Consider the following 144,179-nt stretch of genomic DNA (forward strand, 5'->3'; position numbering starts at 1 on the left):
TTGTAAACAGTTTTTGTATTCTGGGCTGGAATTTTCTGATTTTGCATATCTGAAATTGATGAATGTATAATAGTTAACTTTACAGACATAGAAAAAACCCTGAGAACTAAAGTTCTCAGGTAGATGTCATAGTCTCTGACTGCATACATCTATAATTGAAGAATAATAATAATAATAAAGAAAAGAATGAGAAGAAATGAAGAAATCAGATGAATATTATACTTTAATAAGTAATAAGACTGTAGCTGATCATATAATAACACACTGCAGATAGCAGATGTAATATAGTAAAGAGTGATCTCAAAGCAGCAGACTTGTATATAAGTCAGATCACAGAAGAAAAAGAAATTCAGAGTTGAATTTAACTGTTTATATCAGTTTAATTGTGAAGATAATAGAGAATAAATTATCTGAAATATCTATAAATGTATGAGATTAAGCTATCTTGATCTCTGAGAATGCTTAAAGATCAGATGAGATTAGTTTTAATAAGCTGTTCACTGTAGTAATCTGAGTGAGTAAAGAGAGACAGTATAATATATAAGACAGAATCATAAAAGATGAAAGCTGTCAAATCTAGTTATTGAATACTGTATTATATAGAGATCATGTAAGAGTAGTGACTAGCAGACAAAGAAAAAGTGTAAGAAAAGAGAAGAGATAATGAATTGATTATCAACTGTAAGAGTCAGCTGTAAAAGATAAATGTTATTATATATATCTTATTCATTTTCATATATCATATATTTAATCTATTTTCAACACCACATCATCTGAAAAAATGTCAAAAATAAAGAAAATCTTAAAACTCAAGATCTGTAAGAGATTTAAGAGCTGTAAGCTGCTCTTATAATAACACTGTACATGTCTCTGATTTCTCTACTACTCTGTGTACAACATTAATGTCATTTATCACAAGATTGACTGAAATGTTAATATAGAAATGCATATATGTATGCATAGAAAAATTGAAGAAGAGTGTGAAATCTGCAGAATCAGAAGCCAGAGCAGAGAGAGCAGAGATAAAAGAAATGAAAGAAGAAGAAGACACAGAACTGAATGAATAATGACAGAAGTCACTCAGAGCTGAATACTTATAATCTGATATATATACAATCTTCTCTGCAGAGAAGAGAGAGAAAGTGATGAGAGAAGCTTAAGAGTGAAAGAGAGTAGTCTTAGTGATGTTATTATCTTTGATTAAAATGACCTCTGGCATCAGAGTAACTAAGAACTATTATTAGTGTATAAAAACTGTAAAAGCAGAGATAACAGTTACTGAATGAACATCTACTGATCTTAGAGTTGTATATATAATTACAACATGCACAAGGCTTCTCAGAAAGAGAGAGAGAGACACAGAGAAATGCAGAAAGCAGAACATAGTATATGAATAGCTCATTTTTATAATGATATCTTAGACAAGATGTATAAGTCTTACATCTGCAGGTGTAAAAGAGTATAATATTCACATTCTCATTTCTGAAAACACAGATATCTTTTATCTGTACTACAAAGTTAAATAACAGATATTAGAGAATAGACTGATATAAATTTATCATTCTGAAGAAATTTATTAGAACAGATGTCTCTGTAATATTGAACTTTACAGTTATAAAAAGTTTCTTGATATCTGTGAATATCATGACTTTATATATAATAAAACTTATAACAATTTCTTCTAAGAACAGAAAAATCAGTGTCAGAAAGAAAAGATGAAAAAGAAAAAGACTTATAATCTTAATACTGTTGAGAAGAGAGATAATTCTCTGATATAAATGAATAATTATCTTATCATGAATATTTAAAATGAATATAATAATTGATATCTACAACTGAGCTTCAGATAGTTGTGTTATACACTGTCTTTATATAATAAATTGTTTTAGAGATTGATAAGAAGAGTGAGAGTGTACACACTGAGAAATATAATTCACTGAGTCTATGTAACATCTTCTTAAAATGAGAAGAGCTAGTAATAAAAGCAGAGATAGCAGAATCAGAGAGAGTAGAAGTAGTAGAAGTAGAGATTATAGAAACAGAAATAGCAGGAGCAGAAGAACCAGACACAGAGACAGATATAAGAGATTGAGAAAGAGCAGCAGAGAAAGAAACAGAGAGAGTAGAGAGAGATATAGAAGACTTAGTTATATATAACACAGATAATTTCTTTATTATCACATTCTTCAAGTTTTTAACTAATAATTTAATATTGAGGTGTTCACTATCATCAGTGAACACAGATCTGTCAATATATGAAGATTCTATATGAATAAAAACAAATATCAGTATCTGTGTCTATGCAAAATTATGTTAGAAAACATAATCAGAAGCTCACTGAGAAGAAAAACAGTTGAGAGTATATAAGAAGATGAAGAAGATGTGTTATTTATAATAATATATTCTGATAATTGTTAGAAGAAAACAAGTTCTGATCACATTTCACAACATATTACACTTACTGCTAATAAACTGCCTGATATGAGTTATTATTATTATTATTATTATTCTTCAATTATAGATGTATGCAGTTAGAGACTATGACATCTACCTGAGAACTTTTAGTTCTCAGGGTTTTTCCTATATCTGTAAAGTTAACTATTATACATTCATCAATTTCAGATATGCAAAATCAGAAAATTCCAGCTCAGAATACAAAAACTGTTTACAAATTACAGTGTTTTAACATCTTCTGATACTTTGAAACCATTTGACAATATCATGACAAAGGAAAAGAGAACACAGTCTTAAAGATAGACACATTAAATAGATAGATAGAAAGGAATTGAAAGAAAAAGATAAAGTAAAGAGAGACTGTAACAAAACAAATTATTAAAAGATAGTATATAGCTGTTTTAACAGACTATATCTGATTGATTTCCTCCTCTTCATATTCAGATATTTCTGAATTTAGTCATTTTCTTATAGCAGCTTGAGTTTCTGATAGAAAGTCTATTAAGTATTTAATTCCTGTCTCAGTTGAGAATAAGAATCTCATATTTAATTGATTTAGATCATACTTCTCTTTCAATCTGACTCTGAGACTATTGTATAATGCACAGTGCATTACAATATACTCAGGATTCTCATTTACATTGCAGAATGAGCATTCTATTGAGTCAAATCTATCATCAAATCTTTGTATATAAGATTTGAAATAGTCATATTCTAGTTTCAGCTGTATTATAGATGAGAATATTTTCTTTTTACATTTAATTGCACAAGATTTTCACTTGGGTTTTATTTCAAATCTTGAATAATGTATACTCTTCTTTTGTTTCTGCCAGCTTTCATTTCACTTGTCTAAACAAGATTCTTTTATTTTTCTCTTTATAAAAGACCAGGACATAATTTTTTAAATAGATCTGCTTAATTCTGCACCCTTTTTTACAGCTAAATCAGCCAATTCATTGTCATGAATATTCATATGAGCAGGAACCCAGTGCAGATGAATTATCAGCTTTGATGTTCTTCTCTTTTGAATTTTCAAAACAGAGTTTAAGATCAGTTCAAGATTCATTTGATCATTATGAATCTGACTATTTCTAAGTCTTTTTAAAGCAGCTTGACTATCAGAGAATATTCATATCTCTTTCAAACTATTTCCTCTTTTATAAGATTTTATTTCAATGAGTTTGAAAGCTTTCACTATTGTAAATAGTTCAGTATTAAAGACTTCAGATTCACAGCCTAAATTTCAGAAATCTGAGATAAAATTGATATTATCTTCAGTATAAGCAATGTCTGTGTCTAATCTATTCAAATTCTCATTTTTTGAGTCATCTGAATAAATCAGAATAGAGTCTTTTATATTGATTGTAGAAATTCTCTTCAAATGCTGTTCATATTCTTTCTCTTTAGATAGTTCACTTATTTGCAAGTCTATAAGAGATTCAAGCTTTTCTCTTCAGAGAGATAACTTCTCATGATCAACTTTTTCAATATTTAAAGAAGAAAATTGATTTTTAATCAGAGAGCATAGTCTATACAGTTGAGAAGACATTTTCTTTGAAGAATTATTTTCATTTCAATCAAGAAATCTATTTCAATTCAGTTCATTTCCAGAGTTAATTGATAGAAATGAAGAAGAGACTCTTTCTCTGATTATATGATTTAAGCTCATCTTTATAACTCTCAGAGCATAGTTTATACAGGCCTTTTTAAATCTAATAGCAGAAGAAGGAATTGAAGCTTCAATTTTCATTGCTTTAATAGAAGATGATTTGAATACTCTCAGAATTCTTCTCAAGACTCTGTTTTACAGACTTTGAAAGAGTTCAGTGAAATTCTCTTGATTATTTCATCAAACTTGAACTTCATAATCAGCTACTGATGTAATACAGGCTATATATAACTGTCTCATAGCCTGGAAGAATAGACCTCTCTCTATATTTGATAGTCTGATTATGTTGTTCAATAGTCTTTCTGTCTTGACAGTTCTTTGTTGAATGTGATATTTAAAATTCAACTTGAAGTTTAACTATACTTCTAATTATTTGACATTTACACTGGATTTAATCTCTCTATTTAAAAGAGTTAGAGATAGTTCTTTCTCATTGAATCTAGAAAAGAAATGAATTAACTCAGTTTTATTTATATTAAATTGAATTTAATTAATATCTGCTCTAACAAAGATTTTCTTTGCAGTTTCTTCAATCACTTTCAAATTCTCTTTGACAGTTTTTGAGCTGTAGATTAAATCAATATCATTCACATAACTTAAATATTGCACTATTCTCATATTTCTATTTTTGAATAGATATGCAGTGTATATTGCAAATAAAATGAGTGAGATTGAAGATTCTTACAGTACTTCTATTTTTATCTCAGTCTTATCTTATTTCATTTCATCAAAGAAAAGTTGTATAATTCTTTTAGATATAAAACAGTTAACTCATTTTATTAGAGAAAGTGACAGTTTTAATATCTTCAAAGTCTGAATTAACTTTGACTTTGAAACATGATTAAATGCTTCTTTTATATCAATAAAAACTGCAGTTGAGACCAGATCTTCATACTTTGCTATTTAAATATCATGAACAACTGAGAGAACAGTGTCAATTGCAGAACACTGTTTTCTATCTCTCATTTATTCACTGAATAAAAGAGAATTACTGATAGAGCTTATAAAAGATAGTTAAGTAGCTATTATCTTTTCTAAAACCTTTTCTAGACAGTTCAATAGAGATATTACTCTATATGACTTAAGAATTGAAGTTTTTCTATTAGATTTTGTAAGAATCACTTCAGTGACTTCTCTTCAACATTCAGAATGATATTCATTTTTCAAGAGATTGAAAAAGAGCTCAAAATATTCATTCTTTAAATAGAAGTATATATTTTGAATAATCAAGTGATTAATTGAATCAGGCCCTGCAGCACTTTTAACTGAACTTGAGAAGATAGCTGACTCTAATTCATCTTGAGTAAGATCAGGCCATTCCCAGTCATTTTCATCAATATAGTTGAGAAGTGATATATTCTCTTTCTCTGAATCTGAATCTGATGAGTTTTGAAAGAGAGTTCTTATAAAAGCTTGACATTTTTTCTCAAAAGAGTTTGCTGTATATGATTCATTCTGAAACTCATATTCTAAGGTTGAAAGTTTTGCTACACTTCTTGTTTTAGTATAATTAAAAGCTTTAAAAACTTTCTTTTCTTATACTTCTTCAAGAAATTTATTCCAGCAGTCTGTTTTAACTCTTTTAATATCTGAAAAATATTCATTTCTGACAGCTTTGAACTCTTTATCAGAAATTATATCATTCTTTCAATCTCTTCTAGCAGTAGTCAATTGTTTTCTTTTAGATGTGATATTCTCATTTTATCAAGATTTTGAATACTCGGAAGACTTTCTCTTTGAAATATTGTCTTTAACACTTGCTAGAATAATAGATGTAATAAGCTTCACTCTATTCTCAAGTATTTCATTTAAGATATCTTGATCAGGATTTCAATATAGCTCACTCTGTCTTTCAGATTTTAACAGTTTTATACTTTCTTCAACTGCCTTTCAGTCAGCTTTTTCAAAGTTAAACTGATTAGAGAGAAGAGGGTTTTCACTCATTTATTTCTCACTCAGTTCAATATTAAATTGAATAATCTCATAATCTGATACTGATGTCTCATTTGAATCAATAAACCAGTTTACAAGTCTTTTTTTCATTAGATTTTATGACATGAAGTTTAGATCTATAATAGATTTCTGTTTCATGCCTTTTCTAAAGAATGTTTGTTAATCAGACTTGTTAACTAAATCTATTGAATGCTCAAAGGTTCATTTAATCAGATTATCAGCTCTTACTGCTCTTTTGCATTCTGAATTTCACTAGAGATGATATGTATTGAAATCTTCTACAATTATAGAGTTTCTTAATAGAGTTATGTTCAGAAATCCTCTATTAATTGTTCAGATGTTATTATTTTTCTTCAATAACTTTTCATTATAGATATTTATAAGCTGTATAGTATTAAACTCATTCTCTTTATCTATAATATCACTCATCAGAATATCAGGGTCAGACATGATATTAAATCTTAGATTAAATTAATATCTTGATCTCTTTCTTTCATAGATCACTACTCTTGACTTTATCTCAGACTTTTGAGGTATAAAGCAGTAGTAGCTTGAATGAGAAATGACATATTTTTACTCAGCATCAAAATTCAGCTCCTGAAGCAGTATAAAATCAACTTTTTATTCAAATACAATTTGAAGACAAGACTAAATCCAATTTGAGTTTCTATTCACATTATTTTGAATAAATGTGATTTTTGAAGAGTTTTTAAACTTTTTTGATTGTTTTTATTATATATTCATATCAAAAGAGAGTAGAGTAGAATCTAATCACTATCATCAGATAGTAGATTATAACTATTCTGAAAAGTAGAAATCTCAACTGCTTACATTATATCTAGTTTATCATCAGAGTCATTTCTCAATTCTCTAATCTTAACAGAAGTTTGAGAATTCAAATTCTGTTTATATTTAGCTGAAGAATTGAAGTTTGAAGATTTAGATAGTTAAGAGTTTCTTCTTTTTGAACTTACAGTTGTGAGTTTACTAACTTGACTATTCTCTTCAGTTCTAGATTTACTTTGAGCTTCATCTTTTCTTCAGTTCTTTTGAGTTCTTGAAGCAAACATACATTCTTTTGAGCTAGATGCATGTTTTTCTTTGTAATTAGAGCATTTAAGCAGAGTATGTTGACATATTTCATCTCTTTTTAAGCATGTTTCACATTTATACTCACTAGTTTTATGATCTCTGGCACAGAATGTATATTTTGAGTCTCTAAAACAGGAGATTGCAAAGTATTCATATCTTTGACAGTTTGAACACTGTGTTTGAGCTTTCAGATTCATTCTTGAGTCTTTGTATTCATGAACTCTTATTTTTAAATCTGCTACTCTTACTTCAGAGATCTTTGACTGTTTAAGTATTTTTATATATACTAGAACAGAGGCATTTCTTCTGCTTTATCTGAACTCAATTGAATTTAGTCATACAGACTCTTTTCTCAGTTGAATAGAGTTGTATTCTTCTAATTCATTTTTAAGAAGTAGCATTTCTTCTTCACAGTCAAAAATTTCAACTGAAATATTATGAAGAATGAATTTGTCTCACTTTTCATCTCTCTCAGATAGAATTATTGTGTTTAACAAAGATTCTACTGCTGATTTTCAGAGATTCTCATTCTGAATAAGAAACTCTGCACTGAATTCAGGCATTGTAGTCAGAATGATAGAGTTTTCAAAGAAGAATGACTCAATTGAAGCTATAACTGATTTTTGAACTTCAATATCAGTCATTAACTGAGAAAAGAACTGCTGATTAATTTCATTTCTGATTCTGAAAATGAGATTTGAGTTTAGCTTGTTTCTTTGTAAGATATTCTGATTTGAGACTTTAAGAATAAGTCTTCTATTTCTGAAGATTTGAAAGTTTTTCTTCTTTTGCATTCTTTTCTTCACTTTTCTATGAATAGAAGCATGAGTATTATTCTTCTCAGTTTTCTCAGAATTTTAAGCATGTTTTGAGATAGCAGATTTAGAGACAGCAGATTCAGCTGCTTGAGCATATGTTTTCTTCTGATTCAAAGAAGAAGAAGAAGTAGAAAAAGAGAAAGAAGAGTAAGATGAGAAGTCAGTGATTATACTAGGAATTTTCAATGTTTTTTGAACTGTGTTTGAAATTCTAAGTTTGAACTTGATCATCTTCTGTAGTTATCTAGCCTGAGTATGAAGAATTATCAGAACTTCTTCATTCATGTCACTCAGACACTGCTTTTCAAGAATCTTGCTTACTTTTTCAAGTTTCTGTATTTTAAGAACTTGTTGTTTCTCTATTTCTTCTTTCTTTCTTCTCTTCAGAATTTCAATCTCAGAAATAGTATTTGAGAAAGCATCTTTTTTCACATTAACTGAGTATATTTTTAAACTCATTGTTCTCACTCAATGAAAAGTTGATCAGACTGTTTTAATTGAGATATATATTAAACTCTTTTGAAAAGTTGATCAGACTGTTTTAATTAAGAGATTTCTAAGTCTGTTTTCAATTGAAAAGTTGCTTAGACTGTTTCAAAAGAAGAATAAAAGACTTTTATATATAAAATATCTGATTTTTTTCACACTAGTTCAGTAACTAGATTAAATTTTTAAAGAGAATCTAATAAACTAAAATTGATTTTTAAGATAAATTAATAAAATCTTTATAATCTCTTTCTTGAGATACAGTGAGAAAAAGTATGATATCAATTGATAATAAATCACATAATATAACAGTTTTTGAGAGAAAAACTGATAAAAAATAAATCAATTTTTTACAGAGAAATTGATTAAAACTATTCAATTTTATTCTAAATTATTCAATTCTTCTCACACAACAAGTATACAACTCAAATCAGTTAATAAAGAGTGTAAAAAAGAATTAAGTATTAATAAAAGCTCTTCAGTCACTGAAAAAGTAATTCTTACTTAAAAGAATATGAAATTATAACAGAAAACAGCTCTGTTTTTAATTCTTTGTAAGAATATTATATAAAATTCAGAGAAAAACACCTTACTTTTTCAAGAGAAGTAAAAAACTATTTCTAAGATCTTTTTTTTGCATTAACTGCTGCAGAAGAATGAGATAGAAACTGCTAAGATATGCACTACTATATATTCTCTATCAAGACTTTCTCTCTTCAGAGTCTTAATATTATAGAGAATATAAGTCTGTTTCTATATAATAATATAAATATTGTCAGCAGGATGTAGAGAAACTGATTATTTATATCTTAAAATAGAAGACTTTGTCAATGATTATATTAATATAGAGATAATTCTCAAATTCAATAGAAATCTAGTGTTGCTGTTCTCAATTTCTTGCAGAATCTATTGAATATTGAGATATTAAAACTAGATTTAATATATCTCACTGTGCAGGGATCAAAGGCTCAGTCAGATCTTGAAGTATACTGATTTTATAGTTGTTGTGTCTGCTGATTATATATCAAATACAGTTGCTGAGGTATCTTTTGTACTTTTCTGCTGGGGATGGGCCAGATCAGAAGATGTGGTACAAGGGTGAAACTTGGTGTAAAGATAGAGAGGATTTTTCACAGAGAATGTGCTTCAGATGTGTCTGTTAATTATGTGCTTGATACTATTGCTGAGATATCTTTTTGTATTTTTCTGCTGAACGTGGGCCAGATTGAGAAGGGCAGTATGTGGGTGAGACTTGGCATTGATGTTTTGAAACATCAAAGATAGACAGGGTTTTTGTGAAAGTTGCTTCTCAGATATCTTCACAATTACAGATCAGAGATCTTCCAAAATCAAGAAGATTGATGCATATGGCTAGGTCTCTTTGTCTTACAATTTGTATGACAATTTGGCCTGGGGTTGTGGTGTGGTAGGGGTGAACAGGGGATAATCCCACTCAGAAGTTTCAAACAACATCCAGTTCACATTTAGCTGGATAACTCCACCATCACACGGGGTATGTGGTCAGTGATGGGGTCAAAATGCTCGTATGATCAAGGGCTTTTCAATGGATCTATCGGCGGGTTCCTATTCGAAAGATTGAGCGAGTTCGTGGTGAAGCGCCTTTTTGTCTGTATGGCCTGATATGAGTACTACAATGATACTTGTTATGAAAATGAGAGATCATCACCAGAAATACATACAATGTGATAGATAAACAGACAGAAGATATTGAATAGAAGAAGAAGCAGGAATCTTGAATGAGATGATGATATTCAATGATGACAATGATGAAGAAGATGATTAAAGAATGAGAAAAGTTAGTGAATAAGTAATATAATATAGTGAAAGTTTCTTTGTGAGAGTGTACATGAGACACTAGCTGAATCAGAGATAGATTACACAATTGTGAACACTAGTGATGTACTAATCTGCATGAAGCTAGAATGAATGTTATAATCACATGAGTGTGACTGAATCTGATAAGAAAGAATGTAATTCAGAAGAATGTATGACTATCAGATAATAACACAGCTGCTTTCAAACTTGCTTACAAATGTAAAGAGGTCATAGCAGCCACCAATTAATTTAGTGTACAGTATATAAGAAGCCGGCGTACACCTGTAATTATACGCTGGCTCAAGCAACCTTTGAATCACATCAGAAAGCCAGGTTGACAAGCTCAGTGCAATTGATTAATAAACTCTGATACTGTGATATCATTGTCTGCACCTTGTGAGTCAGCTTCACAAGATAAAGCTATATCTTTAATTGATTCAAATCATCAGTCAATTTCTCTCAATATTCTTCAAATCTTGCATTGAAATTGAAAGAATTCTTATTATCTCATTGATATAATAAGTTGAACTGCTGTACTGTCATGAAGCTGCAGTTACAGTAATCTTTGATTTAATTCAGTAGAAAGTTCTTGAATTCTTCTCAAGTCATTGCAGCATCAGTACACTCAAGCTCTCTCTTCTTGATAATTCAAGTAATTGCAGAGATGTCTTCAAGGAGATTGACAGCATATATTACTCATATCTCATGTGTATTATACTGACTCAGATTAAGGTGAAATTTCTGTTCAAGAGTATGAATAAAGCTGTGAAATTCAGACAATGTGTTTTCCTTGTATCTTGGAGAATCTCTGACCTTAATCTCTCTATCTCCATGATAGATGTAGGTGTGTAGGGGCCGCGGCGGTGGCAGGGCGGTTGAAGGGCCCATGCCAAAATGTGCAGTGAGTTCAGAAATCTCGGATTCCTGCTGAGGTAGAGGTGTACGCACTCTAGGGGATGGTGTGGAGTTTCCCCCAGAGGGTGGGGTCAGGTCGGTCCCAGCACGGGTGTGTGAGGCCATATTGATCCGTTAATAGAGCTCAACTGATTCAAACTTGTAATCAGATCGAGCGATTCGAATTGTAATGTGGCGGAACCGAAGCAGTGGCTAGTCGGCGGCGTCACGTAGAGGTAGTTGTTGGGAAGCCGGTTCGAACGGGATGGAATCATCCGCATGGAAGCGATGGGCCGTGTGGAACCGCAATGGGGCCTTGGCGCGGCCGGGAGCGTGACATAAACTGAGTATCTAACTAACTCTTCAATTCTGATAAGATATCTGATATAATCTTTGACTTTATATTATATATTAAACAGAGTTCTCTAGTAGTTCTAAAACAGTAAAGATTTCACTGAATTCAATATACAGTGATTAGATAATAATCAAATACTCTGTATAATTTCAGCAGATATATAATCATTCTTAAGAAGATATATAATCTCATTGATAATAAAATCACTGAGTTGAGATAATATATTAATGATAAAGATAAGAAAGATATGTATTTAAATAATAATTAATTAAAAAAGACATATATTAAATAATAATTAAATGACTCTAGAGAAACATGAATATTTTGATTTTTTTATAATGTTTTACTACTAATTTTCAGAGAGTGCTGAGAAAATTCTGTTTTTACAAGTAATATGTCAGGTCACGTGATCTGGCTTACTAATCCTTTCATCATATAACTTTTCACAAGCTAGTAATCTTTCAATCACACAAGCTTTACACCTTTCACAGGTTATGAGACTCATTTTGTATAAAATTACTATCAATTCGGGATTTCTTGTCAATATAATTATTATTTGAACTACTGCTTCATTTGATACACTCATCAGAAGTTAAAATCATCTTATTCTATCAGTATTGATGCATTTGAGATCTTGATAATCAATAATACTACTGCTCACTTAAAAAAGAGGCTTGCAGAAAATGCATCACATTTACAAAAAAGTAAGAAAAAGAGAACAAGATTGACAAGAATTCAATAAACAAATATCAAGAATTTAATAAACAAATATCAAGATGGCAGATTCATTACAATCTCACTTATATACATGTTCACAATCTCATGTTCTTTTCACTGAGTCAGTTGCAGTTGATAATGATGATTCTTCACACTTATACTCTGTCAGTGAACATTCTTCTGAAGTCTTTGAAAGCTTCATTGATAAACATCTCAAAATACTCTCTCAATTTGAAGCTGATTTGAATACAGCTTCTGACACAGTCAGGCCAGCCTCTCAATCTACTTAACAGCTTAATGAAGCTGATTCTCTTGATGAGAATAATGAACACTCAGATGTCTATTATTCAGATAAGGCAATATCAGATTAATAGATGAAACATCTTAAGATAACATTTAAGATGAAGAAGAAGAGACATAGAGTTCTAGAACTTGAACTATAACTGGAAAAACTCTGTTAACAGAGATTCTCATCTTCTACAAATCAATCACAGAATATTAATAATTATTCTGTCACTATCTCTGTGATTCAAAAGTTGCTTGAGCCAGCGTATGATTACAGGCGTACGCCGGCATCTTATATACTGTACACTAAATTAATTGGTGGCCGCTATAGCCCCTTTACATTTGTAAGCAAGTTTGAAAGTGACTGCATTATTATTCAGCAGTCATACATTCTTCTGAATCACATCCTCTCTCATCAGATTCAGTCACACTCACATAATCATGTCATACACTCTAGCTTCATGCAGATTAGTGTGTCACTAGTTTTCATGATTATATAACCTATCTCTGATTCAGCTAGTGTTCTGTGTATACTCTCACTAAGAAACTTTCACTATATTACATCACTCATTCACTAACTTTTCTCATTTTTCAATCATCTTCTTCATTATTGTCATTACAAATATCATCATCTTATTCAAGATTTCTATCTCTTCTTCTGTCTAACTCTTTCTATCTGTTCATCTATCACATTGTACATGTTCCTGACAATGACTCTCTGTTCTCATAACAAGTATCATTATAGTGCTCATATCAGACAGTTTATTAGCAGTAAGTGTAACATGTTATGAAACATGACCAGGACTTGTTTATCTTCTAATGATTATCAGAATATATTATTATGAATGACACATCTTCTTCATCTTCTTATACATTCTCAACTATTTTTTTTCTTCTTAGCAGGCTTCTGATCATGTTTTCTGACATGATTTTACATAAACACAGATGCTGATATGTTTGTTTTTATTCATATAGAATCTTCACACATTGACAGATCTGTGTCTGCTAATAATAGTGAACTCAATGTTGAATCATTGATCAAGAACTTGAAGAATATGATAATGAAGAAATTGTCTGTATTATATGTGACTGAGTCTTCTGCATCTCTCTCTGCTCTCTCTATTTCTTTCTCTGCTGCTCTCTCTCAATCTTCTACATCTGTTCCTGTGTCTGGTTCTCCCGCTCCTGCTACCCCTGCCTCTGTGTCTGATTCTCTCACTTCTGCTATCTCTGCTTCTTCTGATTCTGTCATCTCTGCTTTCATTATCAGCTCTCCTCATTTCAAGAAGATGTTGTATAGACTTAATAAACTATATTTCTCAGTGTATATACTTTCACTCTTCTTACTGATCTCTAGAACAATTTATTGTATGAAGACTGTATATAACACAACTATCTGAAGCTCAGTCATAGACACTGATTATTACATTCATTTTAAATATTCATGATGAAACAATTATTTATTCATATCAGAGAATCATCTCTCTCTTCAACAGTATTAAGATTATAAGTCTTTTTCTTTTTCATCTTTTCTTTCTGATGCTGATTTTTCTGTTCTTAGAAGAAATTATTATAAGTTTTATTATATACAAAGTTATGATGTTCACAGATATCAAGAAACTTTTTACAACTGTAAAGTTCAACATTACAGAGATATCTGCTCTGATGAATTTCTTTGAGATGATAGATCTGTATCAGCCTATTCTCTAGCATCTGTCATCTGACTTCATGATGCAGGCAAAAGATATCTGTGTTTTCAGAAACAGGAATATGAATGTCATACTCTTTTACATCTGTGAGTATGAGGCTCATACACCTTGTCTGAGATATTGTTATGAAAATGAGTCATTTGCATGCTGCATTCTGCATTCTGTATTCTCTCATATCTCTCTCTCTCTTTCTGAGAAGCCTCATGCATGTTGTAATTGCATGTATAATTCTAAGATCAGTGAGTATTCATTCAGTAATTGTTACCCCTGTCTTTGCAGTTTTATACACTAATAATAGTTCTTAGTTACTCCAGCGCCAGAGGCCATTTTAATCAAAGATGACAATGCTGCTGAGACCACTCTCTTTCATCTTCAAGCTTCTTTCATCACTTTCTCTCTCTTCTCTGTGAGAAAGATTGTATGCACACTGAGTTGTAAGTATTTGACTCTGAGTAACTCTTACTGTCATTCATCTGATTCTGCATCTTCTTCTTCTTTCATTTCTTTCATCTTCATTCTCTCTGCCCTGGCTTCTGATTCTGCAGGTTCTGTGCTCTTCTTTAATTTTTCTACATATACACATATGCATTTCTATATTAGCATTTCAATCAATCTTGTGATAAATGACATTAATATTGTACACAGAGTGATAGAGGAATCAGAGATATGCACAGTGTTGTTATAAGAGTGACTTACAGCTCTCAAATTCCTTGCAGATCTTGAGTTTTGAGATTTTCTTTATTTTTGATGTTTTTCAGATGATGTGATGTTGAAAATAGATTAAACATATGATATATGAAAATGAATGAGATGTATATGATAACATTTGTCTTTTGCAGCTGACTCTTATAGTTGATGATCAATTCATTATTTCTTTTCTTTTCTTACACTTTTTCTTTATCTGTTAGTCACTACTCTTACACAATCTCTATATGATACAGTATTCAGTGACTAGATTCAGCAGCTTTCACTTTTTATGATTCTGTCTTATATATTATACTGTCTCTCTTTATCTGCTTAGATCACTACAGTGAATAGCTTATCAAAACTAATCTCATCTGATCTCTAAGTGTCTCTAGAGATTAAGATGACTTGATCTCATGCATCTGTGAATGTTTCAGATAATTCATTCTCTGTTATCTCTGTGATTGAACTGATGTAAATAGTCAAATTCAACTCTGAATTTCTTTTTCTTCTGCAATCTGACTCATATACAAGTCTGTTACTTTGAGACTGCTCTTTATTATATTATACTCACTATCTGTGATGCATTATCATACAATCAGCTACAGTCTCATCACTTATTAAAGTGTAATATTTATCCACTTTCTTCATTTCTTTTCATTCTTTTCTTATAATTGTGAAAAGATCAGAATAAGTGAGATCATCTGATTCATAAGCATCTATGATTTCTCTTACTTTGTGAGACTTTTCAATTATAAGTCTCTTCTTTTTCAACACTGATAATAGTGCTGTGAATAATCATAATTCACTCAGATCTTATATCTTTACTTTCATAAGATATGAATCATTTATTAAGTTATATAAAATCTATCTCTCTGATTCTTTCAATGTGTATGTTCTCAGAGAATGTGATTTGAGTATTTTATATGACTCAAATCATCTAAATTGAAACTTCTCAGAACTCTCATTATGTATGAGAACTAGACTGACCGGCGGGACCATGAATTTCACATTTGGTCCCATTTGATCTGATCTCATACATTTCTTAGCGTGAGTTCCACCAGGACCAAGCCTCAAAAAAATCTGAAAATGGACCATTTCTGAGAGAAATGGTATGAAAAATGACCAGATTTAATTCAAGAACAGTGAAATGAGAGTAATTTCTCAGAATAAACTGTGAAAGATGATCATTCTTTCAAAATCAGAATGAAACTGAGACTGAAGATCAAAATCAGTTCTATTCAGTTTATTCAGTGATTGCTTATATAATCAGAATTTAGTAATAATTATTAGTAACACTCATGAAATAACTAAATACATTCTTGTGCAAGTTTATTCTTTACTTTCTCATGAAAACTACACTTCTCTGATATACTGTGATCAGAGGTATTAAACTGTCTGATAATTCCATGTTTTATAATCATGAGTTTCTTGATTATTTCTTCTTATAATTGTTCTCAGTGATAGTGATAAATATCTCAACTTGAGTTGAACTTTCACTTCATTCTCATCTCTGTCAATGAAATTATCAGAATATCACACATCATCAGTGAAACAGTTGAATATATACTCTCAATAATTTTTCATAACTCTAGAATTGATTTGATGTGTAAATTCATCAGATTATCTTGAAGATAGCAGTCAAATTCAGTTTTACAAGCATGTAGTTTTGTCTGATTTTCAATTGTAATCAATGTATACAAGTTCTGTTTCAAAGTTAGTATTATAGTTCTATGAGATATGAAGTGTTATCAAAGATTGTTACTTACTAAGAAATTATATTTCACTGTCTTCATATCTTGAACATCTGCTCATTCAAATCTCTGATAGTTGGCATTGTAGTAGTCTCAGGCTAATTTGATATATAAGTCTTATTCCTTCTCTGTTCAATCTTGAGAAGTGTAGATATTAACTTGATAAGAGGGATCTAGTAGAGCTGCTACAGTATAGTACTCTGTAAAAGATTATTCAGTTTTACTGTAATAATATGCCAGTTTATTCCTTACAGTAATAATAGCCTGTGCTATAGCATCATTCCAGACTGAATTTCTTTTTGAGTGATTCAACTGCTTCTCAAGATAAGTAAATAAACTGTTATACACTCACCAGACTGACTGCAGTATTGATGTATAAGTGATTGAGACTGTCTTTGTTATCTTATAAAACTGAAACAGTAAATCAATCACATATTTCAACTGAGTTCACTTTATATTAGAAAGTTTCAATGTCTGAATCTTTTCTTAATCAGAGTATTGTATTTAATGATCAATCATCTGACACAATTGAAGAGCCTGAACAGTCATTTCATATGTTGAACTTCACTGTATTCTAACATTCTGTATCATATTCAGTGATGTGACTGATTTGTTTGTTTGTTAAATATCATGAAATTGTTATTATTGTTTAGAGAAGATACAAATCACATTAACAATGTTTCAAATCTGTGATATTTAAATTATTAGTCAATCTATTCAAAATTAACAGTAGTGTTATCAAAAAGCATTATTAAAAAGCAATATTAAAAAGTGTTGTTAAAAAACATTATCTTTTACAAAGTGAATGTAAAAGTTACTTGAGTAATCACTTTCATCTCATTCTCATTGCAAGAATCAGTCATCTTATTATTCTTCATCTCAATGTTAAGATTCTTTATCAGTGTTTATATTATAAGTTAAATCACATGAGCAATGCAGGGAATATGACCTTGTTTATCATTTCAGAAATGCAAAGTCAATTTTTGCTTCAAGCTATTCATTATAGTGGAGTTATTTACAGCATTATCAGTTGTAATTGTAAGAAGACTGAGACTAATATTCTAATAGTTATTTTTAATCACAGTCATTAATATCTCTGTTATATAATCCTCAGTATGACTACTGATTAATAATTCAAATTCAATTAATATCTCTTGATAAGTTCAGTTCTTATCAATATAATAACATATAACTCTTATAAATGCAAGATTATTTGTACTAGTTCATGTATTCACTGTGAGAGACACTCTTTGATGATTCTTCAACTCTGATTCTAGATATTATATATTAACTTTGTAGTGTATCTTGAGATTGAACTGAAGACAGAATCAATATAAAATATGAAGATTTGAATTAAGCATTTGAAGAAGTGTTCAGAATTCAGGGTTTTCAATTAATTAAAGAGAAAGATTCAGAGATATACATATATAAAGTAATTATTCATAGAAGTTATTAGATGAGAGTTGTAAAATCAGAGTACTGATACATGATTATTTTCACATGATTTTCTTCAAATTAGAAAGTTAGTATTATTAAAAATCATTATCTGATAGAGTAACTTATCAGCTCAGTAGTAATTTTCTGATTATTTTTCTTTTATTATCTGCATTCTGATAACTTCAGATATCAGAAAATTTCTTCAGAGCTATAATCAGTTCATGATGAATATTTCTGAATGAAGTTGCAGTGATTGTAGCAGAGAGATAACTCTTCAGTAATCTGCAATACAATCTGTTAATAATTATTTCATAGTTCATCTCAGTGTTTGTGTTGAGTTTTTCATAAATTTCATGACCTGAAATCAGATGTGAAGAATGAAGTGATTATTCATTATGATTGAAAGAGAGTATTCTGTATTGAATTGTAAATAATATAGACTTTGTAATTCACAGTGATTTCTTGAAGAGTTTGTGAATCTTCAATAGAAGTAAAAGAAGTGAAAGAAGTGAATTCAGAAGATATGATAATAATTTAAGAAAGATGATAATTTATTTTCAATAACTGATCACTGATGTATGTAAGAAGAATTAATATAAGAGAAAATAATCTTCTTTCTTAGCTTAGTTATAATTTTAGTACTAACTCAGATTGAATATTATCAATGTATAAAAGTAAATAAACAATCTTGATTAATCTCTATCATATTTCTTGAAATATATTAATATTATGAAAGAGAGTGTTATCAAATTGTGTTATCAGATAATATCATTAAAAATATATTAATATTGTGAATATCAATGTTGAAAAAATGTTGATACTTATACATTATAGTAACATGATAGTTGAATATATATATATATATTATTCCTGATATTGATAATTGATTACAACTTATACAATAATTTTTGAAAACTTAAAATTAATTTCAATTATTAACTAATAGTTACAAACTTATAACTAACTAATATAAAAAGAAAAAACTTTTTCTACTTATTATCTTTCTTCTCTTTCTCATTCTTCTTATCATTCTTTATAATTCACTTCTTATTCTTATTCTTCTTCTTCTTCTTCTTATCTGAGATGATAATCATCTCAAAATCTCTCTCTGCTGCCTTCTCAGAGAAGGGTTTCTGCTGCTTCCTCTCAGCCAGGTCAATCTATGTCTCAAAATCCTGCATTTCCTGATCTGCTGTCTCAGGTTTCACTTCAGTGATAAGCAGATTAGCATGCTCAGAGAGCAGAGCTGTCTTCTCAATGTTCTGAATCATAGAGTGCATTTGAGACCTGAACAAGATCTCAATTCCCTTCTCTGTCAGCTTCTACTAATCAATTAGAGAACAGAAGTGTTATCAAAAATCATTATCTCTTAATAAAAAACTTATCAGTTTTGACTTCTTTGTCTTTTACTTTAATATCTTCTCAATCTTCTTCTGCTGTTACTTATTTATAGTAACACTCTTCTTCTCTCTCTCTCTCTTCATCTTAGTCTTAAATCATTCTCAGAACTTCTTCTAGTCTCACTGCTACTGCATGAGACTCTTCACTATCTTCTTTTCTAATCTCTCACAGGCAGTGTTATTCACATTATTTCTATACTTAGTTCAGTCTAAATCTATCAGAAGTATTACTTAAAATTGTTATCATTCTACTCTCTTACAGAGCCTCTTCAAGGCATTATAACATGTCTTATAATCTGTCTCTCTGTGCTTAAATACCTTCTTCTTCTCTCTCTTCAATCTGTGATAGTGCTCATGTGCCTTGATGGTCCGCAGAACCGCAGAATATTTGAAGAGAGATGACATGATTGATTTTAATAAGTGTTGAAGAGAGGATGAAGACAGGCAATAATATAATAGTGATAATAATGATGATAATAATAATAGTAATAGTGATGATAATGATGATGATGATGATAATAATGATAATAATGATGATGATAGTGATAATAATAATGATAATGATGATGATGATGAAATAAGAAGTGCATTGAAATATATTATTGACTTATCAAATATAAAGAGATAAAGAAACTATTAACAGCTTTCAGAGATGTACAGAAACAGCTACAGTGTTGTATAGCAACATTATCTTCATTTAATACATACACTATTGATATTCTTTGTATGCATTTATCATATAATCTATATCAGAAATACATGCAGAAAACAGATCTTTATTACTAGAAAGAATAATTACAGTGATTCTCTGTTTTTATATTATAAAGATAAGTTATTCTTATTTCTTTCTTCTCTCTTTTCTCTTCTTCTTCAACTCATCACTAAGTTCAAGCTGATATGAAAACTATTAAAACACTCATAGAAACCCTCAAATTGAAGAGTATAGACTAATCAAATTTTAAATACAGATGAATTAAATTATATTCAATAATACTAATTATTCATTTTCTCTTTAATAAAATAACAGTTGTGTCTTTCTTCTCCTCCCTCTCAAATGAAACATGACTCATGAAAAGTGAGTATCATATCAGGCCATAATAGTCAACACAGTCTCAGCATGCAGAGCTGTATACATGCAGTACATACTGAACTGAGAGACTGTATAAGTTGCAAACTGATGATAGCATCTCAGAAAGAGCTGTGCAGTGTGAAAAAGCTGCAACTCTCAGTTATATGCATAGAGAGTGAATTATCACAGTAAGTGTATATACATTGTATAAAAGTAATGCTTTTTGATAACACTCAGTCTCTGATATTATGAAAATAGAGTCTCTCTGTGAGATTCATTTTTATCAGAAGTTGAGAGATCTTATATTCTTTAAGATCATCTTCACATGTCTTATCTGTGAAATTGATGAGAGAAATCATTGATTTCAGTATTCTACTCTTGATATCATTCAAGTGACAGCAGAGTTCACTCTGATCACACTTTTTAAGTGTATGTTTTCTAATTATTCACATTTATACAGATATATACTGATTATTTATTAGATAATATTAAGATAATGACTTATCACAGTTATGTTATTCTCACTGTGAGAGATACACAGTTGATAATAAACATTGTAAAGACTCTGAAAAGTGAGTATTTTAGAGATACTGCAGCTCTGTGATCTTGATTTTTTTTTATTTTTATTTTTTGTTTTTTTCTTTTTCTTTTGTTTTTTTTTTTTTATTGTGATTTTTTCTTGTGTTTGTTTTGTTTTTTGTTTTTTGTTTTTTTTTATATTTTATGTTTTTTTTATAATTAAAATTATATAAATTATGATCTGTGTTCAGAAAAGTAATAATATTTGATAACACTCTCTATTGAATTTTCAACAAATGAGTACTATGTTATGATATTATGTAAGTGAGAAATGATTTTATAGTCTTATTTAATACCATTCTCAATAATGAGATCAGAATAAAAATGTGACTAAGAATTCAAATATATTCTTTATCTGAGACTAGATTTTTATTTGAAAAGTGAATCTGAGATCTTTAATATTTGAAATAATGTGATTTGAGATCAATGTGATGAACACAAATTATGATCAGAAGTAATGCTTTTAGACAACATGACAACTGTAAAGTTTGATTCTGGTCTCAGACACGGTCACACGGTCAGTCTAATGAGAACTCACATTCTTATCTTGAGACTTGATTTCTTAACTAGTAAGTCTTGTATTCTTTTTGATTGAATTGCTCAGTTCAGAAGTAACTCATTAGCTTTTATACATACATGACAGATCTCCTTCAATCTTGGTTTCATGTCTGCAACTGCTGTGTTCACAACTGCTGTTTCTGCTGCATTCATAACTGTTGTGCCTGTGACTGTTGTATCTGCAACTGCTGTTTCCTCTCTCACCTTTTTCAAAGCATTCTCCGGGATGCGCGGATGCAATTCATACAACAGGTAGAATGATGAACACTTAGAGACTGCATGCTGTCAAATTCACATGGCTAATAGTGCCTGTCTGAGATATTCATCTCATGATCTTATAGGCTTGCTCACTAGATATTTCATCAGCATATTGCTCAAGATTTCATTCAAGTGTTCTATCTTCTTATTCATTCACAGATGATATAGCATTGTTCTATGATATCTTGTCTGTGACTGGCTTATAAAATGCCTCATCACTTCTTCTATGAGATTCACACTGTTATCAGTTAGAATCTCACACAGCATTTCATAGTTAATATAGATCTCATTATATAGAAACTTCATCATTATCTTCTCTATTATCTCTGAAACTGCTTTTACAACTGATCAGTCAGTAGTGTAATTAATAGCAGTGATTATTCATCAATTTTCATTTAATATTTACAGTAATATATCTATGAGATTCATCTCTCATTATTTGAACAGTTGTATTATATACTTCATCTGATATTATACTTTCTCACATTCTAACTCTTTCTTAGATTCTTTCATAATCTGATAATTCAAGCACTCATGAGTGTATGTCTGAATGTCCCTCAGCCATGCTTGATCAGTATACTCTTGATTTGAGTATACTTATGAGTTCAGAGCTTTCTAAGTAATTGAATTCCTTGTGCATGTAAGTCATTAAGTCATATCTAAATAAATGTTCTAGATAGAGAGCTTCTATATATTCTAGATTATGATAAAGCATAACATCATTTTTCAATTTCCTCAGCTTGAAGTTTGAAAGCATCTCTTCTACTACTTTTGTGAGATACTTATCATCTGATATCTTATCATTCTTCAAGTGAGAAATCATTGTATTCACTCATTCTGATTTCTTATATCTTCTCAGTACATTTAACATGAACTTTTCTTATATCTGGTTTGCAGAACTCTCACTCATGAAATCAGGTCTGTAACTGATTGCATCAGATATCACAGTATCTGATTTCTTTCAGTATTTAATATGAAGATTGTACACTTGAAACTCTGAGATTCAATATACTAAGTATTTGAAAGATTTTATTATTAATTATAGATAGATGAGGCTTTTATGATCTGTGATCACTGTTATTATATATCTGTTGTTAATATATCTATTTCATAATATCAGCACATGCTTGATTGCTAGCAATTTCTTTTTATACACTGAATAATTGAGCTCAGTATCTGATAGTTTTCTATCATCATACATCACTGAGTGCAGCTTGCTGTTCTTACTCATCTGTAGAAGAGCATCTTCAATAGCTCATTCAGATACATTCATCTCAATGTAGAAAGATTTATTACAATCTGATTGAATAAGCACTGAGAATGTTATTACACATTTTCTCAGTGTGAGAAAAGTCTCTTTGTACACAGTATTTCAGATGATTGAATAAAACTTCTTCTTTCACAGATTTGCATTCATTTCTCTTAAGAGATCTGAGAGTGATGCAGATATTCATGCAAAATCCTTGATAAATCTGTGATAATATGAGATCAACTCAAGAAACTGTTATACATGATATATATTTCTCAGTCACAGTCAATTCACTATGACATTCAATTTCTCTGAGATGAGATATATACAGTCATCACTCACTACATATTCTACAAACTTCAACTCTTTCATTTCAAATACACACTTTGTTAATTTGATGTAGAGTTTATACTCTGTCAGAGTTGTAAGCACTTTATTAAGATACTTCAGATGTTTATCATATAAGTTTGAAAAGACTAGAATGTCATTGAGATATACAAGATATAAGGTTTTATTCTGTTTATGAAGAATCATATTCATCATCATTTGAAAGATGACAGATGCATTTATCAGACTGAATAATATTATCAGAAATTTGAACTTTTCTCATTGTATATTAAATACAGTTTGCAGGACTGACAGTTCATTCACATAAATCTGTCAGTATTCTGAGAGAAGATCAATCTTTGATAGATATTAAGTGTTTTCAATCATATTTAACTGTTGTTGAATTCATAATAGTGAATATTCATTCTTGATCATAAGCTTGTTAAGTGCTTGATAATTGATACACATTCATCACTTTTCATCTGTCTTTTTCATGAATAGAACTGGAAAGCCTCATGCACTTGATAAGAATTGTATGAGACTATATTCTAGAAGGTCTGTGATCTGACACTTCTGTTCTTCAAGATGCATTTGTGACAGAGAGTACATATTCTGATTAACTGGTTTTGCATCCTTCATGTCAATCTCATGTATGAATCCTCATTCTGATGATAATTCCAGTGAAAGATCTGTTCAGAAGATCTTTTCATACTTCTTCAGAAGCTTCTTCATACACTTGATCTTCTGTATATTCTTTATCTTGATTTTCTTCACTTTCAGATTCTGTATGACATACAGAATGCTTTCAGATGAGATCTTGTGAATCATTCTCTTTACTTATTAGTGTGTAAGCAGATTTAACTCTTCTATATCAGAGATATGAAATATTCTTCTCATATCAGTTGATAGAATTGTATGAATCATTTTCTTCTTATCAGTCAATCACATATGACATGTACATCATTGAATCTGCAGATTGAACCTTTGAAATCAATCAAGTTCAAGAATAAGATTATATTTCATATTCTGCAGCTCTCACACTCAAATATAGTAAGATCATTCTCTGAAGTGTAAGAGAACTCTTACTCTTGCAGATGATATTAAATATCAGTTATCAGATAATCTTATACATCAGGAATTCTTCACTCAGTGAATCTCTTTCAGTCTTTAAATTATATAATTATCAATATATTGTATAGAAGCTTCTGTGTTCACTAACACTTTTGCAGTCATCTCTCAATTCTTACTTAAGTGTCTCTTATACATTAACATTTCAGGTCTCAAGACATTGAGATAAGTGTCTACTTCATCATTCTCACTCACATCTCATTCAGAAGCCTGCTTTCTCTTGATATTTACAGAATTCAGAGAGTCATCTAACACAGACATCTCTTTCATTTTGAAGACTTTTTATAGAATATCAGTAAGTGTCTCTGAGCTCACTGATTCTGCTAGTTTTTTAACTCTCTTGTTTTTCTTGACTGTGCATGCTGTGTGCAATCTTTTGTATCATGATTTTGACATCTGCAGTTGAAGCAAGCTTGATGCTCATAATATCAAGATTTTCACTCAGAGAATCTCTTTTTTGAGAGATTCAGTGCTTTAGTGATGATATTCAGATCTAGATTCATCACATTCAGATGTATGACTTGTGTTATAGAAGTCTGATTACTTATTCTCTGCTGAGACATACTTGATTGCAGTATTTTCTATCATAATTGACTCACTTGTTCCTGTATAATGAGAATATTGTACACTTCTTTCACTGTGTCTAATTACAAGATTAAGCATTTTCATTTCACTCTTAACTCAGGTGTAAGATCATGAATGAAGATCTGTAAACAGAAAGATGTTAAAAGCTCTTCATTCAACACAAGATAGTATAAGCTGAAGTGTGTGAAGTATAATATAAGATCACTTACTTATCTACACTCAGTGAAGTATTTATAACACTTATCTCATATATTCACTTTCTCAAAGTTATGCAAGATTCATTTGAAAAACTTATTTCATATTCATGAAAATGAATATCACTTCAGATCTGTGAGATTCATCTTTTCATCAGTTATTCATAATAACTTTACTTTTTCACATAGAAACATGACAGATCTTAAGACTTGTTGAAATTTTATTAACTGTCTGTCTGTGAGTTCATATTCAATCTGATAATATAATCACATCTGACTTAGTCAGCTGATTGCAGTATTATTTTTTCAGTCATCATTGAAGCTTGATAACTTCAACAGATCTTCTGACTTGATATATCTTATACTTAAATTCTCATTCTGCACAGTAGTCTCTGATGATGTGTACACTTCTGAAGAGATTGTGAATAATCATGATGAAATCTTCAGGTTCAGTATAGTTATCTGTCTGTGTAAATGTTCAATCTTCTGCTGCAGGCCTAAGATCTGATTTTCTCTATTCTTATTGATAATGATAATTGCATCAGTGAAGCTCTTCATAGTGAATGCTTGATTCACTGCAAATGTTAATTGTTATTTGACTTTTGTCTCAGCCTGTCACTGTGTACACAAGGCCTTGATCTCATTTAGAATTCTCATACACATATGAAGCTTTGATTTCAGTTCAGCAGTTTCAGCTACTTTTCTTACTGCTTTGAGTAAACCCTCTGAGAGATTCTGCATATCTTCCAGTTCAGATAGCAGAGAAGAGTGTTATTTATATTAACTAGAAAAGATATTCATTTCAGTGATTTCTCATTGATTATATAATGTCTATCATTATATCACTATATTATTATATCACTATATCATTATATCACTATATCATTATATAATTTCTGTTATTATTATACAACTCTGATGATGATCATCTCTTCTTTTTATTCTTCTTTTGAGTAGGAAGTGAACTTCTTTGAATCTGGTTCATCACTCTCATTCTCTTTCTCACATCTCATTCATTTGCATACATGGCATTCACCTGAGTGTGGAGTTTTTCCTCAATAAGCAAAGCAGCATCAATCAGATGCTCTTTTACTCACTGCTCTTCATACACTATCTTTTGAGACATTCTAGAATCACACTGATATGATAACTACAAATTGCTTCATAGACAGAATTATCATACTCTGAAGAAGTCTGTGCTTCTCACTGATTTTTAGACATGCTATCAGATGTGATTCAAAAGTTGCTTGAGTCAGTGTATGATTACAGGCGTACACCGGCATCTTATATACTGTATACTAAATTAATTGATGGCCGCTATGACCCCTTTACATTCGTAAGCAAGTTCGGAAGCGCGCGTATATTATCCGGCGGTCGTACGTTCTTCCGAACCACATCTCAACAGTCTGTACAGCTACATGGAATTCTAATCTTGATAAAAGATTGAAATTCAACCTTTATGAACTGAATAGCTGTGTTGACAAGATAATCTCTCAATTCAAGAAAGATGTCAAGAATACTGTAAGATCAAACAGTCTAACTAACACATTTAATTACATCACATAAAGTATCTTCATGAAATTGAAACTGGTTGATACACAGTGTTGATATATGATAGAGAAATGACAGACTTAGAACTCTCTATAAAGAGATGATGAATAAGTATCATTCTGAGATGTCAGAAACCAGTAACTCTACACATTCATCTCAAACTTCTTGAGTGTAGATGTCAGACCACATTTCTTCAAATATAATGAAAATTGAATCACTTATACTCTATAAAATGCGATTGAACAGAAATACTCTGTTCTTAAAACACAGTTACACTGTGAGACAGTTCTGAAATTCATATCTCTTAATGACACATAGGTCATCAATCTACACATATTCTTTGATAAATTTCAATCTGTTATCATGAAATTGAAGATGATGGATGCTTCTCTCTTAGATGTATGAATATTTGATATCTTCTACTCAGTTCTACTCAACAATTGAAGAAATTATGTTCAGAAGAAGATAGAGAAGATACAAGATTTCAAATTCATAGCTGTGGTATTAAATGTTGATCTTCTTATAACGGAAATCTGTTCACAGCTTAATTCTTCAAAAGATAAGAAGAATCTACAGAATACAGATTCTACAGTCAACACTGCTACAACAGCTATAACAGCTACAATAATCACTACACCTATCAATTCTAATAATAATACATTGAATTCAGCCTGTAAAGGCTGTACTGAATGTAGTTATAACAGTTTACAAGAGAGCTCTCAAAATTATCAGAGATTGAGCAATTCATCTACATATTCTAAATGTGAGAGATCTCACTTTGACATCTGTTAATTGATTAATTCAGACAGTGCTCTGAATAATTGAAGAATAAACAATACTGTGAGAATAAAGAAATTCAAGAAAAAGAAGAAAAAGAATAATAGTGAGAGTAGAACTCAACTATTTATTACAGATGAATCTGTGATTCAAAGGTTGCTTAAGTCAGTGTACGATTACAGACGTATACCGGCTTCTTATATACTGTATGCTAAATTAATTGATGGCTGCTATGATCTCTTTACATTCATAAGCAAGTTTGAAAGCAGCTGTATTATTATTCAACAGTTATACATTCTTTCAAATCATATTCTCTCTCATCAGATTCAGTCATATTCATGTGACTATAATATACACTCTAGCTTCATATGAATTAGTGTGCTACTAGTGTTCATGATAGTGTACTCTATCTCTGATTCGGCTAGCATTCTATGTATACTCTCATAAAGAAACTTTTACTATATTATATTACTTATTCACTAACTTTTCTTATTCTTCAATCATCTTCTTCATCATCATCATCATTAAATGCTATTATCTCATTCAAGATTTCTATCTCTTCTTCTATTTAACATCTTCTATCTGTTATTCATCTATCACATTGTACACATTTCTGATGATGATCTCTCATTCTCATAACAAGTGTTCTTATAGTGCCTCTATCAGGCAGTTCATTAGCAGTAAGTATAACACATTGTGAAATGTGATCAGGACTTGTTTATCTTCTAATAATCATCAGAATATACTATTATAAATGATATATTTTCTTCATCTTCTTGTACATTCTTGATTATTTTTCTTCTCAGTGAGCTTCTGATCATGTCTTCTGACATGATTTTATATGAACACAGATACTGATATGTTTATTTTTATTTATATAGAATCTTCACATGTTGACAGATCTGCATCTATCAATGATAGTGAACTCAATGTTGAATCATTGATTGAGAACTTAGAGAATGTGATAATGAAGAAATTATCTGTGTTATATATAGCTGAGTCTCTCACATTTCTCTCTGCTTCTTCTGCTACTTCTTTCTCTACTGCTCTCTTCTCTGTTTCTTTCTCTGTCACTTCTTCTCAATCTTCTACACTTGTCTCTGTGTCTGGTTCTCCCGCTTCTACTATCTCTGTTCTTACAACCTCTACTTCTGCTACTTCTGCTCTCATCACTGTCTTTATTACTAGCTCTTCCTGTTTCAAGAAGATGTTATATAGACTCAGTGAATCATGTTTCTCAGTGTATACACTTCTGCTCTTCTTACTGATCTCTAGAATGATTTATTATATGAAGATAATGTATAACATAACTATTTAAAGCTTGATCACAGATGCTGATTATTATATTTGTTTTAAATATTTATGATAAGATAATTGTTCATTTATATCAGAGAATCATCTCTCTCTTTAACAGTGTTGAGATTGTAAGTCTTTTTCTTTTTCATCTTTTCTTTCTAACACTGATTTTTCTGTTCTTAGAAGAAATCATTATGAGTTTTATTATATATAAAGTTATAATATTCACAGATATTAAGAAACTTTTTACAACTGTAAAGTTCAATATTATAGATATATTTACTCTAATAAATTTCTTTGAGATGATAGATCTGTATCAGTCTATTCTCTGATGTTTATTATCTGACTTTGTGATGCAGATAAAGAATATCTATGTTTTCAGAAATAAGAATATGAATATTATACTCTTTTACATCTGTGAGTGTGAGACTTGTATATCTTGTCTGAGATGTTATTATGAGAATGAGCTGTTCACACACTGTGTTCTACTTTCTGTATTCTTCTGTGTCTCTCTCTCTCTTTCTGAGAAGTCTTGTATGTGTTGTAATTACATGTACAACTCTAAGGTTAGCAGATATTCATTCAGTAACTGTTCTCATCTCTGATTTTACAGTTTTTGTATACTAATAATAGTTCTTAGTTACTCTGGTATCAGAGGTCATTCTAATTGAAGATAATCACACTGCTAAGACTACTCTCTTCTGTTTCTAAGCTTCTTCTATCACTTTCTCTTTCTTCTCTGCAGAGAAGATTGTGTGCATATCAGATTATAAGCATTTAATCTCAGATAACTTCTACTGTTATTTGTCTGATTCTATACTCTCTTCTTCTTCTATTTCTTTCATCTTCACTCTCTCTATTCTGACTTCTGATTCTGCAGATTCTGTGCTCTTCTCTAATTTTTCTACACACATATAAACACATTTCTATATTGACATTTCAGTTAATCTTGCAATAAATGATATTAATGTTGTATACAAAGTAGTAGAGAAATTAGAGATATACACAGTGTTATTATAAAAGTGACTTACAGCTCTTGAATTTCTTATAAATCTTGAGTTTTAAGATTTTCTTTATTTTTGACATTTTTCAAGTGATATGATGTTGGAAATAGATTAAACATGTGATATATGAAAATGAATGAGATATATATAATAATATTTGTCTTTTACAGCTGACTCTTACAGTTGATAATTAATTCATTATTTCTTTTCTTTTCTTATACTTTTTCTTTATCTGCTAGTCATTACTCTTATATAATCTCTATATAATATAGTCTTCAGTGACTAGATTCAGCAGCTTTCATCTTTTATAATTCTGTCTTATATATTATACTGTCTCTCTTTACCTGCTCAGATCACTACAGTGAACAGCTTATTAAAACTAACCTTATCTGATCTCTGAGCATTCTCAAAAATTAAGATAACTTAATCTCATGCATCTGCAGATGTTTCAGATGATTTATTCTCTGTTATCTCTGTAATTGAACTAGTATAAATAGTTAAATTTAACTCTGAATTTCTTTTTCTTCTGTAATCTGATTCATATATAAGTCTGCTGCTTTGAGACTGCTCTTTACTATAGTATATCTACTATCTGTGATGTGTTATTATATAATCAGCTACAGTCTCATCACTTATTAAAGTATAATGTTTATCTGATTTCTTCATTTCTTTTCATTCTTTTCTTATAATTATGAAAAGATCAGAATAAGTGAGATCATCTGATTTATAAGTATCTATGATTTCTCTTACTTCATGAGACTTTTTAATTATAAATCTCTTCTTTTTCAACACTGATAATAGTGCTGCAGATGATTATAATCTGCTCAGATCTTATATCTTTACTTTTATAAGTTATAAATCATTTATTAAGTTGTATAAGACTCATCTCTCTGATTCTTTCAATGTGTATGTTCTCAGAGAATGTGATTTGAGTATTTTATATGACTTAAATCATCTAGATTGAAACTTCTCAGAACTCTTATTATATACAAGAACTTACATTCTCATCTTGAGACTTGATTTCTTAACTAGTGAGTCTTGTATTCTTTTTGATTGAATTGCTCAGTTCAGGAGTAACTTGTTAGCTTTTGCATGTGTGTGACTGATCTCTTTCAATCTTGGTTCTGCATCTGTGACTGTTGTGTCTGCAACTGCTGTTTCTGCTGCATTCATAACTAATGCATCTGCAATCACTGTTTCTGCTGCGTCCGCAACTGCTGTTCCCTCTCCCATCTTTTCTGAAGCATTCTCCGGGATGCGCGGATGCAATTCATACAACAGGTAGAATGATAAATGCTTGAAGACTGCATACTGTTGAATCTGCATGACTAATAGTTGTCTGCCTGAGATATTCATTTCATAGTCTCATAGACTTGCTCACTAGATATTTCATCAGCATGTTGCTCAAGATTTTATTCAAGTGTTTCATCTTCTCATTTATCTGCAGATGATATAGTGTTATTCTATAATATTTTATCTATAACTGACTCATGAAATGTCTTATTACTTCTTCTACAAGATTCACATCATTATCAGTTAGAATCTCATACAGCATTTCATAGTTGATATAGATCTTATTATATAGAAACTTCATTATTATCTTCTCTATTATCTCTGAAACTGCTTTCACAACTGATCAGTCAGTAGTATAATTAATAGCAGTGATTATTTATTAATTTTCATTTGATATTTGCAGTAATATATCTATGAGATTTATCTCTTATTGTTTAAATAGTTGTATTATATACTTTATCTGATATTATACTTTCTTACATTCTAATTCTTTCTTAGATTCTTTCACAATCTGATAATTCAGACACTTATAAGTGTAAATCTGAATATTCTCAGTCATTCTTAATCAGTATATTCTTGATTTAAGTACACTTATAAGTTCAGAGCTTTCTAAGTGACTGAATTCCTTGTGTATATGAGCTATCAAGTCATGTCTAAATGAATATTCTAGATAGAGAGCTTCTATATATTCTAGATCACAGTAAAGTACAATATTATTTTTTAATTTTCTTAGCTTAAAGTTTAAAAGCATCTCTTCTACTACTTTTATAAGATACTTATCATCTGATATCTTGTCATTCTTTAAGTGAGAGATTATTATATTCACTTATTCTGATTTCTTACATTTTCTCAGTATATTTAATATGAACTTTTCTTATATCTGATTTATAGAACTCTCACTCATGAAATCAGATCTGTGACTGATTATATTAGATATCACAGTGTCTGACCTCTTTTAATATTTAATATTAAGATTGTATACTTAAAACTCTGAGATTCAACATACTAAGTGTTTAAAAGATTTCATTATTAATTATAGATAGATAAGGCTTTTATAATCTATGATCACTGTTATTATATATCTGTTATCAATATATCTATCTTATAACATCAGTGTGTACTTAATTACTAGTAATTTCTTTTCATACACTGAGTAATTGAGCTCAGCATCTGATAGTTTTCTATCATTATATGTTATCAGATACAGCTTGCTGTTCTTACTCATCTATAGAAGAGTGTCTCTGATAGCTCATTCAAATGTATCTGTCTTAATGTAGAAAGATTTATCATGATCTAATTGAATAAGCACTGAAAATATTATTATATATTCTCTCAGTGTGAGAAAAGCCTCTTCACATATAATATTTCAGATAATTGAATAAAACTTCTTCTTTCACAGATTTGTATCTATTTCTCTTAAGAGATCTGAGAGTGATACAGATATTTATATAAAATTCTTGATAAATCTACAGTAATATAAGATTAACTTAAGAAACTATTATATATAATATACATTTCTCAGCTGTGATTAATTTACTATAATATTTAATTTCTCTGAGATGAGATATATATAGTTATCACTCACTATATATTCTATAAACTTCAACTCTTTCATTTCAAACACATACTTTGTTAATTTAATATAGAGCTTATACTCTGTCAGAGTTATAAGTACTTTATCAAGATACTTCAGATATTTATTGTATAAGTTTGAAAAGACTAGAATATTATTGAGATATATGAGATATAAGATTTTATTCTGTTTATAAAGAATCATATTCATTATTATTTGAAAGATGATAGATACATTTGTCAGACTGAATAATATTACTAGAAATTTGAACTTCTCTCATTATATATTAAATATGATTCACAGAACTGACAGTTTGTCTACACAGATCTGTCAGTATTCTGAGAGAAGATTAATCTTTGATAGATATCAGACATTTTTAACTGTATTCAACTGTTATTGAATCTATGACAGTGAATATTCATTCTTGATTATAAGCTTATTAAGTGCTTAATAATTAATACACATCTGTCACTTCTCATCTGTCTTTTTCATAAATAGAACTGAAAAGCCTCACACACTTAATAAGAATTATATGAAATTATATTCTAGAAGATCTGTGATCTGACACTTCTATTCTTCAAGATACATTTGTGACAGAGAATATACATTCTGATTGACTGATTTCATGTTCTCTGTATTAATCTCATGTACAAATTCTCATTGCAGCAGTAATTTCAGTGAAAGATCTGTTCAGAAGATCTTTTCATACTTCTTCAGAAGCTTCTTTATATGCTTATTCTTCTGTATATTCTTTATCTTAGTTTTCTTCACTTCTGTATTCTGTATAACATATAGAATGCTTTTGAATGAGATCTTGCAAATCATTCTCTTTGCTTATTAATGTGTAAACAGATTTAATTCTTCTATATTAGAGACATGAAATGTTCTTCTCATATCAGTTAATAGAATTGTATGAACTGTTTTCTTTCTATCAGTTAACTGCATATAACATGTACATCATTGAATCTGTGAATTGAATCTTTGAAACTAATTAAGTCTGAGAATAAGATTGTATTTCACATTCTGCAGCTCTCATACTCAAATATAGCAAGATTATTCTTCAAAGTGCAAGAGAACTCTTACTCTTGTAAGTAATATTAAATATCAGTTATCAGATAATCTTATATATCAGAGATTCTTTACTCAGTGAACCTCTTTCAGTCTTCAGATTATATAATTATCAATATATTATATAGAAGTAGACTGACCGTGTGACCATGTCTGAAACCAGGATCAAACTTTACAGTTGTCATGTTGCCTAAAAGCATTACTTCTGGTCATGGTTTGTGTTCATCACATTGATCTCAAATCACATTATTTCAAATATTAAAGGTCTCAGATTCATTTTTCAAATAAAAATCTAGTCTCAGATAAAGAATATGTTTGAATTCTTAGTCACATTTTCATTCTGATCTCATTATTGAGAATGGCATCAAATGAAACTATGAAATCATTTCTCACTTACATAATATCATAACATAGTGCTCATTTGTTGAAAATTCAATAGAGAGTATTATCAAATATCATTACTTTTCTAAACACAGATCATAATTTATATAATTTTAATTATGAAAAAAACATAAAATACAAAAAAAAACAAAAAACAAAAAACAAAATAAATATAAGAAAAAATCACAATAAAAAAAAAAAAAAGAAAAGAAAAAGAAAAAAACAAAAAATAAAAATAAAAAAAAATCAAGATCACAGAGTCACAGCACTCTTAAAATACTCACTTCTCAGAGTCTTCACAATATTCATTATTAACTGTGTATTTCTCACAGTGAGAGTAACATGATCATAATGAGTCATTGTCTTAACATCATCTAATAAATAATCAGTATATATCTGTATAAATGTGAATAATTAGAAAATATACACTTAAAAAGTATGACCAGGGTGGACTCTGCTGCCACTTGAATAACATCAAGAACAGAATGCTGAAATCAATGATTTCTCTCATTGATTTCACAGACAAGGCATGTGAAGATGATCTTGGAAAATATAAAATTCTCTGACTTCTGGTAAAAACAGATCTCACAGAGAGACTCTATTTTCATGATATCAGAGACTGAGTGTTATCAAAAAATGTTACTTTCATGCAATGCATATACACTTACTGCAGTGATTCACTCTCTGCACACATAGCTGAGAGTTGTGGCTTTTTCACACTGCACAGCTCTCTCTGAGATACTGTCATTGATTTGCAATTCACATAGTCTCTCAGTTCAGCATACACTGCATGTATACAGTTCTGTGTGCTGGGGCTGTGTTGATCATTATGACCTGATGTAGTACTCACTTTTCACAAGCCATGTTTCATTTAAGAGAGGGAAGAAGGAAGATATGACTGTTATTTTATTAAGAGAAGAATGAATAATTAGTATTATTAAATGTAATTTAATTCATCTGTATTTAAAATTTGATTAGTCTATACTCTTCAATTTGAGAGTTTCTATGAGTGTTTTAATAGTTTTCATACCAGCTTGAACTTAGTGATGAGTTGAAGAAGAAGAGAAAAGAGAGAAGAAAGAAATGAGAATAACTTATCTTTATAATATGAAAACAGAGAATTACTGCAATCATTCTCTCTAGTAATAAAGATCTGTTTTCTGCATGTATCTCTGATATAGATTATATGATAAATGTATACAAAGAATATCAATAGTGTATGCATTGAATGAAGATAATGTTGTTATATAATACTATAGCTGTTTCTGTACATCTCTGAAAACTGTTAATAGTTTCTTTGTCTCTTTATGTTTGATAAGTTAATAATATATTCTGATGCACTTCTCATTTCATTATTATCATCATCATCATCATCATCATTATCATTATCATTATCATCATTATCATCACTATCATCATTATCATCATCATCATTATTATTATCATCATCATTATTATTATTATTATCATATCATTGCCTGCCTTCACTTCTCTCTCAACACTCATCAAAATCAATCATGTCATTTCTCTTCAAATATTCTGTGGTTCTGTGAATCATCAAGGCGCGTGAGCGCTGTCACAGATTGAAGAGAGAGAAGAAGAAGGTATTCAAGTATGAAGAGACAGATTGTAAGACATGTTATAATGTCTTGAAGAGGCTCTGTAAAAAAGTAGAATAATAACAATTTTAAGTAACACTTCTGATAGATTTAGACTGAACTAAGTATAGAAATAATGCAGATAGCACTGTTCATAAGAGATTGAAAAAGAAGATAGTGAAGAGTCTTATATAGCAGCAGTAAGACCAGGAGAAGTTCTGAGAATGATTTAAAACTAAGATGAAGAGAGAGAGAGAGAAGAAGAGTGTTACTATAAATAAGTGATAACAGAAGAAGATTGAGAAGATATTGAAGTAAGAGATAAAGAAGTTAAAACTGATAAGTTTTTTATTAAGAGATAATGATTTTTGATAACACTTCTGTTCTCTAATTGATTAGCAGAAGCTGACAGAGAAGAAGATTAAGACCTTATTCAGGTCTCAAATGCACTTCATAATTCAGAATATTGAGAAGACAGCTCTGCTCTCTGAGCATGTCAATCTGCTTACTACTGAGATGAAACTCAAGACAGTAGACCAGGAAATGCAGGATTTTGAGATGCAGATTGACCTGGCTGAGAGAAAGCAGTGAGAACTCTTCTCTGAGAAGACAGCAGAGAGAGATTTTAAGATAGTTATCATCTCAGATGAGGAGAAGAAGAAGAAGAATGAGAATGAGAAGTGAATTATGAAGAATGATGAGAAGAATGAGAAAGAGAAGAAAGATAATAAGTAGAAAAAGTTTTTTCTTTTTATATTAGTTAGTTATAAGTTCATAACTATTAGTTAATAATTGAAATTAATTTTGAGTTTTCAAAAATTATTGTACAAGTTGTAATCAATTATCAATATCAGAAATAATATATATATATATATTTAACTATCATGTCACTATAATGTATAAGTATCAATATTTTTTCAATATTGATATTCATAATATTAATATATTTTTAATGATATCATCTGATAATACAATTTGATAACACTCTCTTTCATAATATTAATATATTTCAAGAAATATGACAGAGATTAATCAAGATTGTTTATTTACTTTTATACATTGATGATATTCAATCTGAGTTAGTACTAAAATTATAACTAAGCTAAGAAAGAAGATTATTTTCTCTTATATTAATTCTTCTTACACACATCAGTGATCAGTTATTGAAAATAAATTATTATCTTTCTTAAATTATTATCATGTCTTCTGAATTCACTTCTTTCACTTCTTTTACTTCTATTGAAGATTCATAAACTCTTCAAGAAATCACTGTGAATCACAAAATCTATGTTATTTACAATTTAACACAGAATACTCTCTTTCAATCATGATGAATGATCACTTCATTCTTCATATCTGATTTCAGGTCATGAAATTTATGAAAAACTCAATATAAACACTGAGATGAACTATGAAATAATTATCAACAGATTATATTACAGATTACTGAAGAGTTATCTCTCTACTATAATTACTATAACTTTATTCAGAAACATTCATTATGAACTGATTATAGCTCTGAAGAAATTTTCTGACACCTGAAGTTATCAGAATGCAGATAATAAAAGAAAAATAATCAGAAAATTACTACTGAGCTGATAAGTTACTCTATCAGATAACAATTTTTAATAACACTAACTTTCTAATTTGAAGAAAATCATGTGAAAATAATCATATATCAGTACTCTGATTTCACAACTCTTATCTGATAACTTCTATGAATAATTACTTTGCATATGTATATCTCTGAATCTTTCTCTTCAATCAATTGAAAACCCTGAATTCTGAACACTTCTTTAAATACTTAATTCAAATCTTTATATTTCACATTGATTCTGTCTTCAGTCCAATCTCAAGATATACTACAAAGTTAATATACAATATCTAGAATCAGAGTTGAAGAATCATCAAAGAGTGTCTCTCACAGTAAATGCATGAACTAGTACAAACAATCTTACATTTATAAGAGTTACATGTTATTATATTAATAAGAACTGAACTTATTAAGAGATATTAATTGAATTTGAATCATTGATCAGTAGTCATACTGAGAATTATATAACAGAGATATTAATAACTGTGATTAAAAATGACTATTAAGATATTAGTCTCAGTCTTCTTACAATAACAACTGACAATGCTGCAAATAACTACACTATAATAAACAGCTTGAAGCAAAAATTAGCTTTGCATTTCTGAAATAATAAACAAGATCATATTCTCTGCATTGCTCATATGATTCAACTTATGATACAAACACTGATAAAGAATCTTAATATTAAGACAAAGAATAATAAGATGACTGATTCTTGAGATGAGAATGAGATGAAAGTGATTACTCAAGTAACTTTTACATTCACTTTATAAAAGATAATGTTTTTTGATAACACTTTTTAATATTACTTTTTAATAACACTTTTTGATAACACTACTATTAATTTTGAATAGATTGACTAATAATTTAAATATCACAGATTTGAAACATTGCTAATATAATTTGTATCTTCTCTAAATAATAACAATGATTTCATAATATTCAATAAATAAATAAATCAGTCATATCACTGAATATGATACAGAATGTTAGAATATGATGAAGTTCAATATATAAGATAACTGTTCAGACTCTTTGATTATGTCAGATAATTGATCATTGAGTGCAATACTCTGATTAGGAAAAGATTCAGATATTGAAACTTTCTGATATAAAGTGAACTCAGTTAAAATATGTGATTGATTTACTGTTTCAGTTTTATAAGATAATAAAGACAGTCTCAATCACTTATACACCAATGCTGCAGTCAGTCTGATGAGTGTATAACAGTTTATTTACTTATCTTGAGAAGCAGTTAAATCACTTAAAAAGAAATTCAGTCTGAAATGATGCTATAGCACAGGCTATTATTACTGTAAGAAATAAACTGGCATATTATTACAGCAAAACTGAACAATCTTTTACAGAGTACTATACTGTAGCAGCTCTACTAGATTCCTTCTGTTGAGTTAATATCTACACTTCTCAAGATTGAACAGAGAAGAAATAAGACTTATATATCAAATTAGTCTGAGACTACTACAATGTCAACTATCAGAGATTTGAATAAGTAGATGTTCAAGATGTGAAGACAGTGAAATACAATTCTCTAGTAAGTAATGATCTTTGATAACACTTCATATTTCATAGAACTATAATACTAACTTTGAAACAGAACTTGTATATATTGATTACAACTGAAAATCAGGCAAAACTATATACTTGTAAAACTGAATTTAACTGCTATCTTCAAGATAATCTGATGAATTTACACATCAAATCAATTCTAGAGTTATGAAAAATTGTTGAGAGTATATATTCAACTGTTGCACTGATGATATATAATATTCTGACAATTTCATTGACAGGGGTGAAAATGAAGTGAAAGTTCAACTCAAGTTGAGATATTTATCACTATCATCAGAGACAATTACAAGAAGAAACAATCAAGAAACTCATGATTGTAAAACATGAAATTATCAGACAGTTTAATACCTCTGATCACAGTATATCAGAGAAGTGTAGTTTTCATGAGAAAGTGAAGAATAAACTTACATAAGAATGTATTTAGTTGTTTCATGAGTGTTATCAATAATTGTTATCAAATTCTGATTATATAAGTAATCACTGAATGAACTGAATGAGACTGATTTTAATCTTCAGTCTCAGTCTTATTCTGATTTTGAAAGAATGATCATCTTTCACAGTTTATCCTGAGAAATTACTCTCATTTCACTGTTCTTGAATTAAATCTGGTCATTTTTCACATCATTTCTCTCAGAAATGGTCCATTTTCAGATTTTTTTGAGGCTTGGTCCTGGTGGGACTCACGCCAAGAAATGTATGAGACCAGATCAAATGAGATCAAATGTGAAATTCATGGTCCCGCTGGTCAGTCTATATAGAAGCTTCTGTGTCTGCTAACACTTTTACAGTTATCTTCTAATTCTTACTCAAGTGTCTCTTATACATTAACATTTCAGATCTTAAGATATTGAGATGAGTGTCTACTTCATTATTCTTACCTGCACCTTATTTAGAAGCCTGCTTTCTCTTAGTATTCACAGAATTCAGAGAGTCATCTAATGTGAGCATCTCTTTCACTTTGAAGACTTTTTATAGAATATCAGTGAGTGTCTCTGAGCTCACTGATTCTGCTAGTTTTTTAACTTTCTTACTTTTCTTGACTGTGTATACTGTGTGTAATCTTTTACACTATAATTTTAATATTCACAGTTAAAGCAAGCTCAATACTTGTGATATCAAGATTTTTACTCAGAGAATCTCTTTTTCAGAGGATTCAGCACTTTAGTAATAGTATTCAGATCTAGATTTATCATATTCAGATGTGTAACTTGTGTCATAGAAGTCTGATTACTCATTCTTCACTGAGACATACTTAATTGCAGTATTTTCTGTTGCAATTGACTCACTTGTTCTCATACAATGAGGATTGTGGCGGGCTGCGCCTGATTAATCATATAGACTATTCTGTTACACTTCATAGATTTCAACCGCTTCATTCTCGAACGCGTACACTCCGATTCTCGGCCATTCTCAATCGCCGATCCTCGGCCGCCATGAACGCGTACACTCCGATCCTCGGCTGTCATGAACATGTATAGATTCTTCCGCCCTGAAGCCCCATCATATACATCATCACATACATGTATAAATATTCACTCTGATTGCTGATTCTCACACTTTCTCTTTCTTTGCTTCTCTAACATTTTTCTCTTTGTTATATAAGACCTATCAATATTATATCAATCTATTCAGTGTAGGCCTCTTATATTAGAAAAATGTTCATCATCTTCTTATTAGAAATGATTATTCATGTATCATCTTCTCATTAGAAACAATTATTCATCAAGAGATATCTGAACATGTAATGACATATAAGAGAAACACAGTTAAGTGAACACTGAGTTCTCAGATAGAAGCTTGCTTATCAGTCACTCTGACCTTATAATAAGATCTTACAAAGAGAATATCAGTGAAAGACCTGAGAGTTCTGACACTCAGACATATGAGATATTCATACAATTACACTTCTTCAAGATTTCATAGATATTATACACTCAATGAACAATATATCTAACAACAATATGAAAGAACTCTTGAATATAAGCATAGAAGTAATACCACAGTGACTCTGAGCAATGTTGAAATTACAACAGCAACAGATAGCAGACATGTATGCAACTTAATAACTTCAATACAAAGAGATTCAATAATTAACTCATGAAATTTCAACATTTACAGAATTGAATACAAAAGCACTGAAAGAATACTTAGATACTCTCACATAATTCAATACTTTCAATCTCACTCTCTACTCATTATAAAGAATGGAAATGCTCATGAAACTGAGTGTAGATAAAGATGTCATCAGTTTATTAATTAATCAAGATTGATATATCAATGAACAATTGAAGAATTGTATGAAACAGAAGTTTCATTCATGAATGAAAGCATGTGAATCAGTGTTGCAAATGCCTGATAACATCATCAAATATCTTGATATCCTGTTCTAAGACACTGTCATACAATAGAAAGTATTAGATTGATTACAGAGCATCTGACAGAGAAACATTTCTCTTACAACATTCATCTCTGACTTCAATATCAAGATCTTAGAAGCAGATAATCAATCTTAAGAGAATTGAATGAAGATTAACATGCTCAAGAAGACATTAACTTTTGAACTCTTACAGATTCTCATAAGTGTAAATGAAGACTTAACTTATGAAGACTTCTGCACACAGCTTCAGACATTGAATGACTGTCTTATCAAGCTCAAGAGTATACAGAACAGTGATAGAAGATGTTACATCTCAGTCACTTATACACCTGCATTGAAGAGGAGTAACAGCAATGATGCAGATGTCATGAACTGAATAGATTTAAATGTCTATACACAAGCAAGAGTTTTCATTATTCAAACAGATCTTCAAGTTTCTGAGATCACTTCTGAAGAAGTTGCTGATCAATATCAACATAGAGTATGCATCAACTATAACTGATCAGAACATATCACTTTCAACTGTTGATTAACCTATGTGTCTTCTCAATTAAGAGAAGAATCAGTGTCTTCTCATTCAAAGAATGAATCAGTGCTCATTCACATCAATCACATTGCAGTGAAGAAAGATTTGAAAGATAACTATGAAAATATCTCAGTGAAACAGGAAAAAGATTAGCTTCTATTCAAATTCATAAACAGAAGCTTGAAGAGATCAGATAATAATGATTTGAAGAGAAAATAGCAATAAATACAATTCTTATATCTACTGTGATTGATAACATGTATAATATAAAAGTCATGATAGACAGCAGTCTATGTCACTATGCAATGATTAAATCTTCAATTGTAAGATATTATAATCTTCAGTGTATTCTCTTATCAAAATCTCAACTTCTTGCAGAATTTAATGATTCAAAAGATGTTTGCATCTGTTATATGATGAAACTAAACATAGATGTTAAAGAATATCAGTGTGAAGACATCTATGCATATGAAGTTAATAATCTTGATTATAATCTTATATTAGAACTTATCTGACTATCTGAACAAGATATCTTGTTGAACACTTGAAACAGAAGTTTAATATTCTCTAACAATGATAGAGTTCATAAGAATGATATTCACAAGACTATGAATCTGACACAGATCTCTGTCAATGCCTATGAAATGCTCAGAAAAAGAAGTCACTGAAAGAATTACTAACAGTAGAATTATATATCAATCTATTTCATCAGTCTGACTGATATTAAAAAGACTCTAGAAAAGTTATCTTATATTACAATAACAGATTCTTATACAAAACTCTCTCAATAATATCATGAATATCTAGATGTCTTCTGATAAGATAATAATGCTACAGATCTATCTCTCTTATAAGATTCAGAAGTGAATTACAGTATCAAGTTAAAAAAGAAGAATAATAAGAACTCTGAATTATCATGAGACTCTCTTTATATCATGTTCTGAGATGAACTTCTTCTTCTTTGAAAGACACTCAATGATCTATTAAATAAAGAATTCATATATGTTAACAACTCTTCTACTGCAGCTTCTATTCTCTTTGCAAAGAAATCAGATGAAGAACTTCAGTTCTGTGTGAATTATTAAGAATTGAACAGATTAACAAAGAAGAACTATTATTCTTTATCTCTTATCAATGAAACTCTAGCTCACATTGAACAAGCTTAATAGTTTACAAAGTTAGATGTCATTACTGTGTTTTATAAGATTCACATCACTGAAGGAGATAAGTGACTTACAGTGTTCTAAACATGATATAATCTCTTTGAATGAGTAGTCACACTCTTTGAACTGATCAATGATCTCAGTATATTTCAGAAGTATATTAACTGAGCACTCTGAGACTTTCTTAATGAATTTGTATTCACTTATCTAGATGACATTCTCATCTTCACTGATGAATTCAGAAAGAAATATTAAGAGTATATGTGAAGAGTATTACAATGACTATGAGAAGCAGAACTATCAATTGATATTAATAAGTTTGATTTTGAAGTCAAGAGTATCAAATATCTGGGTTTTATTATAGAAGCTGACAAGGGGATTTGAATGAATTCTGAGAAAGTCTCTGTCATCCTTGAATGAGAAGCTCTGTGTACTGTGAAAGATGTACAAAACTTCATGAGATTTGCTAACTTCTATCAGCAATTTATATAAAACTTCTCAGATATTGTGAGATCACTTACAGAACTTATCAAGAAGAACTCAGTATTTCAGTGATCAGTGAACACTGAAGCTGCATTCACACAGATGAAGAAGATGTTCATCAACATCTCTCTGCTAATGACATTTGACTCTGATTATGAAAGAGTTATTGAAGCTGATTTCTCTGACTACATGATAGAAGAAGTGATATTATAATATGATGATGAAGATGTTCTACAATCATATGTCTTCATGTCTAAGAAACTGAGTTCTGCTGAATGCAATTATGAAATCTATGATAAGAAACTTCTCATGATTGTACACTGTCTAAAAGAATGAGACTTCAAACTCTGAAGTATCTCTGAATTTGAGATAATCACAGATTATAAGAATCTCAAGCACTTCACAATCACTTATAAACTCACTGAATGATAGATGTAATGATCTGAATTTCTAAGTCACTTTCATTTTACAATACACTACTGTCTCAGCAGCCAGAACTCAATAACAGACACTCTCTTATAATGAGAACAAGATATGCTGTCTGATATGACAGACACATACTGAATGAATCAAGAACATCAGCTCTTAGATTCAAAGATATTAATTAATCAAGATAGAACAACTTATGACACTATATATACTTCTCTGATTAGAACACCTTCTCTCTGAACTAACACTGATATTGATATCTTCACTTTCTCTATACTGAATGAACTGTGGTATACAGCAGCTCAGGCTGATGAACTTCTTCAGACTCTCACTGAAGTAGTATATCAAGAAGCATTCTGATTTCTCTCAGAACTATGTATAAGAACTGATATCTCAGAATGTTTAATTGATGATAATAACACTCTACAATTCTGTGAATGATACTGAGTCTCTCACTCTGAACTCTTATACACTCAGATAATGCAAGAGATGCATGATTTGTATATAATCAGTTATTCAGACTGTGAACAGCTATATAGAATGATCTTCTGAGAGTTCTACTGGTCTGAAATATTAAATAGTATCAGATACTTTGTCTGAAACTGCAATTACTGTTCTTTCATTATCTTATGAAAGAACTGTAGAAAAGATCTATTGAAATCACTTAATATCTCTGATAGAATCTGATAAGATGTAGCGATTGACTTCACTATCAATCTGTCTGAGAGTAAGAATTGTAGAAACATTCTGGTCATTGTGAATCAATTGAGTAAGAGTGTAATATTGAAGTCTTATAATAAGATGAATACTGAATAAGTCACTGAAGCTTTTCTACAGAGCTCATTCTATCAGATGTATAAATTACTAAGATCTATAGTATCAGATCAGAGTCATTGTAAGAGGCCTACGCCGAATAGATCGGTATTATATTGATAGGTCTTATATAACAAAGAGAAAAATGTTAAAGAAGGAAAAGAAAGAGAAAGTACAAGAATCAGTGATTGAAGTGAATATTTATATGTGTATGTGGTGGCGTACACGGTGAAGCTTCAGGGCAGAAGAATATACACATGTTCATAGTAGCTGAGAATCAGTGATCAGAACATACACATTTGTGGCAGCTGAGAATCAGTGATCAGAAATGAGACAGTAGGAATCTATGAAGTGTACAGAATAGTCTATATAATTGATCAGGCACAGCTCATTATATTAGTCTCTCTCTTTCAGAAGCAGTTCTCATCAGTCAAGAGCTGCTGTTTCAGATAATACAGAACTCAGAGTCCAGGTCAGTTGATCATAGCTGACTCATTTCATAAGATATTATCAGTCACAGCTGCATGATCTCTTATTAAGAATATCTTCAATCTCTCACTCAAGCTTATTATCTTCTTCTATGATTTCTGGCAGCTGTCAGTCAGAAGTCAGTTGAGAAGAGAACAGGTCAGTGACAGCACAGCAGAGCAAGCTTGTATGAAAGACATTATGAATCTCTGATGATGTGTTAAGACAGTAGTTATGACTATCTAGAACTTCTATCACTTTATACTTGATATAACAGTAATTCAGTGTATGAGATGAATGTGTGGTCTGTATATTCTTAAGATTTAATCACACTAAGTCTTCTATCTTATACTGCTCAGCAGGATCTCAGTGAACATTGATTTGATTCTCTTGGTCTTGTTTCACAGCTGTCATGAAGACTTCTGCTCAGTCACAGATGTCTCAGAGCTTTATTACTATATTATCAGTGATCTGAATTGAACTGTGAGAGTTCAGTGTGAACTGTGTGATCTCTAGAAGATTTAACACCTTCATGTGATAATCATGTGTAAGAAAGAACAGGCTTACATCTGTTGAAACAGCATCTCAATCATTGATAGTGATCTCTGCATGTAGAAGAAGGTCATATCAATCATCTTATAAGTGATTGCAGAACTTATAGAGATAATTCTTCACAGTCTGAATTATTCATTCTGATACATCATTGATCTCAGAGTGATAGACAGTTGACAGACAGTGTATAATCTTGAGAACTTGACAGATTCTTGTTCAGAGAGTGCTCATGAATTGACAGCTCTGATCTGATACTATAGATCTCAGCAATTCATACATTCAATAGAATAAGCTCTGTAGAAAAGCTTCAGTGACTTGTTCAGCATTCATCTTATTACAAGATTTCAATATTACATCTTTGCTTAATTGATTCACAATGATCAGAATGTTTCTACAACTCTTGCTTTCAGATAGATTAATAGTGAAGTCAATTACTATATCTTATCAGATTCTATTAGAGATATTAAGTGATTTCAATAGATCTTTTCTACAGTTCTTTCATGAGATAACAGAAGAACAGTGATTGCAGTTTCAGACAAAGTGTCTGATACTGTTTAATATCTCAGGTCAGTAGAACTCTCAGAAGATCATTCTATACAGTTGTTCACAGCCTGAATGACTGATTATACATGAATCATGCATCTCTTGCATTATCTGAGTGTGTAAGAGTTTGAAGTAAGAGACTCAGTGTCATTTACAGAATTATAGAGTGTTATTATCATTGATTGAACATTCTGAGATATTAATTCTTATATATAGTTCTGAGAGAAATCAGAATGTTTCTTGATATACTACTTCAGTGAGAGTCTGAAGAAGTTCATCAGTCTGAGCTACTGTATATCACAGTTCATTCAGTGTAGAGAAAGTGAAGATATCAATATCAGTGTCAGTTCAGAGAGAGAGTATTCTAATCAGAGAAGTATATATAGTATCATGAGTTGTTTTATCTTGATCAATCAGTATCTTTGAATCTAAGAGTCAGTGTTCTCAGTTCATTCAGTGCATGTCTGTTATATCAGATGACATATCTTGTTCTCATCATAAGAGAGTGTCTGTTATCAAGTTCTGACTGTCAGAGTGATAGTGTATTGTAAAATGAAAGCAGCTTAGAAATTCAGATCATTATATCTATTATTCAGTGAGTTTACAGATAATTGTGAAGTACTTGAGATTCTTATAATCTATGATTATCTCAAATTCAGAGATGCTTCAGAGTTCAGAGTCTCATTCTTCTAGACAGTGTACAATCATAAGAAGTTTCTTATCATAGATCTCATAATTGCATTCAGCAGGACTCAGTTTCTTAGACATGAAGACATATGATTATAGAACATCTTTATTATCATATTACAATATCACTTCTTCTATCATGTAGTCAGAGAAATCAGCTTCAACAACTGTTTCATAATCAGAGTCAAATGTCATTAGCAGAGAAGTGTTGATGAACATCTTCTTCATCTATATGAATACAGCTTCAGTGTTCACTGATCACTGAAATACTGAGTTCTTCTTGATAAGTTCTGTAAGTGATCTCATGATATCTGAGAAGTTTTATATAAATCACTGATAGAAGTTAGTAAATCTGATGAAGCTTCATACATCTTTCACAGTACATGAAGCTTCATACATCTTTCACAGTACATGAAGCTTCTCATTCAAGAATGACAGAGACTTTCTCAGAATTCATTTGAATTCTCTTACCAGCTTCTATAATAAAACTCAGATATTTAATACTCTTGACTTCAAAATCACACTTATCAATATCTATCAGTAGTTCTGCTTCTCATAGTTATTGTAATATCTTTCACACATGTTCTTGATATTCTTTTCTGAATTCATCAGTGAAGATGAGAATGTTATCAAGATATACAGATGCAAATTCATTAAGGAAATCTCAGAGTACTCAGTTGATATACTTCTGAAATGTACTGAGAGTGTTAGTCAGTTCAAAGAGTGTGACAACTCATTCAAAGAGATCATATCATGTTCAGAATACTGTAAGCCACTCATCTTCTTCAGTGATATGAATCTTATGAAACACAGTGATAATATCTAACTTTATAAATTATTGAGCTTGTTCAATGCAAGCTAGAGTTTCATTAATAAGAGATAAAGAATAACAGTTCTTCTTCATTAATCTATTCAATTCTTGATAATTCACACAGAATCAGAGTTCTTCACCTGATTTCTTTGCAAAGAGAATAGAGGCTGCAGTGAAAGAGTTGCTAATGTATATGAATTCTTTATTCAACAGATCATTGAGTGTCTTTTGAAGAAGAAGAAGTTCATCTCAGAACATGTTATAAAGAGAGTCTTATAATGATTCAGAGTTCTTACTGTTCTTCTTTTTCAACTTAATACTGTGATTCACTTCTGAACCTTGTAAGAAAGATAGATTTATAGTATTACTATCTTGTCAAAAGACATCTAGATATTCATGATATTATTGAGAGAGTTTTGTACAAGAATCTGTTATTGTAATACAGAATAACTTTTCTAGAGTCTTTTTAATATCAGTCAGACTGATGAAATAGATTGATACATGATTCTGCTATCAGTGATTCTTTCAGTGACTTCTTTTTCTGAGCATTTTATAGATATTGACAGAGATCTGTGTCAGATTTATAGTCTTGTGAATATCATTCTTGTGAACCCTATCATTATTAGAGAATATTAAACTTCTGTTTCAAGTGTTCAATAAGATGCCTTGTTCAGATAGTCAGGCAAGTTCTAACATAAGATTATGATCAAGATTATCAACTTCATATACATAGGCATCTTCACACTGATGTTCTCTGATATCTATGTTTAGTTTCATCATGTAACAGATGCAAACATCTTTTAAATTATCAAATTCTGCAAGAAGTCAGGATTTTGATAAGAGAATACACTGGAGATTATGATGTCTCATGACTGAAGATTTAATCATTGTATAGTGACATAGACTGCTGTCTATCATGGCTTTTATATTATATATGTTATTAATCACAGTAGATACAAGAATCACATTCATTGTCATTTTCTCTTCAAATCATTGTCATCTGACCTCTTCAAGCTTCTGTTTACAAATTTGAATAGAAGCTAAGCTTTTCTCTGTTTCACTGAGATATTCTTATAGTTATCTTCTGAATCTTTCTTCACTGCAATGTGATTGATATGAACAGATGCTAATTCATTCTTTGAATGAGAAGACACTGATCTTTCTCTTAATTGAGAAGACATATAGATTAATCAATAGTTAAAAGTGATGTGTTCTAATCAGTTACAGTTGATGTATACTTCATGTTGACATCAATCAGTGACTTCTTCAGAAGTGATTTCAGGAACTCAGAAGCCTGTTCAAACAGCAGAAACTCTTGCTTGTATATAGACATTTGAATCTATTCAGTTCATGATATCTGCATCATTGCTGTTACTTCTCTTCAGTGTGAGTGTATAAGTGACTGAGATGTAATATCTTCTGTCACTGTTCTGTATACTCTTGAGCTTGATAAGACAGTCATTCAATGTTCAGAGCTGTGTGCAGAAACCTTCATAAGTTAAGTCTTTATTTACACTTATGAGAATCTATAAGAGTTTGAAAGTTAATGTCTTCTTAAACATGCTAATCTTCATTCAATTCTTTTAAGATTGATTATCTGCTTCTAAGATCTTGATGTTAAAGTCAGAAATGAATGTTATAAGAGAAATATTTCTCTGTCAGATACTCTGTAATCAATCTAATACTTTCTGTTGCATGACAGTGTCTCAGAACAGAATATCAAGATATTTGATAATATTATCAGATATTTGTAATACTGGTTCACATGCTTTTATTCATGAATGAAACTTCTGTTTCATGCAATTCTTCAATTGTTCATTGATATATCAATCTTGATTGATTAATGAACTGATGACATCTTCATCTACACTCAGTTTCATAAGCATTTCTATTCCTCATAATGAATAGAGAGTGCAATCAGAAGTATTAAAATATACAGAAGCATCTAAGTATTCTTTCAGTACTTTTATATTCAATTCTGTAGATATTGAAATTGCATGAGTTAATCATTGAATCTCTTCATATTGAAGTTGTTGTGTTGCATGCATATCAGCTATTTATTGTTGTTATAATTTCAACATTACTTGAAGCTACTGTGGCATCACATCTATACTTGCATTTAAGAGTTTCATATTATTGTTAGATATGATTATATTAATTGTCAAATGTATAATCATATGAATATCTCATTTATCTGAGTATCAGAACTCTCAGGTCTTTCACTGACATTCTCTTGTAAAATCTTACTCTCTTTGTAAGATCTTATTGCAGGGTCAGAGTGACTGATAAGCAAGCTTCTATCTGAGAACTCAGTGTTCACTTAACTGTTTGACTGTTTCTCTATTTCTTACACATTATTACACATTCAGATATTTCTCAATAGATAATCATTTCTAATGAGGAGATAATGCATGAATAATCATTTCTAATAAGAAGATGATGAACATTTTTCTAGTGTAAGAGGCCTACACTGAATAGATCAGTATTATATTGATAGGTCTTATATAACAAAGAGAAAAATGTTAAAGAAGGAAAAGAAAGAGAAAGTATGAGAATCAGTGATTGAAGTGAATATTTATACACATATGTGGTGGCGTACGCGGTGGAGCTTCAGGGTGGAAGAATATACGCGCGTTTATAGTGGCCGAGGATCGGCGATCGGGAATGGGGCGGTAGGAATCTATGAAGTGTACGGAATAGTCTATATGATTGATCGGGCGCAGCCCGCCACAGTCATCAATTCATAAGTACTCTCTAAATAAGAATCTGTCAAGTTCTCAAGATTACACATTATCTGTCAACTGTCTATCACTTTGAGACTGATAATGTGTCAGAACAGATAATTCAGACTGTGAAGAATTATCTTCATAAGTTCTGTAATTACTTATAAGATAATTGACATAATCTTCTTCTACACACAGAGATCACTATCAATGATTAAGATGTCATTTCAACAGATATAAGCCTGTTCTTCCTTACACATGATTATCACATGAAGATGTTAGATCTTCTAGAGATCACACAGTTCACACTGAACTCTCACAGTCTGATTCAGATCACTGATAATATAGTAATAAAACTCTGAGACACTCATAATTGAGTAGAAGTTATTATTATTATTATTCTTCAATTATAAATGTATGCAGTCAGAGACTATGACATCTACCTGAGAACTAAAAGTTCTCAGGGTTTTTCCTATATCTGTAAAGTTAACTATTATACATTCATCAATTTCAGATATGCAAAATCAGAAAATTCCAGCTCAGAATATAAAAACTGTTTATAAATTGCAGTGTTTTAACATCTTCTGATACTTTGAAATCATTTGACAATATCATGACAAAGGAAAAGAGAACACAGTCTTAAAGATAGACACATTAAATAGATAGATAGAAAGAAATTGAAAGAAAAAGATAAAGTAAAGAGAGACTGTAATAAAATAAATTATTAAAAGATAGTATATAGCTGTTTTAACAGACTATATCTGATTGATTTCCTCCTCTTCATATTCAGATATTTCTGAATTTAGCCATTTTCTTATAACTGCTTGAGTTTCTGATAGAAAGTCTATTAAGTATTTAATTCCTGTCTCAGTTGAGAATAAGAATCTCATATTTAATTGATTTAGATCATACTTCTCTTTCAATCTGGCTCTGAGACTATTGTATAATGCACAGTGCATTACAATATGCTCAGAATTCTCATTTACATTGCAGAATGAGCATTCTATTAAGTCAAATCTATCATCAAATCTTTGTATATAAGATTTGAAATAGCCATATTCTAGTTTCAGCTGTATTATAGATGAGAATATTTTCTTTTTACATTTAATTGAACAAGATTTCCACTTGGGTTTTATTTCAAATCTTGAATAATGTATACTCTTCTTTTATTTCTGCCAGCTTTCATTTCACTTGTCTAAACAAGATTCTTTTATTTTTCTCTTTATAAAAGACTAGGACATAATTTTTTGAATAGATCTGCTTAATTCTGCACTCTTTTTTACAGCTGAATCAGCCAATTCATTGCTATGAATATTCATATGAGCAGAAACTCAGTGCAGATGAATTATCAGCTTTGATATTCTTCTCTTTTGAATTTTCAAAACAGAGTTTAAGATCAGTTCAAGATTCATTTGATCATTATGAATCTAACTATTTCTAAGTCTTTTTAAAGTAGCTTGACTATCAGAGAATATTTATATCTCTTTCAAACTATTTTCTCTTTTATGAGATTTTATTTCAATGAGTTGAAAAGCTTTCACTATTATAAATAGTTCAGCATCAAAGACTTCAGATTCACAGCCTAAATTTCAGAAATCTGAGATAAAATTAATATTATCTTCAGTATAGCAATGCCTGTGCCTAATCTATTCAAATTCTCATTTTTTAAGTCATCTGAATAAATCAGAATAGAGTCTTTTATATTGATTGTAGAAATTCTCTTTAAATGCTGTTCATATTCTTTCTCTTTAGATAGTTCACTTATTTGCAAGTCTATAAGAGATTCAAGCTTTTCTCTTCAGAGAGATAACTTCTCATGATCAACTTTTTCAACATTTAAAGAAGAAAATTGATTTTTAATCAGAGAGTATAGTCTGTACAGTTGAGAAGACATTTTCTTTGAAGAATTATTTTCATTTCAATCAAGAAATCTATTCTAATTCAGTTCATTTTCAGAGTTAATTAATGAAAATGAAGAAGAGACTCTTTCTCTGATTATATGATTTAAGCTCATCTTTATAACTCTCAGAGCATAGTTTATACAGGTCTTTTCAAATCTAATAGCAGGAGAAGGAATTGAAGCTTCAATTTTCATTGCTTTAATAGAAGATGATTTGAATGCTCTCAGAATTCTTCTCAAGACTCTGTTTTACAGACTTTGAAAGAGTTCAGTGAAATTCTCTTGATTATTTCATCAAACTTGAACTCTATAATCAGCTGCTGATGTAATACAGACTATATATAACTGTCTCATAGCCTGGAAGAATAGATCTCTCTCTGTATTTGATAGTCTGATTATGTTATTCAATAGTCTTTCTACCTTGACAGTTCTTTGTTGAATGTGATATTTAAAATTTAACTTGGAGTTTAATCATACTTCTAATTATTTGATATTTACACTGGGTTTAATCTCTCTATTTAAAAGAGTTAGAGATAGTTCTTTCTCATTGAATCTAGAAAAGAAATGAATTAACTCAGTTTTATTCATATTAAATTCAATTTAATTGATATCTGCTCTAACAAAGATTTTCTTTGCAGCTTCTTCAATCACTTTTAGATTCTCTTTGATAGTTTTTGAGCTGTAGACTAGATCAATATCATTCATATAACTTGAAGATCACACTATTCTCATATTTCTATTTTTGAATAGATATGCAGTGTATATTACAAATAAAATGAGTGAGATTGAAGATTCTTGCAGTACTTCTATTTTTATCTCAGTCTTGTCTTATTTTATTTCATCAAAGAAAAGTTGTATAATTCTTTTAGATATAAAACAGTTAACTCATTTTATTAGAGAAAGTGACAGTTTTAATATCTTCAAAGTCTGAATTAACTTTGACTTTGAAACATGATTAAATGCTTCTTTTATATCAATAAAAACTGCAGTTGAGACCAGATCTTCATACTTTGCTATTTAAATATCATGAACAACTGAGAGAACAGTGTCAATTGCAGAACACTGTTTTCTATCTCTCATTTATTCACTGAATAAAAGACAATTACTGATAGAGCTTATAAAAAATAGTTGAGTAGTTATTATCTTTTCTAAAATCTTTTCTAGATAGTTCAATAGAGATATTACTCTATATAACTTGAGAATTGAAGTTTTTCTATTAGATTTTATAAGAATCACTTCAGTGGCTTCTCTTCAGCATTCAGAATAATATTCATTTTTCAAGAGATTGAAAAAGAGCTCAAAATATTCATTCTTTAAGTAGGAGTATGTATTTTGAATAATTAAGTGATTAATTGAATCAGGCCCTGCAGCAGTTTTAACTGAACTTGAGAAGATAGCTGACTCTAATTCATCTTGAGTAAGATCAGGCCATTCTCAGTCATTTTCATTAATATAGTTGAGAAGTGATATATTCTCTTTCTCTGAATCTGAATCTGATGAGTTTTGAAAGAGAGTTCTTATAAAAGCTTGACATTTTTTCTCAAAAGAGTTTGCTGTATATGATTCATTCTGAAACTCATATTCTAAGGTTGAAAGTTTTGCTACACTTCTTGTTTTAGTATAGTTAAAAGCTTTAAAAACTTCCTTTTCTTGTGCTTCTTCAAGAAATTTATTTCAGCAGTCTGTTTTAGCTCTTTTAATATCTGAAAAATATTCATTTCTGACAGTTTTGAACTCTTTATCAGAAATTATATCATTCTTTCAATCTCTTCTAGCAGTAGTCAATTGTTTTCTTTTAGATGTGATATTCTCATTTCATTAAGATTTTGAATACTCAGAAGACTTTCTCTTTGAAATATTGTCTTTAACACTTGCTAGAATAATAGATGTAATGAGCTTCACTCTATTCTCAAGCATTTCATTTGAGATATCTTGATCAGGATTTCAATATAGCTCACTCTGTCTTTCAGATTTTAACAGTTTTATGCTTTCTTCAACTGTCTTTCAGTCAGCTTTTTCAAAGTTAAACTGATTAGAGAGAAGAGAATTTTCACTCATTTATTTCTCACTCAGTTCAATATCAAATTGAATAATTTCATAATCTGATCCTGATGTCTCATTTGAATCAATAAATCAGTTTACAAGTCTTTTTTTCATTAGATTTTGTGACATGAAGATTAGATCTATAATAGATTTCTATTTCATGTCTTTTCTAAAGAATGTTTATTGATCAGACTTGTTAACTAAATCTATTCAATGCTCAAAGATTCATTCAATCAGATTATCAGCTCTTACTACTCTTTTACATTCTGAATTTCATCAGAGATGATGTGTATTGAAATCTCCTGCAATTATAGAGTTTCTTAATAGAGTTATGTTCAGAAACTCTCTATTAATTATTCAGATGTTATTATTTTTCTTCAATAACTTTTCATTATAGATATTTATGAGCTGTATAGTATCAAACTTATTCTCTTTATCTATAATATCACTCATCAGAATATCAGGGTCAGACATGATATTAAATCTTAGATTAAATTGATATCTTGATCTCTTTCTTTCATAGATCACTACTCTTGACTTTATCTCAGACTTTTGAGATATAAAGCAGTAGTAGCTTAAATGAGAAATGACATATTTTTACTCAGCATCAAAATTCGGCTCCTGAAGCAGTATAAAATTAACTTTTTATTCAAATACAATTTAAAGACAAGAATAAATGCAATTTGAGTTTCTATTCACATTATTTTAAATAAATGTGATTTTTGAAGAGTTTTTAAACTTTTTTTGTTATTTTTATTGTATATTCATATCAAAAGAGAGTAGAGTAGAATCTAATCACTATCATCAGATAGTAGATTATAACTATTCTGAAAAGTAGAAATCTCAACTGCTTGCATTATATCTAGTTTATTATCAGAGTCATTTCTCAATTCTCTAATCTTAACAGAAGTTTGAGGATTCAAATTCTGTTTACATTTAGCTGGAGAATTGAAGTTTGAAGATTTAGATAGTTGAGAGTTTCTTCTTTTTAAGCTTATAGTTGTGAGTTTACTGGCTTGACTATTCTCTTCAGTTCTAGATTTGCTTTGAGCTTCATCTTTTCTTCAGTTCTTTTGAGTTCTTGAAGTAAATATACATTCTTTTGAGCTAGATGCATGTTTTTCTTTGCAATTAGAGCATTTAAGCAGAGTGTATTGACATATTTCATCTCTTTTTAAGCATGTTTCATATTTATACTCACTAGTTTTGTAATCTCTGGCACAGAATACACATTTTGAGTCTCTAAAACAGGAGATTGCAAAGTATTCATATCTTTGACAGTTTAAACACTGTGTTTGAGCTTTAAGATTCATTCTTGAGTCTTTGTATTCATTAACTCTCATTTTCAAATCTGCTACTCTTACTTCAGAGATCTTTGACTGTTCAAGTGTCTTTGTATATACTAGAACAGAGGCATTTCTTCTGCTTTGTCTGAACTCAATTGAATTTAGTCATACAGACTCTTTTCTCAGTTGAATAGAGTTGTATTCTTCTAATTCATTTTTGAGAAGTAGCATTTCTTCTTCACAGTCAAAAATTTCAACTGGAATATTATGAAGAATGAATTTGTCTCACTTTTCATCTCTCTCAGATAGAATTGTTGTGTTTAATAAAGATTCTACTGCTGATTTTCAGAGATTCTCATTCTGAATAAGGAACTCTGCACTGAATTCAGACATTGTAGTTAGAATGATAGAGTTTTCAAAGAAGAATGACTCAATTGAAGCTATAACTGATTTTTGAACTTTAATATCAGTCATTAACTGAGAAAAGAACTGCTGATTAATTTCATTTCTGATTCTGAAAATGAGATTTGAGTTTAGCTTGTTCTCTTGTAAGATATTCTGATTTGAGACTTTGAGAATAAGTCTTCTATTTCTGAAGATTTGAAAGTTTTTCTTCTTTTGTATTTTTTTCTTCACTTTTCTATGAATAGAAGTATGAGTATTATTCTTCTCAGTTTTCTCAGGATTTTAAGCATATTTTGAGATAGCAGATTTAGAGATAGCAGATTCAGCTGCTTGAGCATATGTTTTCTTCTGATTCAAAGAAGAAGAAGAAGTAGAAAAAGAGAAAGAAGAGTAAGATGAGAAGTCAGTGATTGTACTAGGAATTTTCAATATTTTTTGAACTGTGTTTGAAATTCCAAGTTTGAACTTGATCATCTTCTGTAGTTGTCTAGCCTGAGTATGAAGAATTAACAGAACTTCTTCATTCATCTCACTCAGACACTGCTTTTCAAGAATCTTGCTTACTTTTTCAAGTTTCTGTATTTCAAGAACTTGTTGTTTCTCTATTTCTTCTTTCTTTCTTCTCTTCAGAATTTCAATCTCAGAAATAGCATTTGAGAAAGCATCTTTTTCCACATCAACTGAGTGTATTTTTGAACTCATTATTCTCACTCAATGAAAAGTTGATCAGACTGTTTCAATTGAGATATGTATTGAACTCTTTTGAAAAGTTAGTCAGACTGTTTTAATTAAGAGATTTCTAAGTCTGTTTTCAATTGAAAAGTTGGTTAGACTGTTTTAAAAGAAGAATAAAAGACTTTTGTATATAAAATATCTGATTTTTTTCACACTAGTTCAGTAACTAGGTTAGATTTTTGAAGAGAATCTAATAAACTAAAATTGATTTTTGAGATAAATCAATAAAATCTTTACAATCTCTTTCTTGAGATACAGTGAGAAAAAGTATAATATCAATTGATAATAAATCAGATAATATGACAGTTTTTGAGAGAAAAACTGATAAAAAATAAATCAATTTTTTGCAGAGAAATTGATTAAAACTATTCAATTTTATTCTAAATCATTCAATTCTTCTCACACAACAAGTGTGCAACTCAAATCAGTTAATAAAGAGTGTAAAAAAGAATTAAGTATTAATAAAAGCTCTTCAGTCACTGAAAAAGTAATTCTTACTTAAAAGAATATGAAATTATGATAGAAAACAGCTCTGTTTTTAATTCTTTGTAAGAATATTGTATAAAACTCAGAGAAAAATATCTTACTTTTTCAAGAGAAGTAAAAAACTATTTCTAAGATCTTTTTTTTTTTTGTATTAACTGCTGCAGAAGAATGAGATAGAAACTGCTAAGATATACACTACTGTATACTCTCTATCAAGACTTTCCCTCTTCAGAGTCTTGATATTATAGAGAATATAAGTCTGTTTCTATATAATAATATAAATATTATCAGTGAGATGTAGAGGAACTGGTTATTTATATCTCAAAATAGAAGACTTTGTCAATGATTATATTAATATAGAGTTAATTCTTAAATTTAATAGAAATCTAGTGTTGCTGTTCTCAATCTCTTACAGAATCTATTGAATATTGAGATATTAAAACTAGATTTAATATATCTCACTGTGCAGGGATCAAAGGCTCAGTCAGACCTTGGAATATACTGATTTTATAGTTGTTATGTCTGCTGATTATGTATTAAATACAGTTGCTGAGGTATCTTTTTGTACTTTTCTGCCAGGGATGGGCCAGATTGGAAGGTGCGGTACAAGGGTGGGACTTGGTGTAAAGACAGAGAGGGTTTTTCGCGGAGGATGTGTTTCAGATGTGTCTGTTGATTATGTGCTTGATACTATTGCCGAGGTATCTTTTTGTATTTTTCTGCCGGACGTGGGCCAGATTGGGAAGGGCGGTACATGGGTGGGACTTGGCGTTGATGTTTTGGAACATCAAAGATAGACAGGGTTTTCATGGAAGTTGCTTCTCAGATATCTCCACAATTACAGGTCAGGGATCTTCCAAAATCAAGAAGATTGGCGCATATGGCTAGGTCTCTTTGCCTTACAATTTGTATGGCAATTTGGCCCGGGGTTGTGGTGTGGTAGGGGTGAACGGGGGATAATCCCACTCAGGAGTTTCGAACAACATCTGGTTCACATTTGGCTGGATAACTCCACCACCACACGGGGTATGCGGTCGGCGATGGGGTCAAAATGCTCGTATGATCAAGGGCTTTTCGATGGATCTATCGGCGGGTTCTTATTCGAAAAATTGAGCGAGTTCGTGGTGGAGCGCCTTGTCTGACTGATTGAGTAGAAGTCTTCATGATGAGTACTAAACAGAATTAAGAAGATTGAATTAATGTTTACTGAGACCTCACTGAATAATATAAGATAGAAGATCTGATATAATTGAATCTTAAGAATATACAAATCATACATTCATCTTATACACTGGATTACTGTTATATCAGGTATAAAGTGATAGAAGTTCTAGATAGTCACAACTATTATCTTGACATATTATCAGAAATTCATGATATCTTTCACACAAGCTTGCTCTGCTGTGCTATCACTGACTCATTCTCTTCTCAACTGACTTCTGACTGACAACTGCCAGAGATCATAGAAGAAGATAATAAGCTTAAGTGAGAGATTGAAGATATTCTTGATAAGAGATCACACAGCTGTAACTGATAATATCTTGTGAAATAGATCAGTTATGATCAACTGATCTGAACTCTGAGTTTCATATTATCTGAAACAGCAGTTCTTGACTGATGAGAACTGCTTCTGAAAGAGAGAGACTAATGTAGCAGGCTGTATCTGATCAATCATATAGACTATTCTGTTACACTTCATAGATTTTAATCACTTCATTCTCAAACACATATAGACTGGCCGCCGGGACCATGAATTTCACATTTGATCTCATTTGGTCTGGTTTCATACATTTCTTGGCGTGAATCCCGCTGGGACTGGCTATCAAAAAAACATGTAAAGTGACTATATATCAGATCTTAAAATGAAATCATGACTTGAAAAAAATGAGAAAGTGATCTCATTTGATCTCATTTAGTCTCATTCTTGGCATAAAGTTACTATTTTTAGACATTTTAAGGTTTTCTTTAGACTATTTTTAATTTTTTAAAAAGTAACACTTTTTGATAATGCTCAAATAAGATTTAAAGTCATTTAAAGCAATAAAAATAATTTAAATTGAGAAGTGGAAATCATGGTCTTATTTGGAAAATGTGACAAGAGTAGACAGTAAGTCTCACTGGAACAGTATGAGACTACTATCTAATGTTAAAACCATGTAATGAGATCAGTCGAATTGGTAATGAGACTATCAAAAAATTTGATCCTGGTCTCAGACACGGTCACACGGTCAGTCTAAACACATACACTCTGATTCTCAGCCATTCTCAATCACTGATCCTCAGCTGCCATGAACGCGTATGCTTCAATTCTCAGCCATTCTCAATCACTGATTCTCAGCTGTTATGAACATGTATAGATTCTTCCACCCCGAAGCCTTACTGTGTACATTATCACATATGTGTATAAATATTCACTCTAATTGCTGATTCTCACACTTTCTCTTTCTTTTCTTCTCTAACATTTTTCTCTTTGTTATATAAGATCTATCAATATTATACTGATCTATTTAGTGTAGACCTCTTACAAGAATATTGTATACTTTCTTCACTGTGTCTGACTGTGAGATTAAGCATTTTCATTCTGCTCTCAACTCAGATGTAAGATCATGAATGAAGATCTGTAAATAGAAAGATGTTAAAAGCTCTTCATTCAATATAAGATAGTATAAACTGAAGTGTGTGAAGTATAATGTAAGATCACTCACTTATCTACACTCAGTGAAGTGTTTGTAACACTTATCTTATACATTCACTTTCTCAAAGTTGTGCAAGATTCATTTGAAAAACTCATTCTATGTTTATGAGAATGAATATTGTTCCAGGTCTGTAAAATTCATCTTTTCATCAGTCATTTATAATAACTTCACTTTTCTGTGTAGAAACACAGCAGATCTTAAGACTTATTGAAATTCTGTTAACTGTCTGTCTGTAAGTTTATGTTCAATCTGATAATATGATTGCATCTGACTTAGCCAGCTGATTACAGTATTATTTTTTCAGTTATCATTGAAGCTTAATGACTCTGACATATCTTCTGACTTGATATATTTCATGTTCAGATTCCCATTCTGCACAGCAGTCTCTGATGATGTGTACACTTCTGAAGAGATTGTGAATAATTGTGATAAGATCTTCAGATTCAGCATAGTCATCTGTAAACATTCAATCTTCTGCTGCAGGTCTAAGACCTGGTTTTCTCTATTCTTATTGATGGTGATGATTGTGTCAGTGAAGCTCTTCATAGTGAATGCTTGATCTGCAGTGAATATCAATTGTTATTTAGCTTCTGCCTTGGCCTGCCACTGTGTATACAAGGCCTTGATTTTGTTTAGAATCCTTGTATATATACAGAGCTTTGATTCTGGTTTAATGATTTCAGCTGCTTTTCTTACTGCTTTAAGTAAACTCTCTGAGAGGTTCTGCATATCTTCCAGTTCAGATAGCAGAGAAGAGTGTTATTTATATTAACTAGAGAAGATATTCATTTCAGTGATTTCTCATTAATTATACAATGTCTATTATTATATTGTTATATGATTTCTGTTATCATTATATCACTCTGATAATGATCATCTCTTCTTTTTATTCTTCTTTTAAATAGAGAGTGAACTTCTTTGAATCTGTTCATCACTCTCATTCTCTTTTTCACATCTCATTCATTTATATACATGGCATTTGTCTGAGTGTGAAGTGTTCTCTTAACAAGTAAAGTAGTATCAATCAGATGCTCTTCTACTCATTGCTCTTTATATGCTATCTTTTGAGATGTTCTAGAATCACACTGACATGATAACTATGAATCACTTTATAGATGAAATTATCATGCTCTGAAGAAGTCTGCACTTCTCACTGGTTTTTAGACATGCTATCAGATGTGATTCAAAGATTGCTTGAGTCAGTGTATGATTACAGGCATACGCCGGCTTCTTATATACTGTATGCTAAATTAATTGGTGGCTGCTATGACCTCTTTACATTCGTAAGCAAGTTCAGAAGCGGCCGCGTTATTATCCGACGGTCATACGTTCTTCCGAACCACAAATCAGAGATCTATCAGATGACAAATCTTATAGAGATTATCAATGTATCAGCCTGTTTCATGAAATCTCACAAGAATTCTCTCACTATATGAAATAGTGATGCCAGATGCCACATAGTGAGTGATAAATCATGATTTTCAGAACTTATAGCAATCAATAATTTAACAGTTTAAGTGACTAACAAGGTCATTCTGAAGGTTCAGAGTATCAGCACTGCATTCATCTCAGTGAATGAAAGATTGATAGAATTCAATTATATATACTATATATCAGAACTATCTACAAATCTAATCTCTGCTGAACTTATGAAATGTCACAACTATATTCACTATAATATACAAGTTAATACTGAGAACTACTTTGAGTTTCTATTATCTATCAACAGTGATATCTTCTATATCAATCTGTCTTATAATAATATTTACATTCTATCTGACAGCTCACTGATATTTCATGAGATAATGAATAACTTAATGTATGAAGCAGTGATATATATAATCATTTCAAAATCAAAGACAATCTCAACAGATTACAATCTGAATGCAGAGTCTTTGAAGTCTTTCAGCTGTGAGAAGATTGAACAGTTAATTAATTCTAAGAATTCAGATACTAATTTCTTTATTATCTCATCTTTATCTCAATTATCTGCAGTTCTTTTAAAACAGCTTCTGATAGATGAGTGACATTGTCAACTTAATCATATCAGTGAAAATAGTATATTAAAAATGATTAGAGATCTGCAATTTAATATAGTTATTATCAGTCTGAAAAAATTATCATTCTGTGTTATATATATTAAGGTTAAACAGAAATATGCTTTCTACAAGAATTCCACACCACATTGTGCCATCCGCAAGGCCTTGAAGATTTGAGTGAATATATTTGATGATGATGAGACTCTTGAAACTGAGAATGATATATCATCTTATGCTGATAAGAAGCTTGTAATAGTGATTACAGATGATGTCATCTGAATGAGATGAATATTTCTATTGAAATGCAAGGATGAGATATTGAGATATCTACAGATCTTCAATCAATTCATTAAGAATCTGCTGAGACATGGCATTGTGATCATTCACTCAGACTGTGAAGAATTGAATTCAAATGCAGTCACAGTATATATACTCAGTAAAGAAATAAAATGAGAGCTGACTCCTTCTTATACTTCATAGTAAGATGAAGTATTCAAACAATTAATCAGTTTGATCATTGAGAAGTTCTGATCACTATTAATAGACTCTTCAGCTTCAGAAAAGATGTGAGATGAGGCAGTTATTACAGTTACAGAGCTGCTTAATCTTATATCAATCTCAATGATATTGTATGAGAGCTCTGAAAATACAAAGTCAATTACATTATATGAGGTCTGACTTGAAGCTCTATCTTCTGCACGCGGCATTCACTGATGAGGTTGCAAAGCATTCTTGAAGATAGTTCTCAAGCTCATCAATAAGATGACTTCTCATTTCAAAGAGTTGATTTTTGTGAAATATGATGATTTTATTAATTATAGATTGATGAACCTCTTCAATGAGCATTTATACATATCAAAAGATGTCATCTTTCAGAAGAATCTTCATCTTGTTAATTTATCAATACTGACTACTTCATACAACTCAAAGATTCTACTCAATGCAGTCTGTAAAGCAGCTGCAGTGATTTCTTCAGTGATATCAGGCCTACTCACTGCAGCTTATCAAGAGATTGTAACAATTTCTGATTCATCAGTTGATAATCTGTTCATTAATGAGAAAATTCAACCTGAGTGTTCATTATTTCTTATACTCACTAATAATTGATGAATTGACTATGATATCTTCACAAGAATACCTATCTTTTTAGTGCAGAATGCACTGAATTTCTCAGAACTCACAGTTAAATCTGATAATTCTTCAATATCTACAAGAGATATCACTACAGTGAAGAAAGCTTCAGTGAGAAACAGTCTTGAAGATCTATTTACTGATTCTGAGATTACTGCACTTCTGATTCTGAAAAACCTCACATGTGTCAAAGCTTTCATAGAATGAAAGTATTATTACAAGACCTGTGTTAAAGAGATCAATTATTTGAAACAGATAGAGATCTGATAACTGATTGAGAGAATATCACAAATGAGTGTTCTTCACAGTCAATGAGTATTTGATAAAAAGTTTAATAATATAAGTGAGATTATCTGCTATAAGACTCACTGAGTTGTCTGTGAAAATCTTCAATAGAAGAGAGTCAATTACTTAAGAATCTTTGTACTCATTATCTCTGCATTTATCTCACAAGCTCTCATGATAATCTCAGTATTCTGAAAATGATATGTTCTGTAGATTGATATAATAACTGCTTTTTTAAACACTTAACTGCCTGCTGATGAACAGATATATATGAATCAACTCACAGAATTCCGCGAAGATCATGATAATCTTATGTGTGAGTTAATGCAGAGACTCTACAGTCTTAAGCAAGCAGTACTCTTATAATATAAGAAGCTGTGAAAGATGCTATTACACTCAGACTTCTGTGTCAGTTTCTATAATACTGAACTATTTATTCATGATGAAAGACAGATCTATATAATTATCTATGTAAATGATGTCTGTCTCTACAGCCTGAAAATTGAAGATCTGAACTGAGTCAAAGCTAAAATTACTGCTAATTACAAGATCAAGAATGTAGAGAATTTCAACTGCTATCTAGAAATAAAGATTAATAGAGATTTAACTTTATTAATATTATCTTAATCTCTCTTTATAAGAAATCTTCTGAAGAAGTTCTTAATAAATGACTATTATTCTACATTCACTTCTATGAAGAAGAACATTAATTTCATGAATAATAATAAGAAATCAATTGCATACACAGCAGAATTTATTCTACAGTTCTATTAATTCAGTATTGAATCTCTGTAATATCTGATATTTAATACACATTCTGATATGAGCTTCACTGCAGAATTTCTTAAATGATTCAGCTCTCAGCCTATATCAAAGAACTGAGCTGTATACAAGCATATACTCTGATATCTACAGAGTTCAATCAATGAAGGTATAATTTATCACAGAGATGCTGAAATTGAACCTGTAGTATATGCAGATGCTGATTGAGCTGATAGAGATTCAGAATCCTGTTCAATCATCAGTTATATCATCTACATGACAGATAACTCTGTTGCATGACTAGACTGACCGTGTGACCGTGTCTGAGACCAGGACCAGATTTTTTGATAGTCTCATTACCAATTCAACCGATTCCATTACACAGTTTTAACATTAGATAGTAGTTTCATACTGTCTCAGTGAGACTTACTGTCTACTCTTGTCACATTTTCCAAATGAGATCATGATTTCCACTTCTCAATTTAAATTATTTTTATTGCTTTAAATGACTTTAAATCTCATTTGAGTGTTATCAAAAAGTGTTACTTTTTAAAAAATTAAAAATAGTCTAAAAAAAACCTTAAAATGTCTAAAAATAGTAACTTTATGCTAAGAATGAAACTAAATGAAATCAAATAAGATCACTTTCTCATTTTTTTCAAGTCATGATTTCATTTTAAGATCTCATATATAGTCACTTTGCATGTTTTTTTAATGACTAGTCCCAGCGGGATTCACGCCAAGAAATGTATGAGACCAGATCAAATGAGATCAAATGTGAAATTCATAGTCCCAGTGACCAGTCTATGCATGACTAGACTGACCGTGTGACCGTGTCTGAGACCAGGACCAAACTTTACAGTTATCATGTTGCCTAAAAGCATTACTCCTGGTCATGATTTATGTTCATCACATTGATCTCAAATCACATTATTTTAAATATTAAAGATCTCAGATTCACTTTTCAAATAAAAATCTAGTCTCAGATAAAGAATATGTTTGAATTCTTAGTTACATTTTCATTCTGATCTCATTATTAAGAATAGCATTAAATGAGATTATGAAATCATTTCTCACTTACATAATATCATAATATAGTGCTCATTTGTTGAAAATTCAATAGAGAGTATTATCAAATATTATTACTTTTCTGAACACAGATCATAATTTATATAATTTTAATTATAAAAAAAACATAAAATACAAAAAAAAACAAAAAACAAAAAACAAAATAAATACAAGAAAAAATCACAATAAAAAAAAAAAAAAGAAAAGAAAAAGAAAAAAATAAAAAATAAAAATAAAAAAAAATCAAGATTACAGAGCTGCAGTATTCTTAAAATACTCACTTCTCAGAGTCTTTACAATATTTATTATCAACTGTGTATCTCTCACAGTGAGAGTAACACAGCTGTGATGAGTCATTGTCTTAATATCATCTAACAAATAATCAGTATATATCTGTATAAATGTGAATAATTAGAAAATATACACTTAAAAAGTGTGGTCAGAGTGAACTCTGCTGTCACTTGAATAATATTAAGAGCAGAACACTGAAATTGATGATTTCTCTCATTAATTTTATAGACAAGATGTGTGAAGATGATCTTGAGAAATATAAGATTCTCTGACTTCTGATAAAAATGAATCTCATGAAGAGACTCTATTTTCATGATATCAGAGACTGAGTGTTATCAAAAAGTATTACTTTCATACAATGCATATACACTTACTGCAGTAATTCACTCTCCATGCATGTGACTGAGAGTTATAGCTTTCTCACACTGCACAGCTCTTTCTAAGATGCTGCTGTTAGTTTGCAACTCATGCAGTCTCTCAGTTCAGCACACACTGCATGTATACAGCTCTGTGTGCTGAGGTCATGTTGATCATTATGATCTAGTGTGATACTCACTTTTCATGAGTCATGTTTCATTTGAGAGAGAAGAGAGAGAAGACATAACTATTATTTTATTAAAAGAGAGATGAATAATTAGTATTATTAAATATAATTTGATTCATCTGCATTTAAAATTTGATTAGTCTATACTCTTTAATTTAAGAGTTTCTATGAGTGTTTTAATAGTTTTCATACCAGCTTGAACTTAGTGATGAGTTGAAGAAGAAGAGAAAAGAGAGAAGAAAGAAATGAGAATAACTTATCTTTATAATATAAAAACAGAGAATTGCTGTAATCATTCTCTCTAGTAATAAAGATCTGTTTTCTGCATGTATTTCTGATATAGATTATATGATAAATGTATACAAAGAATACTAATAGTGTATATATTGAATGAAGATAATATTGCTATGCAACACTGTAGCTGTTTCTGTACATCTCTAAAAGCTGTTAATAGTTTCTTTGTCTCTTTATATTTGATAAGTCAATAATATATTTCAATGCACTTCTCATTTCATCATCATTATTATCATTATCATCATCATTATCATCACTATCATCATTATCATCATTATTATTATTATCATCATCATTATCATCACTATCATCATTATCATTATCATCATTATCATTATATCATTACCTGTCTTCACTCTCTCTTCAATACTTATCAAAATCAATCATGTTATTCCTCTTTAAATATTCTGCAGTTCTGTGAATTATCAAGGCATGTGAGTGCTGTCACAGATTGAAGAGAGAGAAGAAGAAGGTGTTCAAGTGTGAGAAGACAGATTGTAAGACACATTATAATGTCTTGAAAAGGCTCTGTAAGAAAGTAAAATAATAATGATTTTAAGTAATACTTCTGATAGATTTAGACTGAACTAAGTATAGAAATAATGCAGATAACACTGTCTATAAGAGATTGAAAAAGAAGACAGTGAAGAGTCTCATGCAGCAGCAGTGAGATCAGAAGAAGTTCTGAGAATGATTTAAGATCAAGATGAAGAGAGAGAGAGAGAAGAAGAGTATTACTGTAAATAAGTGACAGTAGAAGAAGATTGAGAAGATATTGAAGTAAGAGACAAAGAAGCTAAAACTGATAAGTTTTTTATTAAGAGATAATGATTTTTAATAACACTTCTGTTCTCTAATTGATTAGCAGAAGCTGATAGAGAAGGAGATTGAGGCCTTGTTCAGGTCTTGAATGCACTTCATAATTCAGAACATTGAGAAGACAGCTCTGCTCTCTGAGCATATCAATCTGCTTACTGCTGAGATGAAATCTGAGACAGCAGATCAGAAAATGTGGGATTTTGAGGTGCAGATTGACCTGGCTGAGAGAAAGCAGCAGAAACCCTTCTCTGAGAAGGCAGCAGAGAGAGATTTTGAGGTGATTATCATCTCAGATAAGGAGGAGAAGAAGAAGAATGAGAATAAGAAGTGAATTATGAAAAATGATGAGAAGAATGAGGAAGAGAAGAAAGATAATAAGTAGAAAAAGTTTTTTCTTTTTATATTAGTTAGTTATAAGTTCATAACTATTAGTTAATAATTGAAATTAATTTTGAGTTTTCAAAAATTATTGTACAAGTTATAATCAATTATCAATATCAGGAATAATATATATATATATATTCAACTATCATATCACTATAATGTATAAGTATCAATATTTTTTCAACATTGATATTTATAATATTAATATATTTCAAGAAATATAACAGAGATTAATCAAGATTGTTTATTTACTTTTATATATTGATGATATTCAATCTGAGTTAGTACTAAAATTATAACTAAGCTAAGAAAGAAGATTATTTTCTCTTATATTAATTCTTCTTACACACATCAGTGATCAGTTATTGAAAATAAATTATTATCTTTCTTAAATTATTATCATATCTTCTGAATTCACTTCTTTCACTTCTTTTACTTCTATTGAAGATTCACAAACTCTTCAAGAAATCACTGTGAATTACAAAGTCTATATTATTTATAATTCAACACAGAATGCTCTCTTTCAATTATAATGAATAATCACTTCATTCTTCATATCTGATTTCAGGTCATGAAATTTATGAAAAACTCAACACAAATACTGAGATGAACTATAAAATAATTATCAACAGATTGTATTATAGATTACTGAAGAGTCATCTCTCTGCTACAATCACTACAACTTTATTCAGAAATATTTATCATGAACTGATCATAGCTCTGAAGAAATTTTCTGACATCTGAAGTTATCAGAATGCAGATAATAAAAGAAAAATAATCAGAAAATTACTACTGAGCTGATAAGTTACTCTATCAGATAATAATTTTTAATAACACTAACTTTCTAATTTGAAGAAAATCATGTGAAAATAATCATATATCAGTACTCTGATTTTATAACTCTTATCTGATAACTTCTATGAACAATTACTTTGTATATGTATATCTCTGAATCTTTCTCTTCAATCAATTAAAAACCTCGAATTCTGAACACTTCTTCAAATGCTTAATTCAAATCTTCATATTTCATATCAATTCTGTCTTCAGTTCAATCTTGAGATATACTACAAAGTTAATATACAACATCTAGAATCAGAGTTGAAGAATTATTGAAGAGTGTCTCTCACAGTGAATGCATGAACTATTATAAATAATCTTACATTTATAAGAGTTACATGTTATTACATTGATAAGAACTGAACTTATTAAGAGATATTAATTAGATTTGAATCATTGATCAGTAGTCATACTGAGAATTATATAACAGAGATATTAATGACTGTGATTAAAAATAACTATTGAAATATTAGTCTCAGTCTTCTTATAATTATAACTGATAATACTGTGAATAACTACATTATGATGAATAGCTTGAAGCAAAAATTAACTTTGTATTTCTGAAATGATAAACAAGGTCATATTCTCTGCATTGCTCATGTGATTTAACTTATAATGTAAACACTGATAAAGAATCTTAACATCAAGACAAAGAATAATGAGATGACTGATTCTTAAGATGAGAATAAGATGAAAGTGATTACTCAAGTAACTTTTACATTCACTTTGTAAAAGATAATGTTTTTTGACAACACTTTTTAATATTGCTTTTTGATAATGCTTTTTAATAATGCTACTGTTAATTTTGAATAGATTGACTAATAATTTAAATATCACAGATTTGAAACATTGTTAATGTGATTTGTATCTTCTCTAAATAATAATAACAATTTCATGATATTCAATAAATAAATAAATCAGTCATATCACTGAATATGATACAGAATGTTAGAATATAATGAAGTTCAATATATAAGATAACTATTCAGACTCTTCAATTATATCAGATAATTAATTATTGAGTGCAACACTCTGATCAGAAAAAGATTCAGATATTGAAACTTTCTGATATGAAGTGAACTCAATTAAAATATGTGATTGATTTACTGTTTCAGTTTTATAAGATAATAAAGACAGTCTCAATCACTTATACATCAATGCTGCAGTCAGTCTGATAAGTGTATAATAGTTTATTTACTCATCTTAAGAAGTAGTTAAATCACTTAAAAAGAAATTCAGTCTGAGATAATGCTATAGCACAGGCTATTATTACTGTAAGAGATAAACTAGTATATTATTACAGTAAAACTGAACAATCTTTTACAGAGTACTATACTATAGCAGCTCTACTAGATTTCTTCTGTTAAGTTAATATTTACACTTCTCAAGATTAAATAGAGAAGAAATGAGACTTATATATTAAATTAGTCTGAAACTACTACAATATCAACTATCAGAGATTTGAATGAGCAGATGTTTGAGATATGAAGACAGTGAAATATAATTCTCTAATAAGTAATGATCTTTGATAATGCTTCATATCTCATAGAACTATAATACTAACTTTGAAACAGAACTTGTATACATTGATTATAACTGAAAATCAGGCAAAACTACATGCTTATAAAACTGAATTTGACTGCTATCTTCAAGATAATCTGATGAATTTATACATCAAATCAATTCTAGAGTTATGAAAAATTATTGAGAGTATATATTCAACTGTTGCACTGATGATATATGATATTCTGATAATTTCATTAACAGAGATGAAAATGAAGTGAAAGTTCAACTCAAGTTGAGATATTTATTACTATTACTGAGAACAATTATAAGAAGAAATAATCAAGAAACTCATGATTGTAAAACATGAAATTATCAGACAGTTTAATATCTCTGATCACAGTATATCAGAGAAGTGTAGTTTTCATAAGAAAGTGAAGAATAAACTTGTACAAGAATGTATTTAGTTGTTTCATAAGCATTATCAATAATTGTTATCAAATTCTGATTATATAAGCAATCACTGAATGAACTGAATGAGACTGATTTTAATCTTCAGTTTCAGTCTCATTCTGATTTTGAAAGAATGATCATCTTTCATAGTTTATTCTGAGAAATTACTCTCATTTCACTGTTCTTGAATTAAATCTGGTCATTTTTCATGCCATTTCTCTCAGAAATGGTTCATTTTCAGATTTTTTTAAGGCTTGGTCCTGGTGAGACTCACACCAAGAAATGTATGAGATCAGACCAAATGGGACCAAATGTGAAATTCATGGTCCCGCCGGCCAGTCTATGCATGACAGAGCTGCTGATAAACAGAGGTCTTTAAATCTTCAACAGAGGCTGAATATATTGCATTCTCTGAGACTGTATATAAGCTTGTCTATCTCTGTGAGCTTCTAGAAGATGCTGATTTTATTTCATTCTATCTCAACAATCTGAATGCTGATAATCATCTCATTTTCATCACAGTCAATAATCTGACTTATATAATTCATACTGATAATAAGTCTGTCATAGAGCTATTCTCTTCTGAAGCAATTTCATGCTGCTTAAAGTATATAGAGGTCTGTTTTCACATTCTTCAGAATCTTGTCTATAAGAATAAGATATCTATTTAATATGTTTCATTTATCAAGAACACAGCGGATGAGCTTACTAAATCACTTAAAATGTTGAAATATACACATTGAAAGGAGAATATTAAGATGAAAGAAGATAAAGAGATAGAGAGATAAAAAATAATGTATCTCATGACTGATTTTTCATTACTACACATTTTCCAGTCATTTTTTGTACCTGTACTTGATTTGAAGGTGAATTTTGTATATAGCATTGTGTATAGTTACTCTGGTGAGTGAGGGTGTCAGGTCATGTGATCTGGCTTACTAATCCTTCCACCATATAACTTTCCACAAGCTAGCAACCTTTCAATCACACAAGCTTTACACCTTCCACACAATAACTTATATCTATCACAATACAAGTTGCATTCAATATCACTACTTTAAGAACCTGTGACTGCCCCACCACGAACTCGCTCAATTTTTCGAATAAGAACCCGCCGATAGATCCATCGAATAGCCCTCGATCATACGAGCATTTTGACCCCATCGCCGACCGCATACCCCGTGTGGTGGTGGAGTAATCCAACCATACGTGAACCAAACGTGGTTCGAAACTCCTGTGTGGGATTATCCCCCGTCCACCCCTAACTACCACACCACAACCCCGGGTCAAATTGCCATACAAATTGTAAGGTGAAGAGACCTAGCCCTATGCGCCAATCTTCTTGATTTTGGAAGATCCCCGACTGTATAATTTCTTTAAAAGACTGAACTACTTATTCAGTTCTATTATATTATTAATATGAATAACTTAACAGAGTCTGATATAGAGAAGATACTTCAATTATATAAATTATTCTCAATACTACAGATCTATCTGCCTTTAGGGAAACCAAGGCGTGCAGGTTCGAAACCCGCAGGGGGATACATTAAATCCGGAACCCAAGCACCTCAGGTTTCTAATAAATACAGAGGTGTACAAATCACTCCAATAAATCACTCTATGTTCCTGGGCTGGGAAGTTATTATCGCATGTATCTAATTGTCACTCCTTTGTATTTTCCTATGTTCTGTTATCTTGGCGTGGTCTCAACACTTGTATTTCCTCCTCCTGTATAGTTAACCAACACTTGGCCTGTATTTAACATCACGCAAGGACTTCATCATAAGCTCCGCTTGCATATGAGTATAATGGAAGAATAATAATAATAATAATAATCTAGAGCTTGAAGATCTGAATAGTATAGAAACTTCTCTCTCTGCATCTCTATAAGAGTAGCTTGAACTCACACTCAAATCTAGTTAATAATCTTCATAAGATATCTGTCTGTTTATTTATTTAAAGCTATATTTATGTAGCAGCATGTGAGACTCTGTCAAGCCTCACTTAAGATACCTAATTAGACTAGATCAAGACCAGTTGCATAGCGCCCTTACGGGATGCAGACACCAACAAAGATGTAATCAATCAATCAAGCAATCAATCAAGCCCAGGCAGAAGGGCTGGCGGGTTTTGTCCAGTTCCCCGCGGTACCAGCTACCAGATGTTGGTGCGGAGTTGCAGGTTGTGTCCAGGTCACAGTTACACGCCTGCGATGCATGCCGCATAGATCGGTGGTATGGATACGCATGGTATTTACCAGCTGGTGTCTCAATTTAGGGCTGTTCCCTGTGGTATCGTGGTATCGGAATTAGAACCAGCGTTTGGCCAGGCGGCTGATGATGTCATCGCAGTCATGTGAGATGTGTCTGATCCACATTGGATCAGATCTATTTGAACTCCATCCAGCCAGAGCAGGCATACAAAAAATAAAAACAGGGGCCAGAGGGAAAAGGGAAGAAGAAACAGATATATAATTACATTTAAAACGTTGCAGCAGCCAAACCCTAACCAGGTATGGCAGTAAATACGTCCCTCTCCCGGCACTGTCCAATCACTCCACTCACACGCATATACATACATACATTCAAACACACAAACCCAGACAGTATGTCTGCAAGTAACTCGCGGGACAAGAAAACCAGAGAACACGAAACGGAAATGCACGGGCGAGATGAATGGGGTTAGGATGGGATGCCAGCAGCCAGAGATAGGGAAACAGTCTAAGCGAAAAACGAAATGATCAGACGTTGAACAAAGGAAGAACGAAATAACAGACGAGAAGCAGTAAAGCTAGGGGCTGCCCAACACGAAGCATATGCGGAGAGGGAAAGAGAAGAGAATTTTTTGGCCTGGTTTATCCTTCTCGTCAAGTCTAGTTGATCAACTTTTGTTTTTCTTGTGCCTTTTTTTCTTTTTTCTTTTTCCATTTTTGTTTAGAAAAACCAGGGGACAGGATGTCATCTTATCTTATCCTAGCCAGCAAATCATCAACAGCGTTCGGGTTTCATTGTTCATGGACGGGCTTGCTTCGGTGTGCTTTTGCTTTTCCCTTTGCTTGGTAACTCTAGTCTGGTTGAGCAATAACGCGTTCGTCTTTTCGTTCCCATCGTCGAAAGGTAGGTGCTATAATAATTATATAGGAGGGTGGAGGAGAGAAAGGGGAGATGGAGACTAAAAAATGGCTCTTTTTTTTCTTTTTTTTCTTTTTTTTACGAAGGCGGCACACCCATACCACCCGCTCCCGCCACTTGCTGCAACCGGGCAGCGAGCTTGGGATATCGCTCCTGGACTTCGAGTTGCGCCCGTGTCGCTTCGGCATATGACACGGCGTTGATCACTTCGGCTTCTGTTCGGGCAAGCTCGCCCGCTCGCTCAAAGTATTTGAGCGCTTCGGATACTTTGCCTTGTTGGAGGAGGAGTTGGGCGAGGGTAGCCACGGCAACGTCGCATTCCGGGTCAACTATCGGAAGAGAGATTGGGTTAATAGCCATTTTAGGGTAAAGGGGGTTAGATATGGAGAACAACAACGGGATATAAAATAGGATGGAGCGTACTGATGAGCGCCTTCTGGCATAGGCTCTCTGCTTCAGCAAAATCATGCTTCCATTGGAACAGGGCTAGAGCCTTGTTGATCAGTGGTAGCACGTTGATACCCCACGGTTTGTTCTTCTTCTCCAGCTCGACCGCCTTGTCGAACTTCTCGATCGCCTCAGCATGCTTCTGCTGGTCGAGCAGGAGCTCACCGTAGTAGTTGTAGACGTCAGAGACGTTCTCGAAGTTTTTAACGGAGCGGCGGAAGGTGGCCATCGCAGAGGCGACGGAGCCCATCTTATACTGTGTTACACCGAGTTGGATGTGCGAGTAGATGAAGTCCCGGTCGACATCGATGGACTTTTGGTAATCCTTGGCGGCCTCCGGGAGCTCGCCTAGGATGAAGTGGAGCTGGGCACGGTGGTAGTAGATGTCCGGGTCATCCTTGTTCTGCGCCACGGCGAGGTCAAAGTCATCGGCTGCAGCCTCTCGGTTGCCTATTGTTGAGACGTTAGTTTCAGTCCGATCGTTGTACCTTGTGTTTGGGATAGAAGAGACGAAAGCCTACCAAGTTCAAGGTGTAGACTTGCTCGCTTGATGTAGCTCTGGACTAACGACGGATCAAGCTCCACACTCTTATTCAAGTCTTGCAGGGCAGCTTGGACATCGCCAGTCAAGTATGTGAAGGTGGCACGCATGTTCAGGGCAAGGGCTTCAAAGTTCCCAAGATTCCCCAACTCGAGTGATTTTTCAAACGCTCTTGCTGCCTCCTCATAACCATCTCCCGTCGACTCGGACAAGGCGAGGAAACCCTTGCGCAACTGACCCTTGCCGCTGTCCTCGTCTAACTCCACATCTTCACCCAGGCCCTCAGGCAGTGGTCGTGGGCGGAAGCTCTGCAGGTAGTTGGACACGAACGTGGCACCGGGGAGTTTCTTCCCCTTCGCCTCCAAGATGGCATGTCCCTTTTGCTCCGCAACTTTCTTCAACAGCCTCTCCACAGCCTGCTTGCTAGATTCCTTAGCGAAGCCATCGATGATGCAGCTGGCAGTATAGTCCAGCAGAGCCTCGCTGAATTTACCCAACTTCTCGTAAGCGTTTGCTCGGCGGTTCATGGCTTTGACATATTCATCATCCATGGAAAGAGCGGCGGAGGTGTCCTCCACCACTTTGTCCCACTCACTGAGGGCATTGTAGCATGCAGCGCGGTTCGAGTAGTACACCGGATCGGGTTTGCAAAGGATGGCCTTGCCGTATAGTTCGATGGCTCGGTTGTAATCGAGGGATCCGAAGGCCTTGTTTCCGGCGGCCTTTAACTTTGCAGCGTATGCCGCACGAGTCTGGGGGAAGGAGAAAAGAATCTCGTATTAGCAAATGATTTACTGGGTTGTTTTGCGGGTGATTCAAGGCGCGCATACTTCGGCAGACAGGCTATCGACGGTAGATGCGTCGACCTTGGGCAATTCTTCTGGAACTTCCTCAGGCTTTTTCTTGGCAGGGTCTGTATCGGAGAGTTGGGTCAGCATCTACCTCGCACCAGTTCTACCCGTGTATACAGGTATCGTAGCAGCAGAAAAGGAAGATGGGTTTGTAGCCATACCAGTAGCGGCAGCAACGCCAGCCTTTTTCTCTTCCTCAGCCTTCTTTTTCTCACGCCGCCTCTCCTTTTTGCTCTTCCTCTTCTCCGCAGGGTGTGCGGAGGCCGCGGAGCGGCCGGACGCTGATAGGTAGTAGACGACACCGGCGCTTGTGGCGACAACGGCAACTCCGGCAATGGTGTAGACAATTGCCTTATTCTCGGAGGCCCATTTGGAGATGCGGTCCCAGGCGGAGGATGACGGTTGCGCTTGGAGAGAAGATGTGTTGAAGGCGGCGAGCTGGCTTGCTGGGACAGCAGGGGGTACGGGAAGGACCTTATCTGACGACATTATTGGGCGTTATGGAGGCGACTTGGAATATTAGAGCACTAGAGAAAGAGTAGAATATAGCAATTGGACTGTTATTGTTGTGAAATAATAAATAATAATAATAAAAAAAAAATTAAACTCGGAAGTCGCAGGTTTTGGTACAGGCAGAGCTGGGCAAATAATACAGAGACCAGGAATATTACACCCGGAATGAAAAAGCTCCCCCGAAGCAAATGGGTAAGGGCACGCAAATGAATGGGCACGAGACAGGGACGGAGGAATGACAGAGGGGTATGTTATGTATTCCAGGCTGGGGTGGTGGGGAGAGCGGGTGGTTGGTGGTGGTGTTTATGTTTATGCCGGTGTCTGTTTCAATTGCTTGGATTCAGGATGTTGATGTTTGAAGCTTTTTTTTTTTTTTTTTCCTTTGCGGACGTCTTGGTAAGTTAGTAACAAATTAGTCAGCAGGCAGCTTAGTGATTATGTCAGCCGTATCTCGTTGTTCTAAGGAACGAGGCCACAGGCCAACAATCTTTATATCTTTATAGTGTGTAACATGTAACTAACTATACATTATTTATATAGTCTTATTATCCTCCAAGAATTGTCTTGAGACAATTTTCATGAGACAGACAGTGGCAGATCTAGGAGAATCTTCCTAGGTCATTCTTCATGGCTCTCTATTCAACGTGTCTTCTCTCCTGGAACGGCGGCACCAAGACATGCTCTCTGGGTCGACATTCCTGGAACTGTTATTGGCACAGATCTTATTCTATTTCGTGTCTTCTCCCTTTGTGACAAATTGTGTCATTGGGTCAGTCGGTACAGTGCTTACGTCGAAACAAGACTACATCGCCTCTCAAGAATATCTTCTTATTCCACATATGGGCTTGAGACTACCGTATATGCAGTTACATGTTACATCTGACCATTCTTCTTTTGGTGTTTTGCTCCTCTTGCGCAGCAGTCCAGCGGCCGTGTTCGGCGGCTCAATCGGACACTCTTGGTCCATCTGCGCCTTTGCCTCCTTGGGAATCAACAGCAGCACGTTGGCTCCGTCCGACATCGCCGCTCGAAAGTTGGACGAGACGCTGACTGACCGCATGCGCATGTCGTAGTACAGAAACATTCCCCGCCGCTTGTAGCCCCAGACAATTCTCTCCAGGGCATCCTTCCTAGAAGGATCGATGGATAGGACGTCGGCCACCCTCCATTGCTTCCGCTCGTAGACGTGAAGTGTGATTGTGATCTTCCCATCGTTGCGCGCCGGCTCTGGCTCCGTCTCAATGGACGGAAGCGGGATCGTGGGCGGCCAAGCTTCCCTGTCGGCGACATTGGTACTGTCTCCACCAGGGTCCGTGAGCGAGCTTGCCGCCAGCTCTCTGAAGTTGTATTGGGTGACGGGCCGCGGACGAAGCCCCCTTCGTGATGCGATGTTCCTGGCCACTCGGCTGCCTCCACCTGTCCGGCCGTCGCTTTGGTCGAGCTCGGCATCCGCGGCGCCCACGTCAAATCGAACGTGAGCGCCCTTCTCCCTCGTTTCTAGCCGTGTCAACTCCACCGCTGGAGCCGCCGCTCTAGGCTCGACTAGTGGTGGCTCTAGGTTCGGTGGATCATCTATGGGCCCGGGCAGCTACTTGGCGTCTGATCTGCTTTCAAGCTCGTCACTGATTGCATTGACCCGGTTGGCCACTCGATCCACATCTCGCCGCGTTGGTTTGGCCCTTTGTGTCTTGTGGATCCCCAGGATTGGACTTCCGCCGTCGTTCCCGTCCTGCAGACACGGTGGCGGGGGGGGCGGGGTTGGCTGTTTCTGCTTCAACGACAATGCTGCTGGCCCGTCCCTGATCACCTTGCCCTGAGGCGGATGGAAAGGCTTCAGCCGCGGCAGCTTCTTCAGAGGGTCCCCAGATCACTTCTGGCCCCGCGCCCCGCAGATGACTGGATAATTCTACAGCGGGATTCTCCATATGACGTCGACGTGCCTGTACCAATGCGGAAGGCTCCACCACTTGCCTTTTGTCATCCGCTCGCTGCGCTGGCACTTCTGCAGCTTGCTCTTCAGCATTTCCATCCAGTTGATTTGGCACTGCTGCTTGTGTTGCTGTCATATTCATTGCTGATGATGGCTCCCTCATTTGTGGCACTGGGGTTGAGCTCGGGTCCTCAGGGTGCCATCCCGGCTGGGTATGCACCACTGGAATATGACCACTGGCCCGGTTGGCTGCTTGTTTTTCCATCCGAGATCTTTTTTAATTCCTGCTGGATTCACTCACTGGTGTCCAGTGGAAGTTTTCTTGTGAGTGTCCTGGGGCGGTCGCGCTTCATCATTGCCCAGCACACTTCCTTGCTGACGCCATCCTGTGATCATGCTCCGCGCGTTGAACTGGGTGATGAGCCGGGAAAGTGTAGCAGTAGCAGTGTTGGTTTCACATTGCGCACTGTCAGTGGTTTGCTCGGCTACCTGGCTTTGCAGTTGAGTGAGAGCCATGGCTCGCTCCTGTGCCATCTGCTTTTCTGATTTGATGCGTGTGTTCTCAACCAAGGCACTGTGTTCTATCTCCAGCAGGGCGCGTTGTTCTCTCTCCCACTGGGTGTGTTCTTGCGTATCATGCTCGCCTGCGGCTCTCTGTTCCGCATCACCCTCCAGCATCTCATTGAGATTGTCAGCAATTGCTCTCTCGACCTCCGCGTCATCTCCGGCAGCAGGGGCATCTGTGGCTCGCGCCTGGGTCATTTCCGGCCGTCGTCTTGTGAGTGCTGGATAATGTATCCATGCCCCTGGGCCTCTGATGGATCGTCTATCAGACTGTTCTCTGATACAAATAGTGGTGACATAGGCACGCTAGAGGGGGTGCTATCCGCCCCTTGACGAAGGGACGGCTGTGGCCCAAAGAATGCAAGATAGACACAGCACCTCATGAAAAACGTCATGACCCTGTCCGGTACAGCTGCCGCCTGCATGTGATTGACGAAGAGTAGTGGACTGTCTTGCTCGAGGGCCTCCATGGAAGGGTGTTCACAGCGAGCCTTGCGTTTCACCAAGCAGTTGACAAGAACTGATGGTGCTCAAACGTCCCTGGGCATGGCCACTGTGAAGCATTCGACGATCCGATCGATCAATGTATCGAATAGGGTATTGTCATATGAGAAATACTCGGGCTGCGGAGCCTTCAGCAACGCCTGTTCAGCGATCAATTGGTCAGGAGCTTGGTTGATGAGGTTTGTGATCTGAGTGGATCTGAATCTCAGCTGATGAGTGAGGGACGCCATTTCAGACACAACACACTCGTCCGCGGTCGCGTTCCGCGCCTTGGCCAGCTGATTTTTGTGTTTTGGGTCGCGAGGCATCTGTGGATAATGGTGCATGGTGTATAGCCACATCTGCTGATAGGCAAGATCAAACTGCCTTCCAACAGGCTCACGCTGACTGTTGAATGCGGACTCAGAGGTTTGAACCGGGCATATGTCACTGCCATCACTGCATGTTGTCCATAAGCCCTTCATTGTCTGGTGTACAGTGGACTTCCCCAAGGTGAACAGCCTTGCCAGACAGTGAGCCCAGCTTTTGAAACACTTGAAATGTTTAAAGAAAGAATTCAGAGATAGAACCAGGGTGCTGAATGACCACAGCTTCTCTCAGATAGCATCTCTTTCATCTTCATCAAAGTCAGTGAAGATCTGACCACTGGTCACAAGATCATGCATCACTTTGGCTTTGGAGCACAGCATCATCAACTGAAGTGTCTTGACTGTATGCTGGTCAATCTTCACCATCAACACTGGATTGTTGTTGATGAGAGAGAACCAGAAATCCTTCACATAATTCAAGTATTGAGAATTTCCTGCTGACATTAGTATGGGTGAATGAATGATGCTGAGTGAGAACCAACCTCATCACAACTGACTGCTATGACTTGATGGAGCATGCTGATCCGCATTGCATTCCAGTGTCCTGGTATTCCAAGCACGCTGTCAAAGGCATGTCTGAGGCGAGTATTCTTAAACAGTGACTGCAGACGGGTTTGGCTGTTCAAACACAGCTGAGCCTTCCACCGCAGCTCTCTGTGGAGATTTCTGTTGTTCGCATACTGGCGGATTCAGCGGTAGATTTCTCCATCACTCAGTGGCATCTCATTGAAATATTCTTTGATGAGAGATGTCTTCAGGTCGTCCCTGATATCTACAACGAGCAAAAGTCAGACCTCCTCGCGGCTACCAGCCTAAGAAATCTTACCGTCCGAATAAACGTCAACGACCCACCAGCGGTGGGCAGGCGACAAGACTTCTAGCCCCGACTGCGATCCGGCGTTTCGTCCATGTAGTCCATGTAGTCCCTGTAGTTGCCCGCCCTTCTGCAGGGCAGCCGCCGCCAGATTATGCTGCGATACAGCTGGCTGCAGGTAAATACACGGTGTGCCAGAGCCATGCTCTGGCATCCCTCTTCTTGGAAAATCCTGCAGAAGCGATCAACGTTCTTGTGGTCTAGCTGTCGAGATGACTGAGGATCGAAAAAAAAATTTGATCTAGATCGACTCTGGCGGTTCCGTGGAATTTTTGAGACGTCTCTCAGCCGCCAGATGAGTGTCTCTCTCGGTGAATTGGAGGGACTCCATCACAATAGAGTGCTTGTTGCTCGTTCAGGATAATTTAGAACAGAGATGGTAAATCGAACAGAGGGGTTGGAGACGAGCTTTATGTACCAGGCGCGGCCACTTTCGAAGGTGACTGCTAAAGTGGCTCAGGGTGAGCGCTGTTTCAAGGACCCTCGCCTTTTCTATTTAAATCGTTGCAGCGCACCCACCCCATCCCACTCACAAGACCTACCCCCCTACCTCTTCCATTCATTCTCGATCTCTTTCTATCAAGTCTACGCTGCGTGTACCGCTGTGCCATCCCATAACCATGTCATTCCAGCAGTCGAGCAGTTCGATCACTGCATTCCCTACGACAGAACGTGGGAAAGAATCTCCCTCCGTGGAATCTGACAAGGTCAGTCGCGCCGGCACAACCGGTTCACAGGGTGCAGTCCAACCAAGCTGGCCAAAGAAGAGAGCGCCTACCCCCGAACCGGCAACATATAGAAAGCGAATGTGCGGCCCTGCCAGAGACTTGGTTCTTGGAGAACCATCTAAATCCGGGAAGAGTCTGGTAGGATACATTCGTGGTTCAGCACAAGTCACCATGGGAGACTTTCTCAATAAAGTTTACGCGTGTGAGTTGGCTGGACCTTTCGATGTAGCTCTTCCTCGCGTCCGCCCCTGCGGACTTGTCGCCATCAGGACATTTCAGGGGCCTGACAGTGAGAAAGCACTGTGGTGATTCAAAGAACTCTGTCATCTCAACATCCTCTCCTCTCAGGAATGCTTTGTACATGAAGGATCAGTCTTCCTTCTTCATTATGAAGTCTCTGTCTCATTGAATCATCTTGTGGCCTGCAAAGCCTATCTGAATGAAATCGAGCTCACATCCGCTTTAGCTCAGGTAAGCTCCCCACAGAAATCAATGAGAATGTCATTTAACCACAGAAAGATCCTTGATGGCTCTTATGTATCTCACTGATTGGTGGGTCGAGCACTCTCGCTTGAGCTCTCTCAACATTCTTGTGTTCAGGATGGGAGAAGTGAAGATTGGTATGAAACATCCCCTGCAGCCGGTGATCATCACTGATCTTATTTTGTAGCTGGTCTGGAGGAATGTTTGGAGCTACCAGCAGGTCTGGTCTCACAGTACTCTAAACCACTGGAGGTGATTACAATGGAACTAATGCAGAAATACAAGAAGGAGAATGGTAAAACTGGTGTGAATAATATTGAACATTGGGGTTGCAACTCACACGTCACGGAATTTCTATCCTTCATTGAATCAGGTGTTTCAGTTGAAACACTATGGAAGGTGAGTTCTATCTGAACTATCCTACGGTTGCTGTTCTCACATTCAATAGCATTCATTGTTCACAGAGATAACCTTGGTGCAAAGGTCACCTCATGGATCTGGTGTCTTTTGCTTTGCGCTCGTCGTTTACATACTGCTCTTATTTGAGATGATATGGAATGTGACGTGCCGTATTGTGAGGACCTTGATATATATATATCTATGTACACATCTACTCAAGTAGGAAAATAAAACTTTTCAGGCTCACTCTGTCCATGTTCCGTCTAGCCTTGGAAGAAGAAAGGAAGAGGAAATTCAGAGCCACAATCATCAACGCTTGTATCCTGGCCCTCCAGCTCGTAGAACTGTAAACACTAAGGATTCAATATCAAGGAGATGCTTTACACGGCCCGTTCGACGCCACGGTTATATTTGTTTGCTAGGTCTACTGTTTCCAAACCGATCATTCCGTCCTTTACGACTAATGTGGCTGAAACTCAAGCTCTGACATAGTAACCCTGTCGTGCAAGAAGTCGTGGACGACGCTTCGCAGCTGATCGCGCATTTTGTCTGACACTGATACTGTGAAGGTCAGACGGAACTCTCACCGGGAGTGTGATGGACTCACTCATCATGAGCAGCTCGCCACAGTCTTCCTCGCCATTAGGGACCCTCTCAATATGGTCACCTGACACCTCTGTCTGGATGATGTTTCGGTAGTCCGCTAGGCCCTTGTAGACAAGGGCATGTTCATGGTTCTCAAGTTTCATGATCCCTCCGGACTCAACATAGATAGAGATTGTGAGGATCTGCTGTGAGTGTTAGCATGACCCTTGCAGCGGATGGGACAGGTTCACACATGTAGCCATTGGCTACAGTATCATTCTTTAGCAAGCTGTTCACTGCTGATTCTACAGCAATTGCCATATTTAACCTTGTTAGTGTGTTCAACCATACATATCAAGCTAGCTAGCCTACTGAGGGTTTGTAGTTGCCACATCAAATGTACCTGTTATATGCAACAAGTTGAGGTGTTGTGCTCATAGATCAGCTTTTTGAGATACAGGATCACAGCTGTGATGCCAGCATCACTGGCAATCAGCAGAACACTCTCATATCAGTCAACAGATTCACTGATTCTGTGAGAGTTGGTAATGAAGGCACTGAAGAAAACAGTGCTCTGACACAGTCAAGCAATGTAGCTGACATACCATGCTGAGCCTTCACATAGAGATTCAACATGATTTATCTTTCTCATGATTATAAAGAGATCATGTAGAGATGAGTCTGTGTCTTCAAAAACAAACTTACTGTGAGTATTCAGAGATTGACATACTGTTCAGTATTCAGTTTCATTGAGTGAGACAGAACAACCTGAATCACAGCAGCTTTTTTGACATCTTCACTTGTTTTCTCATTGTTGTCTGTACTGTCATAGCTAACATATGTCTGAGATGACTCATGAGACATGAATGCACTGTTCTGATAGCAGAAGAACAGGATCTGCATGAAGATAGTCAGTGTAAATGATTTCAGTGACACATAGATACAAATTCTTGACACCAACTGATTTACTGATATATGATGCCAGATTGCATATAGAAGAAGTGCAGTCAGTCCTTGATGAGTCTGAAGAAACCACTCATAGGCCACACAGTGAAAGAACAGGAAAGAAAAGAACATGATCACTGCCACTGAGGCTGAGCTCTAGAAGAGTTTATTTAGCACATGATCATCTCTCAAAGAAGATAACCTACAATGGCAGTGATGAGGTTGGTGGAATCCCTCAGAGGGAAAGCAACTTGACTGATCAGAAAGTGTAATGATGACATGGATTGCAAGAAGGAGAACACTCATCCAAGCCATTGAACCATGTATCTTGCAGCATGTATGAAGAGAAACATCAAGAATCTCAGCCAGGAGGCTGAGATGTGGTGGCCCTGTGAAGAGAAAGGTCATATTCACGACTGACAACACGCCTGCTCGGCCACCAATATCAGATACTGAGGGGGCCGAAAGGAGCAGGCAAACGAGGTTCACAGCTAGATACAAAATATGAATGAGAACAACCAGGGCGAGTCCAGGGCCCGGCGAAGCGATGGCGACCAAGGCAATACGGGGTAGGTTAGATGCCTTGAAACAAAGACCGAAACGGAGCTCGCAGTCCACCTCTTCGCGACAACCAACAGGTTGGTTGCTTCGAAGAGTGGCATTCCAGAAGGTGTTGTTGATAGTAGCCAGTCAGCTAGGAGCTACACTAAATCGACCGTGACGTGATGCAAACTAAAAGTTCGTTGTAACTACGCAGTAATTTAAAGTTAACAACGAACTCTGGTAACTAGTTAACTAGTTAGGGTAACTTAGGTTTAGTAAGTTACGTTAAGCCAAGCATTGCAAAGTTTGCGGAAGAGTAACTAGTTAGTTAACTAGTTACCCCCGCAGCAGCAGAGCTGGGGCCCCCTTTCAACCTCTTAAAACTAATCCAATCATCTCATCAGTAACTTAAATTCTCTCCACAGAAACAACTTTAGCTGGCAATCGAAAGTGGGAACCCCTTGGTGGAGTTATCAGGGGCTAATAATAAATAGTTATGAAGCTGTACTGTAACTACGGAGTACGGAGTACGGAGTACTGCGTATATATGGGGTCCCTGGCTAACTAACTGCATGACAATCGCTGGTAGGTTTCCAGGTTTCCCCTTTTTGGTACCTCTGGCATTAATCGGAACAAGCATCTTTCATTCCATAGAATGCTGGACGATTTGTCCTTCTGAACCATACAGAGTAGGTCAATATGTACTACTAAATCTTTTGAAACTTTGTCTGACCATTTTTTTGAACCCTTTGACTTCGAATGGAATGGTCAATCTGTAGCGGCGCCCGCCCCAGTGGCGTTGCCCTAGCGATCGCTCGGGCCTGCACGCACGTTGATCTCATATGTAATTATTAATAGAGAGATGAGGGTAGTAGTTATACAGGAATCTGGCATGTCTGCTTCTGGATTAGTGTGGGAGGCTCGCCGCTCTGTCCTCACCCCTGCCTCACCTCGCCATGCATGTTTGGTTAACGAGATCCAGTCAAATAAGATGGCTCCGAGACATAGCTGCACGTTCGAGGCTGCTCACGGCCGCCAACACAAGCGGGGTAACATGGCTGTTGCTGCCTCGTTAATATATAAAATCCGGCGCTTCGGTTTTCTTTATACGTAGGCTCCTTTGTGATCTTCCCATGACGCCGCGAGCAGACTTATCCAGTGCAGGAAAGATACAATCAGGTATATGAAGCATTGTCTCTTGCTCATAGAGTTTGGAATTCTGACAGGTTTAGGAGCCTTGCAATGAATGCATTGAAGCAAGCAATAAGATGAGCAAAGGGCCAAGCACCAAAGAACAACCCAGTTAAATGGAGAAACACACAAATTATCATCAGCAGCTTCACCGAGGACCCAACACTCCCAACTTACAGTTCCTTCATTTGGGGTGTTATCAAGTCTGTATCCTAAAAGGGAAGTGGATACATGGCGAACTGACATTATGAAGGAACACGGTGCATACTAGCCACACTGACTCTCGGTACCATATCACCCTGCATATAAAAACGGCAGAAATGATAGCCAAAGGAACAGTTCGGCCAATCCATATTTACTCAAAAGCCGACAAGGGAGAGGAGTACGAGTCATTCAAAATTTTCGACGAGAGACCAGAAAAGGTGACAGATGGCGAGCCAGGAGATCAAATTGAGTAACTGAGGCCATGAGTAGAAGGACATTCAATGAGAGTTGTCTGATTGTCTTTGCATTGATTAGTTACATGAAGATGAGTTTGCTGGCTTCCTGTCTTCATCTGTGTAGCTCAGTTACTTGATCCCTTTGCACTGTGCCCATGCTATTTAAAGCCGTACCTTATAAACCACATTTCGTAAAGCCTCCATCCCCAACATCCATAGTGGCGAACCTCTTGACTCGCTCCCTTACTAAGAGCCTACGCCAATAAATCATGTCACTTATCCAGGCGAGAAAGAGCTCTAAGTAGAGAGGCAAGTGTACCTCTCTCTTGGGGTTCGTAACTGAGCAGTCCCAGTAAAATCTCTGTCAAAGACATCAGGTCTGTCTCAGTAAACTCTGGTGGCAGCTTCTCGGATTCTTCGATAGGAATTTCTTCTTCGTCTTCATAGCCGTCAAGAGCTAAAAGCTTAGCGTCATCCTGGTTGTAGTTGAGTTCAAGATATTGGTAGAATCCCATATCTCGGGCGGGGGTGCTATCAAGCATATTCCGAACATCGCTTTCCAAGCTGTCATGCAACTTTGATGGCGGTTGTCCAAGGACTTGTTTCAAGCCAACGATCATGTCCATCCGGTCTGCTAAGAAAGAATCCATGAATGTCCTTCCTGTGATAATTTCGAATATCTTGCAAGTCTTTCTGTCAGCAGTTCTCTCACGCCTTTTGAGGAGGATGGATACTGACTAAACAGCCAACGCTCCACATATCGACATTCTTATCCAGAGGTTGGGCATAGACCGACTCGGGTGCACGCATATGCCAAGGAGTGTACAAGCGACTTGGTGGGTTTGCGTGAAAGAATGTTATGTGCGTGTTAGTACTGTGAAAAAGCCTTTGGCAAGTTAGAATATCTACCGTTCCCCAAGTCAGCAATTCTAATGTCCATATCGTCACCGCGGATTGAAACTGGTCGGACCAAGTAAGGCGGCATCGAAGGCGAAGAGCTTTGACCGTCTGTCATTTGAACCCTGCCAGTCACCGGTTTCCCCAAGTAAGGCATAATCTCATCTTCTGATAGTTGAGATACAGCAGGGGCAGAGTAGAGGACATTTTTAGAATATAAATCTTCATAGTTCTGAGCAACGGCACTCTTCAAGTTGTAGGATAGCGGCTTGCTTACCTCCATGTGCAATGCCGCATTTCCAGAGGTAGTCCAAACCGAGGGCTACTCGGGAACAGACGTTTAGCGCAACCTGCTTTGGCAAGCGTTGTCCGTGCTGGGCGTCTATCCGAGAACGAAGGTCCATGCCCATGACCGGGAATATCAAACCCATGTATGGAGTTGCGGGCTCAAAGTGGTCAAGGAGCTGGAGCACTGAAGCACGACCTGGGTGGCCAACATTTGCCTGGGCAACGCTGGATTGTTGGAGGTGGTGTAGAACTCTGAACTCCTGGGAGCTTATCGTTCACGTTGATAATCTTTAGGGCCACATTGGAGTACGTCCTATTCGTCATTTAGCTCCACCTCTGTTATTCCATTTACGAAGACGAAGTTAGCTATACAGGTTATCTCTCGCCAGCCAAACAGTTGCGAATCCACTCCACCCAAGTTTATGCAGAACACGGTATCTACCGCCCTTAAACTCATTCCCCAATGTCACTGGAAAGTAGCGTCCCGTGTGATAACCGTTTGGATCCTCAACATCAATGGCACATTCATACACCGAGTTGTAGCAGTTGACATGCTGGTGGTTGATTACGTTAACGGCCATACGGCCATCCAATCCTTGGCTCTTGTTCTATTATTATTCCACAAGAAGTGGCTTAACTAGTTAAGTTAACTAGCTTTTAAGGCTCGCCGCCGCTGCAGTAAACTACCGTACCGCGAGCGGGCCTGGGGATTTGGATACCGAGGTAAAATAACAGGTCGATAGCCTGTGGGGAAATCATCCCGTCGATGAAATGCGGGGATGGTCTCTGGATGTCGGTCAATTATTCCTTTTATTTACTTCCTGTTCTCATATTTAATACGGTCGCTATTCTCTACTATTCCGCCGCAGCATTGGGCAATTTGAATTCTGCTACGCTATTTTTCCCGTGAGCGCTCTGATAATTTTCACTACGAAACTTCAAACTTGGCTTGCACCATGGCTACACCTTCGCTAGAAGCGCAGCTCCAGGCGCTGGGCATGATGAAAGGGCCCCTGCCTGCAGACCCTGTTGATCGGGCCAACGTGGAGCACTGTCTCCGTCACGGCTACGTCGTGCTTGAGAACTGCTTCACCACGGAAGAGGCGGACGCCGCAAAGGCTCAGATCGACCGGCTAAGTGGCTCCGATCCGATCAAAGGTCGGAACGCGTTTGAAGGGCTAAATACGAATCGGATATATTCGCTATTGAACAAGTATGTACAGTACATACATGTACGGGTCTCTACCACGGCAATATCTGAAGATTGTTACTTGTTATAGGATGAGGTTAATGTCTATTTCTTGAGACCATAGGACGAGAGCGTTCGACAAGTTCGCAATGCTCCCTCGTGTGCTCACCTTGAATGACTACTTCTTGGACACGGGGTACAATATCACTGCTTTTCATACCATCCAGATCAACCCCGGTGAAGCCCACCAAGGCTTGCATCACGGTACGCCCGCGAAGTTAATGACAGTCAAGGTTTGTCGATGGCTAACGGAATCTCGAAGCTTGTAGATGACTCTTTCTGTCATGTCCCACGTCCACGTATGCCACTGGGAAGTGCGATAATTCTAGGTACGGCATTCCAAGGGGCCGCTGCGACAAAGCAGATTTCGCTGACTTTGTCCTTTGAAAGCATTCGATGAATTCACTGCCGAGAATGGCGCCACACGCATCATCCCCGGTAGTCATACTTGGGGGGCCGACCGGCGTCCAAAGTACGACGAGACTGTGCCGATGACCTGTCCCCCAGGGAGCGTCGTCTACTTCCTTGCCACAACGTGGCATTGTGGCGGACCAAACAACTCCCTTAACCCCCGAAAGAGCGCGACGGTCCAATACTGCCAGCCCTATGTGAGGAACTAACACCTCCTTACGCTGGGTAATTGTAATGACTCCGCTGACATACCGATCCCCCATAGGTCCGACCAATCGAAAACCAAATTCTTGCAGTCGACCCTCGAAGACTCACTGAGATCCCACGACGCATTGTTGAAATGATGGGATATCAGATCCACGCACCCTTTATCGGTTACGGTGTGTTTCTCCTTATCACCTTTTATGTTCTGCTCGCTATTAACACTTCATTCCTTTGCTCAGCGGACGGCTTGAATCCTATCACTGCGGTACGTAGGATGGTAAACTGGCTTCAGGGTCCCCTGGACCCTAACCCCCCGACGTTTGCGTCCAAGGCAGAAATTTCGGGAAATGCTAAACTGTAAATAACAACTGCGTGATAGTTAATAAGGCATTTTAAGGGGAACAGTCCGCCTGCTCTAGAAATTTTACTTCTGCTTTCATCCTGTCCATTAAACTTATTCGTGGATTTGTTCATTTTCTCGAAATTTCCTTTCTGAAATATGCATGGACCGTTTTGCACCGGTATTAATCCTCCGCCTGATTGTGCAGCGGACGTTGGGAAGCCAAGCACCAAGGGGAATGAATATATTTCTTGCTGCGAAAACGATCGCGATTAGAACCAGCTACTCACAAATCACGGCCGTGGCGCCTTCATAAAGGCGAAGCGTTAATATGTGTCAGTGTGACTTTTCCCTGGCTTCCAGGAACTAATCGAACGCAGGATAAGCTGTCTCTTGCCGCCGATCGAAGTGGATTGCGCTCTGAGATATCGACACCCCATTCATCAGGGAATTCAACGGCTGGGGCTACTTTCCAATAAGCGCATGAAGTTCCAATTTTAAATTTTAGGTATTGTCCTGGCTAAGCTCCAGTTTCCAGACAACACAATAATAATATTCAAAGTCTGTAGAAAGAAACTACCGGTCCTTGATTTCGGAATATCGGTCCAGATCGACTTCGGGACTTTTAAGGTTTCGGATTGGTCCAGCTTACTAGTCCGTATTTGGTCTAGTGTCCGAACACGGCCTCGCCCGAGTTGACTCTGCCGAAAGTATTGCATGACCTATGAGTTGAAGATTCTAAAGGTGGAAATTAATCCGAACGTAGGAACTATAACCACGACCAAGTCCAGTGAGATGGCACAAGACGTACGCAATAAGAGGCGAAGTTTGGACCTGGCTCAGTTTCAAACCAGGTTGTATGACGAGTCTTGCTATTTCTGTTCCGAATTGTTGATGCTCTATCGCAATGGCAGGCATGTCCTTTTCTGTTTATATAAAAGGGGATGATGCTACTAGATCTGTTGTTGCCGTCTCTCGTTCACTTTTCTCCCATACATATATAGAGAGTTTTGTCATACGTTATCACTTCTCCTGCGGCTCGCGAAATTTCAGACAAGATGGCCAATGAAGAATTTCATGACTTCTACAAATATACCCCTTCCAAGGCTGCGGCCATAGTCTTCATTATACTCTTTTTGCCAACCACTGGCTTTCACACATTCCAACTCGTCAAAAGGAGTGTGTGGTTTTTCATCCCTGTCGTTGTTGGGGGAATCTGTGAGTGATTGATGTTGCCATTTTCGGCGTATGAGCTTTGCATGTTTGCTCATATCATTCAGTTGAGATTGTAGGATACAGCGCCCGCATCATCTCGAGTACCGAAGCGCCCTTATTCACAGATACGCCGTACATTATCCAAAACCTATTTTTACTGCTAGCTCCAGCTCTGTTTGCTGCGTCGATATACATGGAACTAGGACGCATCATTGCCATCCTCCACGGCGAAAAGTTTTCGGTAATACGAAGAACTTGGATGACCAAGATTTTTGTCACTGGTGACATCCTTTCCTTTGTTGTTCAGGGATGTGGTACGTACTATCTCTCGATACCAGCTCTTCATCGCTAGGTTCTCTTTCACAAAACGGCTCTCGGCTCGTGCGGATACATGGATCATCTAACGGCAAGCTTAGGCGGCGGAATCATGTCTAGCGGTACAAAGTCGAATCTCTCGTTAGGCCAAAAGGTGATCATCGTTGGCCTGTGCATCCAGCTTATCTTTTTCGGCCTTTTCATCATTGTCTCGGTCATCTTTCACCGCCGGATGGCTGCTAGGCCAACGACAGCATCACTATCTATCCAGGTTTCCTGGAGTAAATACCTCTATTCTCTTTACGCCGTCTCCGTCCTTATCATGATCCGTTCCATATTTCGGATTATTGAATACATTCAGGGCGCGGACGGCACGCTCCTGAGCCGCGAATTTTACCTCTATATTTTCGACGCCACGCTAATGTGGATTCTTATGATGGTGCTGAACGTCATGCACCCGGGTGTGATTTCCGAGTTGTTGAAGGGAGATTCTCGGCTGAAATCCGTTGGCATGGATATGCACCCTGAGGAGCTTGGGCTTGCCGGAACTCATGGTAATAATCCGAACTCAATGAGGAAACAAAGGCCCAGTTTCGCGGAGACAACATATGCGAGGCATGCTATCGCAACGAGGGGCCTAGCTTGAGCGATGCGTGTACTCGGAACAACAGAAGCGCTGCTGTATCACGATTTTCCTTTGGTCATCTGGAAGCTGGGGGGTTTTGGAGGCTTCTATTGACGCGGGTTTTCTCGTACTTTGTATGTTAAAGCTGGGGGGTTTTGGAGGCTTCTATTGACGCGGGTTTTCTCGTACTTGGTATGTTACCGTTCATTCGCGCTTATCATGGATTTTGTTCCTTTGGGCATATTTCTCTATTAGCATTTTGTTCAGATATAGATAGATAAACAATACTTTATACTTGACCCTTTTATCGCTTCACGCGTGTCATTGAATACTAGAGTTCGCTTGTTCTGAATAGTTCCGTCCGCAAACTGTCTCGTGATGAGCAAAGTAGGGAATAGGGCATGAGGCGCTCTACGCACCAGAATAAAAATTCATTGCAATATTTCATATACTAAGTAAATCCCAATCCGCAGCGTCTAAATCTATGCTTCGCATTTCCACACCAATTGCTCTCATCGGCCAAGCTATTGCATGCCTCCAGCGCAGGTCTAGACTTCTAAAAACGGCATCAATAACTTGCTCGCTCCAACCGTCTGCCCACCACCGTGTTGGCGCTCGATGGAGCAAAACACAAAAGTGCGCCAAAAGTACCAGGGCTGTTGGATCTCGCCGCCTCAAGGACTGCTGAATCTGTTTGGAAAATATGATGGGGAATCGTAGAGCCATCGACCAGTCTTTGCGTTTCGTTTCCGCCATGACGAATGAGTCCCAGAGCTGCTTGATGGCGACTTGATAAGTCTCATTGATCGTTCCGTCGCTACCTCGAATGGTAGTCACACTCTGACAGAATTGCTCCATGAGTTCTAGTCCCATGGCAATGTCTGGAGGGAGGTACTGACGGTCTGTAATCGCTGGCCCACGTTGAAGGAGCAGAGCGAGAGGGCCATCTGAAAGTGAGTCCCACGACGATCGTATAGTCTCCATGGCTGTTCTTAGAAGGGTAAACACGTCCAGCAACTCGCCAATCGGATCTTCCATCCTTCCATTGTCGGCCGAGAATTTTGACGAGCCGAAGGCGAAGTAGATTGTCAAATTAGAGAAAGCAAATACGGCGCTGCTATTAGACTTGGTCATTCGCGGCACCGTCGAGCGAAATGCAACCACCGCATCATGGTACTGTGTGCGCGCCAATTCCTTGTATGAAGACCCACTCCCATGATCAGAAGTCTCGCGAAGATGACTGATATGTAGCGCGGATATGGCGAGGATGACATGCATGAGGAACTGGTACGATTGCGCCTCGCGAGGAACAGCTACCTGCCAAATGGACCTGTACACTTCGTAGTCGGCGAAAACAGCAAATGCAGTAGTAGCATAATGATGCATTAACTCGAGCTCCTGTAATGGCGTGGTTCCATTGTGTGCTAAGCGGGTAGGAGGAATAAGGGGGGGGCGGGAAGACGGGAGCAAGTTGTTCTTTTGCACTTCATTCGACGGTTGGGCAGGCTGAGGGTTACTATATCGAGATGGTATGAAGCTAGATGGTTGACCCCATTGCAACTGATAGCTGCAGTTCACTTTGCGATACTTGCAGTTGCGGCAACACGGTGCTTGTTCGTCACACTTCAACGAGGGCAAGTCAACATCGCTGGTACAGAGCTTGCTTTGCGAAAAGAGACAGAGAGAAAGGATCCTTAGGAAGAAAGGAAAAGAAAAGGACCATCCGGATGTTACGCCCTGCAGGTGCGGCATAGGATATTTAGAGAGCTCTACGAAACCTTAGAAGGCCTACCTTCACTTTTCTTGCTTTGCATTGTTGGCAGCCGTTGCGCGACTTCTTTGGGATCTTTCGCACGACCTGAGCATGGGACATTTGCTTCGCTTCTTTGGGTTCCGTGTTCTGTAGTTACAGAGAACGGCGAGATATGGGAAATGAAGAATTCGATAAGGAAAGAATCTCGCTGCCACGCGTCTGAATGTGATGGATGGTGAATCTTCAGGCTGCCAAAATAAATAACTTGCTCGGGTTTGTTAACCCTGACGCTACGCTACTAGCACTACCAAACCAATCAGCGACAGTTAAATAACTAAATGACTAGTTACTCGTTCCCTCAGGCTTGAGGCTTGTTCATGGTTTCGATTGACAGTCGAGTCGGCGAGCCGGAATACATTACACATTGGGAGTCAATGTGTGTTGCTGTATCGCTGGCTACGCCATGTTAAAAGTAAACACAAGAACAGGAAATGAAATTATCTTATCTCTCAAAACATGGACAATGTTGAAAGGCAAGAAGAAACGGCCCATGAGTAGTAGATCCTGCTGTCATTCAGAGAGCATGCATGGCCATACAATGTGAAGATGGACAAAGCAGCTAGCTATTCTGGCAGGAGGGCCACCATTTTTGAAAATTGCTCAATCCCAGATTTTGTCGAAGTATCTCAACCCATCGACATCATCCAGCAACCTTCAATCAGGATATATTTTGCAACAACGCATTCCAGATTTCCCAACGCTTATGATTCCCCTTTGGGTATTCCCTTTTGTGTTCCCAATGGCAATTCATACACCTGCTCCAAGCGAGTGGGAATCTCCATATACACCAAGCACCCTCTGTACATCGTCACATAACCTTTCTGAATGCCGCGAAACCGCTTTCACTTCAGCAGCAGCTGTCGGGTGATTGTCCAGGCAATGGTCTGCTAATGAGTGAAAACTCGGAATTACAAATGTGTTGAAGAATATCTACCAACAGCTTTGAATCTACGCTTTAAGTGGTGTGGTGTGGTGTGGTGTGGTGCTTCTATTCTCTTTCCCGCAAGCGCCAAAGGGTCACCTCAAAAAGGTTGCAGCAAGTAGATCAAGTCAGCAGCCCCAGCTCCTCTTATGTTTGCTAAACCCCCTATTATTCAAAGGTAATAATGCTGTTCGGTCATGGTGGCAACGGCAATTGTCGATTTCTTCCCCCGTCTAGTATTGTATCGCACACGGAGAAAATTGAATTATTTCCGTCAAGACAATGGGCGGGGGGGGGTGAGCGTCTTTGGAAGGGGGTTGCGCGCGAGTTCGGACGATTAGTTACATGGACCTGGACGGATTGTAGTAGGGGCTCGGCCTCTGGACGCAGGGTTAAGGTAAGCTGCCGTGAGCGCAAAGGATTATGGGATGTCGAATACCAGGTATAAAACGTCGCTGTCCTCATCCTGTTTTTGCCTCCAAGATTATATATATATATAGGTTAGGCCTGGAAGCGAAACAATGGCTTAACAGAAAAGCCTGCACGGTACAGCGCTCGAGTCAATTGTCAGTCGAATCTATTGAAGCGAAATGGCTGTTGAAAATTGAAATAAAAAAAAGAAAAAAGCCCTGGTCATCTCGGACAATGCGTATGTCGGGGGCAGACTGCTCAAACAGGTCGAGGATGGTAGTAAAACTCTGACACGGGTTGGGACTTTTTTTGGAGAGGGGGGGGGGGGGGGGAGGAAGTTCAAGGAGTCAGGGGCCAAGGGGAGCCAGGAGTCAACAAAGAGATATATATTATGATTGGGCCAGGAAGGGACACCACCAGGCCCGAGCTTATGTGGTGGGGATGCAAGATGACAATTCCCACATATTGGTAACTGTTGTCTGCATCTGCGTGCGGCAGCTTTTTTCCCTCCATTCTTCATTCTTTCGGGATCCACGGGGGGGGGGGGGGGGAAGAGTCATCGCGCATGGGCCTCGTGCTGCAGCCGGGAGGGGATACAGACATGCAGACATGCAGACATACAGATATACAGCCAGGCGGGGCGTATCCGAGCCGGGTGGGTGGAGATCCAGAGGGAAGAGAACCCATGGGCCAACATCAAAAGGAAAACAGCGCGGGCAGCACGGGGAAAACGTGGGAGGAGGGCGCTTTTCTACTGAAGTTTGTCTTCCAAAAGGTGAGACGGGAATAAGCAATTCTTAGTAGTCCGGTCAAGCATTGTGCAGGAAAAGAGAGCGAACGGACTGAAACCGTGCAGGGGATAACGGCAGTCATTGGATCCATAGAGTCAGTCAGCCAAGGATGTATGTGTGGGTGTGTGTGTGTGTCTCCCGGTTGCCAGCTCCCACAGTCTCGAGTAGCTGAGCTATATCTATCTCTCCTCTCCAAGCTATCTGGCTTGTCCAATAATGTTCAAGTGGGTAATACGCGAGCGAAGGCGCTTGGACAAGAATCGTGGTCATATGAATTTCTTCTTCAAATCAAACTCCAAACCAAACTCCTGAAGAAGAAGAAGAAGAAGAAGAAGAAGAAGAAGAAGAAGAAGAAGAAGACGGGAAATGAAGAAATGAAGAAATGAAGAAATGAAGAAATGAAGAAATCAAGAAATCAAGAAATCAAGAAATGTTTCTATAGATATGCACGTTAAATAGAAACCTTGGATGTTAAAAAGAAATACTGAGTGAGTGAATAGAAATACTGAGTGAGTGAATAATGTGTATATTCTTGCAGTCAACAGCAGAAGCATGAACTCAATACACAGTAAGCCGTGATCACATATTCCTGAATGAATGTGATACACACATACAACACACATACAACACACACACACAAAATCAGTTGCTTATCGTCTTCGTACACACGTCCGCCCACGTGGAGGTGTTTCACATCTGCTCCAATTGGGGGGGGGGGGGGGGGGAGGTTGATTTCCGGTTCGGCAGCAAGAATCAGAATGGACAATTTGGCGATGCAGCAGGGCGGTTGTTCAGTAAAAGTTGCATCTCCAGTCCCAGGTGAATATGAATAAAAAAAGGAAAAAAAAAAAAAAAAAAAAAAAAAGATTCCATCATTCCTCCCCCTCTTCTGCCTCCACTCCGCCACCACAAACCACCGACAACCGACAAGACTTTGCTTTCTTTGGAATGTGGGATCAACCGATTAGATAAGATGTCGAAGGGGGCAAAGAGGGAGGAAGGGAGCAGGAGGGATGGACGAGGGAAGGAAGGAGAGGAGGTTGAGATAAACTCGGCGCGAGGTTAGAGAACGTGCTGAAGGGCGCCGCGGTGATTGGCGGGAACCACGCAGGGCCAGCCCGTGGTTTCCCCCCACTAGTTAGTTAGTTATTAGTTACCTTACTCGGCCCCAGTGGCTCGTTCGGTGCTAGTCTGGTCTAGTCTAGTAACTAACTAGTTAAGTTAACTTAGTTAATAATAATAATAATAATAATAGTCATAATAGTCTGGCATTGGATGCTTGGATAAGCGATAAGAAGCTTGCTGGCTTTGGTTCAAGCCTGGTTGCGCCATTCCCTTGGCTCGAGTTAGGGCTAATTGCCTCTTTGGGACACCTCTGACGAGGGGGGGGCATTTGCTCGGGCTCGGGCTCCAGGAGTCCAGGAAGAACGAAATCCAGCGAAATCCAGCGAAATCCAGAACTATGGAGTGCTAAGTTTGGGGGAAGGAAGAGGAGAGGAACCGGGGCTTTTTGCTTTTCTGGCTCTTTTTTTTTTTTTTTTTTTTTTTTTTTCAAGGGGGGGGGAGGGGGTTTGTTAGAAGAGGGTTGGTTGTTTGTCTAGCATGTTGCCGAGTGGTTGGCTGTCAGCTGCCGACAATTCTTCTTCCCCCTTCATGTCTTTTTTCTTTTTTTTTTTCTTTCCCATCTATGGTGACACTCGCTGCTTGGGTTTGCCAGGGCTGACAGAGCCATAGTTACATCTTGCGCCGTGGGAAGGGTACCAACGAATCCTATATCTATCTATATATCTATCTCTATATCTTTCCTCCTCCTCCTCCTCCTCCTCCTCCTTCTCCCTCTTCCTTTTTTCCATCTCAACCTCAATCTCAACTTTACATCACATCACATCACCCACCGCAATTCCCCTTCCCTCCACTCCCCTCTCTTCCCCTCGCTTTCGTCTAGCTTAGGGCTAATCCTGCCAAGCTGGGCCGTGCTCTTTTCTATCTCCTCCCCCCGTCTGGGTTACTTACTTGACTGATCGAGTAACTTTGATATAAATAGAAAATAAAAAAAATAAAAATAAAAAAGAGGACTGCTCCCTCCCCCAACCAACTCTAGCCATGCCCGTCCTCACTCAGTATGACTGGATTCTCGCGATCATCTCTATCGCTTTCTGCGGCTCCTCCTTTGGAAACGGTGCCAACGATGTTGCCAATTCCTACGCGACCTCCGTCGCTGCAAGAACCCTCACCATGCCTCAGGTCGGTTTCCTCTCCATGATCACGGAGTTCGTCGGTGCCGTGGCCTTGGGTTCCCGTGTCACCAAAACCATCAAGAGCGGTATCATCGATATCAACCGGTTCAAGCCAAATCCCGGCACCATGATGCTTGCCATGGGCTGCGCTGAAGTTGGCTCTGCTACCTGGTTGCTCGTCGCCACCAGACTCGGTTTCCCCGTCTCAACTACCCAGACCGTTGTCGGTGCCCTTGTCGGCGTTGGTATCGCTTCCCAGGCCAGCGTCAAATGGGCCTGGGACAGCGGCAGTGTTTCTCAGATCGCTGCCTCTTGGGCCATTGCTCCCGCCATTGCCGCCGCTTTCTCTGCCATCATCTTCGGCACCATCAAGTACTCCGTCCTCGAACGCCGTGATCCATTGAAGTGGGCCATGCGTATGATTCCCTACTATCTCGCCTTCACTGCCGCCATTCTTGCTCTTTTCATCATCGTCGAGCTGCCCGGTGGCAAGTCCTATGAGGAGTTTGGTGTCGGGAGGATGTGCGGCATTGTCCTCGGGGTCTTCTTCGGTTGCCTGGCTATCGCCTACGGTTTCTTCATCCCTTACTTCCACCGCCGCCTTGTTGTTGGAGATGCCCGCATCAAGTTCTACCATATTCCCCTGGGCCCAACCCTCTGGCGCGATGATCCTTGGCTCTATTTCCCTGGCGCGGCTGATGGTGAGGTCGTCATTGACTATTACAAGAGCGCCCACACCGCTGCTCCATCCGCCAACAATAATAACAAAAACGACGCTTCCGACCCAGATGCCATCAAGCCCGCCTCCAATGACAAGGGGTCAGACTCTCCCGACCCGTCTACCCTCGAGAAGGGCCTTGAGCATAACACTGCCGCTCTCCAGAGCAAGCAATTCCTCGAACCGGAAGAGCGCTGGCTCGCACCAACAAGACACCTCCCTGTCTACAGCCCAACACGCCTCTGGTCCTGGGTCAAATATTTCTTCCTCCAGGGCGTCTCCCGTGACTGCGTCTCCCACTCCTCCGAGCTCCTTGCTGCAACCCACGCCCGCGCCAAGCGCTACGATAACAGAGTCGAACATCTCTGGACATATGCCCAGGTTGCCAGTGCCATGATCATGTCCATCGCTCACGGTTCTAACGATGTTGCCAACGCGGTCGGCCCCTGGGTCGGTGCCTACGACACCTACATCACCGGCGTGGTCTCGAAAGAAACCAACACCCCGGTCTGGATCCTGATCGTCGCCGGTTTCCTCCTCGGCGCCGGATTCTGGTTCTTCGGTTATCACATCATCCGCGCCCTGGGTAACAAGATCACCCAGTTGTCCCCTACTCGTGGTTTCTCCATGGAGCTTGGTGCTGCCGTCACTGTTCTGATGGCCTCTCGTCTTGGTCTTCCCGTCAGTACCACCCAGTGTCTCACGGGTGCCACTATGGGTACCGCTCTGATGAATTATGATCTCGGTGCCGTCAACTGGAGACAGCTAGGATATATTGTGTGCGGATGGATCATGACTCTCCCGACCGCTGGGTTGATATCCGGTCTGTTGATGGTGATGGCTCTCAATACCCCTCACCTGTAGACGTTTTTAGAATGATATGTTTGTTTATAAATGCATTTTGTCAGCGGGTTCTTTTTTCTTTATTTTTTTTTTTCAGCGTCTTAATTCTCATTTTTTGATTTCTTTTCTTTTATCTCCGTCTTCCTTATTTCTCCCTCTCTTGATAGCATATATATATATATATATATATGTTTCTCAACATCGCTTGACTTCCGTGCCTCCCTCGACGTTACCCACTTCAACGCATCTTCTTAGGACGTAGATTTATCTTTCACCGACATGCCCCCTTCTCTCTCACGCGCATCAAGCCTTCCTACCTACCTACCTCACTCAACTACCACACTTCCTCGATCCCATCTAGTCGCTTCTATCTCTCTCTCTCTCTCTCTCTCTCTCTCTCCCTCTCTCCCTCTCTCCATTCACCCATTTCTCCTTCCCCTACCTTGATACCCAACTTCCGTTAAAATATCACAAAAAAAAACGAGCCAACACACTTACATTCATGCCGCAAATATTTCATCAATAAAACTTATCCTGTTTCCAAATAGCATCTGCTTTCGTTTCCAAGCAACTTCGGAATAAAGCGCTGTCGTGACTTGAATGTTCGTATCTTGCTCTGCTATTGCTGCCTAGCTTAAGTTAAGTTTACAAAAGGTGGGGTTAAGAAAATGTTGCACCAACCCAAGCCACAACATCCGCCTCCTTCTCCCTTATTAATATTGCAAGTTAACTTAACTTAGGTTAATTTGGAGTGGCTTTTTGTCGCATAGACAAAAAACTCTCAAACCAATCGCGTCTCCAGGCACGCCTAGTGAGAGTGAGTATAGCTATATGTGATCTACCTACGAAAGATCGAATCTTTGCTAACTACTTTGAATTGAACTCTCGAGAACTGACTTTTGTTGTTCTGTCTTGGTATTCTGGAGATAATGGACGAACAATGGTGCCAAGCCGTTCTGTGCCATTCTGCTTGGCTTGGTTGGTTGTGGCTTGGTCATCGTGCGTGCATCATTGCTTAATCTGAGTCTTCCTCAAAGTCGTGAAGTTATTTCTTAGATGTAGATGTAATTAAGAGTGTTTGAAAGGGTTGTTTCTTTGTCTAATATTTCACATCATGAATATGGTGTGACCAATTACCAATACAATGCGTAAATAAGAATATATATATATATATCGTAACTATATTTATCTTGGAGCCGTTCTTCGCGACCGAGGCATAATTAACTCATTAACCCGTGCTGAATTTTTCTCCCTAGAACTACAAGTTATATAAACGGACGCCTTGTCCTCCGTCACCAATACTAGATTCAGAGAAACGATATTGCAGACGGTCACTTACTGCCAATGGTATAGTATATAATATAACTGGAACAGATTACGCAATTTTCTAATCAAATGGACGGATTTTACCCCCTACATAAATGATACATCCCCTCTAGTAGCCCGGTAGTGCCACGACTACCGTCATCATGACGGATGGTGAAAATATCCACGCTTCTACATCCCTTCACACTCTCTTCCTCAAAAAAGCCACACCACCGCAAGGATCCGGCTCAGCACCGATGGGATCTTCGCCTCATACAGGGTTGTTATCTTGTTAGCTGTATCACCCACACACAAGTTTTTATCACCGTCCCCTTCAAACCATCAGTGGCAAATCTATGCCGGCATATCCATTCACTCCAAGTGACTGACTATCCATGGTGATATCAATAACCCTCAATATCCCGTTTTGTGTGGCGCGGTCGAAGATCGACCTCGCTGTGTCAGACATCATCTCATCTGTAAGACTCCACCGCGAACGCACGGCAGGGAACAGGGCGCGCGCGTTATCCCACTTGAAACAAAGGGAAAGAATGGTTTTGAGGATTGATAATTCCAAACTGTAGGAGGGAGGAGGGGCGCGCGCCTTGAAACACTCTGGTCCGCAGAGGCTGCCTCTTCTCCTGGTTTGGGTGATGTTGGATGATATGATCATTCAACAGGTAGGGAGCGATATTCCCCCCGTTCAAATTGATGAACTAGCTCTTTTGCATATGTAGAGTGTTAGCAACGTGTGGTTATTATTATTGAGCGTGGTTGAGATGATATATGGAGCAATCTCGGTTTCGCGGAATACTGCATCTTTGTTTCTCTCTGCGCGTTGGTGAAACGTGAACCTGTACAAGAACCAATTCAGCTGACCTTGATTTTTTTGGCTATTCAACCCCCAATGGGATGGTCTTGTCTTCACTGGTAGTGGGTTAGTTACTCAATTCGCGCTTTGTGCGTGGGCTCGCTGAGTTTGTCTTTATTATTGTTGTTCTCTTTACTTCGTACAAGAAAATGCAAAGTCGTCGAAGAATATCACGTGATCTGGGACAATGCCAAGCTGTGAGCTCTATCCAACCCTCTCGTTTCTGTTTCTTGAACTCAACAATTTATGACCAGAAACCACTCAGTTCCTAAGGATTCTTCTGCTTTTCTCCTATAACAAAAGAAGCCCAAATAAGCGCGTCTCCTCCGAATCCAATCTCCACTCTACAACCGTCAGATCCAACCATGCCCCGTGCCGTAAAAGGTATGTATGCTAGGTTAAATGGCACCAGCCATAAATGTATCAATCTCAACTAATATCTTCCTGTGTCCATAGGTGTCCTAATTGAGTGCGACCCATCCGTAAAGGCCATAATCCTCAAATACGACCAGGAGCGGCACGATTACATCGTCGAGGACCTTGATGACGAGCGCCATCTGGTGATTAAAGAAAGCCAGTTGCAGCACTTGAAAGCGCGCCTGAGTAACGTGTGTTCTACATTTCTACATTTCTACGACCCATTTTTTATATCTGTTGAAGTTCCATCTTTGCTAAAATATTCCGCGTTTAAACTCGTAGGAGCTGGATGAGAAGATCATGCAACCGGAGGAGTCCGAGTCGGAGTGAATGTCTTCTTTAGTTTGACAGGAGCAATTCGATTGGGGTAATGATGGATGATCAAGTCATCAACGTGGCGGCAGCTGCCACGAAATTCCGAATTTCTATTCTGCGACAGTCCCTGCACGAAATGTGCGGGGTTGTGAGACCGAAGCTGGATCCTTATTCTGAATTTCAAATGCACTCTTATATTAAAGGCACCGTAGGTGCCAATCAGGGCACAGGGTTACCAGGCAACACTGCCACTGGTGGAATTCCCAGCCGGGTTATCCAGGCTAGCTTCGACTTCACTACACATAGAAAAGCAGCGAGCAAATCCACTCAATCCATCAGTGAGGTTGACTGCAAATTCTTTGGATGCATGTCGGGGGCAATGCGTGCAAGCCGTCGAAAATAATGCGGCCAGAGAGACAAGGACTCTCATGGAATGACTGCCAAAAAGCATAGATTATGGTTGCATTTTCTGTATGTTCGTTTCCATGGAATTCACGACTTTTTTTTTGTCGAGAAAAATCGTTTTCCGCTACGTTGGTGGCAGCTAGATACTCGAGAAGATCTCTCCAGACGTTCGAATATTCCTTACGGTTGCTACTCATGTTGGTAAATACTTATTTATTATTATGAATTCGCTTCAAACAGTACCTTAAATTAAGATAAACCAATTCAGCTTATTTCATACTAACTATCGTTCAAAATTATGAAACTCATTACTTGCTTCTGCGTCCACCTCATGGTCGTTCTTTACGAGCACTGGAGAGCCAACAAAAAAAGAGCCCGGGTGAATAGAAAAGGGAATAGGAGAAATGGAAAAACAATCAACACAACCCGAAACTATCCCCTGCAACAAGTACGCCTAGTTGAACCCGCCTGGGCCGTCAATCGGTCGTATCTGTCTACCCACTGCACTCTTTCTCGTTGATATAGATGCCAATCCCATTCCCCTCGGTATCGCGGCACTGGGTGATAAAGCCATGATCCCCCTCCGGGGTGCGCTCGCCAATCACAGCCCCACCATTCGCGATGATTGCCTATGATTGAAAGGCTAGTCAGGACACTTGCCTACAAGAAGTGCACACGTATTCGCCATTGTCATGGCATGGCCCATCAAAGCAACTGTCGGAGTTTGTGCTACTGAAACACAAGTCAACGCAAACAAAACATACCTCAGCTGTCTTCTTATCATCCTCAACCATAAAGTACATCTTGAAGGCACTGTCGCCCTTGGTATGCACCTTGGCATCGACGCGCTCAAAGCTACCACACAGGGCTCCTGACTTGGGGTGACTGGGAAAACTGAATATGGCGATGTCCTTCTCATTGAGGTTGGCGGGGAGGGGGGGGATGGTCCAATTAAAGACAGCGGTATAGAATGATTTGGCTGGGTGGTAGTGTCAGTGTCTCTTGTCCTTTGGAAGGCTGGGAAATTGGTTGAAGGAACGTCATACCACGGGCAACGTCGATGACGGGGATGTTCACCCAGCATGGGGCGCCGAAGGGGGGAGGAGTCCACTCGCCAGACATGATGTATTGGGAGCTGGGGTTAGGTACCGTGCTTTGGGGTTCGAAGAAGGTTGAAAGAGGAAGCAATTCTATAAGGCTCTGATTTGAGATGCTGAGGTGAACGAGAATAGGGATCCTATGGACAGAAGGGAGGAATCAGGGTCCTCTTTATACCCCGTCATCCCACCTCATCAACTGGGGTCAACACTTCGTATTCATCCCCCCACCATTTCGCCAGATTTCCTTCCCCGGCCAAATGACATCTCCAAAGTACCAAGACGGGACAATTCCAATCCGCTTTTCCCTCTCCCAACCCGCTCAGGATTGAAACCTGAACTCACAAATTCCAATCCCAACCACCGTAGCGCGCAATGAGTCATAAAAACAAAGTAAAATCATCCTTCAAAGGCTATCATAGCACCATCACCAAAGCAACCAACAAACCTAGCAAAAAAACCTGCAAATCGGGCAGCCACGCGCAGGGAAGCCGACGCGAGAATCCGCAAATTCGCCTGCCATTTTACCGCATGTGGTCTAGCGGATGACGCGGAGGAGACACGAGATCATGTGGTTGGGGGCTTGGCCAAGGTTGTAGGATTGGGGGACTTAGGCAGCAATCTTGGTAGTGGTCGTCGGGCGGCGGTGGTCTTGCCGCGTTTTTGCGGAACAGGGAAAATCGGGCTCTTCGGCTTTTGGGGGACACACCGAGCGGTGGGCAGGTATCTCGAATTGATTTATTTGTTTGTAGAGTGATTCCTCCTGGCTCTGAGGCGAGCGGAGTGGTTGATTTGACGACAACCAGATATTTCGCACAATGCAACCTTACGTTCATGCGTTGGATAGTTGGGATTAGTTAAAGAATGTTCAAGAAATAGTCCAAAAAACGAATCATATTTCTCTCCTAGCTCTGGCAGGACCCAAAATACATCGAGAAGTTAGAAATAATATCAACCGTTCAATAAATTGAACAGTGACACGGGAGGAATCTTCTCGGATTCAATTGCCAGAAATATATACCAAAAACAGATTGAAGTCCAATATTAGGACAGAGAACAGGAGTCGTCCTCGGCAAAGTTTTACATGGCATAAGGCTAATGAAAAGTGCTTGTGCATGGACAAAGCGTTCGTTAAGCCAAAAAGTGTAAAAGGTATAGAACTGACCAAAATTAAAGGAAAAAAGGTGCATGGAATGTCGAACAAGCGCAAAGGAGGTTGAAACGTCAGATAAAAGGAAAAAAAAAAAAACCCCGGTATAAAAGACAGAATGCCATTTGTACAAAAATAAAAATAAAAGTAGTCCAAAAACCCAAACCATCGAGTCTTTCCCGTAATGCGCCATATATATTCCCAGTCCAAGCTTCTGCGATCATTACGCCCCATCAATCGTAAGTCGTCCCGGAATCTTCATCGAAATGATTTCGATATGAAGCAAGTCCAGAACGCAGGGTGGTGCGAGGAGCAGTGTGTGTCCATACAAAAGAAGTATTTATGTAAAATATTTGTTTCGTATCGTCTTCACAGAAAAGAACAAAAACATTATTGAGTTTTTTTGTTTTTTTTTTCCCCTCCTTCAACTTTTCAGGGCTTAACCTCATTCTTGTCGTCGAAGGGACTCATACTTCTCTGGAGTGAGTTTTCAGAATCCGGTTTACTGTGTGGTTCTTGCAACTGATTGGAACTCTGACTGGAATTGTTTTTGTCAGGGGTAGACTTTTCGCTCTGATCCGGTTTAGTGGTGGGCGACTTAGGCTGGTCCGGCGAAGCGTGAGAATCATCAAAGGGGCTCTGTTTGATAGACGGTGAATCCTCAATGACAGTGACAGCGACAGACTGGTTGGACTGACGCTTATTAGGATGGTCACCTGGTAATTCCGCGACCCTAGAGGGGTTAGGAATTGCTGTGGACAGATCTCCGGGTAACTCAGCAATCCTAGCGGGTTCATTTCTCACGGACGATGCTTGCGAGACGGTGATCATAGGATTGGACGACTCATCGGTTTCGGAAATGGTGCTGGTTTTGGACCGAGGCGATCTAGGTGACCGAGGTGATAGAGGGGATTTGGTCAGGTTGACAGGGCGTGCAACCATGGAGCGGGCGACGATGGAACCGGCAAACTTCCTCTCGTTGGCGGCCTTATCATTCTTCTTTTCCATTTTGGCGCCCACGGCGTTGGCCTTGTCGATTTGGGAAGCAGTAATAGGGGGGACGACAGGAGTCGAGGAAGGAGGGCTTTCGCTGGGAGTGATACATCCAGATTTGACACTGACGACTGCAGCTTTGGCGCGGAGGGCTTGCTGAGCAGGGACGGGGCTGACGATGGCATCATGGCGGTAGAGGGTGGTAGCCACGCTGCTGCGAGCGAGACTGGGACTCATACTCTTACGATCATCCTCTGTCATTTGAGACCACACGGAATCACGGATATCGCCAGGCATGAAAAAGTGCTGGTCCTGACCGTATGTGCTTCCATTGGCTGTGGGGAGTGGAGGAACTGGAGGGACAAGTAGACCTGGGGTGTCTGGTGGGGAGCGGTTGGTGACGCCTGGTATATAGGCGATCTGGATGACATTTGATGCTCTGGTGAGAACAGTCGACGCGATCGAGCCAACGGTGGATTGCCGTGTGACACGGCTGCCTGCCAATGATTCTTGTTTCTCATACGACTCGGACTCCCACTGCTGGTTAGCTGCACGGTTCGCACGCTTCTTCCGGAAGTAAAAATAGGCCAGAACAAGAACGGCTAACACAGCCAGACCACCAATAACTCCACCAGCGATGGCACCAATATTCGAAGAGGCGGGCTCATCAGGGGCAGCCACTCCACCCACCTCCCCGAGACTGATGCAGACGGTTTTCTGGCAGGCCTGACAGGATTGGCTTATCAAAGAACAGGTTTCTCCCTCTGGGCACTCAGGGCAAGGCGGAGGTTTAGCCGGGCAATTGACGACACATCGACGGAATAGAGTATTGAGAGAGCGACCGTATACTAGAGCAACGAAATTAGTACTTTTGAAAGCAGAACAATATCAATATGGAGTGAAGGTAGTAATGATTGCTTACTAAGGTCTGTTTGAGCAGCAGCCATGGTGGTGAGGGATAAGAGTATGCTATTTTTCTCTTTTTCTTTTTTCTTTTTTTTTTTTTTTGTGAGTACTAAAATGCAACAAGCAAGATTGCAAAACCAAGATCAGGAGTTAAAGGCAATCGTCAAATCCCCTAGCAGCACATTTGAAATATGTCGATTGGTCCTTTGGTTGGTTGGTGCAGGGCCGGCGCCGATCAACGGCGGCAAGGTAAAAACGAGAAGGGGGAAAAGGCAAAACACAACAAACGAGCGACTGGGTGAAGATAAAAGAAGCAGAGGATCAAGATATAAAACGAGTGTGGGTATGCAGCAGCCGGGCCAGAGAGAGGATATTTTCAGCACAGGGACGGATTAGGCGTCGAGGGGAACAGCCGCAGTCATTCTGGGTAGTAGATTCGTCGAGACAAGAGCGGTATACGGGAATATTCGGGGAGCGTTTCCCAGGACGACAGTATGTATGTATGGATGATGCAGGCGAGGGGAGGGCGTGCGTGCAAGAGCAAGAGCAAGACGAAGAGGATTGAAAGGGGGTTGATGATAATGGAGGTTGAGATAGGAAAAATAAGAATAGGAGAAGGTGAGAAGAAGAAGAGGGTGAGAAGAGGGAAACAGAACAGACAAACGGGGCTGCAGCGGCTTTGGAAGTTGGGGCTGGGCTTGGCTCGGGGCTACGGGAACCACACACAACACACACCACACCAACAACCAACGCTACTGCTAACAAGTAGTAATAATAAATATTAATAATAGTAGACTAAGTACTCCGTAGCTAGTAACTAGTAAGTAACAAGGGAGACAAGACAGGGCCCAGGCCAGCCCACAAGGAGGAGAGAAAAAGGAGACGTTTTCGGTGGTTCAACCCTACCAGCGAGCTGAGCTGCCAGGGACCTGACCGTTGAGTGACCTATTCCTTGCGCGTGTTTTATATGGCGGCCAAATGTAACTCCATAGTCAAAACCCCGCTAAGTTGCCAAGGGCGGGCTGAGCTTACAGTTGCTACTGCCACGCCCCGAGGTCTCCACAATGCCCCTTTTGCCTGTCTACGCTGTAAGTTGTCTCTCCCCATCTTGCCTGTGCTTACGCAGTACGTACCTACTACTACTTAGTACCTACGCTGTACTCCGTATACATGAGCTAATTCTGTGGCATTAAGGATCCAGCCGTGCCTGTTCTAAATTAATCTGTAATCTGTTGCTGGTGGAAATTGAGGCTCCACTCGGTCAGCCAATCATCGGCCGTATATGGCCCATCCGTCGCCCCACTCAGATTCCCTAATCCGGCTAGTGCTACCGCTTGCGTTGTGGTTCGCGCTTGTCTTTCCACTTGCCTGATTACATACAGACTTTTTACTAATTAGTGTGGCTAAGACCTGATGAGATGGAATGTTTCTTCTTCTTTGTTGTCCCATCTTGATTTCTCTCATCTGAAGGCTATGAAGCGGCCACGACGTGTAGCAAGGTATGTTGGATGAAGTACAGAAGTCCCCGCTCCCATACTCCGTACAGACTGTCTATGCTTCGTAAAACTGTCAGGTTGTTTTCAAGAGACAGACACATGTCAGTCAGCTCTACGGAGTAGATCCTGACTCGCAGAAGTGGTGACCGAAACGAAAATGCAGAGCAGATCATGCATGTCATGCCTTATTATTATTTAATATTATGTATGTTATGTACTCCGTACATGTGTAACATACAACAACATACATTACATGTGCTGCATAGCCCTACCGGGAAATCACCGTTTTGCAATATTCTTCTTCGAGAACCCCTTTCCGTTCAATCATAGGTTTTCCAAACAACAATAAATGATAATAATAGCGGTCTGCTCTTCTTCACTACTTGGCTCCTTGCTTTTCCCTGCCAAATTGCTGCGGCCACGGCTGCCACATGGCACCTCTCACTTGAGACTTGCATAGTAAACATGATTGGAGAGGAGAGGGGGATAGCGAAAATCGGCAACACCGCCCGCTTCGTTGCAAGTAATATCAGATGTTGAACTCTTCACAACTATGTACTATCATTATTATTATTGACCCTTGCCAGCTCGCATTTCCTTGTCCGGAGAATTGTATTCCTTTGACTCCATAGTTCAATTTCAATTCCCTGACTGACTTGCTTTTTCAATAGTGCGGAATTGGTGTTGCTAGCTAGGGCTGACTGGTGCCTCTGTGCCCCGGTGGCCGAATGGTTAATGCGGCCACCTGGTAGCGCCTTGGCGTGGGAAACCAAGGCGTGTGGGTTCGAAACCCGCAGGGGATACATTAAATCCGGAACTCAAGCACCTCAGGTTCCTAATAAATACAGAGGTGTACAAATCGCTCCAATAAATCGCTCTATGTTCCTGGGCTGGGAAGTTATTATCGCATGTATCTAATTGTCACTCCTTTGTATTTCCTATGTTCTTGTTATCTTGGCATGGTCTCAACACCTGTATTTCCTCCTGTATAACCAACACTTGGCCTGTATTTAACATCACGCAAGGACTCATCATAAGCTCCGCTTGCATATGAGTATAATGGAAGAATAATAATAATAATAATAATAATAATAATAACTGGTGCCTCTGTAGTTATATCCGGCTTTTTTTTTTTTTTTTTTTTTTTTAATCCACGGTTTGCTCCTATAACTAACTACCCGCGCCGACTATTTGATTAACGGCCGCCCTGAGGTCTCCCGACAAGTCTAGAATTCATGCTATTTTATATCTCGGAGATATCTAGGCGTACGGATAGGCGACTCGTATTATTTATTTATTTATCTCTCTATATATTAAAGAAAAACCAACTTTTCCATGCAAAAAACGCTGTAACATGACCTCACATGTCATCACATACATCTTATCAAATTTATGATTGAGATTAACAGCTGGCTCTGCAGCCTGTACAACTCTGATAGATAATCTTCATTCTTTTCTTTACAGATGTTCTCTACTGTATTTACATTCTTTATACTCTTATCTATGTTCATTACAACCTGTATATTCATTAATATACTCTTTCATGCACTGCTGCTTGATATGTGAGAATTCTTATTCTCTCAGCATGTTTGAATATTCTCAATTCAATGCATTATTTCATACATGCTCTACATGTCATCAAGCTCAGTATTATGCATATCAGACACATTCAGTTCAAATCTCTCACTTATTATTAAGAGATGTAGCTGCTTCTGTACTTAACTCACAGTGAGTTGAGCTATCACACTGTGATATATACTGTGAAGACTGTTCATCTCATCTGTTCTATACTGTTAATCACATGTTCAAGAACTGTAATAACTGCTGAACTCTCAATTATAAACATATCTGTGATGCTAAATATTATCATCTGACAGCTGCTGCAGTAGTTAATACAGACTATATATACAGAGATTTATCAGAACAGCTGTTTCTTAACATTCTTAATAATTAAATCAGTTTAACTATCTCTGAATCAGCTGTTAATTCTTTAATTACTTATAACTACTGATCTATTCTCTGCAGCTTTCAGTTCTACATTTATCACTATTAATTACTTAATTTTAACTGAATAAATATCTACTACTCTATCTGCAGAGCTAAGTATTAAATTAATGAATATATATACAGATTATTAAAAACTCTATCAATGTTTTTTATATACTATATAAGAGATACTGTAAGACTATTATCTGTTAAAGAACTTATATAAGAGCTATATAAGCTATTTAATAATAATGTAGCTGATATAAAGTATTTTTATAAGTATATTCAGAACTATAACTCTGTTCTAATATTTATATTTATTAAATATAAACAGAATTTATATCTGAGTTATCTGACTACTAGCAGCTCAGTATTATTTTAAATACAGAGAAAACTCTATTATCTATAAGAGTTATTAAAGTCTGATTTAGATAAGAATATCTATTTTATATAAATATAAATTTATAATTTATAGTTTAATACAGATATTTTAAATAGTGCAGACTCTGTTATATATTCTAGTATATTTAATTATATTTATATTATATTACTTACTATTTATTTATTTACTTTTTTATATTCTTCTATTATATTATTATAACTGCTAATATTTTTAAAATTAATTCTTTTATTCAGCTTTATTAGTCTATATAAAAGATACTATAAAATAGCTTTATTATATATATTAGTTTAAACTCTGTTCTACAGCTAAAAATAGATAATAATTACTACTATAAAAATCTATCTACTGTCTCTGAGATTATAGTTATTATATAGAATACTCTCAGCAGTATTTATTATCTTTATATTATTCTTTTAATACTATAACAGCTCAGTACTCACTTAAGTCTTATATATATTAATTCTTACAGTCTGTTATATCTTTTACTATATTATATTCTACTTTTTTCTTTCAGAGATCACAGCTGATATATTAATATAAATATACTTATAGATCTCTCATCTGTCTATAATAACTCTGATAATAATAATAATAATATTATTATTATTATTATTATTATTCTTCAATTATAGATGTATATAGTCAGAGACTATGACATTTATCTGAGAATCTTTAGTTCTCAGAGTTTTTCCTATATCTATAGAGTCAACTATTATATATTTATCAATTTCAGATATGCAAAATCAGAAAATTTCAGCTCAGAATATAAAAACTGTTTATAAATTACAGTATTTCAACATCTTCTAATACTTTGAAATCATTTGAAAATATCATGACAAAGAAAAAGAGAACATAGTCTTAAAGATAGACACATTAAATAGATAGATAGAAAAGAAAAGAACAGAAAGAAATAAGTATAATAAAGAGAGACTATAATAAAATAAAATTATTAAAAGATAGTATATAGCTGTTTTAACAGACTATATCTAATTAATTTTCATCTCTTCATATTCAGATACTTCTGAATTCAGTTATTTTCTTATAGCTGCTTGAGTTTCTGATAGAGAGTCTATTAAGTATTTAATTTCTGTCTCAGTTGAGAATAAGAATCTTATATTTAATTGATTTAAATCATACTTCTTTTTTAATCTGACTCTGAGACTATTGTATAATGCATAATATATTATAATATACTCAGGATTTTCATTTGCATTGCAGAATGAGTACTCTGTTAAATCAAATCTATTATTAAATCTTTGTATATAGAATTTGAAATAATCATGATCTAGTTTCAGCTGAATTATAGATGAGAATATTTTCTTTTTACATTTAATTAAACAAGATTTTCACTTTGATTTTATCTTAAATCTTGAATAATGTATGCTTTTCTTTTGTTTCTGCTAGCTTTCATTTCACTTGTTTAAACAAGATTCTTTTATTATTATTATTATTATTATTCTTCAATTATAGATGTATGCAGTCAGAGACTATGATATCTATCTGAGAACTAAAAGTTCTCAGGGTTTTTCCTATATCTATAAAGTTAACTATTATACATTCATCAATTTCAGATATGTAAAATCAGAAAATTTCAGCTCAGAATAGACTGACTGTGTAACCGTGTCTGAGACTAGAATCAAACTTTATAGTTATTATATTGTCTAAAAGCATTACTTCTGATCATGATTTGTGTTCATCACATTGATTTCAAATCACATTATTTCAAATATTAAAGATTTCAGATTCACTTTTCAAATAAAAATCTAGTCTTAGATAAAGAATATACTTGAATTCTTAGTCACATTTTCATTCTGATCTTATTATTGAAAATGACATTAAATGAAACTATAAAATCATTTCTCACTTACATAATATCATAACATAGTGCTCATTTGTTGAAAATTCAATAGAGAGTGTTATTAAATATTATTACTTTTCTAAACACAGATCATAATTAATATCATTTTAATTAAAAAAAAATATAAAATATAAAAAATAATAAAAAAATAAAAAATAAAATAACAAGAAAAAATCACAACAAAAAAAAAAAAAAAAGAGAAAGAAAAAAAGAAGAGAAAGAAAAAAAAATAAAAATAAAAAAAATCAAGATTACAGAGCTGCAGTACTCTTAAAATACTCACTCTTCAGAGTCTTTACAATATTTATTACTAACTGTGTATTTCTCACAGTGAGAGTAACACAGCTATAATAAGTTATTATCTTAATATTATCTAATAAATAATCAGTATATATCTATATAAATGTGAATAATTAGAAAATATACACTTAAAAAGTATAATCAGAGTGAACTCTACTGTCACTTGAATAATATCAAGAGTAGAATACTGAAATCAATGATTTCTCTTATTAATTTCATAAATAAGATGTGTGAAGATGATCTTGAGAAATATAAGATTTTCTGACTTCTGATAAAAATAGATTTTATAAAGAGACTCTATTTTCATTATATCAGAGACTGAGTGTTATTAAAAAGTATTACTTCAATGTATATATACTTACTGCAGTAATTCATTCTCTATACATGTGACTGAGAGTTATAGCTTTCTCATGCTATATAACTCTTTCTGAGATACTGCTGTTAATTTACAACTTACACAGTCTTTCAGTTCAGTACACACTGTATATACACAGCTCTGCATGCTGAGGCTGTGTTAATCATTATAATCTAATATAATACTCACTTTTCACAGATTATGTTTTATTTAATTGAGAGAAAGAGAAGATATGACTGCTGTTTTATTTAAGAGAGAATAAATAATTGAATCTGTAGAAGATAATTTGATTTCTTCTACATTTGAAATTGATTAGTCTATACTCTTGAATTTGAGAATTTCTGAGAGTGTTTTAATAGTTTTCATATCAGCTTGAAATTAGTGATTGATTGAAGAAGAGAAAAGAAAGAAGAAAGAAATAAGAATAACTTATCTTTATAATATAAAAATAGAGAATTGCTGCAATTATTTATTCTAGTAATAAAGATCTGTTTTCTGCATGTATCTCTAATACAGATTATATGATAACTGCACATAAAGAATATCAACAGTACATGTATTGAATGAAGATAATATTACTATGCAATACTATAGCTGTTTCTGTACATTACTGAAAGCTGTTAATATTTTCTTTAAGTCTCTTTATATTTAATAAGTCAGTAATATATTTCAATGCACTTCTTCTTTTATCATTATTATTATTATTATTATTATTATCATTATTATCATCATTACTATTACTATCATTATTATCATTATTATCATTATTATTATTATTATTATTATTATTATTATATTATTTCTGACTGTCTCTTCTGTCTTCATCTCTCTTTAACACTCACTGAAACTAATTATATTATTCTTCTTTAAATATTCTGCAGTTCTGCAGATCATCAAGATATGTGAGTACTATCACAGATTAAAGAAAGAGAAGAAGAAGATGTTTAAGTGAGAGAAGACAGATTGTAAGATATGTTATAATATCTTGAAGAGACTCTGTAAGAGAGTAGAATAATAATAATTTTAAGTAACACTCTTGATAGATTTGAACTGAACTAAGTATAGAAATAATACAGATAACACTATCTGTGAGAGATTGAAAAAGAAGATAGTGAAGAGTCTCATACAGTAGTAATAAGATTAGAAGAAGTTCTGAGAATAATTTAAGACTAAGATGAAGAGAGAGAGAGAGAAGAAGAGTATTACTATAAATAAACAGTGATAGAAAGAGATTAAGAGAGTATTAAAGTAAGAGATAAAGAAGTCAAAACTAGTAAGTTTTTTATTTATTGAGAGATAATGATTTCTGATAATACTTCTGTTCTCTAATTAATTAGCAGAAGCTGGCAGAGAAGAAGAGAATTGAGATCTTATTAAGATCTTGAATACACTTCATAATTCAGAATATTAAGAAGACAGCTCTGCTCTCTGAGTATATCAATCTGCTTATCACTGAGATGAAACCTGAGACAGCAGATCAGAAAATGCAGGATTTTAAGATACAGATTAATCTGGCTGAGAGAGAGTAGCAGAAACTCTTCTCTGAGAAGATAGTGAAGAGAGATTTTAAGATAATTATCATCTCAGATGAGAAGAAGAAGAAGAAAAAAAAGAATGAGAAGTGAATTATAAAGAATGATAAGAAGAATGAGAAAGAGTAGAAAGATAATAAGTAGAAAAAGTTTTTTTCTTTTTATATTAATTAATTATAAGTTCATAATTATTAATAATTGAAATTAATTTTAAGTTTTTAAAAATTATTGTACAAGTTGTAATCAAGTCATCAATAATATATATATATATATATATTTAACTATCATGATTTACAAATCACTATAATATATAAGTATTAACATTTTTTCAATATTGATATTCATAATATTAATATATTTTTAATAATATTATCTGATAATGTAATTTAATAACACTCTCTTTCACAATATTAATATATTTTAAGAAATATGATAGAGATTAATCAAGATTATTTATTTACTTTTATACATTGATGATATTCAATCTGAGTTAGTACTAAAATTATAACTAAGTTAAGAAATAAGATTATTTTCTCTTATATTAATTCTTCTTACACACATCAGTGATCAGTTATTGAAAATAAATTATCATCTTTCTTAAATTATTATTATATCTTCTAAATTCACTTCTTTCACTTCTTTTACTTCTATTAAAGATTTATAAACTCTTCAAGAAATCACTGTAAATCACAAAGTCTATATTATTTATAATTCAACACAGAATACTCTCTTTCAATCATGATAAATAATCATCTCATTCTTCATATCTGATTTCAGACTATGAAATTTATGAAAAACTTAACATAAACACTGAGATGAACTATAAAATAATTATTAATAGATTGTATTATAGATTACTGAAGAGTCATCTCTCTGCTATAATTACTACAACTTCATTCAGAAACATTCATTATAAACTGATTATAGCTCTGAAGAAATTTTCTGACATCTGAAATTATCAGAATACAGATAATAAAAGAAAAATAATCAGAAAATCACTACTAAGCTGATAAGTTACTCTATCAGATAATAATTTTTGATAATACTAACTTTCTAATTTGAAGAAAATCATGTGAAAACAATTATGTATCAGTACTCTGATTTCATAACTCTTATCTGATAACTTTCATGAATAATTACTTTGTAAATATATATCTCTGAATCTTTCTCTTTAATCAATTGAAAACTCTGAATTTCAAATACTTTTTCAAATACTTAATTCAAATCTTCATATTTCATATCAATTCTGGCTTCAGTTCAATCTCAAGATATACTATAAAGTTAATATATAATATTTAGAATCAGAGTTAAACAATCATTGAAGAGTATCTCTCACAGTGAATGTATGAACTAGTATAAACAATCTTGTATTTATAAGAGTTATATGTTATTACATTGATGAGAACTGAACTTATCAAGAGATATTAATTGAATTTAAATCATTAATCAGTAGTCATACTGAGAATTATATAACAGAGATATTAATGACTGTGATTAAAAATAACTATTGAGATATTAGTCTCAGTCTTCTTATAATTATAACTAATAATACTGTGAATAACTATACTATGATGCCCCGGTGACCGAATGATTAATGCGGTCACCTGGTAGCACCTTGGTATGAGAAACCAAGGTGTGTGAGTTCGAAACCCGCAGAGAATACATTAAATCTGAAACTCAAGCACCTCAGGTTTCTAATAAATACAGAGATGTACAAATCACTTCAATAAAATCACTCTATGTTCCTGGGCTGGGAAGTTATTATCGCATGTATCTAATTGTCACTTCTTTGTATTTCCTATGTTCTTGTTATCTTGACATGGTCTCAACACCTGTATTTCCTCCTGTATAATCAACACTTAGCCTGTATTTAACATCACGCAAGAACTTATCATAAGCTCCGCTTGCATATGAGTATAATGAAAGAATAATAATAATAATAATAATATATGATTTAACTTATGATGTAAACACTGATAAAAAATCTTAATATTGAGATGAAGAATAATGAGATGACTGATTCTTAGAATGAGAATAAAATGAAAGTAATTACTTAAGTAACTTTTACATTCATTTTATAAAAGATAATATTTTTTAACAACACTTTTTAATATTGCTTTTTAGTAATGCTTTTTAATAATACTACTGTTAATTTTGAATAGATTGACTAATAATTTAAATATCACAGATTTAAAACATTGCTAATACAATTTATATCTTCTCTAAATAATAATAATAGTTTCATGATATTCAATAAATAAACAAATCAGTCATATCACTGAATATGATACAGAATGTTAGAATATGATGAAGTTTAATATATAAGATAACTATTCAGACTCTTCAATTATGTCAGATAATTAATCATTGAGTGCAATACTCTGATTGAAAAAAGATTCAGATATTGAAACTTTCTAATATGAAGTGAACTCAGTTGAAATATGTGATTGATTTACTGTTTCAGTTGTATAAAATAATAAAGATAGTCTCAATCACTTATATATTAATACTGCAGTCAGTCTGATGAATATATAACAGTTTATTTACTCATTTTAAGAAGCAGTTAAATCACTTAAAAAGAAATTCAGTCTGAGATAATGCTATAGTACAGACTATTATTACTGTAAGAGATAAACTGATATATTACTACAGCAAAACTAAACAATCTTTCATAGAGTACTATGCTGTAGCAGCTCTACTAGATTTCTTCTATTAAATTAATATTTACACTTCTCAAGATTGAACAGAGAAGAAATGAGACTCATATATTAAATTAGTCTGAGACTACTACAATACTAACTATCAGAGATTTGAATAAGCAGATATTCAAGATGTGAAGACAGTGAAATATAATTCTCTAGTAAGTAATGATCTTTGATAACACTTTATATTATATAGAACTATAATACTAACTTTGAAACAGAACTTATATACATTGATTGTAACTGAAAATCAGGTAAAACTATATACTTATAAAACTGAATTTGACTGCTATCTTCAAGATAATCTGATAAATTTATATATTAAATCAATTCTAGAGTTATGAAAAATTGTTAAGAGTATATATTTAACTATTATACTGATGATATGTGATATTCTGATAATTTCATTGATAGAGATGAGAATGAAGTGAAAGTTCAACTCAAGTTAAGATATTTATCACTATTATCAGAGATAATTATAAGAAGAAATAATTAAGAAACTTATAATTGTAAAATATGAAATTATCAGATAGTTTAATACCTCTGATCACAGTATATCAGAGAAGTGTAGTTTTATAAAAAAGTGTTCAATAAACTTGCACAAGAATGTATTTAGTTATTTCATGAGTATTATCAATAATTGTTATCAATTCTGATTATATAAGTAATCACTGAATAAATTGAATGAGACTGATTTTAATCTTCAGTCTCAGTCTCATTCTGATTTTAAAAGAATAATCATCTTTCACAGTTTATTCTGAGAAATTACTCTCATTTCACTGTTCTTGAATTAAATCTGGTCATTTTTCATGTCATTTCTCTCAGAAATGATTCATTTTCAGATTTTTTTAAGGCTTGATTCTGATGAGACTCATGCCAAGAAATGTATAAGATCAGATCAAATGAGATCAAATGTGAAATTCATGGATCCCGCCGGGCCAGTCTAGCTCAGAATACAAAAACTGTTTATAAATTACAGTATTTTAACATCTTCTGATACTTTGAAACCTTTTGACAATATCATGACAAAAGAAAAGAGAACACAGTCTTAAAGATAGACATATTAAATAGATAGATAGAAAAGAATAGAAAGAAAAAAGTAAAGTAAAATAAAGAGAGACTGTAACAAAACAAATTATTAAAAGATAGTATATAGCTATTTTAACAGACTATATCTGATCAATTTCCTCCTCTTCATATTCAGATATTTCTGAATTCAGTCATTTTCTTATAGCTGCTTGAGTTTCTGATAGAAAGTCTATTAAGTATTTAATTTCTGTCTCAGTTGAGAATAAGAATCCTATATTTAATTGATTTAGATTGTGGTTCGGAAGAACGTACAACCGTCGGATAATAACGCGGCCGCTTCCGAACTTGCTTACGAATGTAAAGGGGCCATAGCGGCCACCAATTAATTTAGTGTACAGTATATAAGAAGCCGGCGTACGCTTATAGATACGTTCTTCCGAACCACATTCTCTCTCACCAGATTCAGTCACACTCACATGATCATGACATACATTCTAGCTTCATGCGGATTAGCGCGTCACTAGTGTTTACAATTATATAATCTATCTCTGATTCAGCTGGCATTCTGTATATACTCTCACAAAGAAACTTTTACTATATTATATCACTTATTTACTAACTTTTTTCATTCTTCAATCATCTTCTTTATCATCATTATCATTGAATGCTATTATCTTATCTGAGATTTCTATCTCTTCTTCTATTCAACACTTTCTATCTGTTCATCTATTATATTATATGTATTTCTGATAATAACTCTTCATTCTTATAACAAGTGTTATCATAGTACTCATATCAGGCAGTTTGTTAGCAGTGAGTGTAATATATTATAAAATATGATCAGAACTTGTTTATTCTCTAATAATTATCAGAATATACTACTATGAATAATATATCTTCTTCTTTTTCTTATACACTTTTAATCTTCTTTTTCTAGCAGGCATCTGATCATGTTTTGCATGAATACAGATGCTAATATTTTGTTTTAATTTATATAAAATCTTCATATATTGACAGATTTATGTTTATTAATAATTATGATCTCAATATTGAATCATTAATTAAGAACTTAAGAGATATAATAATGAAGAAATTATCTGTGTTATATATAATCAGATCTTTTATATTCTCTTCTGTTTTCTCTATTTCTTTCTCTGCTACTTCTTTTTAATCTTCTACATCTGCTTCTGTGTCTGATTCTCTCACTTTCACTATCTCTATTCTTATAACTCTTACTCTTACTACTTCTACTCTCTCTACTTCTACTATCTCTGCTTTTATTATCAGCTCTTCTCATTTTAAGAAGATGTTGTATAGACTTAAATAAATTACATTTCTCAGTATATATACTCTCACTCTTCTTATCAATCTCTAGAATAATTTATTATATAAAGACAGTGTATAATACAACTATCTAAAGCTCAGTTATAGACACTGATTATTATATTCATTTTAAATATTTATAATAAGATAATTATTTATTTATATCAGAGAATCACTCTCTCTCTTAATAGTATTGTGATTCGGAAGAACGTATGACTGTCGGATAATAACGCGGCCGCTTCTGAACTTGCTTACAAGTGTAAAGAGGTCATAGCAGCCACTAATTAATTTAGTGTATAATATTATAATATATAAGAAGCCAGTGTACATCTGTAATTATACACTGACTCAAGCAATCTTTGAATCACATCTGATAGCATGTCTAAAAACCAGTGAGAAGTACAGACTTCTTCAGAGTGTGATAATTCCATCTATAAAGTGATTCATAGTTATCATATCAGTGTGGTTCTAGAACATCTCAAAAGATAGTGTATGAAGAGTGATAAGTGAAAGAGCATCTGATTGATACTGCTTTGCTTGTTAAGGAAAAACTTCACACTTAGGCAAATGCTACATACGCGAACAGATAAGATGTGAGAAAGAGAAATAAAAGTGATGAATCAGATTTAAAGAAGACTGCTCTTCACTCAAAGAGATAAAAGAAGAAGATAATCATCATTGAAGTCATATAATGATAACAGAAATTATATAATGATATAGTAATAATGATACAGTAATATAATAATAGACATCATATAATTAATAAGAAATCACTGAAATGAATACCTTCTCTAGTCAATATAAACAACACTCTTCTCTGCTATCTGAACTGAAAGATATGCAGAATCTCTCAGAGAGTTTACTTAAAGCAGTAAGAAAAGTGACTGAAATCACTGAACTGAAATCAAAGCTTTATATATATATAAGAATTCTAAACAAGATCAAGGTCTTGTATACACAGTGACAGGCTGAGATGAAAGTCAAACAACAATTGATATTCACTGCAGATCAAGTATTCACTATAAAGAGCTTTACTGACATAATTATCATTATCAATAAGAATAGAGAAAATCAGATCTTAGACCTGCAGCAGAAGATTGAATGTTTACACAGATAAATAACTATATTAAATCTGAAGATTCTATTATAATTGTTTATAATCTCTTCAGAAGTGTATACATCATTGAAGATCACTGCACAGAATAAGAATCTGAGCATGAAATATATCAAGTCAGAAGATCTGTCAGAGTTATCAAGCTTTAATAGTGACTGAAAAAATAATGCTGTAATCAGCTGACTAAGTCAGATGCAATTATATTATCAGATTAAATGTGAACTCACAGACAGACAGTCAATGAAATTCTAACAAGTCTTAAGATCTGTTATATTTCTATGCAGAAAAGCAAAGTCATTATAAATAACTAATAAAAAGATAAATCTCACAGTTCTGAAGTGATATTCATTCTTATAAATATGAAATGAGTTTTTCAAATAAATCTTGTATAACTTTGAGAAAGTGAATATATGAGATAAGTATTATAAATGCTTCACTGAGTGTAGATAAGTAAGTAATCTTATATCATACTTCACACACTTCAGCTTATACTATCTTATATTGAATAAAGAGCTTTTAATATCTTTCTATTTATAGATCTTCATTCATGATCTTACATCTGAGTTAAGAGTGAAATGAAAATGCTTAATCTTATAATCAGACATGATAAAAGAAGCATACAACATTCTCATTGTATAAAAATAAGTGAGTCAATTACAACAGAAAATACTGCAATTGAGTATATCTCAGTGAAGAACAGATAATCAGACTTCTATAACACAAGTTACACATCTGAATGTGATGAATCTAGATCTGAATGTCATCACTAAAGTGCTGAATCTCTTAAAAAAGAAATTCTCTGAGTGAAAATCTTGATATTATAAGTATCAAGCTTGCTTCAACTGTGAATGTTAAAATCATGATGTAAAAGATTACACTCAGTGTGTGCAGTCAAGAGAAGCAAGAGAGTCAAAAAACTAGCAGAATCAGTAAGCTTAGAGATACTCACTGATATTCTATGAAAAGTCTTCAAAGTGAAAGAGATGCCTATGTTAGAAGACTCTCTGAATTCTGTGAATACTAAGAGAAAGCAGGCTTCTGACTGAGATACAGATGAGAATGAAGTGAATACTCATCTCAATATCTTAAGACCTGAAATGTTAATGTATAAGAGGCACTTGAGTAAGAATTGAGAGATGACTGCAAAAGTGTTAGCAGATACAGAAGCTTCTATATAATATATTAATAATTATATAATCTGAAGACTGAAAGAGATCTACTGAGTGAAGAATTTCTGATATATAAGATTATCTGATAATTAATATTTGATATCATCTGCAAGAGTAAGAGTTCTCTTATACTTCAGAGAATAATCTTGCTATATTTGAGTATAAGAGCTGCAGAACATGAAATACAATCTTATTCTCAGACTTAATTAATTTCAAAGATTCAATTCACAGATTCAATGCTGTACATGTCATATGCAGTTAACTGATAAGAAGAAAATAATTCATACAATTCTATCAACTGATCTGAGAAGAACATTTCATATCTCTGATATAGAAGAGTTAAATCTGCTTACACATTAATAAGCAAAGAGAATAATTCATAAGATCTTATCTGAAAGCATTCTGTATATCATACAGAATCTGAAAGTGGAGAAAACCAAGATAAAGAATATATAAGAGAATAAATATATAAAGAAGCTTCTGAAGAAGTATGAAAAGATCTTCTGAACAGATCTTTCACTGAAATTACTGCTGAAACAAGGATTCATATATAAGATTAATACAGAGAATGTGAAATCAGTCAATCAAAATGTGTACTCTCTGTTACAAATATATCTTGAAGAACAGAAGTATCAGATCACAGACCTTCTAGAATATGATCTTATATAACTCTTATCAAGTACATAGAGCTTTTCAGTTCTCTTCATGAAAAAGATGAGTGAGAAGTGATGAATGTGTATTGATTATTAAGAACTCAACAAGCTTATAATCAAGAATAAATATCTATTATCACAGATTCAATAACAGTTGAATACAGTTGAAAACATCTGATATCTATCAAAGATTGATTTTCTCTCAGAATACTGATAGATCTGTGTAGACAAACTATCAGTTCTGTGAACTGTGTTTAATATATAATAAGAGAAGTTTGAATTTCTGATAATATTATTCAGTCTGATAAATGTACTCATTATCTTTCAAATGATGATGAATATAATTCTTCATAAATAGAATGAAACCTCATGTCTTGTATATCTTAATAATATTCTAGTCTTTTCAAACTCATATAATGAATATCTGAAGTATCTTGATGAAGTGCTTACAACTCTGACAGAGTATAAGCTCTATATTAAATTAATCAAGTGTGTGTTTAAAATGAAAGAGTTGAAGTTTATAGAATATATAGTGAGTGATGACTGTATATATCTTATTCTAGAGAAATTGAATGTCATAGTGAATTGACTGCAGCTGAGAAATGTATATCATATATAACAGTTTCTTAAGTTGATCTTATATTACTGCAGATTCATCAAGAATTTCACATGAATATCTGCATCACTCTCAGATCTCTTAAGTGAAATAAATGCAAATCTGTAAAAGAAGAAGTTTTATTTAATCATCTGAAATATCATATGTGAAGAGACTTTTCTTACACTGAGAGAATGTATAACAACATTCTCAGTGTTTATTTAATCAGATTGTAATCAATCTTTCTACATTGAGATAAATACATTTAAATGAGCTATCAGAGATACTCTTCTACAGATGAGTAAGAATGACAAGCTGCATCTGATAATATATGATGATAGAAAACTATCAGATGCTGAGCTCAATTACTCAGTATATGAAAAGAAATTACTAGTAATCAAGCACACACTGGTATTGTAAGATAGATATATTGATAATAAGTATATAACAACAGTGATTATAGATTACAAAAGCCTTGTCTATCTATAATTGATGATAAAATCTTTCAAATACTTAGTATATTGAATCTCAGAGTTTCAAGTGTATAATCTTTATATTAAATACTGAAAGAAATTGAATACTGTAATATCTGATGCAATCAGTTGCAGACTCAATTTCATGAATGAGAGTTCTGTGAATCAGATACAAGAGAAGTTCACATTAAATATACTGAAAGAGTATAAGAAATCAGAATGAGTGAATGCAATGATCTCTTACTTAAAGAATGACAAGATATCAGATAATAAGTGTCTTATAAAAGTAGTAGAAGAGATGCTTCTGAACTTCCAGCTGAGAAAATTAAAAAAGAATATTATGCTTTATTATAATCTAGAATATGCAGAAGCTCTCTATCTAGAATCTTTATTTAAACATAACTTAATGACTCACATGCACAAGGAATTTGATCACTTAGAAAGTTCTAAACTCATGAGTGTACTTGAATTAAGAGCATACTGACTGAGCATGATCAAGAACATTCAGATATATACTTATAAGTGTCTGAATTGTCAGGTTGTAAAAGAATCTAAGAAAGGATTAGAATGTGAGAAAGTACAATATCAGATAAAGTATATAATACAACTGTTCAAACAATGAAGAATGAACCTCATAGACATATTACTGTGAACATCAAATGAAAATTGATAAATAATCACTGCTATTGATTACACTACTGACTGATCAGTTGTAAAAGCAGTTTCAGAGATAATAGAGAAGATGATAATGAAGTTTCTACATAATAAGATTTATATTAACTATGAAATGTCACACAAGATTCTAACTGATAACAGTGTGAATCTCATAGAAGAAGTGATGAGGCATTTCATGAGTCAGTTACAGACAAGATATTGTAGAACAATGCTATATCATTCATGAATAAACAGAAAGATAAAATGCTTGAATGAAATCTTGAGTAATATACTAATGAAATATCTAGTGAGTAAGTCTACAAGACTATGAGATGAATATCTCAGACAGGTGCTACTGATCATGCAGATTCAACAGTATGCAGTCTTCAAGTGTTTATCATTCTATCTGTTGTATGAATTGCATCTGCACATTCTGAAGAATGCTTTAGAAAAGATGAGAGAGAGAACAGCAGTTACAGATACAGCAGTAGCAGTTACAGATGCAACAGTTATGAACACAGAATCAAGATTGAAAGAGATCAGTCACACATATATAAAAGCTAATAAGTTACTTCTGAACTGAGCAATTCAATTAAAAAGAATATGAGACTCACTAGTTAAGAAATTGAGTCTCAAGATAAGAATGTAAGTTCTTGTATATAATAAGAGTTCTGAGAAGTTTCAATCTAGATGATTTAAGTTATATAAAATACTTAAATTACATTCTCTGAGAATATATGCATTGAAAGAATCAGAGGGACAGATCTTACACAACTTAATAAATAATTCATGAATTATGAAAGTAAAGATATAAGACTTAAGTAAATTATAATCATCTGCAGCACTATTGTCAGTGTTGAAAAAGAAGAAACTTATAATTAAAAAGTCTTACAAAGTAAGAGAAATCATAGATGCTTATAAATCAGATAATCTCACTTATTCTGATCTTTTCACAATTATAAAGAAAGAATGAGAGAAAATGAAGAAATCAGATAAATATCACACTTCAATAAGTGATGAGACTGTAGTCAGTCATATAATAATATACTGCAGATAGTAGATGCAATGCAGTAAAGAGCAGTCTTAAAGTGACAGACTTACACATGAGTCAGATTATAGAAGAAAAAGAAATTCAGAGTTGAATTTAACTGTTTACATCAGTTCAATCACAGAGATAACAGAGAATAAAGTATCTGAAACATTTACAGATGTGTGAGATTAAGTTATCTTAATCTCTGAGAATACTCAGAGATCAGATGAGATTAGTTTCAATAAGCTATTCACTGTAGTGATTTAAGCAGATGAAGAGAGACAGTATAATATATAAGACAGAATTATAAAAGATGAAAGCTGCTGAACTTAGTCACTGAACACTGTATCATATAGAGATCATGTAAGAGTAGTGACTAACAGATAAAGAAAAAGTGTAAGAAAAGAAAAGAGATAATGAATTAGTTATCAACTATAAAAGTCAGCTGTAAAGAATAAATATTATTATATATATCTCATTTATTTTCATACATTATATGTTTAATCTATTTTCAACACTACATCATCTGAAAAATGTTAAAAATAAAGAAAATCTCAAAACTTGAGATCTGTAAGAGATTTAAGAGCTGTAAGCTACTCTTATAATAATACTGTATATATCTCTGATTTCTCTACTGCTCTGCATACAACATTAATATCATTTATCATAAGATTGACTGAAATATCAATATAGAAATGTGTACACATACATGTAGAAAAATTGAAGAAGAGTGTAGAATCTGCAGAATCAGAAGTCAGAACAGAGAGAGTAGAGATGAAAGAAATAGAAGAAGAAGAAGACACAGAATCAGACAAACAACAGTAAGAGTCATCTGAGATCAAATACTTATAACTCAGTGTATACACAATCTTTTTCACAGAAGAGAGAGAGAAAGTGATGAGAGAAGTTTAAGAGTGAGAGAGAGTAGTCTTAACAGTATTATCATCTTCAATTAGAATGATCTCTGATATCAAAGTAACTAAGAACTATTATTAGTATATGAAAATTGTAAAATCAGAGATGAAAACAGTTACTGAATAAACACCTGCTGATCTTAGAGTTGTATATACAATTACAACACACATGAGACTTCTCAGAAAGAGAGAGAGAAATACAGAGAAATACAGAAAGTAGAATACAGTGTGTGAATAGCTCATTTTCACAATAATATCTCAGACAAGATGTACAAGTCTCACATCTGTAAGTATAAAAGAGTATAATATCTGTGTTTTCATTTCTGAAAACACAGATATCTTTTATCTGTATTATGAAGTCAGATGATAGATATCAGAGAATAGACTGATATGAATCTATTATTCTGAAGAAATTTGTCAGAGTGAATATCTCTGTGATATTGAACTTTACAGTTATAAAAAGCTTCTTGATATCTGTGAATATCATGACTTTATGCACAGTAAAACTCATAATAATTTTCTCTAAGAATAGAAAAATCAGTATTAGAAAGAAAAGATAAAAAAGAAAAAGACTTACAATTTTAACACTGTTAAGAGAGAGAGTAATTCTCTGATATAAATGAATAATTATCTTATCATGAATATTTAAAATGAATATAATAATCAGTGTCTATGACTGAGCTTTAAATAGTTGTGTTATATACAGTCTTTATATAATAAATTATTCTGAGAGTCAGTAAGAAGAGCAGAAGTGTATGCACTGAGAAATATGATTTATTAAGTCTATATAATATCTTCTTGAAATGTGGAGAGCTGATAACAAAAGTAGAGACAGTAAAATCTGAAGTAGCAGAAGTGAGAGTCACGGGAACAGAGATAGCAGAAGCAGGAGAATCAGACACAGAGATAGATGTAGAAGATTGAGAGAGAGTGACAGAGAAAGAAACAGAGAGAGCAGAGAAGAACACAGAAGACTCAGTCATATATAACACAGATAATTTCTTTATTATCATATTCTTCAAGTTCTTAATTAATGATTTAATATTGAGTTCACTATTATCAGCAGATACAGATCTGTTAATATATGAAGATTCTATATGAATAAAAACAAATATATTAGTATCTGTGTTCATGCAAAATCATGTCAGAAAACATGATCAGAAACCTGCTAAGAAGAAAAATGATTAAGAATATATAAGAAGATAAAGAAGATGTGTCATTCATAGTAATACATTCTGATAATTGTTAGAAGATAAATAAGTTCTGATTATATACATTTCATAATGTGTTACACTTACTGCTAATAAACTGCCTGATATAAGCACTACAATGACACTTGTTATGAGAATGAGAGGCTATCATCAGAAACATGTAAAATATAATAAATAAATAGATAGAAGGTGTTGAATAGAAGAAGAGACAGTAATCTGAGATGAAATAATGATAACATTTGATAATGACAATGATGCAGAAGATGATTGAAGAATGAGAAAAGTTAGTGAATAAGAGATATAATATAGTGAAAGTTTCTTTATGAGAATGTACATAGAATGCTAGTCAAATCAGAGATAGATTACAAGATTGTGAACACTAGTGATGCACTAATTCACATGAAGCTAGGGTGAATGTTATAATCACATGAGTGTGACTGAATCTGGTGAGAAAGAATGTGATTCAGAAGAATGTATGACTGTTGAATAATAATGCAGCTGCTTCTGAACTTGCTTATGAGTGTAAAGAGGTCATAGCAGCCACTAATTAATTTAGTGTACAATATTACAATATATAAGAAGCCGGCGTACATCTGTAATTATACGCTGACTCAAGCAATCTTTGAATCACAGTATTAAGATTGTAAGTCTTTTTCTTTTTTCATCTTTTCTTTCTGACACTGATTTTTCTATTCTTAGAGAGAATTATTATGAATTTTATTATATACAAAGTCATGACATTCACAGATACTAAGAAACTTTTCATAATTCTTAAATTTAATATTATAGATATATTCACTCTAATAAATTTCTTTAAGAGAATAGATCTATATCAGTCTATTCTCTGATATCTGTTATCTGACTTTGTAATACAGATAAAAGATATCTGTGTTTTCAGAAATAAGAATATGAATATTATACTCTTTTATATCTGTAAATATGAGACTTCTATATCTTATCTAAAATATTATTATAAAAATGAGCTGTTTATATACTATATTCTACTTTCTATATTCTTCTGTATCTCTCTTTCTCTTTCTAAGAAGTCTCATACATATTGTAATTATATGTATAATTCTAAGATCAGTGAGTATTCATTCAGTATTTATTATCTCTGTTTTTACAGTTTTGTATATTAATAATAGTTCTTAGTTACTTCAGTGCTAGAGATTATTTTAATCAAAGATAATAATACTACTGAGACTACTCTTTTTCACTCTTAAGCTTCTCTCAGTACTTTCTCTCTCTTCTCTACAGAGAAGATTGTATATATACTGAGTTATAAGTATTCAACTCTGAGTGACTCTTATTATTATTTATTCAGTTCTGTATCTTCTTCTTCTTTTATTTCTTTCATCTCTGCTTCTTCTGCTCTGACTTCTGATTCTATAAGTCTTACACTCTTCTTCAATTTTTCTACATGTATGTGTACACATTTTTATATTGACATTTCAGTTAATCTTGTAATAAATGACATTAATGTCATATACAGAGCAGTAGAGAAATCAGAGATATACACAGTATTATTATAAGAGCAGCTTACAGCTCTTGAATTTCTTACAGATCTCAAGTTTTAAGATTTTCTTTATTTTTAATATTTTTCAGATGATGTGATGTTGAAAATAGATTAAATGTATGATATATGAGAATGAATGAGATGTATATAATAACATTTATCTTTTACAGCTGACTTTTATAGTTAATAACTAATTCATTATTTCTTCTCTTTTCATACACTTTTTCTTTATCTGCTAGTCACTACTCTTATACAATGCCTCAGTGACTGAATGGTTAATGCGGCCACTCAGTAGCACCTTGGCGTGGGAAACCAAGACGCGTGGGTTCGAAACCCGCAGAGAATACATTAAATCCAGAACTCAAGCACCTCAGGGTTTCTAAATAAAATACAGGAGGTGTACAAAATTGCTTCAAATGAATCACTCTATGTTTTCTGAGCTGAGAAAGTTTATTATCGCATGTATCTAAATTGTCACTTTCTTTTGTATTTTTCCCTATGTTTCTTTATTTATCTTTGACATGGTCTCAACACCCTGTATTTTCCTTCTGTATAATTAACACTTGACCTGTATTTAACATCACGCAAGGACTCATCATTAAGCTCCGCTTGCATATGAGTATAATAAAAGAATAATAATAATAATAATAATAATAATACTCTTATACAATCTCTATATAATACAGTGTTTAGTAACTAGATTCAGCAGCTTTCATCTTCTGTGATTCTATCTTATGTATTATACTGTCTCTCTTCATCTACTCAGATTACTACAGTAAACAGCTTATTAAAACTAATCTTATTTAATCTCTGAGCATTCTCAGAGATTGAGATAATTTAGTCTTATATATCTGTGAATATTTTAGATGCTTTATTCTCTGTTGTCTCTGTGATTAAACTGATATAAATAGTTAAATTCAACTCTGAATTTCTTTTTCTTCTATAATCTAACTCACATGCAAGTCTGCTGCTCTGAGACTGCTTTTTATCATATTACATCTGCTATCTGTGATATATTATTATATAACTAGCTACAGTCTCATCACTTATTAAAGTGTGATATTTATCTGATTTCTTCATTTCTTCTCATTCTTTTCTTATAATTATGAAAAGATCAGAATAAGTGAGATCATCTGATTTATAAATATCTATGATTTCTCTTACTTTATGAGACTTTTCAATTATAAGTCTCTTCTTTTTCAACACTGATAATAGTGCTGTAAATAACTATAATTCACTCAGATCTTATATCTTTGTCTTCATAAGATATGAATTATTTATTAAGTTGTATAAGATCTGTCTCTCTGATTCTTTCAATGTGTATATTCTCAGAGAATGTGATTTGAGTATTTTATATAGCTTAAATCATCTAGATTGAAACTTCTCAGAACTCTCATTGTATACAAGAACTTATATTCTCATCTTAAGACTCAATTTCTTAACTAGTGAGTCTTGTATTCTTTTCAATTGAATTGCTCAGTTCAGAAGTAACTTATTAACTTTTGTATATATATAGCTGATCTCTTTCAATCTTAGTTCTGTGTCTGCAACTGCTGTGTCTGACTGTTATATCTGCAACTATTGTTTCTACTGCATCTGTGACTATTGCATCTGTAACTATTATTTCTACTGTAAGAATAAGTGCTCGCAGGCGATTATTCAGGTGTTTGCAGCTTGGCGTGATATATACTGTTAACTACTAGAAGTATTTGCAGTAGAAAGATAAAATATAGAGATCAAATGTATAATAGTATTCAAGCTGAGTTATAAATAGTATTCACAAACTTCAGTCTATATAGTTGTGTGTAGCCAAGGGCCGCTAGCTCTATTGATTATATGAGAGATAGAAATAGAGATAAAGAATTCATAAGAAGCAGGATTTCTTATATACTTCTTTCTCTCTAAGACTTTGTCTGTAAAGTCTTTCACTGAGTAACTTCATAGAATCAGCTCAGCACTGCAGTGATACTTACTAAAAATTCTTCACATCTATAAAAAACCTCAGTGAGGAAAAATCTCTTATTACTGTGAAGAAAAAAAAGTCTGTCACTCAGTTTCTTATTTCATAAGATTCTTTATAATCTACAGATTCTTCTCTGACTATCACACAGATTTATCTCACATCTTTCATATAGAAGAGTTCTGATTAACTCTCAATCATTTTCATAAGATTTATATGTGATTATTACACAGATTCATCTCACAGATGAATCACTCTCTATGAGATTATTCTTATTAAAGAGAAGTATTTATGAGTTAATCTTTCACTTATTCTCACAAATCATTGTTCTTTAATACTGTAGAATTATGAGAAATTTTTCATTCTTTTATCAACTCTGTAGAATTGTAGAATCAAGATATTCATAATCTACAATCACTTTTTATAGTTATATAGAAAGATTCAGATCTGTAATTCATAATTACTCTTATTTATTAGAGTGATCTGACTGTTTCACAGAATCACTCACAGTGTAAGTAAATCTCTCTAGAGTAGTATAAATATTTCAGATCTGTCTACAAAATCTTATCTTCTTTTTTCTTTTTCTGTAACAGCTCTCATTCTCATAAACTGTGAGTATTCTCATTTATTTACAAAGTGTTTTCACTCAGATAATAGAGAGAGAGTGTTCCTGACAATGTCTGTATATTAATTCAAGAATGTCTCAAGAATAAAAATTTTTTCAATTTCAATATCTTTATAAATGATATCTGATTATTATTAAGCTTCTTATAAGTGTCTCTGTAACTTCTCTGATTGCTTTTTATCAGCTGATGAAGCAGAGACACTGTCACTTATAATAGTGTCTTCACTCTTTTCAGCTCTGTCACTGCATCTGATCTTCAGATCAGTAGTCAATCTTATGTCTCTCTCAGATCAGTCTCTGACTTCAAGCAGTACAGTCTCTCTCTTTGCTGTAAGTCTTCTTATAAGTAATTTCTTACAGACTCTAGCTAACAGTTCTTATAAAGCTCTCAGTGTTATCAGTGTCTGCTACAGTCTCACAGACCTATGATCATCTCTCTTCTGCTCATACAATCTCTGATCAGATATATATGAATATGTCTAGGTTTTCTATCAATGATTCTAACACCGCGGCGCATTTTCACAATTTCATTATTAATGAAAGATGAGTTCTCAAGTACCTGCAAAATCTGAGTAATCAAGGCAATGCAAATGTCATGAATTCATGACAGAAGTTAACCTGAGTAGATGAGCTCTCTCTTCATATCTCAATTGTTTTCAGGCTGAATACTTCAGCATAACTGAGAGAGCAGATATAGCTTTGTAAGAAGTATCTAATCACATATACAGACAGTCAGCTCTCAAGACTCTGTCACAACTGTGTATACTCTGATATTCAGCTTCTCTGAAGTCTGTGCAATTCTGATAATCTTTATATCAAATATAATAATTGTCTGTACTGCAGGTATAATACTCTCTACTTCTTTAAAGAGAGAAATTGATAGTTATGAGAAGATTGAGTGTTATAAGTATTAAGAGTATAATTTTGAGTTTTCTTTATTTTTTCTTTATTGATCTCTAAATTGTGTTCACAGCTCTGTTTTTATTTTCTTATTTTTTAGCTTTAATGAGAGTATGATTTCTTCTTCTCTTATATACACTGTGAACTGTTCATCTCAGTAGAAACTCATTATCTTATAGACTAGAGCTTATAAATAACAGTGTTAATATCTTTATCATAATCAGATTCTTAGTGAAGATTATATTATTCTGACTTATCAGAATTCATAGTATAAAAGTCATATCTCAGTTTCTACAGCTATCTTATCTGTCTGAATGATTTCTAAGTGAACTTATTCATCTTATCAGAATACTCTTATCACTGAATCTTGAATCAGAGCTTATAATCTCATTTCTCTAAGTCAATAATTTCTTTAATCTGATATTCTCTTTCACTCTCTAGTACTTTATAAATAGAGTGATAAGTCACAGAGTTCTCTTCTAAGAATTTCTTATATTTATAGAGTAAAGAGACATGAAAAATATTATATATCTATAACTCAGATAATAGTTTTAATCTATAAAACTATAAGCTAACTTTCTTCACAATCTTATATAACTCTATTTATAAGAGATTCAGCTTCTTACTAGATCTCTGTATAATGATATTTTCTAAACTTAGTCAGACTCTATCATCTTTCTTGAAACTCTTTAAAATATACTTGAAGTTATAGTATCTCTTCTGATACTCTTGAGTCTTTCTTAAGAATTCACAGACTTTCTCTCAGATCTTCTGAATTCTCTCAGCTTATTCACAGACATCATCACACTCTATAGTGTACTCTTATAAATCTATCAAAATCATCTGCAGATGAGTCTCAGTGAGTATCTTAAAGAGAGTTTTATCTGTGCTGACATACTTTGAGTTATTATATATAAACTCTGTAAGTAATAATCAATATACTCAGTTATTCTGATTATAATTGATAAAGCACTGCAGATACTGTTTTAATATACTTATCAGATATTCTATCTGATTATCTGTCTATTGATGAAAAGTTATACTTAGATCTTATAAGATCTTCAGTATAGTTATCAGATCAGATCAGAACTCTTTTATAAAGATTAATTCTCTATCTAAGACAATGTTTACAGATAATTTATATAATCAGATCATATTATAAATGAAGATATGAGTTAAATTCTTTAACTTCAAGTTCTTATAAGTGAGTATAAAGTGTGTTATCTTGATGAAGTGATTCACTATTATCAGTACACTGTCAAAGCAGGCATTATATATGTTCTTACTTTCAGAAAGGCTCACAAGAGCATTCATTTCTAGCTGTTTTCAAGATTCTCATGAGATGAGTAGAGAAGTAAGTTCTTTATATAGTCTGAATTATACTATTCATAAATTCTGATAAATAGTATAAGAATTTACTATCTTCTTCACAAGTTCTTGCATCTTCAGTCAGAAGTATTTTCTTATAAGTAACTCATGAGTTCTAGTATCTATAAAATGATCTGCTAGAGAAGAGTTATAATATCTTTTAATAAGTTCTATATATAGAAACTTATTTACAGGTATATAAATCTGACTCTCTCTTTATAAGAGACTATTTAAGTCTCTTCAATTCTTTATTTCTACAGAGTTGATTCCTGCTGTGAGCAGTTTCTGAATATACTGAGTATATTTATTCTTCAGTTGTAGTTCAGACAATCTGAATAAAAGATCTTATAAATTCTTATACTCTGTTTCTTCTTATATCAAGTCTTTCACAGTGCTTCTCAAAGCTCATAAACTCTTCAGATTATAGATATTCTCTTCAAGAATTCTCATAGAGATTCTCACAGTGTTGACTCTCAGTGTTATAGAGAGTAGTTATACAGGCTTCTTCTCTCTCTTCTTTCTCTTCTCTTATAGAAAATTGAGAGACTCTTCAATCAATCTCTTTATAACACTCAGTCTGAGCATTCTGTAAAGCTTTTCTATCTTCTCTAGTCTCTCTGTGTCTGTTATTCTAGTCTTCTTAACATAGTCTGATCTGTGAGAGAGTCTATTCACTGAGTTCTTAATTCTCTTAATATATTCTATCTTGAATCAGAACTTACTCAGTCTCTGAGCTCAGTGAATCTGTCATTGTAAGAGTTTCTTAATTGAAGTAAACTGTTATAAGTTATTATAAGCAGTTCTAACAGTAATCACTGTTACAAGGCTCTCAAAGTAGTGATATCAGTGATGAAAGAATTTCACTATTATAAGAAGCTTCTGATTATAAATGTTATAGTTAATCTCTACAGATTACATCTTTTATAAGAAAAAGATCACTGAAACCTAGTTCTTATTTAGCTATAGTTATGAGACTATTTCTGAAATTATAAAGAAGAAGATATCTGTCTTCAATCTGATTAAGAGTAAGAGATCAAAGTAAAACAGTATCACTGTATCTATAAATATCTGTTTTAATCTTATAAAGATCTTATAAGCTTCTGAAGTAAGAAAGTTCTTACAGTTCTCTCTTCTCAACAATCTTTTCATTCTCTATTTATGAAATGACTTCTTCTTATTTTCACTCTTCAGTATGTCTGTAAGAGTTAAGAAGATTCTTATAAATATAAAGATAAATCATCTATAGAAATTCACAAAGCTCAGAAAGATCTGAATCTTATAAATACTAGTTAACTTCAGTTATAATAGAATAGTCTTAACTTATAAAGATTTTATCTGAATATCATCTATGATTATTATTATTATTATTATTCTTCAATTATAGATGTATGCAGTCAGAGACTATGACATCTATCTGAGAACTTTAGTTCTCAGGGTTTTTTCTATGTCTGTAAAGTTAACTATTATACATTCATCAATTTCAGATATACAAAATCAGAAAATTCCAGCTCAGAATACAAAAACTGTTTACAAATTACAGTGTTTTAACATCTTTTAATACTTTGAAATCATTTGACAATATCATGACAAAAGAAAAGAGAAAAAGAACACAGTCTCAAAGATAGACACATTAAACAGATAGATAGAAAGAAATTGAAAGAAAAAGATAAAGAAAAAGATAAAGTAAAGAGAGACTATAACAAAATAAATTATTAAAAGACAGTGTATAGCTGTTTTAACAGACTATATCTGATTGATTTCCTTCTCTTCATATTCAGATAATTCTGAATTTAGTCATTTTCTTATAGCTGCTTGAGTTTCTGATAGAAAGTCTATTAAGTATTTAATTTCTGTCTCAGTTGAGAATAAGAATCTCATATTTAATTGATTTAGATTATACTTCTCTTTCAATCTGACTCTGAGACTATTGTGTAATGCACAGTGTATTACAATATACTCAGAATTCTCATTTGTATTGCAGAATGAGCATTCTATTGAGTCAAATCTATCATTAAATCTTTGTATATAAGATTTGAAATAGCCATGTTCTAGTTTCAGCTGTATTATAGATGAGAATATTTTCTTTTTACATTTAATTAAACAAGATTTTCACTTGAGTTTTGTTTCAAATCTTGAATAATGTATACTCTTCTTTTATTTCTGTCAGCTTTCATTTCACTTATCTAAACAAGATTCTTTTATTTTTCTTCTTATAAAAGACCAGAATATAATTTTTGGAATAGATCTGCTTAATTCTGCACTCTTTTTTACAGCTGAATCAGCCAATTCATTATCATGAATATTTATATGAGTAGAAACTCAGTGTAGATGAATTATCAGCTTTGATATTCTTCTCTTTTAAATTTTCAAAACAGAGTTTAAGATCAGTTCAAGATTCATTTGATTATTATAAATCTGACTATTTCTAAGTCTTTTTAAAGCAGCTTGACTATCAGAGAATATTCATGCCTCTTTCAAATAATTTCCTCTTTTATGAGACTACAGATGCTAGTCACTCACAGAATGCATCTTAAGCTAATTACATTTTAACCCTCTATAATTAACTGATCACTGTGTCCATCCTCTCAGGCCAGCTACTAATTTTCAGAGATGTTAGTTAGTGGCTGTCACTGCTCACTTGATGGTGTACACACCAAGCTTCTGATTGCTGATCTCAGTCTCATTAGATGTTCATAGGCCTATCAATCAGTCATCATGGCCTCGCCCTGTGTTAGGGACTAATCATAGGCTTGATGACTGCAGTCCTCCCTGCCAGTATTAGAGGTTGGCAGTGAGCTTGCAGGCACTAGCCTATCAGAGTGCTCTGTCTAGGGCCTAGATGCATGTCTAGACCTGCTAGTCAGGTGATTTTCAAAATCATTCTCTGTATTTGAGGGGGAGCTCAGCTCTGATGACAGCCCTAGTTAGAGACTTGCTTAAGTAGTGTATAACCACTACATTAGACTTGACTCTATATCATTAGAACCTTGATGGGTGCACAGTAGAATAGTGGGACATTGACACTTCATGTCAGCCCTGGTGAGTGTTCGCAGGATCTCACTTAACTAGTGGCTTGACTTGCAGTAGAGAGTTCTACCCCGCACCAAGCCTTACTAATTAGGCTCAGCCTCTATTACATGGGGGCTTTCATGGGTAAGAAGTGGCAGATGCCAGTGGTGGGATTCGAACCCACGCATCTCTAATGTGTGCGGCCTTGGTTACCAGTCTTACCAACTGAGCCACGCTGGCATATCATCTATGATAATTACATATTCTAGAAAATTAATTCAGTAGACACTGAAGTTATACTTTATAAACTTAATATACAGTTCTATCTTATCTAAGACCTTTAATATACTTTATATATACTCAGTGTGTTCTTTCTTCTTCACAGAGTATATTATCACATCATTCAGATATATTATCACAAAGATATTCAGATATATATGAAGTATTTTATTAATAAAAGACTGAAATACTGCAGGAATATTAATCAGATTAAAAGATATTACTAGATATTCAAATAATTTCAGTACAGTTCTAAAGACAGTCTTTTATTCATTCTCAGACTGTATTCACAGCTGTGTATATATATTGATTATATTCAGTTATGTGAATATAACAGCTTCTGTGAGATAATTAATCACATTCTTAATCAGAGATAGAAAGTAGTGACTCTTTATTATCTTGAAGTTTAGATTATAATAGTCTATATATAATCTGAAATCTTTATTCTTCTTCTTTATGAATATCACAGAGGCTTCTGTGAAGACCTGTGAAGATTAGATAAAGTTATTCTTCAGATTCTTCTTTATATAGATCTGCAAGATCTCTGTTTTATAATGAAAGAGCTTATAGATTAATTCTCAGAAGAATTTCTACTCTTCTATCAAATCTATTATCATATTCTTCTTATAGTGAGAGAGAAGCTCAGCTGTCTTTACTGAGCTGAATATCTCTGTAAGATCTCAGTATTTCTCTGATATCTGAAGCTCAGTTTTCATGACTGCAAGATTCTCAGACACTTATAAAGCTATTATATAGATGAGCTTATCTTCTCTAATTAACTCTACAGTATTAACTGATTCTATCTCTATAAGTAAGTCTATTAACACTGATCAGAAGTATAAACCTGACTTATAAACAGCTATGTATGAATTGTGTCTTTGAAGTTATACAAGTCTCAAGTACACGTTATCTGTAATGTTTATAATGATCACAGTTTTGTGATTCAAAGGTTGCTTAAGTCAGCGTACGATTACAGGCGTACGCCGGCTTCTTATATATCATACGCTAAATTAATTAGCGGCTGCTATGGCCTCTTTACACTTGTAAGCAAGTTCAGAAGCAGCTGCATTATTATTCAACAGCTGTATGTTCTTCTGAATCACATTCTTTCTCACCAGATTCAGTCATGCTCATATAATCATGACATTCACTCTAGCTTCATGTGAATTAGCATGTCACTAGCATTCATGATCATGTAGCCTATCTCTGATGTGACTAGCATTCTGTGTACACTCTCATAAAGAAACTTTCACTATATTACATCACTTATTCACTAACTTTTCTCATTCTTCAATCATCTTCTTCATCATCATCATCATTGAATATTATCACTATTTCATTTCAGATTACTGCTTCTTCTTCTGTTTAACATCTTCTATCTGTTATCTATTACATTGTATGCATTTCTAGTAATGGCTTCTTGTTCCCACAACAAGCATTCTTATAGTGCTCATATCAGGCAGTTTGTTAGCAGTAAGTATAACATGTTGTGAAATGTGACCAGGACTTGTTTATCTTCTAACAATTGTCAGAATATACTATTATGAATGACACATCTTCTCCACCTTCTTGTACACTCTCAATCATTTCTGTTTCCTTCTCAGTGAGTTTCTGATCATGTTTTCTGGCACAATTTTGCGTGGACACAGATGCTGATGTTTGTTTTTATTCACATAGAATCTTCACACATTGACAGATCTGCATTCACTGATGATAGTGAACTCAATGTTGAATTATTGATTGAGAACTTGAAGAACATGATAATGAAGAAATTGCTCATATCATGTGTGACTGAGTCTTCTGCATCTTCTCCTGTTCTCTCTGTTTCTTTCTCTGCTGCTCACTCTCAATCTTCTACACCTGTCTCTGTGTCTGGTTCTCCCGCTTCTGCTACCCCTGTTTCCATGACCCTCACTTCTGCTGCTTCTGGTTTTGCCATCTCTGCTTTCATTATCAGCTCTCCTCATTTCAAGGAGATATTGTATAGACTGAATGAACCACATTTCTCAGTGTGTACACTCTCACCCTTCTTATCAATCTCTAGAATAATTTATTGTATAAAGACAATGTATGACATGACTATCTGAAGCTTGGTCACAAACACTGATTATTATGTTCATTTTAAATATTCATGATGAGACAATTGTTCATTCATTTCAGAGAATTATCTCTTCTCTTAACAGTGTTAAGATTATAAGTCTTTTCATTTTTCATCTTTTCTTTCTGACACTGATTTTTCTATTTTTAGAGAAAATTATTATGAGTTTTACTGTACACAAAGTTGTGATGTTCACAGATATTAAGAAGCTTTTTACAACTGTAAAGTTCAATATTGCAGAGACATTCACTCTGACAAATTTCTTCAGAATGATAGATTTATATCAGTCTATTCTCTGATATCTGTCATCTGACTTCATGATGCAGGTAAAAGATATCTGTGTTTTCAGAAACAGGAATGCAGATGTTATACTCTTTTACACTCACAGACATGAGACTTGTATGTCTTGTCTGAAATGTCATTATGAAAATGAGCTGTTCACATACTGTATTCTGCTTTCTGCATTTCTCTATATCTCTCTCTCTCTTTCTGAGAAGCCTTGTGCATGTTGTAATTATGTGTACAATTCTAAGGCCAGCAGGTGTTCATTTGATAATTGTTATCCCTGCTTTTGCAGTTTCATATGCTAATAATAGTTCTTAGTTGCTTCAGTGTCAGAGATCATTTTAATTGAAGATGATAACACTGCTGAGACTACTCTCTTTCACTCTTAAGCTTCTTCTATTGCTTTCTCTTCCTTCTCTGCAGAGAAGGTTGTGTGCACACTGAGTTATAAGTGTTCAGTTCTGAGTGACTTCTGTTGTTTGTCTGATTCTGTGTCTCTCTCTTCTGTTTCTTCTGTCTTCACTCTCTCTGCTCTGACTTCTGGTTCTGCAGGTTCTGTGCTCTTCTTCAATTTTTCTATATGTACATGTACACATTTCTATATTAGCATTTCAGCTAATCTTGTGATAAATGACATTAATGTCATATGCAGAGTGATAGAGGAATCAGAGACATGTATAATATTGTTGTAAGAGTGACTTGCAGCTCTTGAATTCCTTGCAGATCTTGAGTTTTGAGATTTTCTTTGTTTTTGATGTTTTTCAGATGATGTTGGAAATAGATTAAACATGTAATGTATGAAAATGAATGAAGTGTGTATGATAACATTTGTCTTTTGCAGTCAATTCTTACAGTTGATGATCAATTTATTATTTCTTTTCTTATGCTTTTTCTTTATCTGCTAGTCACTACTCTTACATGATCTCTATATGATACAGTGTTCAGTGACTAGATTCAGCAGCTTTCATCTTTTGTAATTCTGTCTCATATATTATACTGTCTCTCTTCACTCACTCAGATCACTACAGTGAACAGCTCATTGAAACTAATCTCACTCAATCTCTGAGCATTCTCAGAGATTAAGATGACTTGATCTCATATATCTGCAGATGTTTCAGATAGTTCATCCTCTGTGATCTCTACAATTGAACTAGTGTAAACAGTTGAATTCAACTCTGAATTTCTTTTTCTTCTGTGATCTGACTCATATGCAAGTCTGCTGCTCTGAGACTGCTCTTTACTGTGTTACACTCACTGTCTGCAGCATATTATTGTATAACTGGCTACAGTCTCATCACTTATTAAAGTGTGATATTTATCTGATTTCTTTATTTCTTCTCATTCTTTTCTTATAATTGTGGAAAGATCAGAATAAGTGAGATTATCTGATTTGTAAGTGTCTATGATTTCTCTTACTTTGTGAGACTTTTCAATTGTAAGTCTCTTCTTTTTCAATACTGATAATAGTGCTGTGAATAATCATAATTCACTCAGATCTTGCATCTTTGCTTTTATAAGTTATGAATTATTTATTAAGTTGTGTAAGATCTGTCCCTCTGATTCTTTCAATGTATATGTTCTCAGAAAATGTGATTTGAGTATTTTATATAACTCAAACCATCTAGGTTGAAACTTCTCAGAACTCTCATTATGTATGAGAACTTATATTCTCATCTTGAGACTTGATTTCTTAACTAGTGAGTCTTATATTCTTTTCAATTGAATTGCTCAGTTCAGAAGTAACTTGTTAGCTTTTGCATGTGCATGACTGATCTCTTTCAATCTTGGTTCTGTGTCTGCGACTGCTGCATCTGCAACTGCTACTGCTGTGTCTGTAACTGCTGTTCCTGCTACATCTGTGACTATTATATTCATGACTGTTGCATCTGTGACTGTTGTGTCTGCAACTGCTATTCTCTTCTTCACCTTTTCTGAAGCATTCTCTGGGATGCGCGGATGCAATTCATACAACAGGTAGAATGGTGAATGCTTGAAGACTGCATGCTGTTGAATCTGTGTGACCAGTAGCATCTGCCTGAGATATTCATTTCATAGTCTTATAGACTTGTTCACTAGATATTTCATCAGCATGTTATCTAAGATTTCATTTCAGTGTTTCATCTTCTCATTCATCTGCAGATGATATGATGTTGTTCTATAATATCTTGTCTGTAACTGGCTCACAAAATGCCTCATCACTTCTTCTATGAGATTCACACTATTATCAGTTAGGATCTCACGCGGCATTTCATAGTTGACATAGATTTCATCATGTAGGAACTTCATCATCACCTTCTCTATTGCCTCTGAAACTGATTTCGCGACTGATCAGCCAGTAGTGTAATCAATAGCAGTGATTATTCATTGATTTTCATTTGATGTTCGCAGTAATATGTCTATGAGATTCATCTCTCATTGTTTGAACAGTTGTATTATACACTTTATCTGATATTGTACTTTCTTGCATTCTAATTCTTTCTTAGATTCTTTTGTGACCTGATAATTCGGGCACTTGTGAGTGTATGTCTGAATGTTCTCAGTCATGCTTGATCAGTATACTCTTGATTTGAGTACACTCATGAGTTCAGGGCTTTCTAAGTGATCAAATTTCTTATGCATGTGAGTCATCAAGTTGTGTCTAAATGAAGATTCTAGATAGAGAGCTTCTGTGTATTCTAGATCACAGTAAAGCACAATGTTGTTTTTCAATTTCTCCAGCTTGAAGTTCAGAAGCATCTCTTCTACTTCTTTCATAAGATGCTTATTATTCAACATCTTGTCATTCTTCAAGTGAGAGATTATGATATTCACTCATTCTGATTCCTTGCATTCTCTCAGTGTGTTTAATATGAATGTTTCTTATATTTGATTTGCAGAATTCTCATTCATGAAATCAAGTCTGTGACTGATTGTATCAGGCATCACAGCATCTGATCTCTTTCAGTATTTAATATAAAGATTATATGCTTAGAACTCTGAGATTCAATATACTAAGTATTTGAAAGGTTTTATTATCAATTATAGATAGACAAGGCTTTCATGATCTGTGATCACTGTTGTTATATACTTATTATTGATATATCTATTTCATAATATCAGTGTATGCTTGATTGCTAGCAATTTCTTTTCATATACTAAGTAATTGAGCTCAGCATCTGATAGTTTTCTATCATTATATGTCACTGAGTACAGCTTGTCATTCTTGCTTATCTGTAGAAGAGTATCTCTGATAGCTCATTCAGATGCATCTGTCTCAATGTAGAAAGATTTATTATGATTTGATTGAATAAGCACTGAAGATGTTATTATATATTCTCTCAGTGTGAGAAAAGCCTCTTTGCATGTGATATTTCAGATGATTGAATGAAACTTCTTCTTTCACAGATTTGTATCTGTTTCTCTTAAGAGATCTGAGAGTGATGCAGATATTTATACAAAATCCTTGATGAATCTGTGATAGTATGAGATTAACTCAAGAAACTATTGTATATAATATATGTTTCTCAGTCACAGTTAATTTACTATAACATTCAATTTCTTCAGAATGAAGTGTATACAGTTATCACTCACTACATATTCTATAAACTTCAACTCTTTCATTTCAAACACACACTTGATTGATTTGATGTAGAGCTTATGCTCTGTCAGAGTTATAAGCACTTTATCAAGATGCTTCAGATATTCATTATATGAGTTTGAAAAGACTAGAATGTTATCAAGATATATAAGATATGAGATTTCATTCTGTTTATAAAGAATTGTATTCATCATCATTTAGAAGATGACAGACACATTTGTCAGACTGAATGATATTATCAGAAATTCAAACTTTTCTCATTATGTATTAAACATAGTTTATGAAACTGACAGTTCATCTATACAGATCTGTCAGTATTCTGAGAGAAGATTGATCTTTAATAGATATCAGATGTTCTCAACTGTATTCAACTATTGTTGAATTTATGACAGTGAATATTCATTCTTGATTATAAGCTTATTAAGTGCTTAATAATTGATACACATCTGTCACTTCTCACTCATCTTTTTCATGAATAGGACTGAAAAGCCTCACATACTTGATGAGAATTGTATGAGACTATATTCTAGAAGGTCTGTGATCTGACACTTCTGTTCTTCAAGATATGTTTATGACAGAGAGTATGTATTTTGATTGACTGGTTTTATGTTCTCTGTGTCAATCTCATGTACAAATCCTTGTTTCAGCAGCAATTTCAGTGAAAGATCTGTTCAGAAGATCTTCTCATGCTTCTTGAGAAGCTTCTTCATATGCTTATTCTTCTGTATATTCTTTATCTTGATTTTCTTCACTTTCAGGTTCTGTATTACATACAGAATGTTTTCAGATAAGATCTTGCAAATCATTCTCTTTACTTATTAATATATAAGCAGATTTAATTCTTCTATATCAGAGATGTGAAATGTTCTTCTCATATCAGTTAATAGAATTGTATGAACTGCTTTCTTTCTATCAGTCAACTACATATGATATGTACATTATTGAATCTGTGAATTGAACCTTTAAAATCAATTGAGTCTGAGAATAAGATTATATTTCACATTCTGCAGCTCTTGTGCTTAAATATAGCAAGATCATTCTCTGAAGTGTAAGAAAACTCTTACTTTTACAGGTAATATCAAATATCAGTTATCAGATAATCTTATATATTGAGAATTCTTCACTCAGCAGACCTCTTTCAGTCTTTGAATCATATAATTATCAATATATTATATAGAAGCTTCTGTGTCTGCTAATACTTTTGCAGTCATCTCTCAATTCTTACTCAAGTGTCTCTCATAC

General features: G+C 34.5%; 20 protein-coding genes and 2 pseudogenes across 22 annotated transcripts; 10 read left to right on the forward strand and 12 right to left on the reverse strand.

Moving 5' to 3' along the window:
* Positions 1-19,183: 19,183 nt before the first annotated feature.
* On the reverse strand, positions 19,184-19,948 carry BDBG_17207 (uncharacterized protein; the record flags this gene model as incomplete). Its single annotated transcript, XM_031724983.1, has 2 exons — positions 19,184-19,303; positions 19,862-19,948. The coding sequence occupies 2 exons, from the start codon at positions 19,946-19,948 to the stop codon at positions 19,184-19,186; spliced, it is 207 nt and encodes a 68-aa protein (XP_031578807.1).
* An 11,232-nt stretch (positions 19,949-31,180) lies between these two features.
* On the reverse strand, positions 31,181-31,444 carry BDBG_17208 (uncharacterized protein; the record flags this gene model as incomplete). Its single annotated transcript, XM_031724984.1, has 1 exon — positions 31,181-31,444. One exon carries the CDS (start codon positions 31,442-31,444, stop codon positions 31,181-31,183), a length of 264 nt encoding a protein of 87 aa, XP_031578808.1.
* Positions 31,445-60,638: 29,194 nt separating this feature from the next.
* BDBG_17209 (uncharacterized protein) lies at positions 60,639-60,884 on the reverse strand (the record flags this gene model as incomplete). The annotated part of the gene is made up of 1 exon (XM_031724985.1): positions 60,639-60,884. The coding sequence occupies one exon, from the start codon at positions 60,882-60,884 to the stop codon at positions 60,639-60,641; it is 246 nt and encodes an 81-aa protein (XP_031578809.1).
* Positions 60,885-67,662: 6,778 nt separating this feature from the next.
* On the forward strand, positions 67,663-67,902 carry BDBG_17210 (uncharacterized protein; the record flags this gene model as incomplete). The annotated part of the gene is made up of 1 exon (XM_031724986.1): positions 67,663-67,902. One exon carries the CDS (start codon positions 67,663-67,665, stop codon positions 67,900-67,902), a length of 240 nt encoding a protein of 79 aa, XP_031578810.1.
* A 4,569-nt stretch (positions 67,903-72,471) lies between these two features.
* Positions 72,472-76,268, reverse strand: BDBG_05203 (import receptor). The gene is made up of 5 exons (XM_002624388.2): positions 75,880-76,268; positions 75,698-75,780; positions 74,848-75,619; positions 74,303-74,776; positions 72,472-74,208 (listed from the first exon to the last, which is right to left on the reverse strand). The coding sequence occupies exons 1-5, from the start codon at positions 76,205-76,207 to the stop codon at positions 73,958-73,960; spliced, it is 1,908 nt and encodes a 635-aa protein (XP_002624434.1). The 5' UTR covers positions 76,208-76,268; the 3' UTR covers positions 72,472-73,957.
* A 777-nt stretch (positions 76,269-77,045) lies between these two features.
* BDBG_05204 (uncharacterized protein) lies at positions 77,046-80,625 on the reverse strand (the record flags this gene model as incomplete). The annotated part of the gene is made up of 7 exons (XM_031722033.1): positions 77,046-77,803; positions 77,868-78,397; positions 78,463-78,936; positions 79,023-79,216; positions 79,262-79,762; positions 79,898-80,034; positions 80,424-80,625. 7 exons carry the CDS (start codon positions 80,623-80,625, stop codon positions 77,046-77,048), a joined length of 2,796 nt encoding a protein of 931 aa, XP_031578811.1.
* A 466-nt stretch (positions 80,626-81,091) lies between these two features.
* BDBG_17211 (uncharacterized protein) lies at positions 81,092-81,508 on the forward strand (the record flags this gene model as incomplete). Its single annotated transcript, XM_031724987.1, has 1 exon — positions 81,092-81,508. One exon carries the CDS (start codon positions 81,092-81,094, stop codon positions 81,506-81,508), a length of 417 nt encoding a protein of 138 aa, XP_031578812.1.
* A 292-nt stretch (positions 81,509-81,800) lies between these two features.
* BDBG_17212 (uncharacterized protein) lies at positions 81,801-82,096 on the forward strand (the record flags this gene model as incomplete). Its single annotated transcript, XM_031724988.1, has 2 exons — positions 81,801-81,819; positions 81,870-82,096. 2 exons carry the CDS (start codon positions 81,801-81,803, stop codon positions 82,094-82,096), a joined length of 246 nt encoding a protein of 81 aa, XP_031578813.1.
* Positions 82,097-82,557: 461 nt separating this feature from the next.
* Positions 82,558-83,597, reverse strand: BDBG_05206 (metalloreductase; the record flags this gene model as incomplete). The annotated part of the gene is made up of 4 exons (XM_031722034.1): positions 83,397-83,597; positions 83,272-83,370; positions 82,892-82,994; positions 82,558-82,869 (listed from the first exon to the last, which is right to left on the reverse strand). Exons 1-4 carry the CDS (start codon positions 83,567-83,569, stop codon positions 82,558-82,560), a joined length of 687 nt encoding a protein of 228 aa, XP_031578814.1. The 5' UTR covers positions 83,570-83,597.
* Positions 83,598-86,057: 2,460 nt separating this feature from the next.
* BDBG_17213 (uncharacterized protein) lies at positions 86,058-86,595 on the reverse strand (the record flags this gene model as incomplete). Its single annotated transcript, XM_031724989.1, has 2 exons — positions 86,058-86,465; positions 86,524-86,595. The coding sequence occupies 2 exons, from the start codon at positions 86,593-86,595 to the stop codon at positions 86,058-86,060; spliced, it is 480 nt and encodes a 159-aa protein (XP_031578815.1).
* A 58-nt stretch (positions 86,596-86,653) lies between these two features.
* On the reverse strand, positions 86,654-87,551 carry BDBG_17214 (uncharacterized protein; the record flags this gene model as incomplete). The annotated part of the gene is made up of 3 exons (XM_031724990.1): positions 86,654-86,904; positions 86,960-87,230; positions 87,366-87,551. The coding sequence occupies 3 exons, from the start codon at positions 87,549-87,551 to the stop codon at positions 86,654-86,656; spliced, it is 708 nt and encodes a 235-aa protein (XP_031578816.1).
* A 375-nt stretch (positions 87,552-87,926) lies between these two features.
* On the forward strand, positions 87,927-91,350 carry BDBG_17215 (uncharacterized protein; the record flags this gene model as incomplete). Its single annotated transcript, XM_031724991.1, has 10 exons — positions 87,927-88,183; positions 88,284-88,423; positions 88,489-88,548; positions 88,610-88,827; positions 88,896-89,010; positions 89,074-89,099; positions 89,919-89,981; positions 90,179-90,392; positions 90,455-90,703; positions 90,806-91,350. 10 exons carry the CDS (start codon positions 87,927-87,929, stop codon positions 91,348-91,350), a joined length of 1,887 nt encoding a protein of 628 aa, XP_031578817.1.
* BDBG_05210 (C6 zinc finger domain-containing protein) lies at positions 89,913-95,599 on the reverse strand. The gene is made up of 3 exons (XM_031722035.1): positions 93,122-95,599; positions 90,712-92,952; positions 89,913-90,643 (listed from the first exon to the last, which is right to left on the reverse strand). Exons 1-2 carry the CDS (start codon positions 93,200-93,202, stop codon positions 91,774-91,776), a joined length of 1,260 nt encoding a protein of 419 aa, XP_031578818.1. The 5' UTR covers positions 93,203-95,599; the 3' UTR covers positions 89,913-90,643; positions 90,712-91,773.
* On the forward strand, positions 95,161-95,652 carry BDBG_05211 (uncharacterized protein; the record flags this gene model as incomplete). The annotated part of the gene is made up of 2 exons (XM_031722036.1): positions 95,161-95,250; positions 95,425-95,652. 2 exons carry the CDS (start codon positions 95,161-95,163, stop codon positions 95,650-95,652), a joined length of 318 nt encoding a protein of 105 aa, XP_031578819.1.
* Positions 95,653-96,799: 1,147 nt separating this feature from the next.
* Positions 96,800-100,299, forward strand: BDBG_05212 (PiT family inorganic phosphate transporter). Its single transcript, XM_002624397.2, has 2 exons — positions 96,800-99,881; positions 99,955-100,299. Exon 1 carries the CDS (start codon positions 97,370-97,372, stop codon positions 99,083-99,085), a length of 1,716 nt encoding a protein of 571 aa, XP_002624443.1. The 5' UTR covers positions 96,800-97,369; the 3' UTR covers positions 99,086-99,881; positions 99,955-100,299.
* A 1,238-nt stretch (positions 100,300-101,537) lies between these two features.
* Positions 101,538-101,987, forward strand: BDBG_05213 (RNA polymerase II transcription factor B subunit 5; the record flags this gene model as incomplete). Its single annotated transcript, XM_002624398.2, has 3 exons — positions 101,538-101,624; positions 101,697-101,848; positions 101,940-101,987. The coding sequence occupies exons 1-3, from the start codon at positions 101,606-101,608 to the stop codon at positions 101,985-101,987; spliced, it is 219 nt and encodes a 72-aa protein (XP_002624444.1). The 5' UTR covers positions 101,538-101,605.
* A 40-nt stretch (positions 101,988-102,027) lies between these two features.
* On the forward strand, positions 102,028-102,375 carry BDBG_05214 (uncharacterized protein; the record flags this gene model as incomplete). The annotated part of the gene is made up of 1 exon (XM_002624399.2): positions 102,028-102,375. One exon carries the CDS (start codon positions 102,028-102,030, stop codon positions 102,373-102,375), a length of 348 nt encoding a protein of 115 aa, XP_002624445.2.
* Positions 102,376-102,815: 440 nt separating this feature from the next.
* Positions 102,816-103,499, reverse strand: BDBG_05215 (uncharacterized protein; the record flags this gene model as incomplete). Its single annotated transcript, XM_002624400.2, has 3 exons — positions 102,816-103,006; positions 103,142-103,356; positions 103,424-103,499. 3 exons carry the CDS (start codon positions 103,497-103,499, stop codon positions 102,872-102,874), a joined length of 426 nt encoding a protein of 141 aa, XP_002624446.1. The 3' UTR covers positions 102,816-102,871.
* Positions 103,500-105,056: 1,557 nt separating this feature from the next.
* Positions 105,057-106,564, reverse strand: BDBG_05216 (uncharacterized protein; the record flags this gene model as incomplete). The annotated part of the gene is made up of 2 exons (XM_002624401.2): positions 105,057-106,465; positions 106,540-106,564. 2 exons carry the CDS (start codon positions 106,562-106,564, stop codon positions 105,057-105,059), a joined length of 1,434 nt encoding a protein of 477 aa, XP_002624447.1.
* Positions 106,565-108,733: 2,169 nt separating this feature from the next.
* Positions 108,734-108,822, forward strand: BDBG_17216 (annotated as a pseudogene). Its single transcript has one exon. The product of its transcript is annotated as a tRNA-OTHER (tRNA).
* A 28,035-nt stretch (positions 108,823-136,857) lies between these two features.
* BDBG_17217 lies at positions 136,858-136,938 on the reverse strand (annotated as a pseudogene). Its single transcript has one exon. The product of its transcript is annotated as a tRNA-OTHER (tRNA).
* Positions 136,939-138,654: 1,716 nt separating this feature from the next.
* On the forward strand, positions 138,655-139,474 carry BDBG_17218 (uncharacterized protein; the record flags this gene model as incomplete). Its single annotated transcript, XM_031724992.1, has 3 exons — positions 138,655-138,986; positions 139,138-139,161; positions 139,402-139,474. Coding segments are annotated over 3 exons (428 nt in total), but the record flags the coding sequence as incomplete, so codon positions are not given.
* Positions 139,475-144,179: the final 4,705 nt, after the last annotated feature.

The sequence above is a fragment of the Blastomyces gilchristii genome (genome assembly GCF_000003855.2).
Source record: "Blastomyces gilchristii SLH14081 genomic scaffold supercont1.10, whole genome shotgun sequence".
NCBI classification, from domain to species: domain Eukaryota; kingdom Fungi; phylum Ascomycota; class Eurotiomycetes; order Onygenales; family Ajellomycetaceae; genus Blastomyces; species Blastomyces gilchristii.

Coding starts and splice junctions, on each gene's coding strand:
- BDBG_05210 (XM_031722035.1), bottom strand. CDS start 93,202: ATGTCCCATGCTCAGGTCGTGCGAAAGATCCCAAAGAAGTCGCGCAAC. Junction 92,953..93,121: donor GCAAAGCAAGAAAAGTGAAG/GTAGGCCTTCTA, acceptor CCCTCGTTGAAG/TGTGACGAACAAGCACCGTG.
- BDBG_05212 (XM_002624397.2), top strand. CDS start 97,370: ATGCCCGTCCTCACTCAGTATGACTGGATTCTCGCGATCATCTCTATC.
- BDBG_05203 (XM_002624388.2), bottom strand. CDS start 76,207: ATGTCGTCAGATAAGGTCCTTCCCGTACCCCCTGCTGTCCCAGCAAGC. Junction 75,781..75,879: donor TGGCGTTGCTGCCGCTACTG/GTATGGCTACAA, acceptor TCTCCGATACAG/ACCCTGCCAAGAAAAAGCCT. Junction 74,777..74,847: donor AAGTCTACACCTTGAACTTG/GTAGGCTTTCGT, acceptor TCTCAACAATAG/GCAACCGAGAGGCTGCAGCC.